We start from the raw sequence: 143,315 nt of genomic DNA, 5'->3' as shown, positions 1-143,315 counted from the left end.
CAACCCCAGTTATGCCTGGCATCCGGGAGTCAGCATTTTGTAGGCTTCTGTGACATTTGGATACTTGCATCCCACTTCCTCCAGCATTTGGAGGAGACAAGGAAGGGCCGCGAGCTGCTCTTGTCATCATCAATGAGCTCATCTTTGTCAGAAAGGCAGTAAGGGAGATGACTTTGACCCTGTGAGTCAGAAAGCTTGAATTCATGAAAAACCCAACATTCCTCAGCTGTCTGACCCAACAGTCAGGCTCTCCATACACTGGAGACTTCTCCTGTTTAATTAAATATCTGATTGAACAAGGAGAGTTGTTTTTGTTTTTGTTTGTTTCTTTTACTAAAACAAATACTTCACTCACTCACCTGATTTCTTTTGATCTTTTCAGTCCTCTTGTGAAGTGGATGGAACCTTTCCCAACTTCAACACTTGGGGCAGCATAACCAGGAATAGTTACTAATGTGTCAAATGGCAGCACCAATTCCTTCCTGTTTACCTTGGTGAAAGGGTGCAAACTTGCTCCCAGTTCTACTCACTGCCTCAAAATAGCAGCTTCCCAACTGTTAGGTAAACAGTGCCTTGACACTCAGTTTGACCCTTTCTTGTGTGTGCAAACCAAGTCAAGGAAGAGGTAATAACCCAACAGCACAAATTCCACAGAGTCACAGCAGCCTGGGCTTGAGCTTTCACTCCACCACATACCAGTAATGGAACTGTACAGACAATTCTCAAGTTCTCTAAACATTCGCTTACTCTATTTACATGTAAAACTGGGGGGGGGGGGGACGGGGCTGGGGACTAAGGTACAGTGTACAGTGTGTTAAGCCTCACTTGAGACATTTGCATCCTATATTATAATGCTTGGTTTTAGTCCCAGCTACCCTACACTTGAATCCAGCTTCCTGCTAATGTGCCTGGGAGGCAACACAGGATGATCCAAGTACTTGATTCCCACCATCCACTGGGGAAATCCAGATGGAGTTCTTGGCTCCTGAAGCCAGCCTGCCCTAATCCTGGATGTTGTGAGCACTGAGAGTATTAACTAGCAGAGCAGAGAACCTCTCCCTCTACCCCATCATTCTGACTTTCAATAAAATAGTACATCTTTAAAAGTAAATAAATGGGGCCCAGCACGGTGGCCTAGCGGCTAAAGTCCTCGCCTTGAAAGCGCCAGGATCCCATATGGGCGCCGGTTCTAATCCTGGCAGCTCCACTTCCCATCCAGCTCCCTGCTTGTGGCCTGGGAAGGCAGTTGAGGACAGCCCAAAGCTTTGGGACCCTGCACCCGCGTGGGAGACCTGGAGGAGGTTCCTGGTTCCCGGCTTCGGATCGGTGCGTACCGGCTGTTGCAGCTCATCTGGGGAGTGAAACATCAGACGGAAGATCTTCCTCTCTGTCTCTCCTTCTCTCTGTATATCTGACTGTAATAAAGTGAATAAATCTTTAAAAAAAAAGTAAATAAATGTTTGCAGAGAATCAAGATGGCAGAATAGGGTAAGGACACATTTAAACAGACGGGAAAATATTAGCCATTGTAAAGCACAAAGAGCACATTCCAGGAAGTAGGAGAGGACAGAATGACAGCAGAGGACACTGGCAGACTGACAAACACAGGAATTCAGGGGAGACAATGGTGTGGTGTTGCAGTGACTGATACCTCAGCACCATTCAGCGAGCAGAGTTCTGAACTGCACTGGCAGCCTGAACTCCAACAGCAACAAGGTGGGAAGGGACTTTCACAGAAGGGCCCATCCTACTGATCTGTTTGATTTGACCTGGAGCAAAGACAGATTGGTGGGTCCCAAACAGGCAGTGTGGAAACAGGGTAGATTTCACATCCCAATCCGCCCTCTAGAGCCGACTTGGGTGCAATTTTATACAGGGAAGCAAAGACTATGGACAGTACTGTGCATGCATTGAGCTGGGAGTGAACTAATTTCTGGCTTAGCAAAAAATGTGGCATCCTACAGGTTCCACTCAAAATAGGTCTAAGTAGCCCTCAGATCTGATGGCCAGCAGATCAAGAACTCTAGTACTGGCACATCAGGCACCATTTCGTACAGTGTGACAAAGAATTTAAGACTGCAGGGACAACAACGAGCTGTTCATGTACTGAGCTCGGCAAGAACTCACTGAGCCCAGTGCATTGCACTGGTCCCACAGGAAAATAATACCAACTATGGTATTGTACAGGTAAAATACGTCTGTGTGGCCCTCAAACCTAAAGGCCACCAGCTTCCAGCAAGATCACCACCAACAACAACCTAGCTACATAGGACACCTTGTTTCTCCCTAATCCTGGGAATTGCTCCACCGGAAGTCAAAGAAGGTACACCCTCAGCACGATATCATAGGAGGTAGAATGTGGTAAGCCAGGAACTGGAGACTATGGAGACCATGGTGGAAATTTAACATAAGAACCCAGACCTGGAACTCGCTGGAGGGAGTGACACAAGTGATTGCAAACAAAGAGCCATGTACCAACTGCAATAAAGAAAATTTAATTATAGACCTGAGGGTGACACAGCTTAGAAACCTGCCCCAAGGAGAAGAATCTGATAACCAGAAGTACAATGACCAAGGGCAAAAGAGGAGACACAGGCACATTGAATATTACTGAAGACTCCCCTGCAAAGGAGCAACACCCTTTGCCAACCTCAGAGTTTACTGAGGAACACATTGAGAAAATGGGGGATACAGAATTCAAAACACTTTATAAAGCTCCTTAACAACGAGAAGCATGTAAAGCAAGCATTCAAGGAATTTAAGGAATAAGTCATGCAGGAAATGAATCAAATGAAAGTTGATATATCAGAAATGAACAATACAGTGGAGCAAATTAAAAGTACAGTGCAGAGAGTCCAAAATAGAATGAAGGAGGCAGAAGACAGAATGTCAGAATTAGAAGATATTTCCTGTCACCAGGGAAAACAAACAAAAAGCTAGAAGCAGAGCTGGATCAGACCAAAAAAAGTATTCAAGAATTGAAAGACCCTATTAAAAGGCCAAATATAAGAGTTATATGAGTCCCAGAAAGTGAAGAAAGAGAAACTGGGATTAAAGGTGTATTCAATGAAATAATAAGGGAAAATGTATCTAATCTAGAGAAAGAATTGGGAAACATCCAGAAGGGACAAAGAACTCCCAACAGGGTTAACCAAAAGAAATCTTCATCAAGACACAAAATAATCAAGCTCTCTTCATTCGAACATTAGGAAAAGATTCTTAAATGTGCATGTGAAAAAAAAATTGGCATATAAAGGAATGCCAATTAAACTCACAGGAGACTGCTCACAGAAAACTCTACAGGCCAGAAGAGAATGGAGTGACATATTCCACATTCTAAAAGGAAAAAATTGTTGGCCCAGGATAACGTATCCAGCAAAACTTTCCTTTGTCTTTGAAAATGAATTAAAATTCGTCCACAGTAAAGTTAAAAGAGTATGCCTCTTCCAAATTTGCCCTACAAATGATACTTAAAGATGTTAGCTTGACAGAGAAGAGGAATAGCACTCACCAAAACCAAAGGCAAATGTGAAGAACATCCCAGTAAAATGACAACAGAAGAGTAAATCAATGAACAACTCATTGCTAAAATGACAGGGCCAAATTACCACCTGTTCATATCAACCCTGAATGTAAATGAATTAAACTCATCAATCAAATGTCATAGATTAGTAGACTGGATTTAAAAAAAGCAAAATCCATCTATTTGTTGTCCTCAGGAGACATATCTCACCAACAAAAATAAGTGGAAACCATAGCTCATGTATTTTGATTTTTTTATTTAGTTTCATCTCTCCAAAACACTTCCTTCTGATTAAATTCTTTAATGACTCATAGATCATATAGTAGCATCATATTTTTCAAGAACGTTCTCTATTTTCTTTTTCATTTCTTCAGTGACACATTAGTCATTCAGTAGCATGTTATTTAACTTTATGGCATCATTACTTTCTTTTATTCCTGTCGTTGATTTTGTTTTGTGTCTTTTCATTTAAGGGGATGTACAGTAACAGTTTAACAGAGACTATCATATCCAGTAGCATGTTATTTAACTTCTTATCATTGTAAATTTCTCTTTTTCTTCCTGTTGTTGATTTTGTATTGTGGCTTTTCATTTAAGGGGTATATAGTAACTATGTCATGGAGACTATCATATCCAGATGTGAGGATAGAATGCAGTATGCATCTCTACTTCCAGATCAAATATGAACTCCCAATGAAACTGTTTACTATATCTTAGCAATAGGATGCTGGTCTTTCTGCTATTGTCCATACCTGCAATAGTGAACATTTGACTGTTTATGAATAACTATCCTATAGAAATAACATAGGGGAACTCAGGTTATGGGGAGGGAATATAAGGAGGGGATAAGTGAAATCCCAGGGCCTATGCAACTATATCATAAAAATGATAATAAAAATCATTTTAAAAGAAAAATAAATAAATAGATGTGGCTGTAGATAATAATACAGGATTATGCTTGTCATCCTTCCATGCACCTTTTATTTCTTTATCATTCTCTACAGTTATATTTGGTTCATTCTCGCTGCTTTTTTTAAATTCCTTTGTGTAGGGCCCGGCACAATAGCATAGTGGTTAAAGTCCTCCCCTTGAATGCGTAGGGATCCCATATGAGCATTAGTTCATGTCCCAGCAGCTCCACTTCCCATCCAGATCCCTGCTTGTGGCCTGGGAAAGCAGTCGAGGACAACCCAAAGCGTGGGACCCTGCACCCATGTGGGAGACCTGGAAGAAGCTCCTGGCTCCCGTCTTCAGATTGGCTCAGCTCCGGCCATTGCGGACTCTTGGGGAGTGAATCATCAGACAGAAAATCTTCTTCTCTGTCTCTCCTCCTCTCTGTATATCCACCTTTCCAATAAAAATAAATCTTTTTTTAAAAAAAGTGACATCTTACAAAAAAATTCCTTTGTGTAACCATGGCAGTTTATCTATTTATTCATTCTACTGTTAGAGAACATTTAGATAGTTGTTTGGGGCTAATACAAATGATGCTACTCTGAATATTCTTTTGGACACAAAGATATATATGAAATGATATATTTTAATAGCATACTCTAATTGCTACTTAATATGTTTAGGGGTGTGTTAATATGAAGTTATTAACATGAGGTTTTAAACTATTTCATTTGAAGTTGCTTGTGTTACATTAAGAGTATTTTAGGTAGTCTTGTCACTACCTTTCTGAAGATTCTCCTGGGAAATATACATATACATGTCCAAGCCCCCCTGTGGCACTAATACCCACCCATAGCCCCAGAAAGGACACCCGAAGGTCACAGAAGAGCCCTTGAAGCCCTCTGTTCCCCTGGGCTGAAGCTTTGACCTACAAGAAGCTTTTGAAGATGTAGTACTACTCATATGAGTCACTGCTACATCTGTGACCCAACCACACTCTCCTTATGTGCATATATATACACTAAGACCATAAGGTACTCCACAGGTGTTTGGTATTTTATTATCAGGGATGCTCTTGACAGGGCAAGTTGGTTTCTAAAATACAGAGAGATGGTAAAGTTCATGAAAGTCATCTGGAGTGGAAGCAGTGAGGGGGAAAAAAGACAGGGGTAAGAAGGCAAAGAAAAGAGGAGATTGTAAGACAGCTCAAGACTGAGTTCCAGTATCTGTAAAACATCAACCAAAATCTCCAACAACAAGTGGCAAGAGGTTTTAAAATATTTCATTAAAAGTTGCTTGTGTTATGTGATGCAGACATCTTGCACCTCAAGAACTCAGTAAAATCCATTTTGTGGAAACCAAGGAAGAGATTGCATTGCACACAAGGCCCAGCCAAGGAGAACATCCAGAAAGTAAGAAAAATCTCCTGAGGGTTTGGAGTCCGTGAAGACAATAGGCCTCTCCCCACCTTACCCATTCAAACCTCAATTCCGAGGATCAACATAGATTTCAGGGAGACCTCTGGATTTCCCAGATGAAAAGGAGTATTATTTAGTTCTCAAAGAATGAAATGACCTTGACTAGACACTTGGTTAACACTTCAATAGACTCAAAATAGGCTGAGGCAACATTCTTGCATTCTTTTTTATTTCTGTTTTTCAATGATTAGTCTTTCCTCCATTCAGGCACACCATCTTTAGGTCACATTTGCAGAGGACAGGCTACATGGCAGGCACTGAGATTCAACAGTGAACAGCGCACAAAGCACCTGTTCCACCCTCAAGGTGCTCCTGTCTGATGTGTGATACAGACAAAGTGAACAGATGAGCACAACAGAACATAAAAGGCACAAGGCCCAGCCCTCCAGGGAGCAGTCCAGCCTTTGGGCAGTCAGATGCACTGCAGAGGGAAGCAGCAAGGATGCCTTCCCTTTGGACATGACGTGGCTGTCCTTGGCATCTCTTGATTCCACCAAAAGGCCTCGCTTTCAGCTGGACTCCAAGACTTCTGACTATTCAGTCTACTTTCTCTCAAGCAGCTATTTCCTCTCCATCACAGCTGCAGCCACTCTGACTTCTACATTCTCCTCCCCACCCCAGTTCAAACCCTGGAAAATCACAGTACCCTCTCAGCTCTCTCTCCATTCTCTCTCTCCCTCCAAAGTGAAGTGCCCAGGAATCTCAATTTTAAGAATTTGACTGCTACTACTATAGGACAACAAGGAAGATAGAAAATTATGAAATGGGGCCAACATCTTACCACATTCTGATAGTCCTGGTCTTGAGTCAGGAGTTTCTGATTTCTCCAAGATGGTAGTTGAAGTAGCGATGATAACAGCAGGTGTTGGGAATGTAGAATTTCTAGCTACTTTTCATGCTACACACAAGTTCAGGAGAAGCTTTACAATGATGAAGAAACAGGCTCCTCACTGAGTGGTTGGTCTGAGTTTGCAAAAATCTAAAGCGCTGAGGAACAATCACTTGTCACTTGCACTGTGTCATTTGGTCCCAGTGAACCCCACGCTTCAGTGCCTTCATAAAGGCAGAGCTCCCATTCCCCGTCTCCCCCCTTCCCTTGACTACACCCTCTTTCTCCACTCTAGCCTCACTTCTCGACTCCATTCAGAAAGGTGGTTCTCTTTGTCTAAAATCACAACTTGTTTTGCAAGGGTCTTGGGGCTGGTGATACCCACACCATCCTAGGCTTTAGGACTTGCCTAAAACACCATGCTTCCCTTTTCCTCACTGGCACACTCTTTTCCTGATTCAGTGAAACAAGGAAGTCATCGAGGAATGCAAACAGGAATATGACCCTAAACCCTGACCTTTACCCTGGTTTATTGGCTCGTCTCTTTCTCACAGAAGGAACCTCCCCAGCCTTTCGCAATTGCCTATGATGTCTTGTACCTAGGCAAGTGTTACACTATTGGGAAAAAAGCAGCCAATAGCTGGTGGGCATTCTGTACCTGGTGAATGCCAAATTTGTGTTAACTCTACCAGTAGGCCAGCATAGTTACCTATTCTAGTTTATTTTTGCAGGGGGTGGGGAAGAGATGTGTGGGGTAGGCACGGAACACCAGGTGGAGATACACCACCACAGCCGCAGACTGGCGGCAAGGGCAAGGCTGTAGATTGCTTGGAGGTGGGGGCGGTCTGAGGACACACTGGAGTGAGAGTGACTGAGGGCATGTTTGACAGGGAAATAAAGACTTCTGTAGTCTTCCACAGACTAGACCACTGCACTCAGATAGACGAGGGAGGTGAGACTAGGTAGTTTAGAAGGGAGAAACCGGAGGGCATATCTGGGTCAGGCCAAGGCATCCAAGCATGTGAGAGACCTGGGCTGAGCAATACAGCATCACCTGCTGGGCAAGGCACAATGGCTCAATTGGCTAATTCTACCTTTTAAGCACGGGGATCTCATATGGGCGCTGGTTCATGTGCCAGATACTCTACTTCCCATCCAGCACCTGCTTGTGGCCTGGGAAAGAAGTAGAGGATAACCCAAAGCCTTGGGACCCTGTATCCACATTGGAGAATTGGAGGGAAGTTCCTGGCTCCTGACTTTAGATCAGCTCCGTTTCAGCCATTGCAGCCACTTGGGGAGTAAGTCAGCGGATGGAAGATTTTTCTCTGCATCTCTCCTTCTCTTTGTAAATCTGCCTACCCAATAAAAATAAATTTTAAAAAACAAAACAAAAATAACATCACCTGCCACCTACTGGCACACACAAAAGCTGGGACAGAGAGAGAGATGCCTGGCTTGGCTAGCATTTGGTACCTGCCCACAAATGTTAAAATAGGGAGTGGGCCATGTCAGAGTAGGCTGTAGCACACAACACAAGAGAACTGGATCTGGGGGCAGATTCTGTAGGGAACTTTTGAGCTCACTTCTGTGGGACTGCAGTTTGTGTCAAGAGCTGGGGTAGTGACTAGAGGAGCCAAGCTGGACTGTGGAATTCACCTGACACAGGAGCTGGGGCTGGGGTAGGGGCAGGCAGGGGCCACACTGCAGTATACACCAGCACATCAAAGGCTACAGCTGAGGGCAGATCATGCCAAGCAGGGCCACAGCACCCACCAGCATACACAAGATCTAGGGCTGGGAGTGGACCTGGTGGGGAGACTTCAGGGACTCCCTTGCTGAGCCATTGCTGCCACTGGTCAGTATGGGAGCTGAGACCGGGGGTGGGCTGTCTAGGGGCCAACCAGGCTGGGATAGGCTGCAGCACCCACTGGCAAATGCCAAGACTGGGTGCAAACCATGTCAGACTGGACCACTGTATCCTCTGGCAATGCAGGATCCAGAGCTGTGGATGCACTGTGGTGGACCTAGCCAACAAACCTTGGAAAGATTTTCTCAACCCTGGTACAACAAAGCCAATGACATCTCAAAACTATCAAAACCACTCAAGAAACACCCTCAAAAAACTCTTCCCCACACTGGGGCCTCTAAGGTGTCATCAAATGACTGTCCCCCATCCCTTCCCCCTTTGCAGACCTAGGAGGAAAAAAAATTGAAATATTTGCTCACCCACATTCCTTCATGTCTGTCCTTCCCACCATAATTAGAGCCCCACATGTGCATGCACCCCTCTCAACCATGGAAACAACATTTTAAAATTATTTTTTTAAAAAAAATACAATTTAACGTTTTTTAAAAAGGGAACCTCACCTTACTCTTCCAAGGCTGACCCCTCCATTTAGATATTAGACCCTACTTCTACCCAGGCCATGTCAATTATTCATCTGTGATCTTCGATTTCTCATCTCCTAACTCCTTTCCCTGTCTACTAACATGCTCAGTCTTACCAAGACTTTAAAAAAGAAAGCCCTTTTGTTCCTGTTCCCCTCTCCAGTTACCCCTCTTTACTCCTCCCTCCCATGATGACTGAACTCCTATGCTGCCCTGCCCACCTGGATGCAAATGCCATCACACAAGTCTCCAGTGAACTCTTCATTGCCACCTCAGATGGTCTCTTTTTAGGTTTGACTTTGACCCTGAGGACCAGCCCCTCTTCAAGCCCATGCCACCATTCTTGCTGGGTTCTCCTCCTACATCTCTGCCCACACTACTCTGCCCCGCTACCTCTGCCACTCTTTAAATATTGAAGCTCCCAGTGCTGTCTCTTTGGCCCCTTTTTCCTCTATTTATACACCGTCCTTGAAAAATCCCATCCACTAACACATCTTCTGCAGCCTCCCAAACAAATGCTTCCAGTGGCCAAACCCTGGAAATGTGGAATCAGCCATGCTTCTTTGCAAATTGTAGGTTCTGTGAAGGTGCTAGGAGCAGCACTGTCCTACTCAAAGGAATTCTTCCTGGTGACCCATGGGCCCTTTGTTTTGCTGTCAAAGATCCATTTGCAAGATCTTCTAGCACTGGCAGGGACAGGGTATGCTGAAAGGCTGGAAAAAACCGGCAAGCTTTAGCCTCCTCTTTCCCCTCCTTTTTCTGGGTCTCTTTCCCTTAGCAAATCCACATGAACATCGCTACCCCAACATCCCCATCACTGCCATCACACACATGTGCAGCAGGAAGACTTGCAAGTTCGAAAATGATGGTCTTCTCCACCTTTGCCAATCAATTCCTTTTTGTTTTCCCAACATATTCCTCCATCACTCCATCCCATCCCCCAAATAAGCCCAGCGTTACATAACAGTGCCCTCTAGAGGACTGCTTTTCAAATTGCAAAAGCTCCTTCAGTGGGAGTGTCCACTTGTATTTTCCAGATCAGTATGTCCTGTTCCACCAGTTCTTTTCACAATGGGACTTTGGAGTCTATCTTCCTTCCTTTGAATTGGTGTGGGCTTGTGATTATGGAGGAAGTAATGTTGTGTGACTTCCCGGACTAGGCTACCCACAGCTTGGTTCTTCTCTTTGGAATTTGAGGCACCCTGACTGACTTAACTGCCTTAAGGTCCAAGCAGAAGGACTACCATCCCGGCCCCAGTACCACCTAACTACAACCAATGAGACACCTAAGGGAGACCACAGAATGGCACCTATGTCAGCTCACAGAAAACATAAAAGAGAATAAGATTATTTCTGTTGCTTTAGGCCACTAAGTTTGGGGATAATTTATTATGCAGCAATAGAGAACTGAAACAGTGGGCCATGAAATCAATCTAGAATATCATAGCCACCATACTTTCAAAAACAACAAAGAATAGAATAGAAACTGTGACGATAAGGGTAATATATTGCTGAGAAAGGCTTTTCAATAAACATTTGTGTTTACATTTGCACAAACTGGAACAATAAGTATAATGTATTTGTTTCTATGAGTCATGTAAAAATGTTCTTAAAGTTTGGAAAAGCTAGACTACTGCTCTCATCCTGGAGGTTCCACAAACTAAACCCCACTAAAGCCAATACTGTCTCTGTGAGCCCAAAAGGCTGGGAACCCCAGCAGCTGCATCAAATGACAAGTGAACCCACATACCTGGATCGCGTACACTAAAGAAGGAAGGCGCAGAGATGCCTGTTCCTCTTGACAGCAAGACAGAAGGCAATGCCTGGCAAAGGGGTGTTCTGGGTGGTTCCTGCACATTTTTACTGTAACACACGGTGCCTTGATTCTCTCAGTGTTATCACATTCGTGGAATTCTCAATATGATGGCATGCTTCTCCAGAAAACTCCTGCATCAGAATCACTCAGGGACTCGTAAAAAGGCACTCATCCGGGCCTCTTTTCAATCCTAAGGCCTGACACTGCCTCACAAGCCAGCTCCTGGGAAATCACCGCAACACTGAAGCTTGAGATGTCGTGAGGCACCTGGAGGGCTCACACGGGGACGGTAAGAAGCTGAATTCCCTGGAAAGGGAAGGCACACTTTGTTGTGGGAAGGCCTGTATGCTGGTCAGAATACGGAGAGGTCCACATGGGTCCTACCCTGGAAGGCACTGCACACAGCCCTACATGTCAAAAAAGCTCATTGAGGACTCCTATAAAGTAAGAATCAAGCCTAGAAACACCTTCATCTTTTACAAACAGGTTGTGTTTCTGAGTAGTAAATATACACACACACACACACCATATATATACATATATATATATATATACACACACACACATATGCCTCTGTGTGGATGTGTGTGTCTGTGTGGTATCTGTGCATATCTGTATCTGAGTGAGTCTGGATTCTGGCTGTGTCTCCGCGGATGCCTGAAGCTGTGTGTGTATGTGTTGGTGAGTGTGTCTTTAAGAATGTGTCTGGGTAGATGGGTTTGTGGGGCTGTGTGTGGGTGACTCTATCTGTCTGCAGGGGGAGGGGGCGTGGTAGACACCATGTTTCCTGAGAAGTCCCAGGAACAGTCCTGTCTGCTCAGGTTACACTTTAATCCTGCTGTGCCTGCACACCGTCTTATCAACCAACGGCACATACAGACACACTCCCATACACTTATTTTACTGTGTTTGATAGATCTCCGTGTTTCTTCTATATTGTTCCTTTCCCCTTCCTTCTTTCCCAGAACAGCATCATAGTAGCACAGGTCCACTGAGTCCTAGCATCCTTAAGATGCCTTAAGAAATCTGACAATGAAACTCTAAAATTACTCTATCTTGACAAAACAGGTCACTTGGGTTCAACCACATAGCTAACGTGGTCTCACAGAGGAACAAATTGCTATGTAAAATATATTCATATGTTGTCTAATCTCACAATAGGGAAACATATTAATCACTTCCCATCCAGCTCCCTGCTTGTGGCCTGGGAAAGCAGCAAAGGATAGCACAAAGCCTTGGGACCCCGCACACACATGGGAGACCCAGAAGAAGCTCCTGGCTTCAGATCAGCAAGAGTGCATTACTTGAGAGTTTTTTATTTTTTTTAGAATGTTTAGGATCATTTCATAGAAGCAATTTTGAAAGTTCATTTGCAATTGGAAAGCTGAAGCCAAGAACTAGGAATGGCCTGCCCCGGATGGTAGATTGTTCATGCTTCAGTTTTTCTGAGGAAAAATAAAACTTTTGGAAAAATTCACAGGAAGGCTAAGGACCTCCTGGTCTCTAATCCCAAGGGGACTCCAAGGCTCACAAGGGAGCTATGGATACTGGGAGTCATGGACATCCAGGAAAACTAGAACTTTCACTGCCAGCTTCAAGATATCAAGTGTTTAAAACAGAGATCTGGTCCATGGGCTTTATGCAGAGATCTGATTGCTTTCATAGTGCACATGACCATATGGAGAGCTCATCAGTAACTTTCAGTCTCATTGGGCGTGTCTGAGTTGTCTGCATGTTTGTCTGTGTCGGGAGTCCAAGCAGTGGACTCAAGGAGAAGGCACACTCCCATTCCCTGCGACAATGAAGTCAGACACACTGAGGTCCACTCTGCACTTTGGCACAGTTATACAGACGCAATGGAATAAACACGTGGCACCAAATCAACTTGGTTTCCCTTGAGCCACTCCAGAAAGCTGGGTAAAAGCTGACACCTAACTATATCCTTAAACAGAGTGACCCCTGCTGCCAACACATGGAAACACAAGCATAGATAGCCTTGGGACCAACCTCAGAAGGAACATGGCCCCTCCATTTTCCCAAGACCCAAAGGACTGACCCACAGCCTCTACCAATCCGCCAGCAAAGCCCATAGATGGCCTTCAGTCATTTATGCATCGTGGTGGGGACACATGTGAATGGGAGAGGGGAATCATAACAGCAAGCCAAGGAACAAGAGGGCTTCAGAAGCCAGCCTTGCCCTTTCTGTAACAACTCACTCTTATGGGAAGTAACAGGAGTGCTGAACTATTACATTTATTCCTTCCAAGGGCAGTGCAAAGACTTCACCACCTTCTACTAGATCTCATTGCCTTAAGGGTTCAACCATCTCTCAACACTGCCAAGTTTCCAGTCATGAATTTATGGAGGCTGGGGGAGAGTGCAGGACACACTTTAATTATATACAAACAATAGCATTCATTTTGTGTAAGTTAAAATACATTTGAAAAAGCATTTGTTACTTCAGCCAAATGCTTTAAGTGGACATATCATGCCTGATAAATGACTAAAGAAAATAAGAAAAGGAAGGCCAGCTGAGGTCTCACATCAAGCTTTCTAGGATCCCATTGGAAAGAGTGAACCTCAGCATCCCCTTTCCTTAACCAGGCTCTCAGAAATCCCTCTGGTCATTAGCCTACCTATGAAATGTGGACAGCTTTGAGGAACATCTTACCAACACCTGGGAAACCCCAGTTACAACACTCCCTCCCTTGCCATAAAAATTCATCTCTCCAGCCACAAAAACTTAAGGCCTCTATGTTTTCTCCTTTGCACTGAGATAAAATAAGAAATGTTTAACATCTCATTCCTCTTCTAGGCATCATTTACAGATTAACCCTTTGTACCACCTTCTAACTTTTTTTTGAAATGAGTCAGACCTAACAAAACAGATAAAGGGAGTGGGTTTTCAATGGAGACATACAGTCGTATTGACCTTAGGATCATTTAGAAATTATGCAAGTATGTTTGGCTATGATGGGGAGCTGTTGCCTTCCTTTTCACTGTGTTGACTGAGAATGCTACTGGCATTTAAATAGTGAGGGCCAGCACTGCAAGGCATCCTGCAAAACACAAAGCGATGATCCACAATAAACAACTATCACATGTCCTGAGTGAAGTGTGTCAACTTGATGTGTGAGTGTAAACTTGATGTTTCTGTGCACACACACACACATGAAAGAAAAAAACTGTTTTCAAAGACTTGAGTCTAGAACCTATTTCTATTACATATGAATGCAAGGTAATTTGGGTAATGCAAGGTAATCTTAATTTTCCAAAAATATAACTACTGAACAAATATAAGGAAGCTTACATTACACTTTGTTTCACAGAATTATATTCAGAATTGGCCATCATTTTGTAAAATATCATTGCTCACAGCAATCCCTTTTTTTATATTTGAGCCCCCAGATACAACACGGATACACTGTGGCTATTGCATTCATGTGGCTCTATGCACCGTAGAAGCACCTAGCTTACCATGCATGCTAGTTAGTCATGCCTAAATACTTAAATATGTCCTGAATTACCTACTGAAAGATATAAAAAGAACATAAAAAGCAATCATAGGGTGGGTGTGCAGTGCAGTGCTTAAAATCACCAGTTGGGGGCTGCTATTGTGGCAAATCCAGCTGCTCCACTTCTGATCCAACTACTGCAAATGTGCCTAGAAAGGCACATTTGGCCCAACCATTTGGATCCAGCACCTATATGGGAGACCCAGAAGAAGCTCCTAGCTCCTGGCTTTGGACCAGCCCAGTTCACCAGTGAATAGAAGATTCTCTCTCTCTCTCTCTCTCTCTCTCTCTCTCTCTCTCTCTCTCTCTCTGTTTCAAATAAGTAAATAGGTCTTTTAAAGAAACAGTCACTAGTTGAGGCAATCACATCCCATATCACAGTGCCTGATTCAAGTCCTGACTACGAAACTCCCAACCCAGTTTCATGTGATATATCCTCTGGGAAACAGCCAAGTGATGCTTCCAGTACTCTGGTACCTACCACCCCTGTACAAGACCTAATTTGCATTCATAGCTCCTTGCTTTGGCCTGGCCGAGCTCTCACACACGCAGGCATTGTTTGGACAAATGGAAGGAAGGTCTCCCTTTTTGCCTTTCACGTTAATTTGTTTAACTAAATAATCTTAAAACAATATGTTTTGGGGGCTAAGAGTCATATTGTAGTAGGCTATGCCTCCACCTTTGGCGTCAGCATTCTATATGGTCATCAATTTGTGTCCCAGTTGCCTCACTTTGATCCAGTTCCCTGCTTATGGCCTGAGAAAATAGAAGAAGGACCAAAGCCTTAACCCCTGCACACATGTGAGAGACCCATAAGAAGCTCCTAGCTCCTGGCTCTGGATCAGCTCAGCTCCAACCACTGCAACCATTTTAGAGTGAATCAGCAGATGGAAGTACTCTTTCTCTCGCTCTCCTTCTTTCTGTAATTTTTTCAAATAAAAATAAATATTTTTAACAATACACTATTTATGATATTCTGCCAACTTTGCTTTCAGATCAGAGATGGTCTCCCCAAGAAACTGTTGAATTTATCTGGACAATAAGATGCTGGACTCTATGCTTGGTATATGCTTGCAATGAAAGAATCTTGACTGGATTTGAACTGTAATACTGCAATAAGGTGGAGTAATCCACTATGGGGAGGGTACAAGGAAGGGTTGGGGGAATCCCAGGGCCTATGAAACTGTGTCACAAAATGAAATGTAATTAATAAAAAAAAAATACACCATTTAAAGGTTAAAAACATCAGGGAGGGGCCCGGCATGGTAGCCTAGCAGCTCAATTCCTCACCTTGCATACACTGAGATCCCATATGGGCATTAGTTCATGTCCCAGCAGCCCCACTTCCCATCCGGCTCCCTGCTTGTGGCCTGGGAAAGCAGTCAAGGACGGCCCAAGGCCTTGGGACTCTGCACCCATGTGGGAGACCTGGAAGAAGCTCTTGGCTCCTGGCTTCGGATCGGCACAGCTCTGGCCAATGCAGCCACTTGGGGAGTGAATCATCAGACGGAAGATCTTTCTCTCTGTCTCTCCTCTTCTCTGTATATCTGACTTTCCAATAAAAATAAATAAATTAAAAAAAAAAGTCAGGGAGGATTAGCACAGGTTTTATAACAGGCTAATCCTCTGCCTGTGGCACCAGCACCAATTCATGTCCTGGCTGCTCCACTTCCCATCCAGCTCCACTTCCCATCCAGCTCCAGGCTTATGGCCTGGGAAAGCAGTGGAGAATGACCCAATGCCTTGGGCCCCTGCACCATGTGGGAAACCTAAAAGAAACTCCTGGTTCCTGGCTTCGAATAGTCTCAGCTCTGGAGTTGTGGTCATTTGGGGAGTGAGCCAGCAGAAAGAAGATCTCTCTCTGTATCCAGTAAATCTGCCTTTCCAATAAAAAATAAATAAATCTTCTAGAAGGGGGGGCAACATTGTGGCAAATCAGGTTAAACTGTTGCCTGCAGCAGCAGCATCCAACATAAGCATCAGTTCAAGTCCTGGCTGTTCCACTTATGATCCAGCTCTCTGCTAATGCTCCTAGGAAAGCAGCAGCAAATGGCCCAAGTATTTGGGCTCCTACACCCACATCCAAGACCCAGATGAAGCCCCCAGCTCCTGACTTGGGCCTGGCCATCTGGTAGGCAAACCAGTCAATGAAAGAATGAAAGATACTCTCTCTCACTCTCTCTCTCTCTCTCTTTCTCTCTCTCTCCTTATCTCTTTAATTCTGCCTTTCAAATGAATAAAACCCACAGCAGTAATATTAGCAGCTAGATAATGATGTTGCTGAGACAAGGCCATGTTGTGACCAAATTTGGAACAATACAGAGACAAGGCCACTCTGCAGCCACAAAAATTATTAGATATCCCCTTTTCTGACTCACATGATTTAATACTTCCTTGCCAATGTTAATTGTAACTCAGCTTTAATCCTCCCTGGATCTTTTCTGGAATCCTCCTAGACCAAAATTATTTAGATGCTCAACCACCAAATTCCCCAGATTTCTTGACAGTTTCCATCCCATAGCCACCTCCTCTTTCCTTCCTCTTTTCTTAGCATCATCCACCGCAAGCCCAAATCCCTAAGGCGTGCCTCCTGTCTTAGGCTTCCCCTGGGTCATCTGCATTGTGTTCATTCTGGGTGTAGCATACTAAGAAATATTATTTTTTCTACTGCTAATATGTTCCTGGTTGTCATTGGTTAATCAGCATCATTTCTACTTAATTATAAATTGTTTTCATTTTATTTTATATAGCAGCACATGATATTTTTCTAAATGTTTATTTTTCTCTATTTGAAGGTAGAGTGACACAGAAAGAGACACAAATAGAAAAAGATTGGTTCCATCTGCTGGTTCACTCCCCAGACAGCTGCAATAGCCAGGTCCATGTCAAGTCAAAGCCATAAGCCAGGAACTCTACCCAAGTCCTCCACGTGGACGGCAGGGACTTGGGCAACCACTTGCTACTCCCAGACTGCTCAACCCAGAGCTGGATCCAAAATGGAATAGCTAATGACCAGGACTATATTGGAATCCCCTCAACGGAAACAAGGAGTTGCCACAAGAGCCTACCCACCCTCTCTTCCCTACAGGCAGCAGGTGGGTAAGGTAAGAGGGAAGGCCAAAACCTTTGTGTAAAGGAAACTGGGTTTTAAAAATAACTGGCAAATTTCTGGGCCAGTGCATAGTGGAGGAAGCCTTGTTATAATGGAGAGGGTATCGTGGATGCAAGTGGGCAGAGAAAGCCTCCGCTGCCCAGCAGAGAGGGGGTTCATCCCAGGAGGCAGCCTTCTCCAGCTGCCCTTGCCCCTGCAACTAGGATGAATAAAAGACAGCTGCACAACCTGAAGTGCAGCAAAGACCCATGCCTCCCTCCCACACCTGCTCCAGCCAGGTGCAGTGCTGAGGGACCTCATGTAGGCCCCTTAAAGGCAAGGGATAATGGAAATGAAGGGAGTCATGAACCCAAAGCATTAGCCCTGAATCTGGCCTGCCATATTGAGCTTCTCCCCACTCCTTCACAGTTTTTTCTTCTCTCCAGGAGATCATCAAATTATTCTCCTATCTCATCGTCCACTCCATCCTGCCCATATCTACACAGGGTGTATGCTTGAGTATGCTCCTTTGCCTGTGCTAACAGGTAGCTTTCTGGGGGAAAAAAAAAAAAAAGTAACTCATGAAGTTGACTCTGTCAAACTGAGCAGAAAGCAGAGCAGGTTGGCTCTGGGTGGAGTCCCTGAGCAGGTAAGATTAGTGCCTGGCAACCTCTTAGACTGTGATCTGGCCAGAGCCGAGTGACCTTCTAGCCTCAGACACAACTTCCACAGAGAACACAGGGGGTCACAGCCCTAAACACAAGGATTGTCTACACTCCTGTTTGAGTATTCATTCTCCCTGTATGCTCACATTCCCAGAAGTAGTGCTTGGTCCTTAATGAAAATTTGACAAGACATGCAAAAGTAGAAAGACAAACATCATGGTCCCCATTTCCAACTTGAAAACAACCTTGCAAATGTATCAAGGTATCTCCTTCCAAATGTCTATAAAATCTGCAGGCTTTCTTTACCAGACTTAGGGCTGCCTCATCTGCTACGCTTTGCAGCATGGAAGACACACTGTGAGGGCAGTGCCCATGGCCCAACTGCAGAGTGAACTCAAAGCTCCTGGTTGCATGTTGCATGCCTGGTAGGGTCGGGCCCTGCCTGCATTCCCATTCTCACCCCAACCCCTCTGCGCTCTCTGCCCCTCACTCAGATTCTGTGTTTTCAGTCCTAGAAACCAAGCCCTGTCCATCTCTCTGTCCTCAGGTGTGTCACTCTGCTCTGCTCCTGGGGTGCTTGGGCACCCATTCAGCCTGGTTTACATTTCCCCCAGCCCCTCAGTTCTGAGGTCTCTTCTGGCATCATGCCCCACTCCCAGCTCAGTTGAAGCCCCTCTGGTATTCTTGTTCACAGCGCTCTCTCTTCTGAATGACACCTCTCCCAGTTTACATAATGATACTCTTGATTTATCTCTTTGATGTCTGGGTCCCACCCTCCAGAAGGACACTCTGTTGTTTGCATCTAGTCATCATCTCCCTGTATTCCTTCGTTGACCATATCCCAGTTTTGTTTGCTCCATCCCAACCAGGCCCATCAGCTCCCAACTTCACGATTCAAATCCATTTTACAGTCTGTCTGCACCTCCCACAGTGTTTCCAGCCCTGACCTCCACCTGTCTCTTATATTAGGAGCCAATCTCCTCTTGCTTCTCTTTTTCAGTTGAGGGATGAACAATCCTCCATTTCCCACCCAACCTAACTCAGAAAGCTACTTCTATGTGGACCCAGGTGTGCCATCAAAACTCTCCCTGCCACTAGAATGAGACATGTCAGTGACATCAACCCGGAACCACAAGGTCCCAGGGCCACCTCTGGACTGCCTCATACAGGTGTGTGAATATAAAGGCACAGAGGGAAAAGGGCCATATGCCAGAGGCCTAATTTCAGAATAGCGATGCCTTTACTTGGAAAGCTCCCTAGCAGCCTACTAATAATGGGCATTCAGTCTTTCTTAGGTACTTCTAATGTACTCTGCCAACAGGGCCCACCTTGAGTGAGGCGAAGTACAGTTGGTCGTCATTGTGTGCAGTTGTTATGATCTACAAAGTTGGCTGGCAGACACAGTAACAGCACCCTGCACTTCAGAGAAAGCACAAAACTAAACTCTGCTCACAACATTTTTGTCATACAACATATTACCTGGCTTTCACTGTTTCTGTTAAGACTCTATTAAATATATATGAAGTGCTTCAAGAAGTTTCTGGAAAATGGAATTCAAAGATAAGTTTTGGTGCAAAAAAATTGAAATCTATGCATAGCTTTCTCATGCTAGGCACTTTTACCATGGACTTTTCAAAGGCCCCCTCATGTTGTTGACTCACTAACACTGAACTCACAGCCAACAGCACTATAATTCTCACCTAAATGAAGCTTATCTGACATACATGTTTTCTCAATAAGGCACATCACAACATCCTTGTGCTAAAATACAATAGCAATGACTGTACTGCAGTCATAATACTGCAGCACTGTATTTAGGAGCCTTAACAATAAAATTACCGGTACACTGCACAAAAAATGGCAAAGTGGCACTAAATAAGCTATAAAAAGAACCTTATTCGGGCCCGGCAGCGTGGCCTAGTGGCTAAAGTCCTCGCCTTGAAAGCCCCGGGATCCCATATGGGCGCTGGTTCTAATCCCGGCAGCTCCACTTCCCATCCAGCTCCCTGCTTGTGGCCTGGGAAAGCAGGAGAGGACGGCCCAAGGCTTTGGGACCCTGCACCCGCGTGGGAGACCCGGAAGAGGTTCCTGGTCCCGGCATCGGATTGGCACGTACCGGCCCGTTGCGGCTCACTTGGGGAGTGAAACATCGGATGGAAGATCTTCCTCTCTCTCTCCTCCTCTCTGTATATCCAGCTTTCCAATAATAATAAAATCTTTAAAAAAAAAAAAAAAAGAACCTTATTCACAATATGACAGTCAAGACTAAAGGCAGCCCTTGTTCAGCAATAGGTGGCAATGTGTCCAGTGCCCAGTTTTTCACTGCTCTATGCGTATGCATAAATGTTGGTGAAAGTGTCACCACCTGGGCCCAGTGCGGTAGCCTAGTGGCCAAAGTCCTCACCTGGCACACGCTGAGATCCCATATGGGCGCCAGTTCGTATCCCATGTGCTCCACTTCCCATCCAGCTCCCTCCTTATAGCCTAAGAAAGCAGCAGAGGATGGCCCAAAGCATTGGGCCCTGACCCACATGGAAGACCCAGAAGAAGCTCCTAGCTCCTGCCTTCAGATCAGCTGAGCTCAAGTGTTGCAGTAACTTGGGGAGTGAACCAGCAGATGAAAGATCTTTTTCTCTCTGTCTCTGCTTCTCTCTGGAAATTTGACTTTCCAATAAAAATAAATAAATATTTTTAAAAAAAGAAAAAAAAAGTGCCACCAACATTGATTTTTGGAGTGGCAAATAAGCTGCAGTGAGTAGCTGAATTAAAAAATATAGAACCAGGACCCAGCATAACAGCCTAGTGGCTAAAGTCTTTGCATTGAATATGCCAGGATCCCATATGGGCACCAGTTCTAATCCCGGCAGCCCCGCTTCCCATCCGGCTCCCTGCTTGTGGCCTTGGAAAGCAGTAGAGGACAGACCAAAGCCTTGAGACCCTTTTCCCATGTGGGAAACCCAGAGGAGGTTCCTGTGGACAGAAGCTCTTTCTCTCTGTCTCTCCTTCTCTTTGTATATCTGCCTTTCTAATGAAATAAATTATATATATACACACACACATATATATGTGTATATATGTGTGTGTGTATATATATAAAATCAGCTTTTTATAGCATCTTTATCTCATCTAATTGGGTGGGTGGCAGAGGAGAGGTGGTCAGCTCTGCAGAACTGCTTGGTGCCACCAACTCCTCCTCCTGGTAGCTCCTCCAGCTACCACTGGCCACTCATAGCCTTAGCCAGAGCACCAAAGCTAGACAGTCAGAAAGCAATCAATCTAACTCATGGTGCAGAGCTTTCCTTGCCAGGTAGCCCTGAGTTGCCAAATTCAGAATCAGATCATAGGACTCTTCTATCACTAATTGGCTTAACAAAGCTTGGAAAGTCGGAGGAGCTGTACTACAGCTGCTATACCTGGGAATACGAGAGGCCGGGTGCTTGTGGGAAAGTTCCAGAGCATGTGGGTTTGTCAGTGTTCTCCAGAGAAACAGAAACAGAAGGGAAATCTGTAGGACAGGCAAGCAGGCAAAATTCCAGCAGAAACTGATGTAATTGCCTTGAATCCAAAGGCAGCACAAGACAGAATTTGTTTTCTTCTTGGGAAATCTATGTTTGCTCTAAAGGCCTTCAACTATTGCCTGAAGGCCACCTTATCTAATCTGCTTTGCTCATCTACTGACTTAATGTTAATCACACATAAAAGATACTTCATAGTAATATCTAGACTAGCGTTTGGCAAAACAACTGGACACACAGCAGCCTGGCAAACTTGACACTGAAAACTGACTACCCTAGCACATTTTCTGCCTTTGTAGGAAGTGCCAGCTCAGCTCCCCTCAGAAGGACACTCAAGTTGGAAATACCTGAGGACTGACCCCAGTGGGCCCTCCCGGCTCTTGCACCACCCCAAGTCCCACACACAAGCTGCCCTCCAATTCCCTTTCAGGGTTCATGGTCTGAGGTTCCGGCCTCCCTCACTGACCTGTGGTATTCTCAGGCCAGACCTTGCCACCCTACTGAGCTGACCTATGCAGCCTCATCAACCCTTGAGGCCCACTCTCAAACCCATAACATTCCTTTCCCACTGTTGTCACCCCAACCTCCCCTAGACACACTCTATTCAGGCCCTCTGTGTGCCAGTACAGCATGGGCTCTAACCACACTGGGCTGAGTAAGGGTGGAATAGGAGAAAGGGAAACATGGAGGTGAAAAATGAATAGAGGCCATTGCAGCCATGAGGGGCTTGGAGCAGTGTGCCCTGAGACCTGGTGACTGGCCATGACCCCTGGGAGTGCCTTCAGTCTTTGGGAAGACCTGGAGAGACAAGTGCCTGAAGGTGCAGGCAAGGCCCCCTCTTAATGTTGCCTAGGTCACAGGCCCTGCCCAGTGCTCTCAGGCCCACTCCCCGTTTGGCTTGCTTTCAGTCCTTGGAAAACAACTGTAGCCTAACAATCTAGAAAAAGAATAGCAAGTTTATGAGAACTAGGAAGTACTTTAGGAGTACTGCCTTGTATGTTTATGACTACAGTATTGTGTAAACTATGTCTCACTAACTAGAAGCCCAGGTGTTCTTGTAGCCAAAATATTCCTAGGATTGTCTGTTATCCAAGGTTGTTCAGAGACCCAGGAAGAATGGATATAAGGAAAGCTTACAATAAACTTCTTGCCTTGGACTTCTAATCATTGGTCCCCTGTGTTATTTTCAGGTAACATTTCTGCCGAGTCCAAAATCCCAAGATCCAAAGAGATCCACAGTCCACAACATCCATGGCTTAGAAAACAGCAAAGAACCAAACCCGAGTTCATGGTGGAGTAGATGAGAATCAAATCCAGTCTCTGACAGCACTTATCAGCAACGTTTCTGTGACCTTCTATATCACCCTGAAGTGCATCCCACAGGTAAATTTGAATAGCTAGGAGCTCCTGGAGAAATTTGCCAGCAGTTAACGTCCAAGACATGCTAGCAGAGAAGCCGTAATGATTATGGAAGGAGGAGTCCTCTTTGTGTCTAGAAACAGCTGTTAATAAATACTTGTGGAGCAGTCAGATAAAATAAAGAACACCCAGTGAGATTTAAAGCTCAGATAAGCAACAAATAATTGTTATTTACCAGGGAGATAGTAAATATTTAAAACCTACTCACTGTTTATCTTCAATTCAAATTTGTCTAGGTGTTCTGTATTTGTGCTTGCTAAATCTGGAACTTCTAAATATTTGACAATCGTTAGGTGTGGGACTCAGCCCTTTTATCTACATGGAGTTAACACAGCTAGAATGGGAGTCCCATTCTTTGCAGATATGTCTGTGGTGGTTGAAACTCACATCTCACAGATGTGTTTAAATTTGGACTATTTTTTTAAACTACCTTTTCAAACTGGAAAAGATAACAACTGTACTGGCCCTGTGGAGTAGCAAACTAATCCTCTGCCTGCAGTCCCAGCATTCCATGTAAGCACTGGTTCAGGTCCCAGGTGCTTCACTTCCAATCCTTCTCCCTGCCTATGACTCAGGAAAGCAGCAGAGGATGGCAGAAGTCTTTGGGCCCCTGCATCCACATGTGAGACCCGGATCAAGTTTCCAGCTCCTGGCTTAGCTCAGCTCCAACCATTAAGGTCATTTGGGAAGTAGACACGCAGATGAACATCTGTCTCTCTCTATCTCTATCTCTCTCTGTCTCTCTGTAATTCCACCTTTCAAATAAAAATAAATATATCTTTAGGGAAAAAAAAAGAAAGAGCTCTAGGCTGCAGCAACAACAGCCCATATGGGAATCAGTTCCAGTCCCTTATGCTTTGCTTCCTATCCAGCTCCCTGCTAATGCATCTCGGAAAGCAGCAAAATATGGTTTAAGCCCTTGTGGGAGATCCAGAAGATGCTCCTGTCACCTGGTTTTGGACAATCCAGCTCTAACTACTGCAGCCATTTAAAGTGAAGCAGTAGATAAAATATCTCTGTGTGTCTGCTTCTCTCTCTGTAACTATATCTTTCAAATATTTTTTAATCTTCAAAAATACGTAAAAACTTTAAAGCTTTATTTTAAAAAGTTAAAAAGAGAGAGAGCTCCTTCAGAATAAGGTGGGATTGGTGAGAGGCTTGCCCAGGTGTCATCCTTCTGGGTCCTGGGACCCTTCGAAGAGTATGCATTGGAGACCCAGCGGGGCAGACAGCAGGAGACCAAAGTTACAGCTGCCCATGTGCCCAGGCAGTTAGAGAGACCAAGAGTGCAGGGCTTTATCAAGGAACTGTCTACCATGGCTTCCTCTGAGTCCAACTGGGGACCCACACGTCTGAGATCAATAATACAAGCATTTATAAATGCATTAATTCATCATACTAGAAACGCTAGGACTGGTCACCTAACAGTACAAGATATTGTAGCTTAGATTCAGATGTTCTTCCTGCCCAGATCACTTTGTACAAATTACCTAACTCCTCTAAACTGCCGCTTTTCTTTTTTTTTTTTTTTAAGATTTATTTATTTTCACTGAAAAGGCAGACATACAGAGAGGAGGAGAGACAGAGAGGAAGATCTTCTGTCCAATGCCATGTCAAAGATATACTCAGAAAATTTAGGTCAAAGATGAGTCCAGAGGGGCTCGCACTGTGGCATAGTGGATAAAGCTACCACATGCAGTGCCGGCAGTCCATGTGGGCACTGGTTCAAGTCCAAGCTGCTCCACTTCCAGCCCAGTTAACATGCCTGGGAAAGCAGCAGATGATCCATGTCCTTGGGTCCTGCCATCCATGTAGGAGACACGGATGAAGTTCCTGGTTCCTGCCAAGCTCAGCCCTAGTCGTTGTGGCCATCGGCGAAGTGATCAGGGGTCCAAAGGTCTCTCTCTTTGTCTCTGCCTCTCTTTCTCTGCAACCCTTTCAAATAAATAAGTAAACAAAAATTTTATATGAGCCAAGATTATCTCTGATATTAAAAATAAGTAACAGCAGCAGAACACTTCCTGGTTGTTATTTGCATATTTATGTGTATGTGTATCTGTAAGAGTATTTGTATATGTATATGCATGCCACGTATACATAAAGGCAAACAGCAGATACTCAAGACTAATTACTGTCAACAACTAATCGTGATGGCTTTTCTAGGAGATTCTTGCATGCAGCTTAACAATCCCATTAAACCAGAGTCCAAGCCCCAATAAGCCCCCAGGTACTCTGTCCTCCAACTCACCAGAAAGAAAGCAGCTCACCTGCTTCCCAACAGTTACTTACAGAGGCGAAAACCCTGATTAAGCTTAGGATGATTTACATGGGCATGGCAGTAGGAGATGTGAGTAGGAGGGTGTTTTCTTCAAGCTGACGGAGGTGAGAAAAAAAAATCCAGCTGTAGCAATCAGATTGCTGGTTCCAAGAGAGTGATTCAGGGCGAGTCCTTGGCAAGCAGTGCCCGAGCTAGGAAGGGCCCACACCCTGGAGAATCAGAATGGTATTGTGTGATCCAAGTGGGAAGGAATGCACCTGTCAGGAAAGCAGGTGGGTGAGGCTGTCATTAAAGCAATCCAGGCAGAGCCGTGATAATAGATAGAGCAGCCCGGTGGGATCGAAACCAAAGTCCACATCCACAGTGCCTGCTCCCTGTTGGGTGTCCAGACTTCCCCACGTGACCCTCCTGCCCAAAGCCTATCCGGGCAGTGATAAGGCCTGAAGAATTTGTGGATAAAGCACCTGATAGCTAATAGAAAGAATAATAATTTACAAATGCTTGAGCTGTAGTCTGAACTGACTAATCCTTGCTCTCTTGCTTATGAATATGAATAGAATGTCCAAACCTCAGAGAATTTTAATAATATGGAACAAGAAGACACATGTACTGAGACTTAGAAACCTCATGTAAGCATCCAGAAGAAAAATTATGGCCATTTCTAATCCCATCACTCATAGATAAGGCACTTTAATGTGCTATATAATGGAACTCTTTGGATTTTCTTCAATATGCCCTCACATAGCATATTTGTTTCCAACAGAAAATAGTCATGATGCACAAACATGTTTGTTAACTTAGTGTTTTCACTCATATATAACACATCTTTCAATAACAACAAAAGAAGCTCAGGCCCAGCTCAGTGGCCTGGCGGCTAAAGTCCTCACCTTGAACACACCGAGAATCCATATGGGTGCCATCTAATCCTGGCAGCATCACTTCCCATCCAGCTCCCTAGGAAAGCAGTTAAAGATGGCCCAAAGCCTTGGGACCCTGCACCCGAGTGGGAGACTTGGAAGAAGCTCCTGGCTCCAGATCGACTCAGCTCTGGCCTTGTGGCCACTTGGGGAGTGAGTCAGCAAATGGAAGACCTTCCTCTCTACCTCTGTTCCTCTCTGTATATCTGACTTTGCAATAAAAACAAATACTTTAAAAAAATCTCTCCTACAGTGACATTCGTTTGTCTATAGGATAATCCATTATGTGGTGCTTTCTTTAATCAGCTTCCTCTTGCTATACATCCTCTTGCTATACACAAATATAGACTACTTTTAAAACCGGATGATACTTTAAATAATTAAATAATTCATGTGTATTTACAATATGTTTGACTATTTCCTGAGGTTCCTCCTTTAAAAGGAATTCTTGGGTCAAGAGATAAAGAGGTTTCATGTACTTATGACTTGGCCATATCCTACAAAAAAAAGTTGTACATTTTACATTGCCACCACCACTATATAATTGTACCTATTTCTCTCACCCTCAGCCTACAAATGTCCTGCTACATAATAAGCTGAACAGTGATATAAAGGTCAGGAATTTGTTTTGCTTTGGATTTTGGGCCTTATTAGTGAAGTGGGATGTTATTCACGTGTGTCAGTTTCCTAGGACTACCATAACAAAGTACAACAAGCTGAGTGACTTACAACAATGGAACAGTCAGGCAGCCAGTAGTTCCGGTATCAGTGAGGCCTTCAGCCATGTTCCCTGCCAAGGTCCCAGGGAAGGATCTGCTCCAGGGCTCTGTCCTAGCCTCTGTAGCTCTGGGTGTCCCCTGGTTGATAGCTAGCTACCGTCTCTTTGTGACTCATTGTCTTCCCTCTGTGCATGCCTGCCTCTTTATCCAGATTTCCCCTCTCTACTAGAACACCACTCACATCGAGTTAAGACCACCCAAATGACTTCATTTAAACTTGAGTATTTCATTTTTAAATTTTACTTGAAAATCATAGAGACAGTGAGGGTTGCTTCCATTTTCAGGCTCGCACCACAAATGTCCCCAATGGCCAGGCCTGGGACAGGTGGAAGCCAAGAGCTGGAACTCAGTCTGGGTCTCCTACCTGGGTGGACTAGACCCAAGTACTTGAGATGTGATATGCTGCCTTCCCAGAGTGTATGTTATCAGGAGGCTTGAACTGAAAGCAGAGCCAGAACTTAAACCCAGACACTCTGATATGGGATGCAGGTGTCTCCTTGAGACTGCTTAACTACCAAGCCAAACACCCACCCCAAGAACATGTTTACTAGCTGTTTATAATTCTTTCTCCTTCAGTAAATTGCTCAGTTTTCTATTGAGCTGTTTTTTTTTTTCTTTGATTTGAAGACTTATTATTAACTGTTTCTGAAACACAGGGTTTTTTAAAATTTATTTATTTTTCATTTAAAAGGCAGATTTTACAGAGAGAGGAAACAGAGAGAGAAGGTCTTCCATCTGCTGGTTCACTCCCTAAATGGCTATAATGGAAAGAGCTGAGCTAATTTGAAGCTGGAAGCCAAGAACTACCTCTGAGTTTCCCACAAGGGCGCAGAGGCCCAAGGACCTGGGCCATCTTCCACTGCTTTCCCAGATCACAGAGAGCTAGATCATAAGTGGAGCAGGCAGAACACAAAACAGTGTCCATATGGGATGCCAGCGCCACAGAAAGCTTGATTAAATAATCAAGTACCACCATATTAGCCCCAACATACATATTTTAAATGTGTTCCCAGTTTGTGAGAAATAAAAAGATTTCAAGAGCCCAGCACAATGGCTCACTGGCTAAATTCTCATCCTGCAAACCCATATGGATGCTGGTTTGTGTCCTGGCTGCTCCGCATCCCATCCAGCTCCCTGTTTATAGCCTGTGAAAGCAATGCAAGATGGCCCAAATCCTTAAGACCCTACACTCACGGAAGACCCAGAAGTCTCAGGGACTGAGACTCAAGGTGTGACGTCCGCGCCAAGAAATTTGGGACACAGGGGATGCAGAGGTGAGATGAACCAATGCACACTTTATTGATTTCTTCTGGGGCAACTTATACCAGTTTTTGGCAAAGCAAGCAGGCTGGTAAAAGCTACAAGTTAACTAAATAATAGCATACAAGTTGCTCAAACAATAGATCACAAGGGATTTGGAAAACAATCACCAGATCTCAGGCAAACAATGTAAGTAAACATGAGTTACAGGAATCAATACTGGTAAACAAACAGATCTAACCAGAAAAGGAATCTAACAGAACTTGGTTTGTACTCAGAAGACACATTCAGGCCATAATAGGAGAGAAAGATGATAATAAAGACACTTCACACCTATCCAGGCATGCTTTATCAACAAGCTGACCAGCAATCTCAACAGGAAGTTTGCTTCGTGCAAAATTCTCAGTCTACCAAAAATGTTTGAGATTCGGGGTCCTCAGACATTTGGTGGTCTGGCTTTTTTTTGACGGGGGTTGGGGGGGTAAGTTGTTCAACACAAAAGAAGCTCCCACCTCCTGCATACTCGTTTCATCATCTCAGCTTTGGCCATTGCAACCATTTGGGGAGTGAACCAGTGGATGGGAGATCTCAGTCTCTCTCACCATAAATCTCACCTGCCTTTCCAATAAAAATAAACCTTTAAAAAATATATATTTCAAATGTTTTATGTGTTCATCTATTTATTTCTCATTTTTATGTCCTACTTAAAAACATTTTACCCTCAAATTAGTTTTACCTGGGTTTCTTCTGGTACTTTTTCATTTTGGTTTTTAACATTTCAACTTAGACTTGGCTTTGACATGAGATCTAAGTCATTTTTATCCCAAATGGCTTAGCTAAGTGTTCTCATGCTTATTAAATCACTATTCTCTTTCCCCAGTGATTTCAAATGATCTCATCTTTTATTAAATTGCTTTCTGGGCCCGGCGGCGTGGCCTAGTGGCTAAAGTCCTCACCTTGAAAGCCCCGGGATCCCATATGGGCGCCGGTTCTAATCCTGGCAGCTCCACTTCCCATCCAGCTCCCTGCTTGTGACCTGGGAAAGCAGCCAAGGACAACCCAAAGCTTTGGGACCCTGTACCCGCGTGGGAGACCTGGAAGAGGTTCCTGGTTCCCGGCTTCGGATCGGCGCAGCACCGGCCCGTTGCGGCTCACCTGGGGAGTGAATCATTGGACGGAAGATCTTCCCCTCTGTCTCTCCTTCTCTCTGTATATCTGACTTTGTAATAAAAATAAATAAATCTTTTTGTTTTGTTTTAAAGATTTATTTTTAAATCTTTTTTTCTGTTTTGTTTTAAAGATTTACTTTTAAATGTTTTTTTTGTTTTGTTTTGTTTTAAAGATTTATTTTTAAATCTTTTTTTGTTTTGTTTTAAAGATTTACTTTTAAATGTTTTTTTTGTTTTGTTTTGTTTTAAAGATTTATTTTTAAATCTTTTTTTCTGTTTTGTTTTAAAGATTTACTTTTAAATGGTTTTTTTTGTTTTGTTTTGTTTTAAAGATTTATTTTTATTACAAAGTCAGATATACAGAGAGAAGGAGAGACAGAGGGGAAGATCTTCTGTCCGATGATTCACTCCCCAGGTGAGCCGCAACGGGCCGGTGCTGCGCCGATCCGAAGCCGGGAACCAGGAACCTCTTCCAGGTCTCCCACGCGGGTACAGGGTCCCAAAGCTTTGGGTTGTCCTTGGCTGCTTTCCCAGGTCACAAGCAGGGAGCTGGATGGGAAGTGGAGCTGCCAGGATTAGAACCGGCGCCCATATGGGATCCCGGGGCTTTCAAGGTGAGGACTTTAGCCACTAGGCCACGCCGCCGGGCCCAAAAATAAACAAATCTTAAAAAAAAAAGATAAAAATTGCTTTCTATACTTAGGTTATTTTCCAAGCTGTTGATTCCACTGTTTTTTTCTCTATTTTCCATTTATATTTCATAATAAAGTTTAATATTTGAAGTAGGAGCAGACAACTGGCATAACTTGAAGTACCTACATCCCATAGGAGGGTGCCTGCAGTCAAAGCAAGGATCTGTTTTGGTCCAGCTCCTGCTGATGCTCACATGGGAGGCAGGAAGTGATCGCTCTAGGACTTGGGTTTCTGCCACCAGCTTGGGAGACCTAGACCAAGTTCTGGGCTCTTGGTTTAGGCCTGGCCCAAGCTTAACTGTGGCAAGTATTTGTGTGAATCAGCAGATACAGGATCTCTCTATATATATATAAGATTTGTTTCCTTTTATTGCAAAGCCAGATATACAGAGAGGAGGAGAGACAGAGAGGAAGATCTTCTGTCCAATGATTCACTCCCCAAGTGACCGCAAAGGCCAGAGCTGAGCCAATCCGGAGGCAGGAGTCAGGAACCTCCTCCAGGTCTCCCACACGGGTGAAGGATCCCAGGGCTTTGGGCCGTCCTCAACTGCTTTCCCAGGTCACAAGCAGGGAGCTGGATGGGAAGCAGGGCTGCCAGGATTAGAAGCAGCGCCCATGTGGGATCCTGGCACATTCAAGGCGAGGACTTCAGCCACTAGGCCACCACGCCAAGCCCTTTCTCTATCTTTCTTTCTGTCTCTCTCCACCACTCTACCTTTCAAATCAGGGCCTGGTGCCTGGCACGGCAGCCTAGTGGCTAAAGTCCTCACCTTATATGTGCTGGGATCCCATATGGGCACCAGTTTGTATCCTGACTGTTCCACTTCCCTTCCAGCTCCTGCTTTTGGCCTGGGAAAGCAGTAGAGGATGGCCCAAAACGTTGCAACCCTGTACCCACGTGGAAGACCAGGAAGAAGTTCCTGCCTCCTGGCTTTGGATCAGCTGGGCACCAGTCTTCGCAGTCATCTGGGGAGTAAATCAGCAGACAGAAGTTCTTTTTCTTTGTTTCTCCTCTCTCTATAAATCTGCCTTTTAATAAAATTAAATAAGTCTTTTTTTTTTAAGTGTTTTTAGGGGCTAGCATGGTGGCTCAACAAGCTAACTTTTCACCTTGCAACACCAGCATTCCCTATGAATACCATTTCATGTCCTAGCTGCTCCACTTCTGATCCAGCTCCTTGTTTATGACCTTGGAAAGCAGCAGAGGATGGGCTACATACTTGGGTCCCTGCACCCACGTGGGAGACCTACCAGAAACTCCTGGCTCGGGATGGAATCAGCTCAGTTTCAGCCATTGTAGCCCTTCCAGATATAAACCAGCATAAAGATCCTGTGTGTGTGTGTGTGTGTGTGTGTGTGTGTGTTTGTCTTTTCTCTCTGTAAACCTACCTTTCAAATGTAAGAAATCTTTTTTTAAAAAACATTTATTTTTTTTTTATTACAAAGTCAAATATACAGAGAGGAGACAGAGAGGAAGATCTTCCATCCAATGATTCACTCCCCAAGTGATCGCAACGGCCGGTGCTGCGCCGATCCAAAGCCAGGAGCCAGGAACTTCTTCTGGATATCCCACATGGGTGCAGGGTCCCAAAGCTTTGGGCCATCCTCTACTGCTCTCCCAGGCCACAAGCAGGGAGCTGGATGGGAACCGGAGCTGCTGGGATTAGAACAGGCACCTATATGGGATCCCGGGGTGTTCAAGGCGAGGACTTTAGCCGCTAGGTCATGGCACCAGGCCCAAGAAATCTTTTTTAAAAGTGTTAATAAATATATTTTGGATGCTGCTTGTCATATTCAAGGAAAGCCTTCTATCCTTAATTTGTTATGTAATTTTACAAAAAAAAATCATTGGAATCAGATGCCTCAATGTATCTTTACATGATTTTTTTTATTTTTTCATGTGTTCATTCACTCCACAAATAGCTTTTGGACACTTCACCTACACCAGGCCCTGTGCTAGGAGCTGGAACAGCAGTGAACAACACAGACATCTCTCTATCTTTGTGATACTTATTAGAGCCCACTGGAGGACACAAATAATAATAATTCCATAAGGGATATCACAACACAGCCACAATCCCTGCTAGGCAGAATGGGCTTAAAAACACTCACCATGTGATCCATGGACCAAAGTGTGAGCTTCCACTGGGAGTTTATTAGAAACATACAATGCTGGAAGGGGAGAAAAAGCAAACAGGAGAGAAACGGACACTGCAGCCCCCAGAGCTCCTGAACCAGAACCCACCTGTGGAACAGGGTGCTTCCTAACCACACTGCAGCCAGAAAAGCCCTGGGGAGAATGAGCCAAGGAAAAGTTTCTTGAGGAAGCAATCAGCAAATTTAGGTCTCATGGGAAAGGAAGTATGAACTACAGAAGGCAGGGGATTCCAGATGAAGGAAACGGCATGTGCAAAGGCTCTGCAACAAGGAAATCGTGATGCATGTGCAGCAGCACAGAGACCTGTGGGGCTGGAACCAGAGCTCCAGCGGAGCACAGAGGGAGATGAGCCTTGTAGAAGGGAGGGGTCAAACACAGAGAAGCACTTTTGTCTATAAAGGCATCAGAGAAGTGTGGCTTGGGGTTGGGTGTACCAAGCCGGGATAGAATTCAGCACCAACTGGTGCTCGTGAGAACCAGGGTAGATGTAAGATGGGCTAGGCTAGGTCTCTGCCCCTATTGAGCCATGTGTGAGCTGTGTCTAGGTATGGATGATACTTGACTGAGCTGAAACATCCAACAGTAAGAACCAGAATGGGTTAAAGGCCAGTCAAAAAAGGCCATTGTTACTGCCAGGACAGGAGGTGGACTAAGTAGGGCTGACCCATGGATCCATGGGTACACACAAGATCTGGCATTGGGAGAGGTTCTGATGGAGGAGCTTGGGAAACTTCTCTGTCTGGACACAGTGCCTGCAGGTGAGTGCAAGAACCAAGATAGGGAACAGCCCAGGCCAGGCCAGGGAAAGGTACCCACCAGCATACATTTGGCATAAGTCGGGGGTAGACCAGGCTGAACCAGTTCACATCACCTGCTGGTCAATCTGAGCACCAGAACAGAGTGTGGGTCAGGCTGGTTCGGCTGCAACACATCAGTACACATTACGGCTGGGACTGGGTACCTGTTGGGCTGGGCTAGGCTGTAACCCTCACCAGTGTCAGCTGAAATTGGGTACATGGGGGCAGGCCAGGCCAGGCTACAGCACCCACTAACAAATGCCAATGTGAGGAGGGCCATGCCAGACCGGGCCTCAGCACCCAACCAGCACACGTGAAAACCGGGGGGGGGGGGGGGGGGGAGTTTGGAGACAAAGACAAAGTGGCTCCTTTGGAATGTAGGGAATGTGGAGGGCTCCCCTACTGGACAACCACTCCCACTGGAGAGCATGAGTTGGGGTTGGGGCAGACAAGACCAGACAGGGTTACAACACCTGTGGGCCTCATGTGAGCCAGATCGGGGAAAAGCCAGGCTGGGCTGACTGTTCTTACTGGTGCAAGCATAAATCAGAGTGAGTGAGGGTTTGCTGGGTTTTGCCGCAGCATCAGCTGGCAGAAGCTGGCACTGAGGGCTAATTCTTTCAAGTTAAACCACCTGCAGAACCACCTTCAGAGTGCATAATGTGGGAGTGGGAGTGGCCCAATAGGGAAATAGTGGGCACCTCCCTCTTGGGGTGCCACTCCCACTGGAGAGCATGAAAACCAGGACTGGGGCAGGGGCGGCTAGACAGAACGGCACCTACCAGTGTGTGTATGGGCTGAATAATAGGGCTGGTTGGGTTGAACTAGGCTTCAATGCCCACTGACATGCATAAGAGCTGAATGAGATGTGGGACAGACTGGACAAGTCTGCAGTATATACTGGCAAGCATGGGAACCAGGGCAGGGGGCAGACCTGGTGGGGATTATTGTGAGTCACTCTGACTAGGCTGCAGCTCCTACTGGCTTGCATGAAGGCCAAGTGTGAGGTGGGCAGAATCAGGTCGGACTGCAACACCCACTGGTTCATGTGGAAGACAAGGCTGGAAATAGAACTGACATAGCAACTGCCAACTACCAGCATATGCATAAGCTGCACACACAAAAATCATATCTGGGATCTCCTCAGACGAAGTTTCTTTGGAGATTCCTCCAACTGAACTGCTGATCTCAGAACCCCAACTATGAAGAGAATTACAGGTTCCATGGTCTGACCGTGGAGTGCAAGTGTCAAAGCTGAGCCTCCTCAGAGGTTCAGATGGAACGGTGGACAGCATATCCAAGTACACATGGAGGACATGGCAGTCCATTGGAACCTGCAGAGGACACCTGGTACAACAGAGGACAGAGGACAGAACAAATCAATCGTCTGCCCCAACCATGTGTTGGCTGTGAAAATCTGTACAAAGACTCTAACGTGGACTAATCAGCCAGTGAATTTTGGAGAGATTTCATCGTGCTTGGAATGGCAAGATTGGCAGCAATTTAGAACTGTTGAACTCTCAAAACCACTGCAGCAGTGCTCTCAAAGCATGCCCCACGTCAGGGACGCTGGGATGGGTAGGAGGTTGGGTGGGGCTTCTCCCTTTATCTCACTTCTTACCCCAGATACACACAAAAAAATGTGGAAACAATGGTCTTTCCCACTTTCCTGTAACCTTTGACCCTTTGTGCCCTATTCAACTATGTATTGATTACCAAAATAAAAGAATTTTTTAAAAATGCAACAGAGGGTTGCAAGCATGCCAATCATCTGACTGTGAGTCAACACAGCATCACAGTATGCCAATCATCTGACTGTGGTACTGTCAGCCCATATGGGCACTGGATCATGTCCTGGATGCTCCACTTTCCATCCAGCTCCATGTTTATGGCCCAAAAAAGCAGCTGAAGATGGCCCAAGGTCTTGGGACTCTATGCCCACATGGGAGACCTTGAAGAAACTTCTGGCTTCCAGCTTCAGACCAGCCCAGCTCTGGTCACAGTGGCCATTTGGGGAGTGAACCAGAGGAAGGAAGATGTTTCTCTCTCTCTCTCTCTCTAATTCGTTCAAGTAGAATAAATAAATATTAAAGAAAAGAAGGCAGCAGAAAGCCTGGTTGTCTTTTAAGCATGAACATGACTTAACTACTTCATGTTGACTTTGAAATGATCATTTTTGTTGCCTTAATCTTTTGGTGAAATTATAATCACATTGTAATTATTTTAATATATTGATTAAATGAATAATATATTCTAATAGAATAGTTTGTGTTGAACTATACCACCATCCTTACAAACTTTGAGTATGGTGGTTATTTTTAAAACACATGGGCAAATTTTTTGTTTTACTTCATAAGCAGAGAAATAGAAACACAGAAAGATAGAGATCTTTCATCTACTGGTTCTCTCTCCAATGCCTGCAACACCAACAACTGGAAAAAGCCAAAGCCAGGAGTCCAGAACTCAATCCAGTGTCATATTCATGGTAGGGACCCAGGGATCTGAACTCTCACTTACTACCTTCCAGAGTGTTCATTTGCACGAAGCTAGACCAGAAGTACAGCCATGACTCCAGTGTGGGTCAAAGGTATCCTAACCATCTTCTTTATTTTTTTGAGCGGCAGAGAGAAACAAAGAGGTGTCCCATCTGCTGGCTTACTCCCCAAGTGGCCACAGCAGCAACCCTGTGTCTGTTAGACAGAGCCAGGAACTGGGAAATAACCCAGTTTTCCCACATGGCTGGCAGAGACCTAACGACATAATCCACTCCCAGCTGACTCTCAGGATATCTATTAGCAGGAATCTGGTATTGGTACCAGAACTCAAACTGAAACCCTCAGATCTAGGAAGTGAATGACCCAGCCAACAGTTCAGCTTCTGACTAATCACTTAGCCCCAGATCAATTCCTTTTCTCTCCACATAGGAGAGAGGACATGTGGTATTTGCCTCTCTGTGTCTGGCTTCTTTCACTGACCACAATGCCTTCTAATTCTATCCACACTGCACACACACTGCCATCAAGTGCTCCTGGTGACAGGTGAGTGTAAACTTCCAGGATCTTGGCTTGTGCCCCATTACCATGGCTAGCACTGACCTGGCAACCATCACTGTACATCAAACAATGTTCTCTGGCCATTGTCTCATGTTTTTTTCTCTTTTTTAAGATTTATTTTCTGGGCCCAGCGTGGTGGCCTAGCGGCTAAAGTCCTCGCCTTGAACGTGCCAGGATCCCATATGGGCTCTGGTTCATGTCCCAGTTGCTCCACTTCCCATCGAGCCCCTGCTTGTGGCCTGGGAAAGCAGTTGAGGACAGACCAATGCTCTGGGACCCTGCACCCGCGTGAGAGACCTGGAGAAAGTACCTGGCTCCTGCCTTCAGATCGGCGTAGCACCAGGCGTTGTAGTCACTTGGGGAATGAATCATCGGACGGAAGATCTTCCTCTCTGCCTCTCCTCCTCTCTGTATATCTGACTTCGCAATAAAAATAAATAAATCTTTTTTAAAAAAAGATCTATTTTCTTTATTTGAAAGGCAAAGTTGCAGAAAGAAAGAAAGAGATAGAGAAAGAAGAGACCTTCCATTTGGTCCACTCCCCAAATGGCCACAAGAGCCAGCACTGGGTTAGGACGAAGCCAGGAGTCAGGAACCCCATCTTGGTTTCCCACATGGGTAGCAGGGTCCCAGGCATTTGGGGCATCCTCTGCTAATTTCCCATGTATATTAGCAGGGAGTTAGATCAGAAATGAAGTAGCCAGGACTCAAATTGGCACTTGTTTAAGAGGTCAGAATTGCTTGTGGTGGCTTAACTTGCTATGCCACAACACCGGTCCCTTTTCTGGTATTCTCACTGTCAGCTCACTCAGCTTCCACAAAAACCCAGCTGTTTTCTTTCTCTCCTATCCCCAAGAGACAGAGAGATCTTCTGTCTGCCACTTCCTTCCCTAGGGTGAGCCAGGCTGAAACCAGGAGCCTACAACTCCATTCCTGGTCTCCCATCTTGGTAGCAAGGACTCAAGCACATGAAACAACACGTGTTACTTCCCCAGTACACATTAACAAGAAGTGGAGTATCCAGAACTCAAGCCAGGCACTCCCTTATGCAGTGCAGGCACCCCAAGTGGTGGCTTAACTGCTGTGCCACAACAGCCCCACCCTAGCCAGGTGGATGCCTGTTGGTTCCCTTCACTCTCCTTTTATAGGCAAGAGCTCTTACACTGCACATTGAAAGATACAGGAACTGTTCAATGACCAGGTGTCCCCTGGAAACCATGACCATAGCAATCAGCAGAGAGAAACTCCTTCTATGCAAGTATCTTCACTTTTAGTGATGTTAGCAATGTTTCTGTACCATGTAACACCAGTCCTACTAAATACCCATTAGAAATGTTGTGCGGCACTGATGCCATAGGGTAAGTCTCCACCTGTGACACCAGCCTCCCCTAGGAGCACTGGTTCGTGTCCTGGTTGCTCCACTGCCCATCCAGCTCCCTACTTGTGGCCTGGAAAAGCAGTGGAAAATGGCCCTAGCTCCCGGCATCAGATCATCCTAGCTCTGACCATTATAGCCATTTAGCGAGTAGACCAATACATAAAAGATATCTCTCTCCTTTGCCTTTTTTCTATAACTCAGCCTTTCAAATAAAAATAAACCTTTAACTGAAAAAAAAATCTTGCAGCCTCCCTCACAGCTGCTACAATACTCAAAAGCAGGAAGACAGCACTGTGTAACAGTGGATGCAGTGTCTGGCTTGAGTTCTGCAACACTGGCATCCCACACTGAAGCACCAGCTCAAGTCCCAGCTGTTCTGCTTCCAATCCAGCTCCCTGCTAATGCCACCTAGGAAGCCATGCAAAATACCCCCAAGTGCTTGGGCCTTGGCACTCACATGAGAGTCCCAGATGGCATTAAGTCTGGTCCAGCTTCTGCTGTTGTAGTACTTTGAGAACAGAACCAGTAGTAGGTGGAAGATTCTCCCTCACACACACACACTCTCTCTACACATTCACAAAAAATACATACATTCTCTCTCTCTCTCTCTCTCTCTCTCTCTCTCTCTCGCTCTCTCGCTCTCACCCTCCCTCCCTCAAGCTATCTTCCAAATAAATACAATAAATTTTTTTTTGAAAAATCACTGGCAGGTAGTCCAAGCAGCCACCATATCTTCCCTTCCTCTCCTCCTCCATCTAGCCTGATTAAACCAGGCCAACACCTGTTCCACCTGTGAAGGCTATGAAGCACCTTGCTGATGCTCTAAAGTGCTCCTCACAAACCAAATCAAGTCTGCTTCCTTGTTACAGTTCCAAGTCTGCGTTGCCAGAACTGCCCTAGAATCCCAGTGACCCCACAGGCTGGACTTCAGGGACTCCTGTCATCAAGTAGGGAGCCACAGTCATTACGGGTGTGGCTTTTGGACCCAGGTGGCTGGGGAGTGAAACCTGGCTTCACTAGTTGTAAACAAGTGACCTCACACAAGGAGCTTCGCTTTGCTATTTCCTCATCTGTAAAATGGGAACAACCATAGCACTGCCTCCACAGGAGCAGAATGAGCAGTAAACAACTGGGCTTATGGAAAGTACTGCTGTAGGTTTGACATAATTTGGTTGCTCAGATTACAACGATATTTAAATCTGTGTCCTATATGATGGCCCAGTAACTAAATCCTGATCTTGCACACGCTGGGATCCCATATGGCCACCGGTTCTAATCCCGGTTGCTCCACTTCCCTTCCAACTCCCTGCTTGTGGCCTGGGAAAGTAGTAGAGGATGGCCCAAAGCCTTGGGACCCTGCACCCACATGGGAGTCCCAGAAGAAGTTCCTGGCTCCTGGCTTCAGATTGGCTCAGATCTAGCTATTGCAGCCACTTGGGGAGTGAACCAGCAGACAAAAGATCTTTCTCTCTGTCTCTTTTTCTATCTGTACATTTGCTTTTCAATAAAAACAAATAAATCCTTTTTTAAAAGATATTTAAACTCCAAAGTCTCATTTTATGGTGTCTGCAGTTTGGTCCAATGGGAAGTGATTAGATTGGATTAGGTTGCTGACTGGGGCCCATGACTAAACCACAGCAAATGTTACAAACGCCAACATGCAAGAGCCTGCTCTGAGTCTGTGCTTTCTGGCTCACCATGTCATCACACTCTGTCACGCTCCAGCCCCACCAGATACCTGAGCCCTGGGGCCGCCCCATCTTGAACTGTAAACTTCCATACAGTGAACCCTGCAGACCTTCTTCCATCCAAAAAAGCTCCTCTCTGGAATTTTAGCTGTAGTAGCAAAAAGCTGACTGACTACCCCCAAGTATCTACAGCACCACCTAGCACATAGCAAGCTAGATGTGTGTAAATGAATGAGGTGCTTTCCCTCATTTTTCCCTAATTCTCCCTAATTTTTCACACCACAACAGATGCCACTACAAAAGCAAGGGGATTCCAACCAGGATCACACGGGGGAAATGGGAGCATCTTAGACTCTGAGAATATGGAGAAGAATCCCCAGCAGATGCAGATCAAGACAAATCTATTTAAATTTTAAAGGTCAGATGACCCTAGCAAGCAGGATTGTGAGGAGGTGGAGTAGCCGATATTATCTTGGGTAACTTTGGCCAAAGTGCAGGAAATCAAAGCACTCAGAAATGAAACACCTCACATCTTCCTATAGAACTCTCCTCAGTGAATCTGATGAACTAAGAGGGTTCAGGTAACAGTCTGGCAACTACAGGCTGCAATGCGTTTGTTCTGCCCTGAATTTTTCACAGGCTAACTGGCCCACCTTCCCCTTAGCACAATCTATGACTCCCCAGGCAGGTATCAAGCCAACTACGTGCAAGGTTTCCCTGGTTCCCAAAGGGATTCAGAGCAAAGGTGTGATTTCTGCTTTCAGGGCTCACAGTCAGGTAACCACACAAGGCTGATCCTGAATGAAGAGATGGAAAAAAAAAAACTTATGCCAACAAGTGCTCCAGAAACTCAGAGCAGTGGGGTAGGTCCTTGCTATCCCATGAGGCTGGGCCTTGCAGGACAGGTATGTCAGTGCTGACTTGTGCCACTAGCTCCTGGGCAATCACAGAGGCAGCCTTGACAACCCCATCTCCAAGGAACGAGAACATGGGATTCTCTCTCAATTCTCTTTAATATTCAGAGAACAAAAAAGTTTTACCCATATGATTTTCCAACTTTTTGCCTACTTCTCCTCCTTCAAATAGTTGAACCAGAGCCAAAAGGACCCTATGTCACCTTTGTCTTCCAAACACATCTTCCAGGCTCCCTCTTTATGTCACTGAGACATGAAGGACCCTGTCACAGTTCCAAGAGACTCAAGCACTCTGTTCTCTAGGGGGAAATGATGACTTGGAGGGATAGAAGGAGGCCTGCCTTGTAACAATGCCCTGTCTGAATAGTACACAGAGACTGAGTGTACAAACACATGATGGTCAAACCACAAAGAATAGAACTCCGACCTGGGGCAGGCACAAGGCTCAACTGGCCAATCCTCCACCTTCAAACTGGCATGCCAAATGGGTGCCAGTTCATGTCCTAGCTGCTCCACTTCCAGTCAAGCTCCCTGCTTATGGCCTAGGAAAGCATCGGAAGATGACCCAAAGCCTTGGGACCCTGCACCCATGCAAGGGACCCAGAAGAAACTCCGGCTCCTGGCTTCAAATCAGCTCATCTCCAGTCACTTCAGCCATTTGGAAAATGAGTAAGAGCATGGGAGATCTTCCTCTCTGTCTCTTCTTCTCTCTACAAATATGCTTTTCCAATTAAAAAAATCCAAACCATCTAATATTTTTTTTTTAATCTTGGTCCCGGCGCAATGACTAAATGGCTAAATCCTTGCCTTGCAACCACCAAGATCCCATATGGGTGCTGGCTCGCTGGCTGCTCCACTTCCCATCCAGCTGTCTGTTTGCGGCCTGGGAAAGCAGTAAAGGATGGGCCAAAGCCTTGGGACCCAGGACCCATGTGGAAGACCCAGAAGAAACTCCTGGCTCCTGGCTTTGAGTCAACTCAATGAATGGAAGATCTTTCTGTTTCTCCTTCTCTCTGTGAATCTGCCTCTTCAATAAAAATAATAAATTCTCTAAAAAACAAAAATTCTTCCCTGGGCCTGGCACAGTGGCCTAGCAGTTAAAGTCCGCACCTTGAACACACCGGGATCCCATACGGGCGCTGGTTCTAATCCCGGCAGCTCCACTTCCCATCCAGCTCCCTGCTTGTGGCCAGGGAAAACAGTTGAGGACAACCCAAAGCCTTGGGACTCTGCACCCACATGGCAGACCTGGAAGAAGTTCCTGGCTCCTGGCTTCAGATTGGCGCAGCACTGGCTGTTGCGGCTCGCTTGGGGAGTGAATCGTCGGACAGATCTTCCTCTCTGTCTCTCCTCCTCTCTGTATATCTGACTTTCCAATTAAAAAAATAATTCTTTAAAAAAAATCTTCCCTGTCCCTGGACCTTTGAGGAGCCCAGTCTCATCTCCCCTCTGTCTTTCACGCCCTTGATCTGGGCAGCGCCCCTGAACTCCTTCACCTCCAGTCAGTTTTACCAAGGTCTCAGAGTCAATCTCTCCTCCCATCTCACTCTCCAATATTTGGCTGTCAAATGTGCTTCCCAAACAGCCATGGGCTCTCAGTCTTTCTGATGAAGAAACTCATAGGTTGCAAAGTTGATGAAAAGCATAGAGATGGTGTAATCCAATCTTGGTCAATTTACAGATGACAAACTGAGTCTCTGGATTGGGTATTCATTCTGACAGTTAAGAGGCACCCATGCCATCTGGAAGGGTCTTGGTTCAACACCCAGCTCTGGCTCCTGACTCCAGCTTCCTATTAACACAGAACTTGCGAGGTAGCAAGAGACAGCTCAAGCAGCTGGGTCCCTGCCACCCAGTCTCTCAAGGTCAACTCTCTCCCGCCTGTTCCCCTGTTTCTGCCTGGTCCAGCCCAGCCCAGCCCAGCCCCGGTTTGGGAATAAAATAGCAGGTGGGATCATTCTCTCCCTCGCTCTCTCAAAAATAAATAACTTTTTTTTAAGAAAGAAAAAAAAAAACTGAGTCCCATCTTTTTATAAAATAAAAAGGAAACACCGAAGCACAGATCCAAAGACCTCATTCAAAGCTCCCCAATGGGTCTCCGCTGCACACAGCCTGGGAACCCACTGGCTGGAGTGTGTGTCCTCTTCCAACTGAACCAATACCGCCCCCAGGAGGCTGCCTCTTGGGGCTCCTTAGCACTCCTGCTGACCTCCAGCCCACAGCAGGTTCCACAATTATTATCTTCACCATCACTGTTTCTGTTGTGACAACCACAAGTAATAAGGGGGGAGGGATGGGGAGAAGGAAATACAGGATTCCCAACAACCATAATCATTATTTACCTCTCTAATCCTTGGCCTGCCACCATGCCCCTGGGAGTTCATAGCATTGCCCACACTTGATAGAAAGGAGATTGGAGGAAGAGACCGCAAGCCGCTGAAGGACAGACTGGCAGGGGCAGGAAAGAACAGAGTGGAGCCTGCAGCTCGACCCCAGGCTGAAACTGAAGACAGTGTCTTTAGTGGCACCTGTGTCTGTGATCCATGCAATGCCTCAGCTCCAGACTTTCCAAACTCAATTACTCACCAGCCGTAGTGAGAAATGTAAATCCACACTTACACTTGTGAAAAGACACACATTGATAGGAAAGAAGGAAGGGAGGGAGGGAAGGAGGAAAGGAGGAAGGAAGGAAGGAAGGAAGGAAGGAAGGAAGGAAGGAAGGAAGGAAGGAAGGAAAAGAAAAGGAAAGGAAAGGAAAAAAGAAAGGAAAGATAAAATGGAAAGGAAAGGAAAATCACAAGGCACTTACAAGTTTGTTGGAACAGTATGCACTTGACAAAATAGTTAAGACACCACTTAAGATTCATGTATAATGGGCCCAGCACTGTAGCCTAGTGGCTTAAGTTCCTACCTTGCATACTCCCGGATCCCATATAGGCACCAGTTCATATCCCAGCTGCTCCAATCCCATCCAGCTCCCTACTTGTGGCCTGGAAAGCAACCAAGGATGACTGAAGGCCTTGGGACCCTGCACCCAACACAAGCGGAACCTAGAAGAAGCACTTGACTCCTGGCTTCGGATCAGCTCAGCACCGGCTGTTGTGGCCACTTGAGGAATGAAACAACAGATGGAAGATCTTTCTGTCTCTCTTTCTCTCTGTATATCTTTCCAATATAAATAAATAAATCTTAAAAAAGATTCCTGCATCCCATACTGCCGTACCTCAGCTTGAGTACCAGCCCTATTTCCTTTTTTGCTTTTTGTTTTTGTTTGTCTTTTTTGTTTGTTTTATCTGCCCTATTTCCAACTCCAGTTTCCTGCTAATGTACACCTGGGAAGCAGCAGGCTGGCTCAAGTGATTGCATCCTTGCCACCCATGTAAAAGACCTGTATTGAGTTCCATGTGCCAAGCTTTCACTCAGCCCAATCCAAGCTGTTCCAGGTATTCAGACTCTTGGCCTCTCCAGTACCTGCTTGCTCTCTGGCTTCCCATGGACAGACCCCAAGGACAGGTAGTCCTTGAACATGGCCCCCATATGTCTATATCTTCATCTTCTGTTCACTGCTTGGGTGATTTAATAAAGATGTGAATGCTAAGATGCTCAGTATTTCTAACGTATATACTTTCGAGGGTTCCAGCAGAGGTAAGACCTAGTAATAATGGAATATGGACAGAGAAGCCAGGAAAAGATGAATGTTTACAGCTATGTAAGTGTGTACAGGTTATTTGCTGCATGTCTCTTAGGATAACTTGTTTTTCTGGGGAAGCTGGGACATAAGTCTTCAGTTTAATGGATGGGTTTCACAGTAATGACCATTTGTTCCTCTCAGGGTTTCAATTCAGACTGGAATGCCACTGGACTTGTCATTTGCTAATTTCTAGTGGGTCCTGTTGTCACCAAGTTTGGTTAGTAAAGACTCCTTAATACATCCTGGACTTGTCTGGCTTGATCTCTCTCGCACCCCACAACAGAACAGAGGATTGAAAGTCTTTCCCTCTCCTATGTATTTCTGACTCCATCTGTCAAAAGACTCATAAAAATGCTCACATGGAACAATAGAACTATAGAACAATAGAACTAACAATAGAACTAAGCTATTTTTTATAACATACTCAAGAGCCATGAATGAAAGTAATCTCCAATAAGGTCAAGGAAAATGGATGTTATTAAATAAAACCTATATATGAATTTCAACATTTTTGCACCAAAATAAACTATCTTATTTTCCATTTTCCACTAACTTTCTGAAGGACTCCTACCTAAAATAAAAAGTTTCACCAAAACAGTCCTTAACTGCTATTGTGTGCAATTTATATTTCATTCTAATCTGTTCTTACTTTTAATAAGGACAAAATCCAATCCCCCAGCTGTATTTTACTAGATACTACGAAATAGTAACCCACAGTTTGAAGGGATGATTAAAAAGCAACTATCCAGTAGCTGGTGCAATGGTTCAACTAGCTAGCAAACTACATGGGCACCACTTCATGTCCTGGCTATTCCATTTCTAACCCAGCATAAGTCCTGGAAAAGCATCAGAGGATGGCCCAGGTCCTTGGACCCTATCTCTGCATAGGAAACCTGGAAGAAGCTTCTGGCTCCAGGCTCTGCTTTCAGACCAGAGATGGTCTCCCCAAGAAACTATTGAATTTATCTGGACAATACGATGCTGGACTCTATGCATGGTCCCTGTTTGCAAAGAAAGAATCATGACTGGATTTGAACTGTAATACTGTGATAAGGTGGAGTAATCCACTATGGGGGGAGGGTCCAGGGAGGGGTTGGGGGAACCCCAGAGCCTATAAAACTGTGTCATAAAATGAAATGTAATAATTTAAAAAAGAAGCTTCTGGCTCCTGGCTTCAGATTGGATCAGCTCCAGCCATTGCAGCCATTTGGGGAGTGAACCAACAGATGGAAGATCCTTATTTCTGTCTCTCCTTCTCTCTGTAAATTTGCCTTTCTTTTTTATTATTTTGAATTTATTTTATTTTTATGCTATTTATTTAGTGGAGGAGGATGCGTGTCCAAGTGGACCACTGATTGGTGGGAAGGCTCAAGGAATAGATGAAAGTGAATGAGACAATTGTTTTGAGTTTTGTTTTCTTCCTGTATTATGGGGAAGGGGAGAGAGAAGGGGAGAAGGCTGCACCTAGCAGCTTAGTCACATCAGTTTCGAGAGATGTGGGACAGCTGGCCACCCCATGTCATGCCAGAGATCCCTGATGTAGAGTACAGTTTTGATAACTCTGAGATGATGCTGATTTTGTGCTTCAAACTTGAGCAAATCCTTCCAAGATCCACTGGCTGACATAGTCCACTTTAGAGTCTCCACTCACCCAGACACTTGCTGTCAAAGCTTGGCTGGGAGTTATCCAATTTGTTCTGCCCTCCATCCTTTGCCATGGTACTAGATATCCTCTACAGGCTTCAATGAACTGACTGGCATATCTCCCACGAGTATCTAGGCATGCTGTTCAATGCACAGGCTTCAGTAACTGAGGAGGCCCATCCTGACACATGCACTCCATGGTCAGACCATTGATCCTGCAATTTTCCCCTTGGTTTGAGTATTGAGACCAGGTCCAGTTGTGGGGAGGATCCCCAAAGAAGCTTCACTAGAGGTGATCCCATACCAGAGTCCTGTGTATGCTAGCCAGTGCAGGGGCCAGCTCAGTCTGTTACCCACATCAGCCTACACACACACTGGTGGTTGCAGGTGCTGGGTCAGTTTGCCCCCAGCCCCATCTCATATGCAAACCAATGGATACTGTGGCTCGACACAAGCCTGCCCAACATGTACTGTCTCTGTCTCTCCTTCTCTCTGTAAATTTGCCTTGAAATAAATAAATAAATAAACATATATATATATATATATATATATATATATATATATATATCTCCTATCACATAGTTCCCAGCTTCAACACAACCCAGTTCCAGCCATTGTGGGTATTTGGAGATTAAATTAGTTGGATGTGAATCCTCATTCCCTTACTTTCCTCTCCTTCCTCTCCCTTCCCACATTACCACATACCCTCATAGATAGATAAACAAATTGACACAGTGGCACATCAGGCCAATCCTCTGCAATGGCAACCCATATAACATCTGTTGGAGTCCTGGCTGCTCCACTTGCCATCCATCTCCCTGCTTATGACCTTGAAACACAGTGGAGGATGGCCCAAGGCTTTGGGCCCCTGTATCCATATGGGAGACCTGGAAGAAATTTCTGGATCAGCTCTGCGGATTGAACCAACAGGTGGAAGATATCTTTCTCTTTATTTCTCCCTCTTTCTCTGTAACCTTTTCAAGTAAAATGAATAAATCTTTAAAAAACTAAAGATTGTATTGTCATGTAAGTAAAGAGATTGTTTTAGATTCATGGATATCAAAGAGACACACCAAGTGCTGCATGTGCTCCTTCATCGGATTCTGGCTAGAGAAAAAAAGCAGAAGCAAACAACTCAACCACAAAGTACAGGATGGGAACAGTGGGGGAAATTTGGATGTGATCTGCGTTTGAGCTGATCTCTTTGGGGCAGAGCAGGTACCGGGTGTACTAACGGTTACGGACTTAGAGGTAAGGGCTTGGTTCACAGGAGTTAGAAACTCAAGTGTTCAAGGGGAAAGAGTCACGTTGCCTACAATCAACATCAAACAGTTCCAAAAAAGAGCACGAGCCTGGACAGACAGCAAGTGTCACATAATACGAGCAACTGGGGACCCTAGGAGAAGAGAGTGGAGGAGGTGTTCATTGCCCTACACTTTCAACTCATCTGCATTACAGTTTTCAAAATAAATGTTGATAGGATATGAAAGAAATCTCAATCTTAAAAAGCAGGATTTTACTCCATTTAAACCCAAATGCTACAATGAATTTTTTTTTTAAGGATTTATTTATTGGGCCTGGCAGCATGGCCTAGCGGCTAAAGTCCTCACCTTGAATGCCCCGGGATCCCATATGGGCGCCGGTTCTAATCCTGGCAGCTCCACTTCCCACCCAGCTCCCTGCTTGTGGCCCGGGAAAGCAGTTGAGGATGGCCCAAGGCCTTGGGACCCTGCACCCACGTGGGAGACCTGGAAGAGGCTCCTGGTTCCCGCCTTCAGATTGGCGTAGCACCGGCCCGTTGCGGCTCACTTGGGGAGTGAATCATTGGACGGAAGATCTTCCTCTCTGTCTCTTCTCCTCTATGTATATCTGACTTTGGCACGGCAGCCTAGTGGCTAAAACTTCACCTTGCAGCATGCATCCAGGATCCCATATCCCAGTTGCTCCACTTCCCATCCAGCTCCGTTTGTGGCCTGGAAAAGCAGTGGAGGGCAGCCCAAAGCCTTGGGACCCTGCACCACATGGGAGACCCAGAAGAAGCTCCTGGCTCCTTGCTTCGGATTGGCTCAGCTCTAGCCATTGCAGCCACTTGGGGAGGGAACCATCAGACAGAAGCTCTTTCTCTCTGTCTCTCCTTCTCTCTGTACATCTCTTTAAAAGAGATTTATTTATTTTTATTGGAAAGGCAAATCAGATTTATAAAGAGAAGGAGAGAGAAAGAAAGATCTTCACTCTCTGGTTCACTCTCCAAATGATCACAACAGCCAGAGCTAAGCCAATCCAAAGCCAGGAGCCAGGAGCTTCTTCTGGCTTTCTCACATGGGTGTCAGGTCCCAATTTTGGGGCCATCCTTTTGTGCTTTCCCGGGTCACATGCAGGGAGCTAGATACGAAGTGGTCCAACTGAGATGGGAGCTGGTAACCACATGGGATTCCAGTGCTTGCAAGGTAAGGATTTAACCACTGAATCATTATTGCATGGGGTCCTACAATGAATATTAAAATGATGTTTTATAAGAACATTTTAAAAGATACAATTGGGTGGGCATGGACACTTGAGATGCCACTCACCTCCCCTACTAGAGTAACGCCCAGCTCCTCTGCTTCTAGCCCAGGCAGGTACATGAGTCAAGTCTGTGGGTCCCCATCACTTAAGTGGAAGGCTTTTTGCTTGGGCTCCACCCAGTCCAGCATATTGCAGACCCTAGGGGACAAACCAACAGATGGATGATACCTCTCTCTCTTTCCCTTTTAAATAAATAAACTTAATAAATAATGTTTTGAAAAAAACATTTGATACAGCAGGCACTGTGCCATAGCAGATTAAGCTACTGCGCAAGCAAGATCCCAGGGTACCAAGGAGGAGCGGGAGGGACTCTCCCTAAAGTTGGCTGGGGGCAAAGGCAAGTCACATGGGGGTTGGGGAAGGGGAGAAGAGAACCAGCATGGGCTGTTCCAAAAGCAGCAATTCGGTCCCCAGAAGCACATCAAGCTGCCCCCCCACCTGCCAGCCAGCCAGCCAAACCACACCAGCATCCACTATGGGCACTGGTTACTTCTGATCTAGTTCCCTAGGAAGGCAGCAAAGAATGGCTCAAATGCTTGAGCCCCTGCAACAATGTGGGAGACCCTAAAGAGGTTCCTTACTCCTGGCTCCAGACCCGCCAAGCTCCAACCACTGCAGCCATCAGGGTGTGAACCAGCAGGAGGAGGATCTCTCTCCATCTGTGTCTCCCTCTCTTTCCCTGTAACTCTTTCAAATAAATACATACTTTTCTTAAGTTTGCAGAGAATGGAATTTAAAAGTAAATGTCTTTCAGCCATCAAAAAGGATGAAATCCCACCATTTGCAATAAAATGGTCCCAACTAGAGACAGTACAAGAGATAGTTTATTATACTACAATAAGCAGATCTTTGAAATCTAAACTTGCAAAACTTGTTGAGACTTAAATAACATCATCATCAATACTTTATATTTGCATCCCCAAATTACTTTTGGAAAAATTCTTTAAAAAATTAAAGCTAATGAATACCTTTAAATTCTGTGATATTTGATCAAAGACACAGATGACAATTAATCTGGAAGAAAAAAAATCTTCCCCAAAGACACTGCTGTTTAAATACCAAGATGTCTGTTAGATAAAGAAAGGACTCCACTTGTCTGCATGGCTGGAATGGAGATAGGCATCGGCTAAGAGAAGTCACAGAATGAGCGCCTCATGAAGCAGGCAGTTAAATCGTCAAGCTTGACTACTGTATTAACCAATGACATCAAACAGTGACATTAAGTGATAACAGTAATTAATAACAATAAATAGTGATATTCTGGGTAAACAGCAGGGCAGAATCCAAATCCAGACATGCCTCCAGTTCATGAGCATGTTGCTGATGACGTGTCAAAAGCCACATGCTACCGGTCTGTACTACCCCTGGGAACTGGGCGCCAAGCCTTGCCAGGGGGATTTGCTCTGTGCCGCACAGGGTGGCTGGCACGTAGGGCCTGGAAGAGGAACTGCTTGAGGTGAAACCCCATTAGTCTTGTCAGACTTGTCATAAATGATTCATAACACTTCCCACATCTCGCCCTGCAGCCCTCCAGTAAGCAGTGGTTCATCTGTTGAATGATTTCACTCGTAATAATCCTTTGTATTGAAGAGATTTTCTTCCAGAAACCTGAGAGTACTCCATTCTCCTTTCTTCTCTGAAACTGGCAAAGGAGTACGGATGTGTCTTGCCTTTGTTCATTTTTCACATTAGGAAACCTGGGCCCAGAGAAGACGGGTCTTTGCCAGAGTCATTGATCCAGGGGTCAGCTGAGCTGGGAGCAGTTCCCAGCCAGGTTCCACAAGGCTGTCCCTGTCCCAAAACATTTTCCCTCTTGGTATACTTCATCCCCCACCAGGGCCTTGGTTTTGTCCCATCTTTCCCAAGAGCCCCTCATCAAGTTACACAGGATCATCCTGACTACACACAGAGGAGGCAGAGGCCACACCACTCACCAGGCAAACTTGGAGGTAAGACACCACCTTCCCACTCGCTAAATTAAGCAGCAAATACGTCTTGATGATGTGGGTGCGTTGTGTTGAAATCGATGCTAAAGAAGCTGCAAAAGAATCGAACAGCAGATGCTGGACTGTCTGACATTGTCTGTACCAGCAATGTTGGGGTACACTTAAATAAGAGACTGATGGAATTATGATTCCTTATGAAGGACTATACCACTGTAGTAAAATGGGGAAAACCTGTCAAGGGGTGAGAGTTTGGGGGGAAATCCAAGTCTATACAAAATTATAACACATAATTCAAAAAATGTATATATATAATCAAACAGCATTCTTCAGACCTAGCCAGCTACAAGGCAGGACGGAAATGGAACCAGCATGGACAACTAGCCTGGTGATTAAGACACTTGGGTCCCACAGTGGAGACCCTGGGTTCATAGCTGACTCCAGCTCCCCACTAGTACAATGATGATTCAAGTCATCAGACTCTCTCTCTCTCTCTCTCTCTCTCTCTCTCTTTCTCTCTGCTTCTTAAACAGATTTATTGAAAAGACACAATGATTACTGAACAATCTCAAGGGGAGGTTTACTATATTTTGTCTGAGTCTATCTTGTTTAAAATAAATAAATACACCTTGAGAATGTGTCCCGTCTGCCACAGCCGCGTCACTCTACACACGTGGGTGCTCAGACAACACCAACTGCATTCACCCTGTGCTCCCTGAAGACCCAAAACAACACGAGATGAAGACCCCTGCCGTCCAGGGAAATCCAAAGGGTTTCAGGTTAAGAGGTGGCAGAAAACACCGCACATATAGCCACGTCTCAAATAGGAAGCCACAACACAGAGGACCAGGAAGCACATCCCAGACATGTGGCCCATGCCTGGGCCAGAGGCTGGGAGAGAGATGCTGAGCGGAACTGGAAGGACGCAGGCACGGCCAGCACCAGCTAAGCAGTGCGGGAAGGGGGTTACAAGCAGATCCTGATGGGCCCAGCCCCTCCTTTCAGGGACTTTTGAGACAACAGTAAGACAGAACTATAAAGAATACCAGCTTTGTCATGTAAAACTTCTCAAAAGCTGGGAGGGCAGCACTCTCATGGCAATAGCCTTGGAAAGATACAGGTGAACCACACATGGCAAAGGTCAGCTGGGTCCTGCAGCTGCTTCTGGTGCCTGAGGAGAACCAGAGCTTACACGTTCCTAATGCCTGATGCCCATACAGCAGGGCACATTTGCCAACTGATTCTTCACCTGCAGAGCACACACACAGCTAGCACAGATCTCTATCCACGGCCTCAGATGTACAAGAAAGCCACCTTGCCTAAGTGGCCAGAATTTCTAATGTGAGCTCCCTCGTGCTGGGTGGCAGAAATATAAACCCAGTCAGTGTGGATGTTAGTGCCCACGCCACTGGGGGCACCTGTCCAGGCTGGCATCTGCAAGGAGGGAGGTCTGCATTCTTGGGTTACAGCAACTGCCTCAGAGCACCTTAACCACTCCCATACAGGAGCAAAGGGAAGAGAAGGAAAACAGCAGCACTTCTCCCACCTACCTTCCTCCATGGAAGACCCTCCCAACCCTGGTTAGTGGCCCCCATGGGTGTGCATCGTTGTCAACTATGTAAACAACATTAAAAACCCAAAGTTCTGTCCAGCTGGCTCTGTGCTTCTCTAGCCTGTGAGAGCCCACAATGCAGTTCCCTCGGGAAGGACGTACTCCGGAGCGATCTCAAGCCCCAGCTGCTTCCAGGCTGTTCTGGGGAAGCACCTACTGACACTGAGCCCTGGAGCTCCCCTGGGGGCTGCCCGACATGCCCCCCCCAGATCCACCCTGTGGCCAGCAGCATCTGCTGGAGCCTGGTCACCTCCCAGGGATGCGTATGCCTCCTCTGCTCCTGGACTGCTCAACCATTCCGGAGCTGCCACCAGCTATTACCCCAGGACTTCCTCATGTCTTCACACTTCATACTGCAATTTCAGTCCTTGTCTAGGCCATGGCACAGGACTTAAGACATTGCCTGGAGCTGTTACCAGATGTAGTAGGCTAAGCCTCTGCCTGTGGCACCAGAATCCCATATGTGCACCAGTCCAAGTCCCAGTTGCTTCACTTCCAATCCAGTTCCCTGCTTGTGGCCTGGGAAAGCAGTAGCGGATGGCCCAAAACCTTGGACCCTGCACTCATGTAGGAGGCCCAGAGGAAGCTCTTGGCTCCTGGCTTCACAGTGACCCAGCTCCAGCCACTATGGCTATTTGGGGAGTGAATCAGTAGATGAAAGATCTCTTGCTCTCTCTCTTTTTCCCTCTCTCTCTCTCTTTCTGTAACTCTGCTTTTCCAATGAAAACAAATTTAGGGCCCGACGCAATAGACTAGTGGCTAAGGTCCTCACCTTGAATGCACCAGGATACCATATGGGTGCCGGTTCTAATCCCGGTGGCCCCACTTCCTATCCGGCTCCCTGCTTGTGGCCTGGGAAAGCAGTCGAGGACGGCCCAAAGCCTTGGGACCCTGCACCCGCGTGGGAGACAGGAAGAAGCTCCTGGTTCCCGGCTTTGGATTGGCACAGCTTGGGCGGTTGCGGCTGCTTGGGGAGTGAACCATCAGATGGAAGATCTTCCTTTCTGTCACTCCTCCTCTCTGTATTTCTGACTTAGCATAAAAATAAATAAGCCTTTCAAAAAATAAAGAAAATAAATCTAAAGGGGAAAAAAAAAGATATGGCCTGCAACACTGGCATCCCATACAAGATGGCAGCTGAAATACCAGTTGCTCTGCTTCCAGTCCAGCTCCCTAATATACCTGGCAAAACAGCAAAAAATAGACCAAGCACCAAGCCAAGTGGAAGTCAGGAACCCTTCTTCATGAAGTAAGACCATTCATGCCTACACATGAGCTAGCAAGGCTGTCTTACTCAGTGTACCCAGCATGGCTCCTACACAGGGCACTCTCAGGAAAAATCCCGCCAGACATGTGAGGAATAAAGGACAAAGAAGGAAACTGCTATAAAACTGTGCCACTGGGAACAAGCTTTCTGGGGCACGTGGGGTCAGAAATGCAAACACAAAGTTCACCCAGCAGAGTCCTGCACTTCTTTCTCACAGTCGAACTGGAAGCCCTGCTCCAGCAACTTCTAAGTGCTAGGTGGCCCTTGGGAGGAATCCAGCGGAACTCTCCTGCCACCTGGTGGCCACGGTGGGAAATGCCTACCTTCCAGGGGCCAGACCATTCCTTGGTGTCATATTCACCTGTCTGTCTCCCCAGGGCTCCCCAGTGTTCAAGCTCTCTCAGCCTCTGTCCACAGCAGCACCCCACCCCCATGCTCGGCAAGCCCTTCTCTTAGCCCTCCTGTGCGCCAAGAAAATCCTACTGGTCTCAGCTCAACTCACGGATCCACCTCTAACATGGTATCCTTCTTGGCCTGCCCCAGCAGCCACCTTCCAGAACACCCTGAACACAGCACCTTCCCCTTCTCCACCAAAGGCCCTCTAGGCGCCCAGGTCCCCAGCACAGCACCCCATGCTTAGCAGGTGCCCCCTGAAAGAGAACATAGGACAGCACATTTGGGGCTAGGCGTGCCAGTCAGAACCCTTTCAGGAAGGAGCTGGATCCTCCTGAGAATACAAGTGCCTCATTGTTGTTTACTATTTGTAATACTAATTTATTTATATTATGTACTAGGCACTTATTGCCATTACGTTGTGGTGCGGTATATTAATAATTTATATTGCTTATGATAGTTATGCTATTAGGTATTTATTAGAAAGGCATGCCTCTCTCTCTACCCAATGACCTAACAATTCTACTTCCAGATACCCCAAAGAAAATATAATGTGCCACAAAATCCCTCTTCAAGGATGTCTAGGCTACCCAGTTGGCTCCTAATAGTGGGCAACTGGAAAACACCACCTTCCACCCACGAGGGCTGGGCGGGCCAGCCAGCCTGTCTGTGGCATACTACTGAACACTGAAAAGGAACCGACAAAGCGCCCAGGACAGAGTCAAAGAGGCCAACAGCGGCTGACAGCAGATGGACGGGTCGGGATGGAGGGAGGAGAAACAGGGCAGCAACTGACTAGGAAGGGTGAGGTTTGTTAATAATTCATCTATGCGTGTGCTAATGACACATCTTTTCATAAACCTGAAGGAAGACAGACGGGCAGACAGGCAGGCAGTCTCGGCGCTCCGCCACAGCCGGTCCGCCGAGCTGGGCGCCTGCAGTTCCGTGCGCGGACGCCAGGCGGCGCCGGCGGCGACCGGGAAGGGCCGACCGCAGGGCCAGCTGGGAATCGGCGGTGAGGGGCGGGCCCGTGCGCCGAGTCCACGCGGGCGCCGGTGCGGCGCAGCGCCGGGTCGCCATGGCCGAGCTGCAGCAGCTCCGCGTGCAGGAGGCCGTGGACTCTATGGTGAAGAATCTGGAGAGGGAGAACATCCGCAAGATGCAGGTAGCGGCGCGGGGACCGGGCAGGGCTCTCCCTCCCCGGCACTTGGACTCCGGGAACCCTCCCTCGGCCGCCGCCGCCGCTTGTCTCCCGTTCCCGCTGACCTGGTCTGGGCGACCCCGGGCTGCGCGGGTGAACGCCATGCGCCCTCACCGCACGTGAGGCTGTTTTCTACCCAGCCCGGCCCGGGAAAGGGGGTGTCCGCGGTGGAGGGCCCCGGTGTGAGGCGTGGGTCCACCCCCGCCTTCCGCGCGCGCGGCCCGAGGCCCTGAAAGGGCACGTCCAAGGTGATCCACCAGAAAGGTGAAAACTCCAGGATGCCTGGCACGCAGGATGGCCGGGTCGTCCCCGATTCTGTGGTGCCCGAACTCGGCTTCACACATGTCACGCATGTGCGGATTTCTGGGCGTTTCTGCCCTGACCCCCTCAGCTCCTTGTGGGTCTCCCCTGGTCGGTTGCCCTCCAGTGGACGTGGAGATGGCCGACCTCTGAACCCTGCAGTGCAGAAACCTGGTCTTCAATGACTGGGGCCTCCGTGTCCCCCTTCTCCAGGGCCTGATGTTCCAGTGCAGCGCCGGCTGCTGCGAGGACAGCCGGGCGTCCATGCAGCAGGTGCACCAGTGCATCGAGCGCTGCCATATGCCCCTGGCTCAAGCCCAAGCCCTGGTGACAAGCGAACTGGAGAAGTTCCAGGTGAGGGAAACGACCCCAGCTCTGCTCCTTGCACATCTGTTCCCAAGCTCCTGGGTTAGGTTGTGTTGACATTTGTGGTCTTCAAACCCCAGTCTTCATGGGGTTTTCTGGGAAAAGCCCAGGAAGTGCTGTGAGTTGAACCATATAATATTTTTTCAGAGCCTTCCGTTCACTGGCTCACTCCCCAACTGGCCACACACCAGGAGCCAACAGCATCTTCCCTGACTCCCACATGGAGAGTGGAGGGGTCTGAATTCTTGAGCCATCCTCCGCTGCTTTCCTAGGCACATTACCAGAAATCTGAAAAGGAAATGGAGCAGCCAGGATCCTTGCTCATAGGAGATGCAGATGAAGGCTTAAGCTACCACGCCACAGTGCCAGCTGCTATTAATTTTTAAAATATCGGCATCCCCAGGAGTGTGGAGCAGGGCGGTCATGAGGGTGTGCATTAGAGCAGGCCTTTAGGAACATTTGTGCACTAACACACCGGCTCTGCTCCAGGCCCTGCCTGCTACACCCAGAGCGACTCCTGTCACTGCAGAGCAGTCACCTGCAGGGAGCGTTTGCATTGCTATCCACTTCAGTTTATTCCTTCTTCTAAGTATCTTTATTTTCTAGAACTTATAAGAAACAGTGACTGAGCCTGGCACAACGGGCTCAGTGACTAAATAACTGCCTTGTATCCACTGGAAACCCCTTGAGCACTGGTTCATGTGCTGTCAGCTCCACCTCCCATCCAGCTCCCTGCTTGTGGCCTGGGAAAGTGGAAGGGATGGCCCAAAGTCTTGGGACCCTGCACCCATGTGGGAGTCCTAGAAGAGGTTCCAGGCTCCTGGCTTCGGATTGGCTCAGCTTCGGCCATTGCAGCCACTTTGGCAGCAAACCAGTAGATGGAAGATCTTTCTCTCTGTCTCTCCATCTCTGCAAATCTGACTTTCCAGTAAATAGATCTTTTTATAAAAATTTGCAGAAGAAATGGAATTCAAAGATTAGTTTGAAGCAGGCATTTGATAGAGCGGTTTGGTACTGCTTGGACATGGGTTTGAGTCCCAGTTCTTCTCCAGATCCCAGCATCCTGCTGAGGCGCACCCTAGGAGGCTCAAGTGCTCATCCCTGCCACCTGTGTGGAGGGCCCAGATTGAACTCCAAGCTCCTGGCTTCCATCTGACTCAGACGTGCCTGTTGCAGGCATTTGGGTAGTGGACCAACAGACTGGAGAGCCGTGTTAGTCTCCGTTTTTCTCTCTCTATGCTTTTCAAGAAACTAAAACTTTTTAAAGTTCATCAAAAACACATTTTTCTCATTGTGCATTTTCCATGAGCTTTTTTTTTTTTTTTTGAAAGATTGGTTTCTATTTGAAAGTCAGATTTTACAGGAGAGAAGGAAAGAAAAAGATCTTGCATCCACTGGTTCACTCCCCAGAAGGCTGTAACAGCCAGAGCTAAGCTGACCCAAAGTAGGTCTGCCATGTGAGTACAGGGTCCCTCGGCTTTGGGCCGCACTTGGCTGTTCTCCCATGCCATCGGCAGGGAGCTAGATGGGAAGCAGGGCTGCCGGGACATGGACCGCCACCCACGTTGGATCCCGGCATGTGGAAGGAGAAGATTTTAGCCACTAGTCTACCACTCCGGGCCCCCTAATATTTTGCACAGACAGAAGGGAAGTAGAGCTGCTAGCACATGAAGCAGTGCCTATATAGGATGCCCTGCACCCCTACCCCGTGAACTTTCTGGAGATCCTTTGTAGATGAGGTCTTTGGGAATGCAATCCTTGCATTGCCGGATAGCTCTGTCCCTGCATCCTCTTCCGTTCACTCCAAGCACACGTTCACTCTTCCACTGTGCAGAGCCGACCTTGTCACCCACCCCTGAGGGGCTGCATCCAGGGATCCCTTCTTGTCCTCATCTCACTCTGCCCAGGGGCATCGCTGCCACTGAGTACACCTCCCTCTGGGTGTTCCTCCCTTTGGACCAGCCTTGGCTGGCTCTTCTCTGCCCCACTCCCACCCCGCCAAGGCACTACATTGCCCTGGCGTGCCTGGTCCTTGTGCTTCCTCTGGTCTCATGGCTGTGACTATTAACTGGAGTGTCTGGCACTCATGCTCTCCGTCAAGACCAGTCTGCATCCCAGGTGCATGTGCCCAACTGTGTCCTCTCCATCTGCAGAGGAATTTTTGTCTCTTCCCTCACTGAAATCTAAGTTTTCTAAGGGAAAGAACCTTCTCAGATTCATAACTGTATATCTGAACATTATAAGAGTCTGGCATGGCCCAGCTCGGTGGCCTAGCAGTTAAAGTCCTCGCCTTGAACGTGCCAGGATCCCATACGGGTGCCGGTTCTAATCCCGGCAGCTCCACTTCCCATCCAGCTCCCTGCTTGTGGCCTGGGAAAGCAGTCAAGGACGTCCCAAAGCCTTGGGACCCTGCACCCTCATGGGAGAGCCAGAAGAAGTTCCTGGCTCTTGGCTCCAGATCAGCGCAGCACCGGCCGTTGTGGTCACCTGGGGAGTGAATCTTTGGATGGAAAATCTTCCTCTCTGTCTCTCCTCCTCTCTGTGTATCTGACTCTGTAATGAAAATAAAATAAATCTTTAAAAAAAAAAAAAAAAGAGCCTGGCACATAGCACATAGTAAATGCTCAGTTAAAATGTGATGAATTGTTTTTCTGTGGCAAGGACAGTCATGAATAAATCAAGACTTCTGTATGTGTAACAGTAACCTCTACAAACCTCTCCCTTCCTAGCAGTCTTCTCTCCCACTGTCCCCCAGGGCAGCAGGGGGCGGATTTACTGGCTCTATTTTTCTTTATAAGATTTCATGTATCTGTTTGAAAGGAAGCTGCAGGGCAGGGATTAGAGAGAAAGAATCATATCCAGTGGCTCATATCCCTCTCACAGAACAACAGAAGGAGCTGAACCAAACTGAAGCCAGGAGCCTGAGTGGCAGGCAGCCCAGGCCTTTGGGCCATTTTCCACTGCCTTCCCAGGTGAATTAGCAAGGAGCTGGATCAGAAATGGAGCTGCTGGGACGCAAGCCAGTGCTCCAGCATGGAGTGTTGGTGTCACTGGCAGCAGCCACTGCTTAACCCACTGTACCCCAATGCCAGCCCCCTCACAGAGTGTTCTAGAATCCTATCTTACTCGGATTTTTCAGAGCCTTCCAGTGCCTCCTTTGCTATCAGCGTAGACAGTCTTGTTTAATTATACTAAAGTGTCTCCCTTGGTTGATAAAGATCCTTTTTGGTAAGCCTGGGTGCACAGCCTGCCCCCGATAGTCAGTAAAGGTGGCCCCGGGCTTCTAACCTCTCTTCTTCCTGCCGTAGGACCGCCTTGCCCGGTGCACCATGCACTGCAACGACAAAGCCAAAGACTCCATAGATGCGGGGACTAAGGAGTCACAGGTGAAGCAGCAGCTGGACAGTTGTGTGACCAAGTGTGTGGATGACCACATGCACCTCATCCCAACCATGACCAAGAAGATGAAGGAGGCACTCTCGAACATGGGGAAGTAGAAGTGCCAGTGGCCACCGGGGCTGAGGGAAGGAATCTGTTTAAAAAAGAACGGGAACTTAGTCCTTATGTACGGTTTATAAAGGAAATCAAGGAAGTCAGCAGGTGTGAAGCATGTCATTTGCCTCCAGGCTCTAGATCCTTTATATTCCAGTCCTTGGAACTGAAGTGAACAAAAAGGTGCTAAAACCCGGGTCAGACGGCACAGGAGAGTTTCCGGGCCTGCCTTTCACACGCCAAGTGTCCCTCCTACGAGTGGGGCCTCCCTTATGCCACGAGTCCGGGCCTTCCGAAACACCAGATTCTCCTTACCTGCACAGGCAGCAACAGGCTGGGGCTGCGTGCTGTTGGTGGAGGGCGCAGATGGAGCTTCGGTGGGCTGCTGGCATCCTGCTTCCCCGAGGTTTCACCACACCATTGTCCTTACGCTGTGAACACAATCCATGAGGTCACTGTGTTAGAAAAGAAAACTGCCTCTCCGGGTCTTTGTTTGGGCTGGTTTTTTACACGCAAGGGCATGAAGTGATTTCAGATGTGGAGTTGGAAGGAAGAGTAGTTTCAGGAGAAATTTTGCAGGACTCCTGTAGGTGTCCTTTTCTGGCATGGACCTCCATCTCCTGATACTCTTACGGCATCCCAGCCTGGAGATGTCACTCAGGGTACAGGAAGCACAGCTCCCCTCACACTGAGTAACCGGATAAATCTGTCACAGCACTTTCCCCCTTGAAGGGGAAGAACGTTTTCACAGTAGTAATTACCAGTACCAGGAATGAACAGTGAAAGATGGTCTCTTGGTTCTGTGATCAAAGAACTCTGAAGTACTGTGGTTTTGGGGGAACGTGAATTTGTGTAAGAGTGGAATGAATCCAAGCACAGCATTGCTTACTTAGTACCCAAATTAACACCAAGCAGACAGTCCCAACGATAGGAAGGCCACGAGAGAAAAAGCAACTCGGGCTAGGACGAGTCCCAACTGCCTGAGATGGAAGGCAGGCAGCCCCACGTCAGCAAATGCCATGTTTGGGGACTTTGCAAGATGCAGTGTTGTGCCCCAACCTGGCACCTTACGTTTGATAAGGACTTTTTTTTTAAGGACTTGTTAAAATAAGATAGCTTATCTGTTCACTGTTTGAATGTTGTGATATATTTTCCTAATTGTTTGGTTTTAAATAATAAACAAGGTTAAATTTATCCCTCATAATGTTTCTTTGCTTATATCTGGGCAGCAAATGTCACTTTCTCAGCGTGTTTCTCCTTCTTAGGTGTGGAAATTTAAGATATCCAGAAATGTGGAAATGACTTGTGTTATATGGTTCAGACGCAAGACTCGTTCATTTTAAATGGGAAAAGCTTTGAGGGCAGGCTGTGATCCGAAGACCTCTGATGTAAAAAAGCTGGGAGCTGAGAAGTTGGACAGCGTTAGAGGGCTATGTTAATGTTAACTAAACACTAATAGCAAGTGATGAGAAAAGTATGTGGCTTTGAATTCTCGGGAGAAGATTTTAATAAGATTTTGAGTACCCAAAGGTACAAAATACAGGACGGATTTAAGTCCTTCTCCATGAGTGCTTAAATAGAGCCATTCCTGAATATTAGGAGTGAACTGAATTTTGGAAACCCACACCTTATTATTTCAAACTACCTAATTCCTGGCTTGTTCTATTTTGAATAACTGAGCCAGACCCTCAAGAGCAGTGCCTCATCAGAGCATCTGTAGGAAGCCTCTTACGTGTTTAAGAGCTCGCGTGTCCACTGGTTAACTACCCAAATCCCTGCCACGGTCAGAGGCAGAGCAGGGAGTGCCATCCCGGTGACATGGAGGCATCACCCTCCCAGGAACGCAGTGGCTGGAAGGGAAGGCAGTCGGGAGTCCGCCTGGTGTCCAGAGGCTCAGTGCCCAGCAGCCTGACCCCGAGGCGCCGAGCTGAATCACGCCCTGACGGCGGGGATCCTTAGAATGCGGGTCCAGGCGCCAGGTCCGAAGCAGTCACCTAGCTGCTACGGCGGCCTGCGGGACCTGACGCGAAGCTGCGGGGGATACAGAGAAATGCCGGGGCCCACTCTGCAACTCGCTTAGTACACTCGTTAGTACAGAGACCGAGCTCCTCAGGAACACGAAGACGCGGCCACTGCAGACTGAGCACATACCAAGAGCGGAAGGCGCCTCCGGGCCCAGGGCTGACGTCGTCGCCGGAAGCTGCCGGCGGATCCGGCGCGCGGGCTGCGCCTAGGTACCGCGAGATAGAACGTGGCCTGTGCGGACAAACGATTGGCTCACGGGGTGGGTGGCGTCAGACGCCAAGCGCCGGGCCTGCGGCGGGAGCGTGGGGAGGCCGCCGACTGCGTTTCCAGGAGTCTGTGAGCGTCCGAGCCGCTGCCATGAGCAAAGCTCACCCTCCCGAGTTGAAGAAGTAAGTGTGCGTGAGGGCCCTGATCCCGTGCGCCTGTCTCGAGACCCCCCGGCGTGGCATTCCGGACGGCAGGGCCCCGGCCTTCGCTGCCCCCGCGATGGCCACGCGCGGCCTGCCCGCCTCCGTAGGACCTCCCCGGCTCCGAGCCCCGGCCTTCTGCCCACTGCCCTCCCGGCCGAGCCCTGCCGCGCTTTGTGCAGCATCTAGAATAGGTGGGAAATCAGATGCTCCCTGCATCTGAAATCCCTGCGCGCAGTCAGTCCCCCAACTCCCACATCTGAGTGCCCTGTTCTCCACCTTGTATGTTTGCTCAAGCGTGACACTTTGTGTATTACTTTGGAGAGTTTAGTATTTTCAATAAGACTTACTCAGGTATCCATCAGCGAAAATACAAAATCTATGAGAAACTACAATCGAAAGTTAATTTTGGTGCAAAAAAAATTTTTTTGAAGTAATACACATTGTCTCGGGACTTGTTGCAGCACCCGCATATGTAGTGCTGGTGGTAATAGTACAGAAGGGGTCATACGGGTTAAGTAAGCTGGTGTGTGATGCCTGCTGTTCCACGGCCTCTGACAGAGACCTTCTGTCTGCTGGTTCGCTCCCCCAGAAGGCATGTGGGCAAGTGAGGTAGCACACAAGTTAAACTGATGTGTGGCGTACCAGCCAGAGGACCTGAAGTCCCTGCCGCTCAGATTTTCCAGCTTCAGTCCTTGGGGCCCTGCCACCGCCACGGGAGACCTGGAGGGAGTTCTCTGCTCTGACTGTTGCAGCATTTGGGGAATCGATGGAAAGTGTTAACAGAGGGAAAGACAGAGCTCTTCCATCCACTGATTCACTCCCCAAATGACCACGAGGTCCAAGACTGGAGTTTGACTTTTAAAACATTTTTTTAATTGTATTTTGGGGGCCAGCACAATGGCCCATCTGGCTAATCCTCTGCCTACAAACAGTTGAGTACCAGTTCGTGTCCCAGCTTCATTTCCAATCCAGCTCCATATTTATGGCCTTGGAAGGCAGTGGAGGTTAGCCCAAAGCCTTGGGACCCTGCACCTATGTGGGAGACCTGAAAGAAGCCCTTAGCCCCTTGTGTACTGTTGACAACAGCATTGTACAGGTGGGTACTTCAAGTCGATAGACTAAGCTATTACTTCAGAAAAAAATTAACATCTGATTGCAGTTTCTCATAAACTTTGTATTTTTATTGATGGATAACTGAGTAAGTCTTAGAAAAAGTACTAAACCCTCAAGGGCACACACTAAGTGATCAGCTCAGCTCTAGCCACTGCAGCCACTTGGAAATTAAACAGTGAATGGAAGATCTTTCTCTGTCTCTTCTCTGTAAATCTGTCTTTCAGATAAACATAAATAAATCTTATAAAATGTTTTTCTACTATGACTGTAGAATCCAACCCTGAAAAATTAGCTCAGTGAAGCGACAACAGTATTGACCAAGAGGGTTTTTGTTTCTAATTTATTTGAGAGAGAAAGGGATCTTTCATGTACTGGTTCACTTTCCAAATACCCCCAACAGGAAGAGGCAGACCAGGCCAAACCCTGGAAACCCAGACTCCATCCAGATCTCCCATTTGAATGGCTGCTTTCCAGAGTAGGCATTAGCAAGAAGGTGGACGGGCGGCAAAGCTGGGACCCCGATCCAGGCACTGCAAGGGGGTCCCAGGCAGTGTTTTAACCTTTGCACCAAAGCCCATCCCAAAAAGAAATCTCATTCCCTCTATTACATTGTGCTTTTATTCTTTCTGACCAGATTTTTTACTCTTCTTAATTTCATGTTCCTATCATATTTAATTTTACCTGCTTTACTTATGCTTAGCATTTTTAAACAGTTACCTAATCTTTACCCTTTTCACTTTTGCAGATTTATGGACAAGAAGTTGTCATGTAAGTTTATGTTTTATCTTTTGATTATTGTCTTTTTTTTTTTTCTTGGTGCTGTACATAATATTTGGAAAGAGCTTATAGAAATCTTAAGCGTATAAAACCTCTAATTCATATGCATTTAGCCAGGTTTTGTTTTTTGGGGTTTTTGTTTGTTTGTTTTTAGGATTTATTTATTTTTATTGGAAAGGCAGACATACAGAGAGGAAGATCTTCCCTCCGATGATTCACTCTCCAAGCAGCCACAACAGCTGGGGCTGAGCCAATCCAGAGCCAGGAGCTAGGAGCTTCTTTCAGGTCTCCCACACGGGTGCAGAGTCCCAAGGCTTTGGGCCATCCTCGACTGCTTTCCCAGGCCACAAGGAAGGAGCTGGATGGGAAGCGGGACTACCAGGACACAAACCTGCACCCATATGGGATCCTGGTGTGTTCAAGGCGAGGACTTTAGCCACTACGCTATCATGCCAGGCCCTGGTCAGGTTTATTAAAATAAACCATTTTAAATACCTAATTTCTGGCACTTAATAAGACCATAAGACTTTAGGTTATTTCATGATTCTTCACTCTTTTTGACAGAATTAAAGGGAGTTTCATATGTGGCAATTAGGAAAATTTATCTACTATTTTTCCCTTAAATAAGCTACAGAGGGGCCCGACCGCGTGGCCTAGCGGCTAAAGTCCTCACCTTGAAAGCCCCGGGATCCCATATGGGCGCCGGTTCTAATCCCGGCAGCTCCACTTCCCATCCAGCTCCCTGCTTGTGGCCTGGGAAAACAGTTGAGGACGGCCCAATGCATTGGGACCCGGCACCCATGTGGGAGACCCGGAAGAGGTTCCAGGTTCCTGGCTTCGGATCGGTGCGCGTTGGCCTGTTGCGGCTCACTTGGGGAGTGAATTATCGGACAGAAGATCTTCCTCTCTGTCTCTTCTCCTCTGTGTATATCTGGCTGTAATAAAATGAATAAATCTTTAAAAAAAAAAAATAAGCTACAGAGTACTTGGACAAGAAGCAGTTTTTCTGTTTTGTTGAGAATGTGTAAAAAGCACAAATTTGTTCAACTTAATAATCCACCTTGAACTTATTTAGTTCTCACGTGTGGGATAAGGGTTAAAACCATGAGCTTATTTATTTGAAAGGCAAAGTTAAACACAGAACAAGAGGTCTTCCATTCACTGGCTCATTCTCCAGATGGTCAGGATGGTCATGGGCTATGCACCTGGGCCATCTTCCACTTTTTCCAGGCAATTAGGGACCTGGACTAGAAGTGGGACAGCCAGGACTTGGAACCAGCATTCTTGTGGGATGCCAGCGCCACTGGCAGCAGCTTTACTGGCTACACCAAAACACCGGTCACATAATCTTATAAACTGATATGTAAGAGTAAACATAAAATGTTTAACCTCGTAGTGTAGTGGGTCAAACATTTCAAATATCTGTTTTATCCCACCTTATTTTTAATGATTAAGTAATAAAGGGCAGCTTTATTAAAACTATTTTTCTTCCTTCTGTAGTAAAATTAAATGGCGGCAGACATGTCCAGGGAATACTGCGAGGATTTGATCCCTTCATGAATCTGGTGATAGATGAGTGTGTGGAGATGGCAAATAGTGGACAGCAGAACAATATTGGAATGGTGGTAAGTGGAAATAAGATTTCCCTTAGATATTTGATATTTTTGGATGTGTACTAATTTTCTCACATCAAACTGTTTGATTAGATTGGAATTACCCCAGAAGATAAATGGGTCAAGGCTGGACTTTGCGTTTAGTTTAACATGTGATAGTCAATCGGGTGTGGTATTTCTGTTACCTGGGGAAGGGGGAAATCCCAGCTAATCAGGAAACTTTAAGGTCCTAGGCCTTGAAACTACTGTTGGAAATCATTTGTAACCTTTGTTCTATGAAGGAGGTCTATAGCCAGTACTTAAAGTAGTAGCTCTCGAGCTATACAAATACCCCAGAGTATCTTATTAAAATGCAAGTAAATCCAGTAGTTAAGGGGTAGACCCTGAGAAATTTGCATTTCTAACACATACCCAGATTGTGAAATTTGCCAGGCAAAAGATTCTGGGTTTTGGTTTTGGTTTTGATTATTTTACTTGTATACATAATTAACCTGGGTTTTCTGGTTTATCACACCACAGACTTAAAAGTAGTCCATGAGTAGACATTTGATCTAGAAATTGAAAGAGCTATATCCCACGTAAGAGTGCCTGAATTCAATTCCTAGTTCCTTTCTTGCTTGCCGTCAGTGATGGCTGAAGTAGTTGTGTTCCTTTCAGCTGGGTGAGCAACCTGGCTTGAGTTCCCAGTATTGTCCTCCTGGCCGTTATAGGCATTTAAGAGCAAACTTGCCGAAGCAAAGTTCTGTCTGCCTCTCAAAGTGTTTGTGTGAGCAATGGTTTCTTCCCAGCTGTTCCTTTCTGATCCAGCTCCCTGCTAATGCACCTGAGAAGGAGAGCAGCAGGTGATGGCCCTAATGCTTGGGGCTGATACCCATGTGGGAGAACCAGTTAGAGTTGCAGAAACACCTGCCACATGGGAGATTTCAGTGGAGCATCAGACTACTGGCCCAGCAGATGGAAGATACTTGTATCTCCCCTTCCTATAAATAAATCTTAACAAGAACAAAAAGGAACCCAGCGCAGTAGCCTAGCGGCGAAAGTCCTTGCCTTGTATGTGCCGGGATCCCATATGGGTGCCAGTTTTAATCCCGGTGGACCCACTTCCCATCCAGCTCCCTGCTTGTGGCCTGGCAAAGCAGTCATGGACGGCCCAAAGCCTTGGGATCCTGCACCCACGTGGGAGACCTGGAAGAAGCTCCTAGCTTCAGATCGGCTCAGCTCCAGCTGTTGCAGCCGCTTGAGTGAATCGGTGGATGGAAGATCTTCCTCTCTCTCTCTCTCCTCTCTGTATATTTGATTTTGCAATTAAAAAGTAAATCTTAGAAAAAGGAGGGGGAGAATAATATGTCGGTCATCTTTCATAAAGAGTATTTTGGGGTTTTTGTTGTTTTTGTTTTCTTTCTTAGGGATGTTGGAGGGAGCTCTCCCGTTCACTGCTTTACTACTCAAATGTTTATAAAAGCCAAGGTTAGAATCAGGAAGCCAGCACATCAATCGAGGTCTCCCACTTGAGAGGTTCCAGATCACTGGCCATCACTGCTGCCTTCTGGGTCTATGTTAGCTGTTCCATTGCCTTTATTAGACTTTGTCCAAGTCAGTGACGTGTTACACAAATCAACTTCAAAGTGTTTTGAGGAAGAGTTGACTTGGCTAGTGCTAAGTCCCATCTGCCTTCTGAGGCATGCATAGAGCTGTCAGTGGCATATCCTGTCCTGCTTTCCAGAGATACTACTCCATCTGAGGTTACCTCTGCGAATTACGAATGTAATTAAACTCCTAGGTTTGAGGGTGCTGTGTGTTCAGGAGCTCTTGCTAGAGTTGTGTTTCTGCAACTGTTTTGGGTTCTTGTTCTGTTACACAGCTGTATCTTTCAAAAGAATCAAAACCTGGGAAAATGGAGCTAAATTATCTTGCACCTCTAAACTGATAGTCTGCTGTGCCTATTTTCCCATAAATGTTTGGCCCTGTTGAGGATAGGAATGGGCAAGTTCATTTGAGTCATACAGAGTAGAAAGTAAAATGAGATGCCGATAGCCTGGCTGGAAGATGTGTCTCTTAAAAAGGGTTTAGTGGCCTGATCATGTGTCATGATCAAAAGATTTATTTGATATCCCTGTGCTTCAAAAAAGTCTCACAAATTGATAATGTAATACCAAAAAGATACTATTATAAATATTATAAAAGTCTTGAATCATCAGTGTCTTCATGTTTTTCATATTTGCTTTTTCTTAGGTAATACGAGGAAATAGTATCATCATGTTAGAAGCCTTGGAACGAGTATAATGAGTGTTCAGCAGAGAAATCCAGATCCCCTCTCCAGAAGAACCTGTTTTGCTATAGTGTGATGTGAAAGTTGGGACATGTACATTTTCATGGTTTTTTGGTTTATTTTTTAATAAACTTTTGTGATAGTCAAAAATGCTGTCATGTTGTGAATGCAGAAATAGAACAGTAACGCCTATTCTTTTTCCTATGTAAGTTTTCTTGGAGGAACTGATTTTAAAGGATTTTATGCATTAGTAAATGAAGTATACCAAGGACAGAACACAGAAGTGTTTTGGATTTTTTTCAGGTTTTGAAATAAATATTGCAATGATGGGAGTTAAATCATACTGTAATTTTCATTTTTATTTTTTAGACACAACAGCGTGAAAAATAATGCTATCTTAACTGACCAGAGGTCAGATGTAGCATTCCATTTGGAATTTCCAACTATAGCACAGCAGAAGTAAAACACAAGGAGTAATGATGTCATTTATTTTATCATGGGGTGGGGTGGAGATTTGCATTAAAGAATAGACATGGGATTCCAGAGGAGAACATTCCAGTGTGTTGTGGTTATTTGTGAGTAAAGGGTAGCAGGAATGCTATTCACAATATATTCAAGTAATTCATGAGTGTTTCTTCATGGCCCAGTGAGATACATTACAGATGGTTGTATCTCAAACCTAATCTTAAGCTTACCAAGCAAGTAAGGCCTGTACTTCTGTGATTTGGTAAAAAGTCTGCAAATCCTGAATCACTTTAAAACTATAAAGCATACACAAGTCGGTAGGTACAGAACACACTGAATGGGCTGTGTAAAATATTTCGTGTTCCTAGAAACAAAAGAAAGGCATCTGACTGAATGACAGTTGATGTGAAGTCCAATGTTCCTCCATTCTTGAACTTTAGCTCTTCACTGACACTTTTTTGCAGACACCTAGATCTCCAACTGTGATCTGTAGAATTATAACATCACCTAGGAACTTCACAGAAATGGAAATTTTTGTAACCTGAAACAAATGAGGCCTGAGGGTGGGACCCAGCAATGTAATAAGCCCCGCAGCTATATCTACGATGCTTACTCAGAACAAATGGATTGAATTGGCTTTCCGACTCCAGGTCATTTTTACCAATTACAAATAAAAAGTATGGTTCAGAGTAGCAAGCTCTGTATTTTTCTTCCAATAAAATTAATTCTTTAATACTACAGTTACTTAAATCTACCTAAGAGAAGCCTAGCATAGCAGGCTCAATAGTATTTTTCTTAGTAGAAAAGTATTCTTTTAATACTAGTTGCATTAAAACCACCTAATGTTTGATATTTTGACCACCTGTTTTGAGAGCAACATCAAAATTTACTCTGAATAGGTTGATAGAATGAATGCCAGTAACATTAACTTGGTATTTTTATACGCAGAAATATATCCCAGTGTAAAGTTTACAAATGATAGGAATTAAGTTTTACGAGTATTTGCTAGTATTGACAGTAGTCCCCTTTGTGGTTTGGTTTTTCACAGTTAATTATCTAAGGCCCACAGCATAAAAAAATTAAATGGGAAAATTCTGGTAACAAATCCTAACTTTTAAGTAACTTTTATTATAGTGCTATGATTATTTTACTATTCATTTTTAACTGCCTGATTTACAAATTAAGATTTGCCTTAAGTATATATGATTCGTATTCCCACTGGGTAAGAGGGAACCACTGTATTATAACAGTACTACAGGCTGTACAAATTGTTTCCATTAAAATCACAAAAACAAAAAATAGAATGCTTCTTAACACACTGAAGAATAAAATTTTAAAAAGCTGATCTGTTGACAAACCATGAGTTTAATCTCTGCCTCTAATCCAAATAACTTTTGGCAGTTTTATTCACAACTGCAGTAGAGAATAATGCCTATTAAGAACCAACGTTCTTGCACTATTTTGTTAATAATGGTACTGTCACACTTGATAAAGGACTTCAGCAGTGTATGCTGTGACTCGGTTGCCATTATTTTTAGAACACATGCTTTTACTTGTTCTCTTCTGCCAGTGGCAATAAGAGTCCATGATCTTTTGTAAAGTACATGTTGAACTGGTTCTCAAATTTGCATTTTAGAGTCACCTGGAAAACTTAAAGCCCTACAGGTGATTCCAATCTGCACTCAAGGTTGAGAGCCACCGCCTTTCACTTGATCTTAGCCAAAAGGCCGAGAAGCGATTGCCTTTAGATTTCAGCACCCAATTTCTACCCAGAAAACTAATAAGAACTTTGAGGCATTTAAATTTTGACCACAACTTAGACTGAGAAATTCAATATTCTGAATATACTGCAGTAATGCCAACCATTCTGTAGTTATCTAACGTGCCTCTGGTGGTAGACTCGCCGATTCTTGCTGCCAAGGTTACTCCTGCTACAGTTCTCATGGAGAGAAATCACTCCCTGTGAATGAATCTCCTTTGTGCATTGGATGTCTTAGCACTAAAGGCATTAAAAACCCTTTTGTAGATGTTTTAACTCCCACATAAATGCTCTCAACCCTGACTGCGCTTTAGGAACAAAAATCCTACCACATTCAAATCCTCAATCTATTAAATCACAACCCATGGTTGTGTTTATCAGTATATTCAAGTAGAAATTTAATAATAGAATGTCAATTTTTTATTCAATGGCCCTGTACTTTTCACCTTATTTGAGATTTTTGTATGACACCTTAAGGTTATGTTACTGAAACATTTGAGTTTCAGCTCACAGTCAAAATTTTTTTATGAATGTCAGAACTTTAGGCATGGGCACAGAAAGTTAACAAAGCCAGGTTTGAGACAGCAGTTTCATGTGACTGAAGATTACATCATCTGTGCAGTGCAAACGAAGGAGTCTGGAAGATGGGTGCAGGTCCTTGAAGTGCTCAGCTTACTCTGGTTCTGATCAAAATCCAGGGCCCCAGTCCCAGAGGGACTGAATCAGAATCTCCAAGCAGGGAGCTTGAGCATTCATCTATTGAAGAAATTACTGGTGATTCCTCCAGGCAGACACACTTAGTAAATACTGCTAACAGTGGAAAAAAAGGCAATTTTGGAGATGGCACTAAGTGCAGTACTTTTATCTTCAAATTTAAATTAGAATCTCATATTTTCTCAGGAGCTGCTAAATAATTGACAAACTCGGGTCCATTCTTTTTTTGCCGATGATAGCTATTTGGACCTGGGAGGGGGTGTGTGTCACTTCATAGCTCTGTCTTAAGTTTCTCATACAGGCCTTCTTGGTCAATCATGTCTGCATGCCCATTCCAGCGGTGATAGGCAAGGAGGGCGGCATTGTTGGCGGCAATGGCACTCATCTCCATGGCACTGGCCGCAAACTCTATGCCATTGAGGTAATAGAGTCTGTCGTGGAGTATGATGGAGGGGCATTTATTGGGGGGCTTATACTGAGGACTTGCAAACCAGGACCTCGTCACAGCATAATCGTAGGACAAAAACAGCTTTGAAATTTGTGCTTTAGTAAGAGTTTCTTGGGAAAAGATCTTCCAAACTTGTGTCCCATCCGTTGATGGTTGAGGACCATCCTTGTCTCTTACAGACGATGTAATCCCAATACTGCTAATGAACAAATCTGAATTATCAGTGGTTAAAACTGTAGAAAGACCAAATTTATCTATGCCTCTAGAGCTAAAGACAGTCGAATTCAATTCCCCCTTAATTAAAGTTGTCACGACCTGTTGAAAGGACCCATGGAATTCTTCAATTGGAGGATCGAAGTTTAGAAAAGTTATATTGGCCATTTTTTGATTCAGTGGAGTAGCTATCAAGATGATGTCATAGAAGTCTGAATGAGTCTCAGATCCAGTTTGGTAGACCACTTCGTACACCTTCGTGGAACTTCCTAAACAGAAAAAAAATTTCTTTACTGTTTCTAACATACTGTATGTTATGCTTTCTACAAGAAATTCTCTGACTTGGGTCCGGCATGATAGTGTAGTGGTTAAGGTCCTCGCCTTACACGCGCCCCGGAATCCCATATGGTCGTGGGTTCTAATCCTGGCAGCTCCACTTCCCATCCAGCTCCCTGCTTGAGACCTGGGAAAGCAGTCGAGGACAGCCCAAAGCCTTGGGACCCTGCACCCGCGTGGGAGACCCAGAAGAGCTCCTGGCTCCAGGCTTCGGATTGGCTCAGCCCCAGCCGTTGCGGCCGCTTGGGGAGTGAACCATCAGACAGAAGATCTTCCTCTCTGTCTCTCCTCCTCTCTGTATGTCTGCCTTTTCAATAAAAATAAATAAATTATATAAATAAAAAGAAATGCTCTGCATTTATAAGTTTCTCCTTAAACTCAAAAGAGTTCTATCCCCAAAAATAACTATCTCATATGCTATTATCACATTGGGAGACTATTTCTACATGGCACAACAAATCCAGTTTGTGGTTGCATCACTGTGGCACTGAGCAAAAAATTTATTGGAGAGATTTTCTCCTGAGCACTTTCTGCAAGAATGATTAAGCACAAAAAATTCCAAACTCACCTGTCTGCTTAGTCCTTGTTTTCTCCTCTATCGACACTACTGAGCCAGAAATAAGATTGCTTTTGGAAGCCTGGAGGAGCCTTGAACAAACTAGTTTATTGCCACCTTCTACTGCCCAAAGGCCAGAATCAGTACAAGCCATTGATACCGCCCCTGTAAGCAAGAAAAAAAACAAAAAAACAAAAAGGTTTCGTAACAGACCTTCCACCCACATTCCCTTCCCAATTAGATATTCTGCTCCAAATGTCTCCAGACATTGCAAAATAGCCCTTGGAAGCAAAATCTCCCCCACTGAAGACCAATGAAATACTGACAGAAAAGAACCCTGTCTGAGTTCAGCGAAAGGCAACCTTCTCCAAACATGGCCCGAGTCAGGAGCCACCACACATGAGGAAATCCCACCCATGAACTAATGGTGATCACTACCACCGCAAGGCGTGCCTTACCCACAAAAGTATTGATGCCCAAGCTCTGGCCGTAATTGGTCCTCATGACAGGAGCAACCATTTCATTAAGGAATTTCTCAGAGAAACCTGCCTTCTGCAAGCTTTCGAGAAGCGTTCGGTTAATCGTTCCAACGAAGTCATCCCCTCCTAGACCATGTAGCAGTTTTTCCACAGAACTAAAGGCGTAGTCATGAGACTGGTAGCGGTAGATCCTTTTGAAAAGCGGAGAAATGACCACGAAACATCAAATGAGTTGGGCAAAGGGAACACACAAAGCAAGGACATCATATTGTAAGAACCACACTGACGCCTGTTTCCGTCTACTGAGTTCCTCTCTGTCCTGCGAGACATACTCGGTCACAACAGTCTCCAGCATGTCCCAGAAGACGTTGGCCCTCCTCCTTCTCCCCCTCCTCTAGAAATCCAGGGCTTCCGTTCTATGCCATTCCTTTTCTGCATGGATACAGTGCCTGGAGCACCTTTAAGAAATGGGAATCTTGGGGGCCCAGCATGGTAGCTCAGCAGCTTCTTCACCTTGAATGTGCCGGGATCTCACATGGGTACCTGTTCTAATCCCAATGGCCCTGCTTCCCATCCAGCTCCCTGCTTGTGGCCTGGGAAAGCAGTCAAGGACAGCCCAAAGCCTTAAGAACCTGCACCCATGAGGGAGACCTGGAAGAGGCTCCAGGCTCCTGGCTTCAGATTGGCTCAGCTCCAGCCATTGCAGCCACTTGGGGAGTGAATCACCAGACAGAATATCTTCCTTTCTGTCTCACCTCCTCTCTGTATATCTGACTTTGCAATAAAAATAAACAAATCTTTCAAAAAAAAAAAAGAAAGAAATGGGAATGTTGGACCTGAAGTTATAGCCTACTGGTTAAATCCTCACCTTGTATCCACTGGGATCCAATATGGGCACCAGTCATATCCCAGTTGCCTCACTTCCTACACAGCTCCCTGCTTATGCTCTGGGAAAGCAGTAGAGAACGGCCCAAAGCCTTGGGACCCTGAAGCCGCATGGCAGACAAGGCAAATTTACAAAGAGAAGGAGATACAGAAAGATCTTCCATCTGTTGGCTCACTACACAAATGGCCACAACGGCCAGAACTGAGCTGATCCAAAACCAGGAGCTGCCTCTAGGTCTCCCACATGGCTGCAGAGTGCCGAAGATTTGGGGCATTCTCTGCTGTTGTATCGAGCATAATCATGGAGCTAGATCAGAAGTAAAGCACCCAGGACAAGAACCAATGCCCACACGGGGATGCTGGTGCTTGCAGGTGGAGGATGAACCAGTTGAGTCATCACACCAGCCCCTCTTTACTCCATTCTTACTTCCCTGACCTTAAGTCACATTTTAATAAATAACCACCTGCTCCTCATTCTTTCTTTTAAAAAAAAGTCAGGACCTCTCCTAGAAGCCCTAAAATACTTCTTTTATCTTACCCTCCATTTGTTCAAAAAGTCTTGCATATGGATGCTTCCTCTATTAAGTCCACAGCCAGCACCAAAGCACAGTTACTGCTTTCAACTCCAGCATCCCTTTATCCCAAATGAGACCGCCCGTTTGAGTCAAAGCTACTTTGCTTCCCTGCTGATGCTCCTGGGAAGGCAGCAGAAGATGGCTCAAGCACTTGAGCCACCCACCTAGGAGATTAAGATGGAGTTCTAGATTCCTGGCTTCAGGCTGGCCCAACCAAATGTTGCAATCATTAGGATAGTAAAACAGCAGATAGAAGATACATTCACTCAACTGGCTGGTCCTCTATATGCAGCGCCAGCATTCTATATGGGAGCCATTTCCTGTCTTGGCTGCTCCACTTCCCATCTAACTACCTGCTTATGGACTAGAAAAGCAGCAGAGGATGGTCCAAAGCCTCGGGAGCCTGCACCCATGTGGGAGAACTAAAGGAGCCTCCTAGCTCCTGGTTTCAGATCAGCTTGACTCCAGCCATTGTGGCCATTTGGGGAGTGAGCTAGCTGATAAAAGATCTTTCTGTCTCTCCTTCTCTGCAGATCTGCTTTTCCAATAAAAACAAGGATAGAAAGAGAGAAAGGAAACCTCTGTTAGAGAGATATCTCTGCTTTCCCTCTAGCTCTATAACTCTGACTTTCAAATAAATAAATATTTTTTAAAAAATTAAGTCCAGGGTCCTGGTGTAGGAGCCTAACAGCTAAAGTCCTGGAATTAAATGTGCCGGGATCCCATATGGGCATCGGTTTTAATCCAGGCAGCTCCACTTCCCATTCACTTCCCTGGTTGGGGCCTGGGAAAGCAGTTGAGGACAGCCCAAAGCCTTGGGACCCTGCACCCGCGTGGGAGACATGAAAGAGGTTCTGGGCTCCTGGCTTCAGATTGGCTCAGCTCCAACCATTGTAGTCATTTGGGGAGTGAATCATCGGACGGAAGATCTTCCTCTCTGTCTTTCCTCTCTGTATATCTGACTTCCCAATAAAAATAAATAAAATCTTTAAAAAAAAATTAAATCCAGATCATTTAGCTTGACAGAAAAACAAATAAAGCACAGAATCACAGGTTTCAGAACAACTCTCATCAAGTCTAGCTACTTTGTTCTACTTGCAGATAAAGAAACTGAAAGTTCTTATGTAAAGATTACTTGGCAAGTAGAACAATCAAGTACAACTCACCCCCTCTGTCTTCAACTACAAACACACCATGCATGCTCAAAACCCTACATTTGAGCACATCTCACTCATCCACTGGTCTCTAAAAACATTCTGTATATTGTCTGGCACCATTGCAAACTCCGCTCCAACCACAACCCCCTTCCCACTCATACTATCTACACTTCCCTCAGGGACCTGAGTTCTGTCTCCTATAAAAACTATTGCCAAACAAGACTCTTCAACTACAGCAATACCACCATCTCCAAAATTATCAATAAAAATTGCTACTGGGCCCAGCGCAATAGTCTACTGGCTAAAGTCCTAGCCTTGCATACAACGGGAATCCATATGGGCACCGGTTCATACCCCAGCTGCTCCACTTCACAATTAGCTCCCTGCTTGTGGCCTGGAAAAGCAGTTGAAGATGGCCCAAAGCCTTGGGACCCTGCGTACCCATTGGGAGACCCAGAAGCTGCTCCTGGTTTCAGTTCGGCTCAGCTCTGGCTATTGCAGTCCCTTGAGCAGTGAACCAGTGGCTGAAAGATCTTTCTCTTTGTGTGTCCTTATCTCTGTATATCTGCCTTTCCAGTAATAATAAAGCAATCTCTAGGGCTCGGCAGCGTGGCCTAGTGGCTAAGGTGCTCGCCTTGATCCCATATGGCTGCTGGTTCTAATCCCGGCAGCTCCACTTCCTCTCTATCTCTCCTCCTCTCAGTATATCTGACTTTGTAATAAAAATAAAATAAATCTTAAAATAATAATAATAATAATGATAATAATAAACCAATCTTCAAAAAAAAAAAAATTGGTACCAACGCCACCCATTTGACACTGTAGAACTACTTTATATTACTTATTTAGAAGAAAGTATCACATAACAATTCTCACCACTTTGTGGATTTCAAACCTTGTTCACCTAAATTAATCAATGCGATGGTTTCCAGGTCTTCCTGGTCTCCCATGAGGATGCAGGCTCCCAAGGCCTTGGGCCATCCTCTACTGCTTTCAGAGGCCACAAGCAGGATGCTAGATGGGAACTGGAATAGCCAGGACATGAACCAGTGCCCATATGGGATCCTGGCACATACAAGATGAGAATTTAGCCACTGAGCCATTGCACTGGGCCCAAAATTGTGCAGTCTTAATAAATAACATGTACCTGGCACATAACCTAGTGGCTAAAGTCCTCACTTTGCACGAGCCAAGTTCCCAGCTCCCGCTGGTGTACACCAGGGCCGAGCATGTAGTGGACAGGGCTGAACTGGGCCGTAGCACCCTTTGGTTTGCAGAGGAAGGAGGGCAGAACAAATTGATCAACTATCCCAGTGAAGTTTGACAGCAAATGTCTGGGCCAATGGAGACTCTGAGGTGGACTACGTCAGCCAATTGACCTTGGAAGGATTTCCTTATCCTTGGAGCTACAATATCAACAGCATGTCAGAACTATCAAAATCACTTGAGCGGAACTCTCAGAACACGCTCCACAACAGGGACCCGGGGATGACATCGGGTACTGAGGTGGTTGGGAGGCTGGGTGTGATCTCTCTCATTGTATCCTCCTCTCCCCAGATACAGGAAGAAGAAAAAGAAAAGGTGTAAACAACAGTCTTGCCCAATTTCCCCCTATTCTCAACCCTTCCCAACTACGTAAATAACATCAAAAATAAAATTTAAAAAAGAAAAGCAAGGCCTCATACTTCCCACTTCAAAACACATTACAAAGTTACAGTAGTCAACACAGTACAGTACTAGCATAAAGACAGGCATACAGACAAGGACACTGAAATTCCAAGGCTGCAAGCTAATGACACTAAGAAGGGTGGAAACTTCATGTAATTGTGGGGTTCAGAAGGTGGTTTTCATGAGAGACCCTCACGTCACTAAGTTACCGAGGAAAGGTGGCTCTTGTCACACTCCAAAACTATGAGCTAACTGAACCTTTTCTCTTTATCAAGTTAGATGCCTCAGGTATTTCATGATGGTAACAAAAAGACAATCCATAATGAATGGCTTTGGCTGCTACCCTGCAAAGTCATAAAGGTAAAAGGAGAAAGTTCAGGAGGTGTATTGCTTTCTAACAACTGCTGTCACAAGCGAGCACAAACCTCACACAATTGGAATTTATTATCTGATGAAATTCAAACTCAGTTTCACTGGACTCAATTCCAGTTACCTGCAGGGCTGACTCCTTGAAAGTCTGAGAAAAGAGCTGGTGCTCTTTCACAGTTGCCTCTACCCTCCTGAACTGCTCAGCTCATGTAATCACACCCTTTCCAGCCTCGCTGCAACCGCTTGCTCCCACCATTCCACTCCTACCCCCTTGATCCTCCTGCCTTCCTTGTAGCTTCATTGGGTCTACTCACTTAATTTGAACTAATCTCCCCATCTCAAGATTTTAGCTAACCTCAGGTTGGCAAAATCCTTGTCCCGTGTCAAGCACCACATTCACGGGCTCCAGGAATTAGGACACAGACAGCAGGAGAAGTGAGTCAGGAACAGCACTCAGTCTGTCAAACCAAGTCACACCAACAACCCACATAGACTCGATATAGACTGGATTTGGTAAATAATAAAATAATGAATAATGAAACAAACAGGCCTGGCGCAGTGGCTCAGCTGGTTAATCTTCCCCTTGCAAGTGCCAGGATCCCAAATGGACACCAGTTCCTGTCCCAGCTGCTCCACTTCACATCCAGCTCCCTGCTTATGGCCTGGGAATGTAGTGGAGGACAGCCCAAAGCCTTGGAATGTTGCACCCATGTGGGAGACTCATAAGAAGCTCCTGGCTCCTGGCTTCAGATCAGCTCAGTTCCAACCATTGTGGTCACTTGGGAAGTGAACCAATGGATAGAAGATCTTTGTCTCTCCTTTTTTCTGTCTATCTGTCTTCCCAATAAAAATAAACAAATCTAAGAAAGAAAGAAAGAAAGAAAGAAAGAAAGAAAGAAAGAAAGAAAATAAAAACTGGTGGTTTTAACAAGAAGAAAACCATTCACTGTGACTCTTTTTTGTCTCAGATCAAAACGGGTTAGGGGGCCCGGCGGCGTGGCCTAGCGGCTAAAGTCCTCGCCTTGAAAGCCCCAGGATCCCATATGGGCGCCGGTTCTAATCCCGGCAGCTCCACTTCCCATCCAGCTCCCTGCTTGTGGCCTGGGAAAGCAGTCGAGGACGGCCCAATGCCTTGGGACACTGTACCCGTGTGGGAGACCTGGAAGAGGTTCCAGGTTCCCGGCTTCAGATCAGCGCACACCGGCCCGTTGCGGCTCACTTGGGGAGTGAATCATCAGATGGAAGATCTTCCTCTCTGTCTCTCCTCCTCTGTGTATATCTGGCTGTAATAAAATGAATAAATCTTTAAAAGGAAAAAAAAAAAAAAACGGGTTAGGGATCTAAGAGGTTCCTAGAGATACAGCCAGGGCAAGACACACACATGAGCTTGAACCTGCCCTAGACATGTAGGTATCTTAATAAGAAGCCATCAAGCGCCCAGAGGATTCAGTTCAAAAAACAGCTGAGTCACTATGCCCTGCACTGTAATACTGCACACACCACAGAAGACAGGAAGTGTGCAACGTACAGCATTTCAGGGATGTTTGAAAAGAAGATGAAGGATGGTAGGAGTGTTAGGGGAAGGCTTTGTTGAAAGGAGTGAGAACAGAACTCAGACACCCAACCAGAACTAGAAACACATTCTTCAAGTGTGGACATTCCACCCAAGTTCTTTCAACAGCAAAGCAGATGTGCAAACTAGAAGCTCAAAATGCTCTTTGGAACTGTGTGCACTCTGCCTTCCTAAGACTTGTCCAGTCCTCTGCAAGTTTCTATAGAAGATCATGCACACCACATTCAAGGGAACTGACTGCATTTGTCACATACTCATGCAACAATCAATCAATCAATCAATAAATAAAATGGAGAACCTTTGGGCTTCTATACCATTAAAAATAAAAAAATCTTACAAATATGTTCCAATTGTATATTTTTAACCTAGTGGCCCTTAACTCTAGCTATAAGTAAGAACTCATTTGAGAGGTCAGTGTGGTAGCCCAGCAAGCCAATCCTTCACCCTGTGGAGCCAGCAACCCATATGGGCACTGGTTTGTGTCCTGGCTGCTCCACTTCCCATCTAACTCCCTGCTTATGGCCTGGAAAAGCAGCAGAGGATGGTCCAAAGCCTTGGAACCATGCACTCATTTGGGAAACCCAGAGGAAACTCCACACGCCTAGGTTTATATCAGTTTCACTTTGGCATTTGCAGCCATTTGGAGAATGAATCAATGGATGGAAGACCTTCTCTCTATATATCTCTTCTCTCTCTCTTTAAAATCTGCATTAAAAAAAAAAAATCCTCGGGCCCAGCATGGTGGTCTATCGACTAAAGCGCTTGCCTTGAATGCACCAGGATCCCATATGGGCACCAGTTCTAATCCCGGCAGTCCTGCTTCCCATCCAGCTCCCTGCTTGTGGCCTGGGAAAGCAGTTGAGAACAACCCAAATCCTTGGGAACCTGCACCCACGTGGGAGACATGAAACAAGTTCCTGGCTCCTGGCTTCAGATCGGCTCAGCTCCAGCCATTGCAGTCACTTGAGGAGTCATCAGACAGAAGATCTTCCTCTCTGTCTTTGTTCCTCTCTGTATATCTGACTTTGCAATAAAAATTAATAAATCTTAAAAAAAAAAACTCATTTGAAGTACTTTTCAGAATACCAACACTCAGACCCCTATCCCAGAATAAATTAAAAAAGAACTCTAGGAATGGGGCATAATGTTCATATTTTTAAAGACACCTTACTATCCTATAATTAAAATGCAGAAGAACGTGTTGTTCAGGTTTAGCTTCCAAACCTGGTTTTGGTGATGGGCCAAAACTGACTGTAACATGTATTGATATTAAATATATTTAGCTAACAGTACAACATGAATCCAGAAAATAGCAAGGAGACTGCCTGTAGCACTAACTGAGTGAACACACCCTGCTGGGGCAGGCACAGGACAGGCTTCCAGAGTGGCTTCCAGAGTGCAGCCACATCCCAGTCCTTTTCACTGGTCACAACTGCAACAGGATGGCTGAATTCCCACCTGCTCTCCAAGTATCTCATAGGGCATGATCGCATTACAAGACTGATATCATGTTGATGCATTTAAAGAAACAGAAACTTATGATGCAACATTAGAGACAGAAAGGTCAGCATTGACGATGGAGTGCATGTGTCAAAGCTGAGCTTCCTCATATCCAGGTGTACATGGAGGATATTACAGACCATAGGAATCTGCAAAGGACACCCAGTACAACAGAGGATGGAGAACAGAAAAAAATCAATCATTTACCCCAGCCATGTGTTGGCAGTGAAAATCTGGGCAAATAGAGACTCTAAGGTGGACTATGTCAGCCAGTGGATTTTGAAGAGATTTCAACATTCTTGGAATGGCGAGACTAGCAGCAATTCAGAACTGTTGAACTCTCAAAACCACTTAAGCAGTGCCCTTGGAGCATGCCCCCATCAGGGACCCTGGGATGGGTGGGAGGCCGAGTGTGGCTTCTCCCTTTATCTCCTCCCTTACCCCACCCCAAACACAGAGAAGAAAAAAAGAGAGAGAGAATATGGAAACAATGGTCTTGCCCACTTTCCTGTATCCCTTGACCCTTTGTGCCCTAATCAACTATGTACAGATTATAAAAATTAAAAAAAAAAAAGGTAGGTCAGCATTGAGGAATCAAAATATCCAAGAATCAAAGGCAATCATTCTGCAACATCTGGGAAATTAAAAAACAGCCCAGGCTCTATAGCCCCTTGTCCCTGGGTCTCTTTTCACAGTTCTAAATTAATTTAAAGTGATTTCCTGGACCCAGAGCAGCAGCCTAGCAGCTAAAGTCCTCACCTTGCATGTGTTGCAATCCCATATGGGCACCAGTTCATATCCTGGTTGTTCCAATTCCCATCCAGCTCCCTGCCTGTGGCCTGGGAAACCTGTAAAGGGCAGCCCAAAGCCTTGGGACCCCACATCCACGTGGGAGACCCGGAAGAATTTCCTGACTCCTGGCTTCAGATCAGCTCAGCTTGGGCCATTGCGGCCGCTTGGGAAGTGAAGCAGCAGATGGAAGATCTCTCTCTCTCTCTCTCTCTTCTTCTCTCTGTAAATCTGACTTTCCAACAAAAATAAATAAATCTTTAAAAAAAGTTTTAGAAAAAGTGATTTCATCATTTCCCAAAGGACAACTCTCTACTTGTCAAGCTAGCCACAGGGAAGAAAAATGACGCACCTGGGCAAGCTGTGTTCGATGCCAACTGAACTTGACTGATCTGCCTGCTGAGCACGCAGCAATGGACAACCTACCTCCTTTTTCTTTTTAAGATTTATTTATTTATTTCAAAGAGTTAAAGAGAAACAGGGAGAGACAGAGTGCTTCCATCCACTGTTTCACTCCCCCAGTGACTGCAATGGCAAGAGCTGGGGGCCAGGCCAAAGCCAGGCGCCAAGAGCTTCTTCTGAGTCTGCCACCTGAGTGCAGGAGCCCAAACACAAGCCACCTGTCTTCCTCGGCGCATGAGCAGGGAGCAGCTGGACTGGAAGCAGAGCAGCAGGACTTGAACTGACACATAGAATGCTTGTACTGCAAGTGGTGGTTTTAGCTGCTATGCCACAGTGCCAGCCCTGCTACTCTCTAGAAAAACTAACTGGCTGGGGTCCGGTATTTACCACAGTGGTTAAGCCACTCCTTGGCACACCTGCAACCTCTATTAGATTGAATTCCAAGCTCCTGACTTCAGCCTGGCCCAACCCAGGCTGTTGTCAGCATTTGGCAAATATTGCAAAAGGAAGATCTCAGTTTATCTGTTTCTCTCTCCCTTTCAGTCCTTCTGTCTTTCAGATAAATAAAAATAAACAAAAATTTCAAAAGCCAAAAAAAAAAAAGGAAAAAAAACCTCTTGATGCCCCCATCCTCTACTACTTTATAACCTAGCACTTACCTGAGAAACATGTTCTGATAATTCAGTGACTTAATCTCTGTAGAACGTCTAGCAACGCTAAAGAAGCACTTGAAAAGTATGTTTTAGAAGCAAAAATAAACTCTCCCTTCAACTTCCAAGCAGAGAGACAGTCTGCTTACATCTGCTATGAGAACATGTGCCTAGCCAGCTCACAGACAGGGCTGCAGTTGGGAGGAGATCTGTTCCAAGAAACCATGATTCCTTAAGTTCATCTTACTAACAAGTCTTAAGGTAAACAGCTGGAAGAAACAGTACCTCATGAATTTGTCCAGCATGTCTTCCACCCACATGTGCATTCGGAGGGGCTGAAATCCGTAGCGCCAAATGAGCTTCAGCATGTTAACAATAAACCAGCTGCTCTCCTCAAAAACCAGAGTGTCTCCATCATACACACCCACGAGGCCACCAGACACAGGAATGGCAGAAAGACCTGGAACATGGAAGGGCGGGGCGAGTCAGGAATTTCTATGTTGATGGAATTAAAGCTTCCAGGGACACTTTGAAGGGACTGGATCAGGGGGCTTCCCCAGTGGTCAGGAGACACATGAATGGGACCCTGTCTTTAGAACAGGGAGATGTACCAGATACTCCTCACACTCTACGGGAGCAGGTTGTCTGCAAGATGGGTCAAATGATCGTGCAGCCACACCAAAATTAGACTGGCTATTTTTAACAGCATCCAAAAACATTTAAAAGTCAGAGGAAAAAGTCACAGTACCGATGGCTTTCAGTGAAAACACGAAAATCTCACACATAAACTTAGTGCCAGGAATTGTTCCTAGTTTCTGTTTGCCCTCATCAAATACATGGTAACAGAGAGCAGCACCAGGACCAAACTACCACAGGGCTGGGAAAGGAGCGTGCAGAGGAGGGCCAAGGCTGGCATTGCGTTGAAGTCACCAACAGCATCCCATAGCAGAGGGCCAGGGGGCGTCCTAGTCCAACTTCAAGCTAATTTGCCCGGGAAAGCAGCAAAGGATGGCCCACATGCTTGGGACCCTGCCACCGCGTAGGAGACCTGGATAAAGTTCCAGGCTCCTGCCTTGGCCTGACCCAGCAGATGGAAAATCTCTGTCTTCCCGTCCCTATCGTTCTCTTTTCTACCACTGTGACTTCCAAAATATAAATATATCTTTAAAAACTAAAAAGAAAAAGCTGCTGGCAAGGAAGAGGCACAGGTTGGAAGCTGCCTGTGCCTCCCATCTTGTTGCAGCTAACTGGGAAGAGGCCAGAAGGACCCATCGTTCCCCAAAAGGCAAGAACCTGCACAAGCATGCCCTGCCCAGCCCCGGAGCAGCAGCCAGAGGTCCTGGGTTCCAAACCCATGTCTATACCCACCGCTGGGGCACTGACCTTCTGCCTCTGGCACACTTCCTCAGCCGTGCAAGGAGCGCTCCACAAGCTGCTGCCCACTCAAAACATTCTGATTTAAGACTTGATTAACAGCAGCCACCCCCACCCCTTGGCTGTAATTTCAGATAACTCAAGATACAGATAACTAGTGTCCCATTACAGAAGAGCCTCTGCTAACAAGTGCTATGGGGAAAGTGCCACCAACAGTCTCCCTGACTTCTCTGTGTGAGATAACTAACGAGGCTGTAAAGTTCCAGCACTTCACCTGATCAAAAACACCCAGGAAGCATCACCCAGGAAGCTGCTCGACTCTGAGACCACAATTACATACCCAGGTCTTTGACAAAACGCTTCATGTGTAGATTTAACGGATGGATGACAGAACCTCCCGCCTCGTACTCTTGATTTTCCACGCTCATGGTGGCCAGCCGGCCCCCCACCTCTCCTCTTTCAAACAGGTCCAGCTTCAAATCTTTCCCAAACTTCTGCCGCAGATAATAGGCTGCTGAAGTGCCACCGATCCCTCCTCCAATGATGGCTATGGGGCAGAGAAAAACGGAACAGTTTCCCCTCTTACTTGCTCTTAACTTGGCTGGCTTTTCAAAAGGCCACTAACAGAAGGGGACCCAAGACCAGGACCAGTAATTTAGGGAAGGGGAGAAGACACTCTGAGCCCACAAACAAAAAGCTAAGGGCAGATTAACTCACAAAATGACAAGATGATATTAATTCAGTTTTGTTGAATTTGTGCTTTTGGGTTTTTTTTGTTTGTTTGTTTGTTTGTTTCTTTTGGCCAGATGCCCAGATTCTCACAGATCTTTGAGGAGGCACTGAGTGGTCTGCGCACCTTTCTGGCTGCCCAATAACATTGGGAAGAGCAGAGCTGGTCCTTTACGGCATGCATTTTCCATAAAGAGACCGCCATTTTTGCCTGGCTTTGTTCTGTCTCGCTGCAGTCAATGGAGAGTGGTTAATGATCCCAAAGAACACCGCTTTAATGGGGAAGGGAGGGGGTCAAAGAACCAAGCCAACCGAAAGCAGGAAACGAAAGATTGCTTTGGCAGCTGCAAGCCTAAACACAAACTGTGCAAGCAGGGGCCCTCTGCAAGCCAGCCAACCTCAGCAAAGTAGAGATGGGGGAAGGGGGTGCGACCTCAACGGGGAAGAGGACCGGGCCAGCTGTGGGCATACTCCCTGCCTACACCATACCCGTGCACGCCTGAGATGTGCGCCCACGGCTGGACACTCCTGGACCAACCAGGACACTGGCCTTGCCAAGGTGCAGCAAAGAGAGTGTGAGGGCTTTGGCTTCTCGGGAGTCCTCGGCTCCCCCAAAGCCACAGGGACGCTGGGCGCCTGCCCACTCCTCAGTTGAGCATCTCCTTGAGCTCCAAGAAGGATGACCTGCGTCCTTAAGCAGACTTAAAGCCGCGGTGTGAGCTGGTGACGAGTTGCGCTCCAACCCGGCCAGCTCGGCCTGTCTTGCGCCGCGGGGCCTGGGCACCCTATGCACCACCCGCCCGGCGCGGGCGCCCTCCCGCGCCCTCCCGCGCCGCAGCCAGCTCGCCTACCGATCTTATCCGGTGGGGCCCGCAGTTCGGCGTTCCCAGGGCACCCCCAGCTGCACAGCAACAGCCATAACCCCAACAGCGATGAGAACCGCTCTGTGGCGACGCGCCCCATGGTCTCCAAGAGCGCCGCAGTCAGCTCCCAGCTTTCAGCAGTCTTGCCGCCGCGGTGCGTCTGCGCGCTCGGCCAGCCTCGCCTCCACACAGCCACGCCTCCCAGGCTGAAGACACTCCCCGCCCAGGCCAGTCCCGCCTCCTTGGATACCCTAGGCTCCAGATCGGCCGCGTGCCCCAAAACCCCACCCAGACCTGGCGCAGTCCCCTAGTCCAGACCCAAGCTCACCACGACCACCACGGAGTCCCGAGGCTCCGCTTCTTCCCAAGATATCAAAGCTTAAGACCGTTCTAGCGGCCCTCAGACCCCACCCATTCTGGTGAAACACCTGCTAGCTTTTGCCCCTCACTCCTGCCCTCTTTTGCCCCTACAGTCATACTCTCTCAGAAAATATCCATAGGCAATCACTTGTCCCAAGGGGCCCACAGACAACAAATGCCTAACTCAGAGAATAACTGAGTCCCAAGGACTCTTGGGACCAGAGACCAATGGGCAATTCGACTTCCTGAAAAAGAGAATGAGGGAGACCGGAGGAAGATGGTCCAGGGCGAAGTGAGGGGAATAGTCGTGCACCACACAAACACAAGTAGAAACATTCACCAGAGACTACATCATGCCTCCCTACCAAATATGCCTCTAGGACAAGTGGATGCTTTTCAAGTTGAAGACAATTGAAAGATAGATTCAAGAAAAACTCTCTGCCTTCCTTCACTTGCCTGCAAGCAGAACTTGAATTTGCGACAGTAAAACTGTTCCCTCTCCTCTCTGCATGAAAGCACAAAAGTTCATTAGATCTTTTCAATAAAACAGAAGGCCATTGGTTTGAACTCAGTTCCTGCACTAGATGCAACAGGTCAAACAAATCACAATCATGCTGACTCTGTGAAGTCCATGACACTAATCAGAAACTAAATCGTCTAATCTTTCAACATATTAGGATATATAGCTAATTCTTCAAACAGGCCAAACCATCCAACTACCCTCCCCCCAAAAATAAACAAAACACAAGTATATGAGCATAAACAACAGTTAAGTTGGATTAAAAGAAAAACTGAACTTGGAGAAAAGGAGCAGAAAATCCAACTCAGGGCCTCACCTTCCATGTGCCAGGATCCCATATGGATGCCACCGGTTCTAATCCCGGCAGCCCCACTTCTCGTTCAGCTCCCTGCTTGTGGCCTGGGAAAACAGCTGGTGACGGCCCAAAGCCTTTGGGACCCTGCACCTGTGTGGGAGACCCCGAAAAGGCTTCTGGCTCCTGGCTTCAGATCAGCTCAATTCCAACCTTTGCGGCTGCTTGGAGAGTGAATCAACAGACAGAAGATCTTCCTCTTGGTCTCTTCTTCTCTATATATATCTGACTTTCCAATAAAAACAAATATTGTTTTTAAAAAGAAAATCCAACTCAAAAGAAATTCACTCATTGGAAAAATATTTCAATTTCTTCTATGTGGCAGGCAAAGGTCTAGGTGCTGGAGAAAAATCAGTAAATAAAGTGAAGTACAGCAACTCCCTTGAATACAACACTGTCCCAGGAGAAGATGGAACCCCAGTGGAACTGCCTCTAAGAACTGAAAAACTAAATTTGTTTAATATTCCTCTTGTTCCACTACAGGTCAGGAGTACAGAGAAATTCTCCACCTTCTTAGAATGTTTGAGGAAGACTTTAATTGTAACTTATTATTTATAGATAACAAATTCTTAATGGCCTTAGACATTAGAAAAGCCATAGAAATGTGCAGTGGGATCCAAGAACAACCCTGACACCTCTTAAAAGGAGGTTGTGTGTACAGAGCAGGAGGGGATCTCAGGGTGGAACAGGAGGAGAAGAGGAGGTCTGTATCCTAGTCCCGGAGACTCCTGGAGGCCTTCCAAGTGCTTTCGCCACAGAAGCGAAGGATACTTTGTCGAGGATTGTCAGTATGGACACCGAGAACCGTATCCGACTGCCTAGGAAATCACAGGGAATATGAATTCCCTTAGAGGCTGAGAACTCTGAGGTCACTCATTTCCTGTTGGATTTCTCACATGGGATGGTAGCAGCCCCAAACCCTCTCATAGGATCTGTTGACATCGGAACTACAGTCAGGAGCCGCGGGTGGTACTCAGAGATAAAATGGTTGTAAATCTCCTTTGGACTCAGGAGAGGAGCTTTCTCTGGTCCTTACCTAGTTCTAGCCTTGGCTCCCAGGCCTCTCTTACACCGACCATCAGAGTTGCTTGTGAGCCCCAAAATTAGTTCAGATAGACAGATACTAATAAAGGTCAGCTAGTTGATAATCACGCAGCTTGTACCTTACTGATCAGGCTTCCCATCTGGCTTTTCAGATAGAGAGAGAGACATAGATATAGAAAGTCGGGAACAGCCAGGGAAATGGCCAATTAGCCTATAATTGCTCAGCCTGTACTTACTGGTCAGACTCCCTATTTGCTTCTCCTGGACTTTCTAGATAGGATGTAGACTTAAATTCTTACTCACTCACTGGGTTTTGGGGGATTTCCCTGCTCACCTGCCTAAAACTTTTCTATTTGTCAATTGTTAAAATGCAAAGTTCTGTAAAACCATGCTTAATCACTATATACTGCAAAGTTTAAATTGTGGCTTAATTTTCTCCCGAAAGAACTTTATCAATTTATGACTGTTAATGCTAAATAAGATGTAACTGCATAGAAACTTTGATATTAAGTTTGTACTTAGCTGTTATATATATGATGGATGTTAATGTTGATGCTTCCACTGTTCCTGTGCCACTCTGATTTAAGTTAAACTCAAAAACATGTTAGCTTGGGAGAAAAAAAAAAAGGTTTATAGCAGCTGGTTGTGTATATACTAAAATTGAGATGTCAAGGAAGTAGTTACAGGATGTGGTCAAGAACTTGCATTTTCTAACATGTTGGTCACTCAATACCATGTTGATTGGCTTCATGGTTAATTTCGATGTTTCTTCCTGTTGTTGAAAATGTGTAGTGACATCTCATTGGAGATGATATTCTACCAGCTGTACTTTCAGACCAAGGATGGTCTCCCAATGAAACTGTTGAATTTATCTGGACAGTGGGATGCTGGACTCTCCACATGGTCCATACCCGCAATGAAGGAATCATGACAGTATATGATCTGTACTACTGTAACAATATGGAGGAATTCAATATGGGGGAGGGCTTGGAGAGGGGCTGGGGGAATCCCAGAGCCTATGAAACTGTGTCATAAAATGATATGGAATTTTAAAAAATTGTTATAATGAAACTGACATTCTAGGGGGAGAGGTGATAATTAAAATAAATAAGCAAGTGATGTAGTATATACAGTGGAACGAAAGGAATGGGAAGGGGCTTTTGATTTTAAACAGGTGATCAGAGTAAGCCTCACTGAGTAGATGGTATTTGAACACAAGCTTCTAGGAACTAAGGCACTTTAAGGAGTTGCACTAGCTATTAGTTATTCATTTTTTTACTTACTTGTGTGGGTTTTTTTTTTTTTCACTTCTTGAAATTCTTCCATCCACTGGTTCACTCCCATAATGCCACAACATCCAGAGATAAGCTGAGTTGATCCAAAGCCAGAAGCCAGAAATTTCTTCCAGGTCTCCCACATGGGCATAGTGTCCCAAGGCTTTAAGCCATTCTCCGCTGCTTTCCCAGCCAGGCCACAAGCAGAGAGCTGGATCGGTAGTGGAACAACTAGGATACCAACTGGCACCCATATGGGATGCTGTGCTTGGTGGAAGATTAACCAACTGGGCCATCATGCCAGCCCCATTTTTTATTTATTTGAAAGGAAGAGCAACTGAAAGCTTTTGCATTTCCTGATTCACTTCCAAATGCCCACAACAGCTGGAGCTGAGGCAGGCTGAAGCCAGGAGCCAAGAACTCCATCTGACTCACTTGCTGCCTTTCAGGAGCATTAGCAGGAAGCCTGGGATACCTGGTATCCCAAGTAACTTAACCTGGTGTCCCAAGTAACTTAACCTGATGTACCACAACACCTGCCCAAGAGTAAAAGCTTCAAGCATAAAAGTAAGATCCCAGCTACAGCAACTGCTTAGGTTGCATTGTACCTAGGCAAGTGTTACATAGCTGGAAGAAAAGCAGGCAATAACTGCCGGGCATCCTGGACCTGGTTAATCCAAATTTGTGTTAATTATACCAATGTACTGACATAGTTGCCTATTCTATTTTAAAAAATATACATATGAGTCATATGCTGGCACACCAGCAGACAGGGTTTAGGGACCTGCGTGCAAGTATGTGTGGACCATGGGTAGGTAGGCAGGGCCCAAGGCTGCCTCAACACACCACCAAGAGAGCCTGGCTTAGGGATCTGCATGCTTACAGGCATAGGGGGTTGTGGATTACTATGGAAGGAGGCCTGGGGTATGTGAGAAAGGACTGCTGAGGGAGAATGAGACAGGTGAGGAGCGACTTCTGGAGGACTTTCAGCTAAATGTACTTGTAAGTAAATAAGGGGACTAAGACCAGGTGGTTTGGTGGTAGGAAACTGGAGGATTTTTCGGGGCCAAACCAATACACTTGCCCATGTGGGAGACCTGAGTTAGACTAGTGGGTATTGACCATCATGTACCAGCACACACTAAAGCCATGGCTTGGGGGCCTGCCTGGCAGAGCTCAACCACAGCACCCACCAGTGAATGTTGTGGCAGGGCATGGATCATGACACTAGCCAGCATGCAAGAGAAGTGGGAATCCGGGAGGATTGTGGGTTCACCCCTGTGGGACTGCCATACCAGCTGGTTTGCTCAAGGGCTTTGGAGTAGTGATGGCCTGAGCTATGCCTGACCACGAAACTTAACCAACACTCATAGGTACTGGAGTTGGGAACAGGCCAGGCTGGTCCAGACTGAAGCACCCACAGGCATATCCAAGAATTGCATGTGGGGTGGACTAGGCAGCAACATCCATCAGCACACACAAAGGTCAAGATTTAGGGGGCAGACTGTGCCAGATAGGGCCTAGCACCTGCTGGCAAGTCTAATACCTGGGTCTGAAAGTGTGTTGGTGGGGGAACTTGGGGAAAATCCCTGGTGGGCCATTGCTCCTGCTGGTGAGTATGTGAGTCATGGCTGCTTCACCTGCCCACAAGCATGTGGGTTGGCTCTGGTGGGGAGGAGAGAGTGTTGACCTGGCAGGATTAAGCCAAACCATAGCACACTGGCATGCACAGGAGCCAGGATGGGGTGCGGGCCATGCTGAGCTAGGCTAGGCTGTCAAACCTACTGGTTTGCATGAAGGCCAGGGATGGGAGCAGGCTGGACAGGGCTGGGTTGCAGCAGCCCTCAGCAAGAGCTGGGCCAGGTCAGGCTGCAGCATCTGATGGCAAAGGCCAAGATGGGTGATGGGTTCTGCAGGATTGGGTCAGAGCAACCACCACACACACAAGATCTGTGGCTAGGGGCAAGCCTGGTTGAGGAGCTAAGGAGATACCCCGGTTGGGTTGTGGTCCTCACTGGTGAATGCAAGAGCCAGAATGGGGCTGGTTTATTGAACTGGACATGGCTGCAGTATCCCTCGGCATGGGTGTGAACTGGGTCTGGGATGTGCCAGACTGGGCTAGGCTCCAGCACCTGCTAGTGCTCACAAGAGCCAGAGTGGGTTAGGACAGACTGGGCTAGGACTTGGCACCAGCTAAACCACGTGAGAATTGGGTCTGAGGGTGGGCTAGGCAAGGTTAGGCTGTAGCACCCAACAGTAAAAGCCGGAATGGGTATGGGCTGGTAAGGGAAGGCCACTGTACCTGCCAAGACAGGAGGTGGGCCAAGTCAGGCTCGACCAAGGACCCAGCAGTGTCCATGAGATCTGCCACTGGGAGGTGACCTGATAAAGGAGCTTGTGAAACTCCACTGTCAAGACACAGTCCCCAGGGCCCAGCGTGGTAGCCTAGCAGCTAGTCCTTCCCTTGAACACACTGGGATCCTATGTGAGCACCAGTTCTAATCCCAGAGCTCCACTTCCCATCCAGCTCCCTGCTTGTGGCCTGGGAAAGCAGTTAAGGACGTCCCAAAGCCTTGGGACCTGCACCCGCATGGGAGACCTGGAAGAGGCTCCTGGCTTCAGATCAGCTCAGCTCCAGCCATTGTGGCTGCTTGGGGAGTGAATCATCAGATGGAAGATCTTCTCTGTCTCTCCTCCTCTCTGTATATCTGACTTTCTAATAAAAATAAAATAAACCTTTGAAAAAAAAGACATATTCCCTGCAGGTGAGCCCAAGAACCAAAGCTGGAAGCAGCCCAGACCTATCCAGGTTACAGTATCTGCCAGCATAAATGTGGGTCAGTTTATAACACCCACTGGCAGATGTCAGAATTAGGAGCAGGTGCAGGACAGTTCAGGTTGTATCATACTAACCAATTCACATTAGGGCCAAGACTGGGGGCAGTCCAGGCTGGGCTAGGCTGTATTACCCACCAGCATGAATTGGAACTGGGGGTATGCTGGGCCAGGCCAGGTTGCAGCACCAGCACCAGCAAGTGAATGTTTTTTTTTTTTAAGATGTATTTATTTTATTACAAAGTCAGATATACAGAGAGGAGGAGAGACACAGAGGAAGATCTTCTGACCGAAGAAGATTCTGACCGAGGAAGATTCATGCCCCAAGTGACTACAATGGCTGTTGCTGAGCCAATCTGAAGCCAGGAGCCAGGAACTTCTTCCAGGTCCCCCACATGGGTGCAGGGTCCCAAGGCTTTAGGCCGTCCTCGACTAAGGGCCTTCCCAGGCCACAAGCAGGGAGCTGGATGGGAAGTGGAGCTGCTGGGATTAGAACCAGCGCCCATATGAGATCCTGGGTGTGTTTAAGGTGAGGACTTTGGCTGCTAGGCCACAACACCGGGCCCTTTTTTTCCCAAGATTTATTCTATTTTCATTGCAAAGCAGATATACAGAGAGGAGAAGAGACAGAGGAAGAAGGGTTTCCTCAATCTTTTTTTTTTTTTTTTTTTTTTTAAAGATTTATTCATTTTATTACAGCCAGATATACACAGAGGAGGAGAGACAGAGAGGAAGATCTTCCGTCCGATGATTCACTCCCCAAGTGAGCCGCAACGGGCCGATGCGCGCCGATCCGATGCCGGGAACCTGGAACCTCTTCCGGGTCTCCCACGCGGGTGCAGTGTCCCAAAGCATTGGGCCGTCCTCAACTGCTTTCCCAGGCCACAAGCAGGGAGCTGGATGGGAAGTGGAGCTGCCGGGATTAGAACCGGCGCCCATGGGTTTCCTCAATCTTAAAGCAACAAAATCAACAGCGTCTCAGAGCTATCAAACCACTAGTACCCTCAGAATATGCTCGACATCGGGGACACTATGATGACAGCGAGTGACCATCCCTTATCCTCGGGTACTGGTGTGGTAAGGCTGCTGGGAGCAACCCTCTCTCCTCTCCCCACTTTTCTCAGATACAGGAAAAAGAGAGAGAGAGAGAATGTAGTCAGTTATCTCATCTATTTTCTCCCATTCCTCGACCCTTCCCATCCTAATCTGGGGTCCACATGGGCATGTATCCTGCTTGACTATGTAAACATCATCAAAAATAAAGTAAATGTATTATTTTCTAAAAAAAATAGGAAGAAGTCATCTTTCCTAATACTTCTGGAAACTGCAAATTCATTCAGCTGTGTATATTTGCTTCCAATTTTCCATACCACATTATGGCCATAATTAGTCAGTGCACCAAGTCCAAGGAGCCCTCAATGAATATTTATTGGTGGATCGGAACTGACTGCCTTGGAAACTTCGACCCTTTGTATCAAAACTTTGTTCAACTTTGTGATAAGATTTACTGAATGGGCACTTTAATGAGGGCACAATTTAGGAAGCACAGATAGGGAAGGATGGAAGGTCATCTAACTCTGTTATTCTGTTCCCTTGCCCTTTCAAAATAACGGTCCCAATGAGACCGTTTAAGTAGGCTTTAAAAAAATGTATGGGGCAGGCCAGGCACGATAGCGTAGTGTAATGTTTAAAGTCCTCGCCTTGAATGTGCCCCGGGATCCCATATGGGCTGTTAGTTCTAATCCCAGCAGCCCCACTTCCCATCCAGCTCCCTGCCTGTGGCCTGGCCTTGGGACCCTGCACCCACGTGGGAGATCTGGAAAAGATTCCTGGCTTCAGATTGGCTCAGCTCCAGCTGATGCAGCCGCTTGGGGAGTGAACCATCGGATGGAAGAGCTTCCTCTCTGTCTCTCCTCCTCTCTATATATCCGCCTTTCCAATAAAAATAAATAAATCTTTGAAAAAAAGTTATGGGGTGAAAATGTTACCAAATTTATAATGTGTAAATTAGCAAATAGTATAACATTTAGTCTAATGTGTGTTGTCCCAAAAAAGCAATTTCCTAGGGAGGTCAAGGCTGAAGAAGATTCTCTCCTTGACCAAACTACCCAGACTCCTCTGAGCTCTCTTCTTTAGGCCTCAACTTCAGCTGTAAAAGCTTGAACCAAACAGGAGCAAAGATTCTGATAACCCCAAGCTTCCACTCTAGATTGATCCTGTTCTATGTTCTTGGGAATATTCGAGGTTTACCAAGAGTTTACTGTTGGTTCCAGTCAACATCTGAAAACGGGATTCCTCTCTCCCAGTCTCTGTGGGAGCCCCTTAATCAATTCAGTTAAGAGCCAGTTAACAAAACAAAAAACAACAACGAAAGAGCCAGTTACAAACTCAGATTTCACAGGTTAACTTCTCACCTCCTCGACTCTGCTTGAGCCCCTGTGCATTTCCTTCCTTAATCCATCATTCTGTCCTTTTCAAATGTGTAGTCACCTCTGTGCAAATGCAACTTGACTTCTGTTCACACTGGACTTTTCTCCCTATTACAACAATATATTACTGATTAACACCCATCCCTATTGAAACTCAGCCCCACGCCATGTTTTGAACGCCCGCATTAGATACCATCAGCCCTAGCCCTTCACAGCCTCCTGGCCTTCCTCTCTTAGCTTATTTGTTGTTTTTGCCTTGGCTTTTGATAGTGAATCAATGATTGATTAAAAATTGACTCACTAAGTAGAGGGAGTGGAGGGAGTAGAAGGAGTGCAGGGAGTGGTGGAGCCACACCTATAAGGTTCTCAGTCACTGGACTCAGGAGGTCATTTGGGTCTTGAATAGATAGCGTTTTAATAGTTGGTCCTGTACCTAGAAGTTTCTTTTCCAGGAACTTCCAGGCCCAAAGGAAAAAAAAATATATATAACACCTTTAAGTAATCTCCAAATGGACAGGAACCCATCTTGCCATCATCAAAATCCCCGAAAGGACCCTCTGTCGCTGACCATAGGGTGACCATAGACACAACAGACCAGCCAGGATCTTGCAATTTTTTTCTTTTAAAATGTATGTATATATTTTATTAAATCCTAACATTTTGAATATGGACATGTAGATATTTCTTTGATTGACAAGACACTATTTATACATAATTACTCATTTACATCTAAAAAATAAACACATTAAAAAGAAACCATGGGGCCCAGTGCAATGGCCTAGCAGCTAAAGTCCTCTCCTTGAAAGCCCCGGGATCCCATATGGGTGCCAGTTCTAATCCCAGCAGCTCCACTTCCCATCCAGCTCCTTGCTTGTGGCCTGGGAAAGCAGTCAAGGACGGCCTAAAGCTTTGGGACCCTGCACCTGCGTGGGAGACCTGGAAGAAGTTCCTGGTTCCTGGCTCTGGATCAGCACAGTACCGGCCCGTTGCGGCCGCTGGGGAGTGAATCATCGGATGGAGGATCTTTCTCTGTCTCTGCTCCTCTCTGTATATCTGACTTTGCAATAAAAATAAATAAATCTTAAAAAAAAAAAAAGAAACCATGAAGGCACCTACAGGGCCATTTGTAGAGTGAACTAGCAGATGGAAGATCTTAGTCTCTCTCTGTAAATCTGATTTTCCAATTAAAATAAATAAATCTTTAAAAGGAGAATTATTAATTTTTATTTATATAAGGGAAACTACTTTCATGTTCACACATTCAGTTTCAAGAACATAGTGTTCATCCTCCCCTTTTTACTCCTTCCTTTCTGATTTAGGAACCTGCACTTCGCAGCCCCTAACTTCATCTGTAGGAAAGTTTACTCCCAATTCCTCAGGGAACTTGGAAGCCTACCCATAGCTGCCTGGCTCCCCGCTGTGCGTGGCAATCAGTTCCCACTTTCACCTCCAGGCACCAGTAATTGGCTTTCTGCACGTTGGTCGTTGGGCAAGTGGATCCAGTTTTGGGGATTCTATAGCAACTCCTCCAACCAGTTTTGGGGGTTGTTCTGTATCATTACCATTTTACTGCATCCTGTCTTGTTTATTTTAGACAACAATCAGCTCTCAAATTCTGCCACTGTTCCAAATATTTTGCTTCTTCTTTGAAGCTGACTTGAAGTAAAGTATTTTCATGCCTTCTTCACATCTCATTTCTTTCATATTCTTGATGGTCTAAACAATATTTCCTCTATCATGGATAAGACAGGAAATTCACAAGCAATATAAGAAAAGCTAAACAAAATTGACCACATAAAACCCAAACATTTTCTGTGGCCATGGAAAAAAATTTACAGAGCAGTTTTGACTCACTTTTTAAATGTATTAGTATTATTGTTATTGATATTGTTATTGTTATTATTTTAATGGAAAGGCAGATTTACAGAGAAAAGGAGAGACAGAAAGATCTTCCATCTGCTGGCTTACTCCTCAAGTGGAAGTAATGGAAATAGCTGAGCCTATCTGAAGCCAGGAGCTTCTTTTCAGGTCTCCCACGTGGTTGTGGTGGAGGAGGCCAAAGAACGTGGGCCATTTACCACTGCCCTCTCAGGCCACAACCAGGGAGCCAAATGGGAAGTGGAGCAGCTGGACATGAACGGTTTGCCCACAAGGGGCCCCAGCACATTCAAGGGAAGGATTTACCCACTGAACCATCGCTCCAGGCCTTTGGCTCACTTTTTTTTTTTTTTAAAGATTTATTCATTTTTATTACAGAGTCAGATATACACAGAGGAGGAGAGACAGAGAGGAAGATCTTCCGTCTGATGTTTCACTCCCCAAGTGAGCCGCAACGGGCCAATGCGCGCTGGTCCAAAGCCGGGAACCTGGAACCTCTTCCAGGTCTCCCATATGGGTGCAGCGTCCCAAAGCTTTGGGCCGTCCTCAACTGCTTTCCCAGGCCACAAGCAGGGAGCTGGATGGGAAGTGGAGCTGCCGGGATTAGAACCGGTGCCCATATGGGATCCTGGGGCTTTCAAGGCGAGGACTTTATCCTTGGCTCACTTTTAATCCAAGGAAATTGTGCTACATTGGACATTGGTGGAACATAGGCAGCAACATAATTATTTTGAAATTTGATAATTAGTTAAATACATGAGGCTACATGCAGTTCTGTGGAATCTTAACTATGTTTGAAAATATTCACTATGTAGCATAATGTGAAATAAAACAAAGTGTTAGGATATCTATAAAACATCTCATAGGGAGGAAAGCAGATAATAAGGTATTTGTATACCTAAATTGAATAAAAGAAGGAACCTATAAAGGCACCGGAGTTGTGGCACAGTGGGGTCAATCTATGGCTTCTGAAGTAGTTTCCCATTTCAGAGCACCAGTTCCAGCCCCAGTTCTTTCACTTTCTTCTTCTTCTTTTTATTTTTTTAATTACATTTTTTATGTTGCTTACATAGTTGACAAGGATGCACATTAGGACCACTGATTAAGGTGGAGTGGGTGAAAATATAATGGGGAGGTGAGTGGAAGGTTGAGGGAGAAATGAGAGGGGATATCTTCCAGCTGCCAAACTACACTCCCGCTCCCTGCTAATGCTCCTGGGAAAGCAACAGAACATGCTTCAAACACTTGGGTCCCTGCCACCCACATGGAAGATCTGTACGGAGCTCCAGGCTGCTGGCTTCGGTCTGGACAGCCTAATGTCTTGCACTGATTTGGGGAATGAACTAGTATGAGATGATCTCTATTATCTTTCTGTCACTCTGCTTTTCAAAGAAATAAAGAAAAAAGAAATTTTTTTAAAAGGAAGGAAATACATAAAATGTAGCAGCTCTAGGGTGTGAAATTATAGGCAACATTTATTTCTCCTGATACCAATTTTATGAATTCCTAAATTCTAAATATTTGTATTAAGAAAGATTTAGAAACTTACAAGTAATTTTCACAAGGTTCAAACTGCAGTGAACAAGCTGTTTATCGAAAAAAAAGTCTAAACATCTTTAGGTGGCAAAGAATAGAATTTTTAAAAAATGATAAAAAATAATTGTATGAGAAAGTTGCTTGCAGTTAGTAAAACAATACTATACAAACATACTAAGAGTTTTACAAATTGGTGAGAAGAGGTAAACAATTCAAAACATGAATAGGCAATTTACCAAAGAAAGAGGAATTGCCAATGGTTTAAACGTTACATGTACATAAACATACATATATATTTTCAAGCATATACATGCTTATATATATGAGAAAAAGAAATATATAAATATATATACATATATGGAGTGAGAAAGAGAGAGAGTGAGCTGCACCCCAACAGCAGTTTAGGTAAATGCAATCAAAACAAGGACATACTATTGGCAACAAGTAATAAAACATAATATCTCAGTATAGACAAAAGTGGGGTACAGTGGGAGAGGTCTCAAGAACTAGCTTTGAAAAATTGTTAGTGGAGATGTTTATGTACTAAGATTATATATATTTATGCCATTTAATTAAGTAACTTAAATTTGGCAGTCAATTTCTTTTTTTTTTAAAGATTTATTTTATTGTTATTGCAAAGTCAGATATACAGTGAGGAGCAGAGACAGAAAGAAAGGTCTTCCATCCCATGATTCACTCCCCAAGTGGGGATGAGTCACTCCCCAAGTGACCGCAACAGCCGGTGCTCCTCCGGTGCTGCGCCGATCCAAAGCCAGGAGCCAGGAATTTCCTCCCATATGGGCGCAGGGTCCCAAGACCTTGGGCTGTCCTCCACTGCTCTCCCAGGCCACAAGCAGGGAGCTGGATGGGAAGTGGAGCTGCTGGGATTAGAGCTGGCGCCCGTATGGGATCCCGGTGCGTTCAAGGAGAGGACCTTAACCGTTACACTATCGTGCCTGGGCCAGGAATTTCCTCTTTGTAATGACACAAGTGTCCTAGAAGGAATTGTAGGGATTGATAAATGCCTAGGAGACCAAACTGCAAACTCAACATGTAAATGGGCATCTTAAAAAAAGGTGTTAAAAATACTTGTCACTTATCTTATGCATGTTCAGCACATTAATATTTTACGACTGAATATAATCAGAAAAATATGCCAAGAACTAAAGAGAATCCCCGAAACAGTGTGTGTGGGATAATCTCAGAGGGCATGCTTCTGGATGAGTCCATTCTCCTTTGCTTTAAATATAATACAGAGTCTGCACTTGTAAATGCAATGTGAAATGTAGAATGAGTACACCAAAGCACATTTCAGAGCTCTAATTTCTCTAGTTCCTAAAAGAGGACTGAAGTTTATGTATTTTCATTTACTTTTAAGGTTATTGTGATCAGTGTGCCTTCAAGAGCTGCTCATTCAATGTTTTTCAAGGTACATTAAAATATTAAAAAAAAGCATATGTAAAGAAATATTATTTACCTGGAAATGTTTTGCCTGCTCTCAAAAATTTGGTTGGCCCTGAACAGGCAAACACAACTTAAGAAAATTTATGTAATTTTTTTAAGTAAAAAAAAAAAATTTTGTAACTGAGCTTTATCTGCGCTGAAAAAAGTAAAATCATTCATTTGTCTGGATTGGGGTTCAAAACATTGATAGTTTCTTATATTAATGAATAGTATTAGATTATAGACTGTTTTTGTATGAATAATGGAAGATTTACTCTCATCGCACAATGAGCATCCGCTTTCGTTTCCTCATAAGAGTTTCTGGTGCAGGAAATTTGCAACAGCGCCGCTGGTGTAGTGGTATCATGCAAGATTCCCATTCTTGCGACCCGGGTTCGATTCCCGGGCGGCGCACTTTGTCTTTTGCTCTCGGTCAAATCAAATCCAACAAATAATCTTAAAGAACCCTTCTTCGTATGAAAATCCGCGAATGCACAATTTCTCTACAAGTCTTTATTTCATTATCATTCACTGTTAAAGCCTTAGCATCAAGATGGAAGACAACGAAGTTAAGGCAAGCTCTTTAGGGAGTTCATGCTTTGCCCTGCGAGAGCAGTCCGAGGCGTCCCGGGCTCCGGGTAAAGAGCGGCTGCGCAACAAGTGAACCTATGAATGGAAGGCCAGGCTTGCTGCGGCAGGTTGAAAGTGCAAAGTGGCTGTGCGCCTGCGCGATCGGGGTCACTCCGCTGGCGGCCCCGGGCTCCCGGCTGCCCGCCATCTTGCATCGGGGCTTCATTGTTCGCCTTGGGCCAGGCGGTGGGGTGTCATTGCCGCCGAGGAAGGAGGCGGAGTAACCTCCAGTCACGAAGAAGCCCCGCTATTCCGCAGCCATAGCTGCTCAGAGGATTTGGGAGGTAGTAAAGGGCAGGGAGCTGGATCCGGAGGCACCGCCGCGACCGCAGCAGCCATGGAGGACGAGATGCCCAAGACTCTGTGAGTCTGGGGCAGCGATGAGGGAGGCGGGATGGTGGTCGTCCCGGAGGGAGGCCTCGGCCCCGCGCCGCCGCCCCGCCTATTGTTCTCCGTGACCGCCGCGAGGTCGTGCTTCGCCTCTGCTGGGCACACACCTGGAGGATGCTCAGGGCGGAGACCGGGCTGTGCGAGCTCGGCGTGGAGGGCGAGGGGCCAGCCTGCGAGGGAGCCCCGCTCGCCGCTCACCGCCAGGTGGTCTTATACCTGGAGGAGACACTTGTCCATTCAAACCCCTCCCCATCCTCGGCAAAACTCCCTTTCGTCCCGTGTTCTCTTTATGATTATTGAAACTTGTCTAATCTTTGCAAGCCTTCTCTAATGTTACTTTGTTCTCCGCCTGCAACTCTTCCTTTCACGTTCTCGTGGATAGGATTCCTGTTTAGTGAAGTAAACTTTATTATATTCTGGCAGTTGCCAACTGGACAACAGCCAAATCTCTTTCTTGGGTCTTTCCTTGGATTTCTTCTGTAGCAACCGCAACCAAAAAGCGTAACCAGACCCCCCCTCGGCCCCACCCCCGTCCCCCGAAGGATTTTGAAACTGCTTTTTAAAATGTGAAACGCCCACCCAGAGGTGTCTATTTGGCAAGGGACTGAATTAGCCACTTCTCTTAATCATCGCTTGTTCCTCCTGGCCTTGACATGTGGCGGATAAAGCAACAGTTACTGAGTTAGGGCTATCTTCCTCCACTGCATTCTTTGTTTTTCAAAGCACTGTTGGGTGAGGGAGCCTGCCTTTGTTTCATTTCTCTTACACACACACACACACACACGGAAACACTCAAGTGAGGGTTCTTATTGTTGAAAATTACTGTGTACATCAAGTCTACAGCAGGATGTTACAGAATACCTATGGTTAAATGGTTGCAATAGTATCATAATAGTTACTTTTCAGTGAGTTCTTGACTAGCCGGCCGTTTGAAAACTGCATTAAAAATGTAATTTTACCTTTCTTGAGCTCCCTAGATAGTAAAGCTTTCCAAAGCATTTATATTTAAGTGAGATGCATCAAAACATGACCTTTGTTTTTGTAGACTGTAGAGGACTATTCTAAAAAGGTATTAGTTGCCTTGTGTTTAAAGGTTTTTTTTCCCACTTTCCTCTTACCTAGAACTAAAAGAGTCAATAGCTTATTGGGCTAAGCACTTTTTTTTTGAAAATAATCTTTTGTTACTTTGACAGTTTAAAATTTCAGATACTGTCAGAAATATGTAGGAACTTGACCTTTATAGTACGTTGGTTTGGGGCTATCAGATAATGAAGAGGGCTTCCCCTGGCTCAGACCAGTCTGTACAAGCAGTGGCTGCCTAGTAGCCTGAGAACAGGTGACCAGTACGTTGCAGGAGAAATAAGGCAGGTTACTTCACAGATAGTTACTGACTGCTTGTTACAGGCCGGGCCCTGTGTCAGGTGCTTTACGTGCTTGTTAATCCTCCTCAAAACTCTGAAGTTAGGGCTTCCATTTTGAAGCCAGGGAACAACTAGAGATCATGTAACTTTTTTTTATCTTGTAATTCTGCTCTTCTCCACTGTGAGCTGTTAGCTGTGACACTTTGCGCTAATTTGGTCTTCTTGCTCTGACAGAACATCCCATCCGAGAGTCTTTTCCTCCAAAGTAGTCCTTATTCTAAAATTTGTTCTTAACCGCTCATTTGCTTCTACGTCTCAAACCTAAACTCTTCGTTTTTCCAGTCCGACTACTCTTAATTAAATAGGACTAGAGACAATTTTCCAGCAGTATTTTTACATTTCATGAAAGATGCTTGCTTTCATGCCTTCGAAATTAGGGCTTCAATATGTTCTTAACACAGTGTCTGGTACATGGTAAGTAATAAATTTGTTCTAAAAACTGGTATCATTTCAAGCAGTGAGTCAAGATTTTCCTTATTCTTGATAATGAAAGAGTCTGAATCAACTTGTTAGGTTAGAGATCGCCAATATTCATTTTCTTGTCAACAATACTTGGGAACATTGCAAGAAAAAAAAAATGTCTTCAAGTTCATACTGCAAGACCAGCTTATGATTGAGCAGCTCAAATATTTCTAGGGAGTTGGTGGTTTAACTATACCTATTACTATTCTCTATTCATGTATAAGTTTGAAGTTTTTCCTAATAAAAATGTGTCTAGCAAATCTGCATTGGCCTTGGTCACTTTACAAACGCCAAGTTTGTGGTTTAAACGGTACGCACCAGACTATAAATACATTACTGGTGCAGGTGTTGGTTGGTGGATGTTAATGCCCTCAAATGCCAGCGTCTTAACATCTTTTGTGTGGCCTTGTAATTCTTGTGAAATGGCATGTCTTTTGCACTGAGTTGAATTTGCTTGCTGACGTTTATTAAAGGTTAGGTTGAGATCAGGATTGGCTAAAATGAGATTTAAGTGTTGTATAATGTTTAAATAACTGTTTAAATCAATGCTGGAAATACATTTGTTCAATAATAGTTGTGAGAGCATACCACCTGGTTGGCTGTCACTTTTCTAGGAGCTGGGGATACATCAGTAGGTGTAACAGAGTTTTTAGGATCTTCCATTGGTAATTCTGTTAATGATAAGTACCATGGAGAAAAGCAATGCAGGGTAAGCTAGATGGCGTGGGTATTACCTCATAGGAAGCAGTAAGGCAACAGCACTGTTTGGTTAGTGCTGTTAGGATAGAAAACTGGAGACAATGAGAGAGCAAGAGGCCTTCTAGAAAGAGCTAGTGCTGGAGCTGATGGGGAGACATACTTTCCAGGTAACCAGAGGAGGGTGAATAGGAGAAGTAAGAATTCAAGTGAGAGGCCCGGTGGCGTGGCCTAGCGGCTAAAGTCCTTACCTTGAACGCGCCAGGATCCCATATGGGCGCTGGTTCTAATCCCAGCAGCTCCACTTCCCATCCAGCTCCCTGCTTGTGGCCTGGGAAAGCAGTCAAGGATGGCCTAAAGCCTTGGGACCCTGCACCCATGTGGGAGACCTGGAAGAAGTTCCTGGATCCTGGCTTCGGATCGGTATAGCACTGGTTGTTACGGCTCACTTGGGGAGTAAATCATCGGACAAATATCTTTCCCTCTTTATTGACTTCCAAATAAAATTAATCTTTAAAAAAAAAATAAGAGTTCAATTGAGAATGATGTGGGTAGGGGAGTGGCTGTTGAAGATCCCAAATTTTATAGGGCTTTATGAAAACTGTATCTTTCTCAGGGTAGGAATGGAAGCCATAGGTGAGTTTTAAGCAGAGGAATGATACAGTTTACCTTAACCTTTAATAAAAGGGCAGAAGTAAGTAGACGACACAGAAATTCGGCCGAGGGAGTGATAACAATGGTGGTAGTACCAAGTAGTATTGGTGAGGACCAGTGCAGTGACTCAACGGGCAAATTCTCTGCTTGCCAGCATGGAATGTCATGTCAGGGCCAGTTTGTGTCCTGGCTGCTCCACTTCTGATCCAGCTCCCTGCTTGTACACTGGGAAAGTACAGAGAATGCCCCAAGTCTTTGGGACCCTGCACCCACATGGGAGACTCTGAAAAGGCCTCCTGTTTCCCGATTTCATTTCAGCTCAATTCTAGCCATTGCAGCCGTTTGGGGAATGGACCAGTGGATGGAAGAATGCACTCTCCCTCTCCCTGCCTTTGTCTGTTCTCTCTGTAAATCTGCTCATTGGCTGAATCCTTACCTCGCAAGCACTGGGATCCCATGTGGGTGTTGGATCGTGTCCTGGCTGTTCTGCTTCCCATCCAGCTTCCTGCTTGTGGCCTGGGAAGGCAGTGGAGGACGGCCCAAAGTCTTGGGACCCTGCACCCACGTGGGAGTCCCGTAAGAGGCTGCTTGTGGTCTCCTGGCTTTGGATCTGTTCTGCTCAGCTCAGCTCTGGCTGTTGCTTCCACTTGGGGAGTGAACCAACGGATGGAGACTCTTCCTCTCTGTCTCTCCTTACTGTGAATCTGCTTTTCCAGTAAAAATAAGTAAAGTAGTATCAGTAGAGGTCCTGGAGCGGTAGCCTAGTGGCTAAAGTCCTCACCTTGCACACACTGGGATCCCATATGGGCGCTGGTTCTAATTCTGGCAGCCCCGCTTCCCATCCAGCTCCCTGCCTGTGGCCTGGGAAAGCAGTGAAGGATGGCCCAAAGCCTTGGGACCCTGCACCCACGTGGGAGACCCAGATGAAGTGCCTGGCTTCGAATCAGCTCAGCTGTGGCCATTGTGGCTGCTTGGGGAGTGAATCAACGGATGGAAGATCTTCCTCTCTGTCTCTCCTTCTGTCTATATATCTGACTTTCCAATAAAAACAAAATAAATATTTTTAAAAAAGAAGTAGTATCAGTGGAAGTGAGAGGTAGTTGGAGTCTGGATATTTTAAAATAGAGCAAGAAGAATTACAAGTGGGTTGGATTTTTTTTTTTTCTCCCGAAAGTATTTTTTTGAAAAGCAGAGTTAGAGAAACAGAGACATACAGTTTGTATGTGTTTGCTTACTCCCCAAATAGTCACAACGGACTTGGCCAGTCCGAAACCAGAATTGCAAAACTGCATTCAGGTCCCATCAGGTAAGGGCCCGAGGACTTGGGCCATCTTCCACCGCTTTCCCTGGCTCTTTAACAGGGAGCTGGAGCAGAGGTAGAGCAGCCAGGACTCTAACCAGTGCTCAGATGGGATGCCAGCATTGAAGGTGGTGGGCCCAGTGGCTTGGATTTGTTGTGAAAATAACACATTAAGAATAAAGTTTATTTTCAAATGTGTATTATCAGTCACCCAAAATGTTAAGTTTATTGCAAAATACAAGTAAAAAATTAAAATAGTTCTGGAACTATGTGTGTCCCTCATGCTGACAGCATGGTGTTGGGTACATTTGTTCAAGGATTTAATGCTAGCTGATATTCTTTGTGAAAAGTAGTGGTAAGGTTAAGATGCTGATGTATGGTATCCTATGTCACTGTTGTACATAATCTTTTTTTTTTTTTAAAGATTTATTCATTTTATTACAGCCAGATATACACAGAGGAGGAGAGACAGAGAGGAAGATCTTCCGTCCGATGATTCACTCCCCAAGTGAGCAGCAACGGGCCGGTGCGCGCCGATCCGAAGCCGGGAACCTGGAACCTGGAACCTCTTCCGGGTCTCCCACACGGGTGCAGGGTCCCAATGCATTGGGTCGTCCTCGACTGCTTTCCCAGGCCACAAGCAGGGAGCTGGATGGGAAGTGGAGCTGCCGGGATTAGAACCGGTGCCCATATGGGATTCCGGGGCTTTCAACGCGAGGACTTCAGCCGCTAGGCCACGCCGCCGGGCCCATACATAATCTTTTAATTAGTAAAAGACATAACTCATTTTTTCCACTGAATTAGAGGAAATTAGGTAAAATGGGATGGTTTCCTAGCAGATTGCACATGTTCAGAAGTCATCCTGAGGGAGTGCAAGTATCTCTCAAACAGTTCCAGGCAGTGTTCTAGATTACAGGCTGATATGAATAACAATAAAAATCCATACTATGGAATTTTACAGCAGGTAAATTTTGATGTCGAAATTGTGCCTGAAAATAAACCGAAATAGCATTTTGCTTTGTTAGTTTTTTTTGTTGTTATTGGTTTGTGTTTTTTGTTTGTTTGTTTTATAGGTTAATTTTCTAGAGCTGTGTTAATAATACAGATATATTTTACCTAAAAAAAAAAAAAAAACCTTGTTGATTGATTTTGATGCTTTTGTTTTTAAGAGTCATGTATTTGAAGTCTGAAAGAGATTGGTCATCTCTTCCCTAATGGCCCAGGAGTCACTCTCCAAAGGGCCACAACAGCTGGGGCTGGGCCAAACAAAAGCCAGGAACCAGGAATTCCATCCTGGTCTCCCAGCGAGTAGAATGGGCCCAAATATGTAAGGCATCTTCAGCTGCTTTCCCAGGTACGTGAACAGGAACCTGGGTCAGAAAGACAGCAGCCCGAAAACAGACCTATATTCTGATAAGAAATGCTGGTGTCCCCAACCTGCTACACCACAATGCCAATACTAGGCTGCACTTTTGAAATACATTTGATGTTATTGGCTTCAAAATTGTATAATAAATTTACATAAAATTCTATTCCTAGTTGAATTATCAAATTTTCACCTAGTTTTGATGAATTTTTCCATTATATCTCACATATCATTGCTTTTTTTTAAACATTTATTTATTTTTATTGGAAAGACAGATTTAAAAAGAAAAGGAAAGACAGAAAGATTCTTTCATCTGCTGCCTTATTCCCCAAATGGCTGCAATGACCAGAGCCGAGTTGATCCAAAGCCAGGAGCCTCTTCCGGTCTTCCACAAGGATGCAGTCTCAAGGCTTTGGGTCATCCTACCCTGCTCTCCCGAGCCATAAGCAGGAAGCTGGATGGGAAGTGGAGCAGCCAGGACATGAATTGGCACCCATATGGGATCCTGGTGCTTATAAGGGGAGGATTAGGCAATTGAGCCATCACGCTGGGCCCTTCTCATTGCTTTTGAAAAGTTAAAAACCTTGATAATATTAGGGTCAACATGATCATGTAGCTAGCTAATTCTCTATTACAGTACTGGCATCCATTTTGGATGCTGGTTCAATTCCCGCCTGTTCCACTTCCGATCCAACTCCTAATGGGCTAGGAAAGCAGTTGCAGATGGCTCACGTCCTTGGGCCCCTCTATCCCTGGGACATCTGGAACAGCTTGTGACTTCCAGTTTTAAATTGATCCAACTCTGAACTTTGCAGTCATTTGGGGAGTAAACCAGTAGATAGAAGAACATTTCTGTCTCTCCGTCTGTATTTCTTTCAATCAAATGAAATAAACTTTAAAAAGCTCATAATATATTAAAAATTTCTTGGACCTTTCATGTGAAATTGCTGATATATTCAAATTTACTGTTTTTTTCTTGAACTGTTTAAGGGAGTTTGTTGAAGATACGATAATTTGGGCTTAAATACTTTACCTTTAAGTATATGTGCTGCTGAAGCCAGCAGAAATACTTTACTATTAATAACAAGACTATCAGGGCTGGCATGGTAGGTAACCTAGTGGCTAAAGCCCTCCTCGCCTTGCGAGTACCGGGATCCCATATGGGTGCCTAGCGACCTCCGTCCCAGCCAGCTCCCTGTTTGTGGCCTGGGAAAGCAGTCGAGCATGGCCCAAGGCTTTGGGACCCTGCACCCGCGTGGGAGACCTGGAAGAAGCTCCTGGCTCCTGGCTTCGGATCAACTCAGCTCCGCTCCTGTCGTGGCCACTTGGAGAGTGAATCAGTGGACAAAAGATCTTCCTCTCTTTCTCTCCTCTCTGTATATCTGTTTTCAAATAAAAATAAATAAATCTTACCAAAAAAAAAAAGACTATTTTCTTAACAACATGAGTTTTCACGGTAGACAGGTTATTTTACAACAGTATTATTAACTGATACATGGTTCATATATATCGTATATACATATCATATATCCACTGGCTAAGAAGACTATATTTCAATTGAGTTTTTTTTTTTTGCCCTAATAGTTAATTGTTTTCAACTCCTGTCTTCTGTACAAGTGTTAACACATGATTTTGTGATGATATAGTAAATAAAACATGAGATACTAAAATTCACACTGTTGAGTTCAGGCACATTTTAATGTTATTTCAAAAACAAATTTGAACAGCAAAGTCTGTAAGAAAACTATGTTTTTAGGCCTGGCATGATGGCTTGATTGGCTGATCTTCCCCCTTGCAAGTGCCCCCATCCCTTATGGGCGACAGTTCTGGCTGCTTTGCTTCCCTTCTGGCTCCATGCTTGTGGCCTGGGAAAGCAGTAGAGGGTGGCCCAAGTCCTTGGGACTCTGCATCCACGTAGGAGACCTGGAAGAGGCTCCTGGCTCCTTGTTTCTGATCAGTTCAGCTCTAGCTATTACAGCTATTTGGGGAGAGAAGCAGCAGATGGAAGATCTTTCTGTCTCTCCAACTCTGTAAACTATGCCTTTCCAATAAAAATAAATAAAAACTTTAGATTTAAAAAAATGAGTGCCTAGCGGCGTGGCCTAGCAGCTAAAGTCCTTGCCTTGAACATGCCAGCATCCCATATGGGTGCCGGTTCTAATCCTGGCGTCCCCAGTTCCCATCCAGCTCCCTGCTTGTGGTCTGGGAAGGCAGTCGAGGACGGCCCAGAGCCTTGGGTTCCTGCACCCGTGTGGGAGACCTGGAAGAAGTTCCTGGCTCCTAGCTTTGGATCGGCGCGCACCGGCCGTTGCGAACACTTGGGGAGTGAATCATCAGGCGGGAGATCTTCCTGTTTGTCTCTCCTTCTCTCTATATATTCTGACTTTCCAATAAAAATAAAATAAATCTTTTAAAAAATGAAAACTTTATTTTTGCTTAGTAGTCCAATATACCTTATGAAACGGGACATTTGCTTTTACCTGCTCATATACAAATTTTTATATTAGTCAATAGCTTAAATGCAAATAACAAAATAGCTGAATATGCATCAAAGGAATTTTAAAATGCATTCAATATTCCTAGAATTTGTAGGAATTGAATTTGACTTAGAAAATGTTCAGGAAAGAAAGGCAGCTGTTAGTTTTTTGGTAATAATCAAGCCACAGACCATCCCAGAGGACTGTTCCTGCATGCGCTGACAAGCAAATACCACATCTACTGGCTCTGGCCATGTGGCTTTTTACCAAAATGAATTCTTTTCCCATCCTAAAAGCTTTTAGACGTATGTATGGATTCCGTGGTCCCTGGTGTTAAGTGGCTTAGCCTGTATCATGTGAGGACACAAAACCATATTTGGTATTTTCAGATTCTGTAGGGAGTCAGGCTTTGCCCTGGAGTGAAGATTTCTCTAAAAATAGAAGATGATTGGTAGCTAAAAAGAAACAAAATAACTCACTACATGCAGAGCTGAAGTTCATATGTTTATAGGAAATCCTAAGAATGTGATGAAGTATGGGGAACCAAGAGAAGCATTTGTTTGCATAAATGAGAATGAACTATACAGTGTGAGACATTATAAGAAACTTCCGTGGGCTTTTGTTTTTCCATGAAGGTATCTTCAGCACAAATTTGAACTTCCTGCCTCAAACTATACTGTTTATTTAGCAAACAAACATGAACAGTAATAGCATGAATAAGTTTCTAAAAGCTTAAGGTAAGAATTGGTAATTGGCAAAAACCCAAGAAATTTAATGTATATTCGTAGAGGGAAGAAGAGGTCTTGTCATTTCATTTCTTGCATAAGAAAGTATGCTACATGTTATTTGCAGTGTATCATAATTATGACAAATATTTGCAAGCAAATCTTATATGCAGTTTCCTCTGAAGATTGTTTCTCTAAACAGCTGTACGTAGTTAGTTGATAGAGGTTTCTTTTGGGGCCTCTATTGCATCATACAAATTTTAAGTAATACAAAGGCAGTGCAAACCCTGCTACTTTTACTTGCCTTTTTCTTACTATCTTATTGCCTATGTTCTTCAAACTAAGTTGTATCACTCTGATGTTTCTCTGGAAATCTTTGTTTTGTGTAAAGGGTAATAGAATTCAGGTGTTCTACTACTTGTCTATAGATGCTCTAGCCTCAACAAAGTAATTCTACTATTAAAGTTTCAAAAGCTTTTTTTTTTTTTTTGGTCTTGCATGCAATCCTGCAGACTTCTTTTTATTTTCAATAAAAATGAATGAATAAACCTGTGTATGTGGCAGTTGTTCTTCACTAATAATATTTTATAGACCCAATGGTCAGGTGACACAGAGGAGTGGAGTGGATAGCACAGAGTTCTCAGAGAATGTGCACCTTGCGTCCCTTAGTGTTAACATCTTGCAAAACAATGACCTGCTTCTCAAACATGAGAAATTAACATTGGTACAACACTGTAAGCTGCAGGCTTCAATATCCTCAGTTTCCCCACTAATATCCTTTCTCTCATCCAACATTGAATTTAGTCTCCCTGTCTCCACTCTCCTTCAGCTGGAGTGGAGACCTTTGGTGACATGGACACATTCCTCCAAGGATATTCTTTGTCCTTTGTATGACTACCTTTTTTCCTTTTATTTTTAGTATTTTATTTCTTATTACAAAGATGAGAAACAGAAGGATCTTCTCTCTGCTAATTCATTCCCCAAGTGCCTACAAGGGCTGGAGCTGAGCCAATCCAAAGCCAGGAGCCGGGAGGTTCTTCCAGGTTTCCTACGTGGGTGCAGGTTCTCAAAGCTTTGGGCCATCCTTGACTGCTTTCTCGGGCCACAAGCAGGGAGCTGGTTGGGAAGTTGGACTGCTGGAATTAGACCCAGAACCCATATGGGATCCCGGTGCATTCAAGGCGAGGACTTTAACTGCTAGGCTACTGTGTCAGGCCCACTTAACTGTTTAAGTTTGTATCCGTGAATTTAATATGTAAAATTAAATTTAAACAACTTTCAACATGAAATAGTGTGTTTGTAATGATAAATACACTGGAGTAATTTCCAGCTCAAGCAAAAAGAAGCTAATAGCCTCTATCTTTACGAACTCCAGCTTATCTCAGCAGGTTCTGTTGCAATCTAAGAAATACAATGGCAGCAACTCACTGTTAAGCCAGTTCTGAGAGACTCAATTCTGGATCATAAGAAAATTTCAAAATAAAAGCCATCATAAGTCAGGTTTTAATTCTGGAAGTGTTATTGTATAAAGGAGGAGTCCATTATGCATGGTATTGTAAATACTTTTTTATGTAAAACCATGCTGTACTCATTGACTCACTCATATTTTTTACAGATTTACTTATTTTTATTGAAAAGTGAGGTATATAAAGAGGAGGAGAGACAGAGATGAAGATTTTTCTTCTCATGGTTCACTCCCCAAGTGACCACAATGGTGAAAGCTGAGCCGATCCAAAGCCAGGAGCCTCCTCCAGGTCTCCCACACGGTTGCAGGTTCCCAAGGCTTTGGGCCATCCTCAGCTGCTCTCCCAGGCCACAAGCAGGGAGCTGGATGGGAAGCAGGGCCTCCAGGATTACAACCAGCACCCATATGGGATCCCGGCATGTGTAAGGTGAAGACTTTAGCCACTAGGCTACTGCACTCGGCCTGACTCACTCATTGACATCCCACTTCTCAGGTGGGCCTGTTAAGATGTTTCTGGTACCTAGATCCTGGTTATTCCTGTGTTTGCCTCAGCCCAATCATGATCAGTTCATCACTTTCTGAAATGTTATAAACAACTCAAAACTTCAGTGCTTCATGCAGTCGCTATTTAAATTTACACAACCCAAAACTGCATCTAGTTCTCCTGTAAAGGGGAAAATTAGAACTTTTCCAGCTGCATTACAGGAGAGTTTCTCTTAGGTGCCTAGGAAAGAATGATCAAGGGCCCGAGAAAACTAGTCAGGGTCATCTGAGAAGTTTAGTTTCTTTGTGCTCTGCCCCCCACATTATTGTGTGCCTTGCCATGGTGGGGAATGTCTCCAGTAGGTCTTACCACTTGATCTAATCCTAGCAAGCAATCATGGGTGGGACTGGAAATTCAATATATCTATGCCAGGCTAATTTTTAGGTTGATAATTTTGTATGGCCCATGAATAATACTGTAAATATCCAGAATACCGTTGACAGGAAAGATGTCCCTCACCCATGACATGAAGCAATAATCAACAGCTACCAAGCCTTGCCCAAAGTGCTGTTGACTGTGTCTCAAAGGGTGTGTGGAAGCCTGTAAGGGTGGACAGGTACTGGTGGTTCCCATGGAGTAGACGTGAGTAATGCCCATCTGCAGCCCAGACTGGTGCCCTTTGGTGATTGTGGGCACGGCCTGCCTGCATGCCTCTCATTTCCCCTTGGGCTCATAGCTGTGCACTGGAGGATTTGCCATTGTGCAGGAAGTACACAGAATTTCTCAGCATCCTCATGCTTTTTCATGGCCAAGGTTGAATACAGACCTGGGTACAAAATATTTGGTATATTGTACTGCAGATGCCAGCTGTCGCCTCATGATCATCTGGCTGACAGGCACTGGCTGTGCTGCCCCTCCACAGTACAACCAGGGAAGATGGTACTGAATGTTGGTAACTCCAGAAAAGCATTAAATTCCAAGTATTGGACTAGCATTGTAGTATAACAATGCTGCCAGCCTGCAATGCCAGGATTCCTTATGAGTGCAAGTTGGAGCCCCAGCAGCTCCACTTCTGATCCAGCTCCCTGCTAAAGCAGTTGGGAAATTAATGGGAGATGACTCAGGTGCTTAGTCCCTGCACCCATGTGGGAGACCAAAATGAAGCTTATGGCTTCAGCCTGACTCAGCCCCAGCCTTTGCAGCTATTTGGGGAGAGAACCAATGAATGCAAGAATGTATCCTTCACACCCTGTAACTCTGCCTCTCAAATAAATAAGAAAGTTAATTTCTTTTTAAAAAGTTCACCTATCAGGCCTGGCACGGTAGCCTAGTGGCTAAAGTCCTTGCCTTGCATGCACCAGGATCCCATATGGGTACCGGTTCTGATTCTGGCGGCCCCACTTCCCATCCAGCTCCCTGCTTGTGGCCTGGGAAAGCAGTGGAGGACGGCTCAAAGCCTTGGGACCCCGTACCCGCATGGAAGGCCTGGAGGAGGCTCCTGGCCCCTGGCTCCTGGTTCCTGGCTCCTGGCTTTGGATTGGCTCAGCTCTGGCCATTGTGACCACTTGGGAAGTGACTCATTGGATGGAAGATCTTCCTCTGTTTCTCTGCTTCTCTCTGTTTATCTGCCTTTTCAATAAATCGATAAGTCTTACAAAAAAATTCCACCTATCAATCCTACTGGACGTATATTGTTTTCCCACCAGTGTAAAGTCAAAAAAGTCCTAAATTGGACCTTGTAAGATTGGAACCAACTGTATCTGTAAGTTCTGCTAAGTGTAAGTCCCAGGAGGCCATAAGGACCTTTCTGGGTCTTTGTGAGTACCATTATTCTACCTGTTCTTCAATGTTATTTGTTCCTTAAGATCCAATACTTTGTTTTGGAAGCGTAGGGTGGGGATGATTTATTTGAAAAGCATGGTAACAACAACAGCTAGGGCTATTCCAAGCCAAAATTCTGTCTGGGTCTCCCCTGTGAGTGTCAGGGATTCAAGTACTTGGGCTGAGAGCCACGTACTTGCAGGCACGTCAGCAGGAAGCTGGATCAGAGAAGTACAGAGTAGGAAGACTTACCAGTATCCCAAAGGGCAGCTTAACTGCCCTGCCAGGATGCCCACCCCGGCACTTCTCCTTTTGCTACTCAGAGTAAGCATTCAATATGCATTTGTCACATGATAAGCAGAAGGAATGGGATCCCACATTTGTTAGGGAGACATTTTATAACTTCTGAATCCTCTGGAGGATACCCTGCACAAGATTGAAACAGTTTTTGGGAGACTGTATGCCTGGTTTCAGAAGTCATATAAAACTCTAATGTACTGGGGCCCAGCGGCGTGGCCTAGTGGCTAAAGTCCTCATCTTGAAAGCCCCGGGATCCCATATGGGCACTGGTTCTAATCCCAGCAGCTCCACTTCCCATCCAGCTCCCTGCTTGTGGCTTGGGAAAGCAGTCGAGGACGGCCCAATGCATTGGGACCCTGCACCCACGTGGGAGACCTGGAAGTGGTTCCTGGTTCCTGGCATCGGATCGGCGTGCACCGGCCCATTGCTGCTCACTTGGGGAGTGAATCATCGGACGGAAGATCTTCCTGTCTGTCTCTCCTCCTCTCTGTATATCTGACTTTGTAATAAAATAAATAATAAAATCTTTTAAAAAAAAACCTCTAATGTACTAAATGTGATCTCATTTCAGAATCCCACTGTGAACGCTTACTTGTAAACCCTTTACATTAAGATCATCCCAATCATGTAGTCTGATATAGTTTATGTTAATTTTGTTAGTTGCCAATTCTTTATCTGGAATCTGTCACTTTTACCCTTTGATGTCCGATGAAAGGTTTGCCATTCTTTTGTAAGTTATTACACCCCATAATAAATGACTTAGCTGTAGCTTCTCAAAGTTTGGTTCATTACATAAACAGAGTCTATGTAAACCAGTATCACGGGAATCATGAAAAAAAAATTAATATTTTGTGTAATAGTGTACACTTAGGAATAATCATGATGCTTCATAAGATGGATTTTTATCAGCTGTTCTATGTATCTTACCATGAATCACTGGAGAGTTTTAAAAGCATATTTTTCTAAGATAATCCTGGAAATTTAGTTTACAAACCCTTGACTCAAACTTCCACACACTAACAAACTGGCTTCCCCTTTACCATCAGTGTCTATTACATTTGCAAATAACTATTTAATCTCTGAAAGATCATGAGGCATTATATTGGCAAGTTTATAGGCAATTCCAAAAATAGTATAGTGTAAGATCTGCCTCCTCTCGGAATCCATTTTTAGTGAACAACTTGCAAAAGAAGCAAATCTAAAATTTGTCAATTATTTTTCTTTTTGTTTCAGATATGTTGGTAACCTTTCCAGAGATGTGACAGAAGCTCTAATTCTCCAGCTCTTTAGCCAGATCGGACCTTGCAAAAACTGCAAAATGATTATGGATGTAAGGGTATTACTTAGTCAATGTTCTTCTTATAAAATTTAATTAAATTCATCATCTCCAGCAATTCTTACTTTGAATAGTCTAAATTCATAGGGTCTTTAGTAAGCTGGGAATGAATACTTTGGTGGCTGAATTTCATCTGTTTTACTAACGGAAGAAGAAAATAAAATTAGTTTCTAGAACAGATGAGAAGAATATATACTCTTTTCAAAAGCATCAGAGTTATTTCTTTTGTGGTAGGTATGTGGTGTGGCAGTTAAGATGCTGATTGGAACATGCACCTCCCACATCAGCGTGCCTGTGGTCCCCGCTCAGTTCTCTGTTGCATCTGTTTGCTGATGTATACCCTGGAAGGCACTGGTGGTGCTGCAGGTACTTGGGTCTCTGCCATCCATGTGGGAAAGCTAGATTGAGATCCCCACTCTGGACCAGTCCCAGCCATGGCAGCCATTTGGGACGTGAACTGCATCCTCATCTCCCACAGAAGTGGCTAGGACCCAAGTGCTTGGGCCCTCTTCCGTTACCTTCCTTAGAAGCTGGATTAGAAGTGGAGAAGGCAGGACTTGAATCAGCGCTTCAGTGTGGAATGTCAGGGACATGAGGAGTGGCTTAACCCTGTGTGCCAGAACACAAGCTCCCTATGTAAGCTTTTGGTTTTCCTTTTTCAAGGAAAGAAAATTGTATGTATATATGGATGTCTGCTGCTTTCTGTGCCTTTTTTGTGTGTTCTAGCTTTTTGTAGTTGGTACTTTTAAAAGTGATTGGGGTGACTGCTTCTGTATAAATAAAGAGGACAGCTTTCTTGCATTGTCCATTATGATCCTGAAAATTGAAAAAAAAAAGTGATTGGGGAGCCTGGTACGATGGCTCGGTGGCTAAATCCTCACCTTGTGTGCACCAGGATCCCATATGGGTGCCAGTTCATGTCCCTACTGCTCCACCTCCCATCCAGCTCCCTGCTTGTAGCCTGAGAAAGCAGTAGAGGATGACCCAAATCCTTGGACCCTGCAATTGTGTGGGATATCTAGAAGTTCCTGGCTCCTGGCTTTGGGTTGGCTCTGCTTCAGCCATTGTGGCCGTTTGGGGAATGAGCCACAGATGGAAGGTTTTTCTTTCTGTCTTTCCTTCTTTTTATAAATGTGCTTTTCCAATAAAAATAAATAAATATTTTTTAAAAAATTATTTGGGGTCCAGCGCGGTAGCCAAAAGACTAAAGTCCTCACGTTGCATCCGCCAGGATCCCATATGGGTGTTGGTTTTAATCCTGGCAGCCCCACTTCCCATCCAGCTCCCTGCTGGTGGCCTGGGAAAGTAGTTGAGGACAGTCGAAAGCCTTGGCACCCTGCCTGCGTGTGGGAGACCCAGAAGAGGCTCCTGGCTCATGGTTTAGCATTGGCACAAGCTCCAGTTGTTATGACTACTTGGGGAGATCATTGGATGGAGATATCTTCCATTTGCTGCTTCACTCCCTATTTGGCCATAATGGCTGGAGCTAAGCTGATCTAGAGCCAGGAGCCAGTTGCTTTTTTTAGATCTCCCACATGAGTGCAGGGTCCTAGAGCTTTGTACCACCCTCTGCTGCTTCTCCAGACCATAAAAAAGGAGCTGAACAGCTGGGATACAAACTAGCACCACATGGGATGTCAGTATCGGCAAGCACAAGATTGGCCTGTTGAGCCACTGCCCTAGCCCCTATTGTCTAGGGGTGTGTGTATGTGTGTGTGTGTGTGTGTGTGTGTGTGTGTGTGTGTGTGTGTGTATTGCCATCATTGAATTTTGTTGTTGCCTGTTTTGCTTTAAAATTCATTGCTAGGAACGTTTTAAGAACAATCATTTTCTTGTAAAAATATGACATACTTCTTTTGGTAGCTTTCTTGTTTTGAATTTCTGTTTTTGACAAGAAAGTTATGGAGAAAAAATGTTAATGGACTGTAAAGTCATTTGGCATTTTACACTGATGGGTATAAAATGCTGAATTTTGTTCCTGATTCTTAATTTGTGATAAAACTTGAAAGCTTTACTTATTAACCCTATCTACCTGGAATAGCAGCAGAATAGGAGAGAAGGGATTCTGAGAAACAAAAGTTAAGCCCAGAAAGCCCATATTGTGGTGTGTACATTTGGCACAGGGATTAGACTGCCCCTTAGCATATTCACATCCCATGTTGGCATGCCTGGGTTTGAAACTTGTCTTGACTTCTCTGCTCCAGCTCCTGCTGATGCGTACCCTGGGAGGCAGTGGGTGATCGCTCAGATACTTTTGGTCTGCCACCCATGTGTGAGACCAAAAGGAGGCTCTTAGCTTTGGCTTGCCCCCATGTTGACTGTTGAAGGAATTTTTTAGGGCCTGACACAGTAGTGTACTGGTTAAAGTACTCACCTTGCACGTACCGGAATCCCATATGGTCACCGGGTCTAATCCCGGCAGCTCCACTTCCCATCCAGCTCCCTGCTTGTGGCTTGGGAAAGCAGTCGAGGACAGCCCAAAGTCTTGGGACCCTGCACCTGTGTGGAAGGCCCGGAAGAGCTCCTGGCTCCTGGCTTCAGGTCAGCACAGCACCAGCCGTTGCGGTCTCTTGGGGAGTGAATCATCAGATGGAAGATCTTCCTCTCTGTCACTCCTCCTCTCTGTATATCCGCCTTTCCAATAAAAATAAATAAATATTTAAAAAAAGGAATTTTTAAAAAAGATTTGTTTATTTATTTATTTGGATTAGAAAGACAAATATACAGAGAGAAAGTGTGACAGAGAGGAAGATCTTCCGTCTGCTGATTCACTCCCCAAGTGGCTACAACAGCCGGTGCTGAGCCAATCTGAAACCAGAAGCCTCTTCCAGATCTCCTACATGGGTACTGGATCCCAAGGCTTTGGGCCATCCTCCACTGCTTTCCCAGACCACATGCAGGGAGCTAAAATGGAAATGGAGTGGCTGGGGTATGTACCAGTGCCCATATGGGATCCCAGTGGATGTAAGGTGAGGATTTAGCCACTAGGCTATCGCGCTGGACCCTGTTGAAGAAATGTGTAAAGTGAACCTTTAAGTGGAAGATTTTCTTTATTTCTCTGCCATTTTATATAATATTGAAAATATATATATATATATATATATATATATATATGAAGTTAAAACTTAACTGTTTTTAAAAGGTCCACATTGAGAACCATGGTTTTCTTTTACTCTGAGTGTCAGAAGCATTAAAGAAATATGTGCATTTGTCAATATAAAAAAGTAACATATAAAAGAGAAAGGGTAGAAATCAAAGAAAAGCTGTAGACATGATTAGTCAAACTGAACTTGTGTAGTTGAAAGAAACGGCTGTATTTATAAGGTGATGGAGAGGGAGAGAAACGGCGTAACCATCCTTTACAGCTCTATCACCATGTAGGAGACTTTTCGAAAGTCCTAGTTTAAATTACAGGAGCATCATGTACCCCGGTAAAAAAGATAGCTTTCCAGAAAATGTTTGTTTTCCAGGGTTTGTTTATATTATCTAAAAGGGTACTTGTGGAATATTCCCTTCGTCCTCCATAACCTGGTAGCAGAGATGCATAGAACTTAGCTTTACAAATCTAAATGATTTTAAGATAGTGGAAGAATATAGCTTCACGGAGGTTCTGTGGTTCTTCTCCAACAGACAGCTGGGAACGATCCCTATTGTTTCGTGGAGTTTCATGAGCATCGCCACGCAGCTGCAGCGCTAGCTGCTATGAATGGGCGGAAGATAATGGGTAAGGTAAGCTGTCGCGAGTAAAGAAGGTGACCAGCACTGGGAATTGTAAACTATACATGGTCTCCTCTCCTCTTGGAAGCATTAAATCCGCCCATTAATCAGATTTCATTTTGAGAAGGTGAGAAAAGGCGTGCAGAGGCACAGTGCAGCCATTTGTCCAGGGAGCCTAGTAGATGGTAGACACTGTTACCCAAACTTGGATGGAGTGTCTATAACGCTGGATGCTAATGGGGAAGAATAAAAGGGAAAATTTTTCCTGATATTTAGGTGAGAAAGTGTAATTGAGTGTTAACAGAAACATATAGAAATAAGTAACAGCAGACTATATTTAGCATGTTGTGAACATGAATATGGCAAATTGGCAGTTTCCGTCAGTTGCTGGCAATAGTTTAGAGTGATGACAAATATTATTTTGATTTTTTTGTGTGTTATTTAGTTATGAGGAAAGTGTATGGTAAGCAGTCCATTTGATGGTTTACTAATTTCCTTGTTGAGAAGTCCGAGTTGATTATGTATTTAATATGATAACCATTTGTGTGCTGTGAATTGCATTAAGAGTTATGTAGGGCAGAGATGATGCTTACTAAATGTACAAAATGGATTGATGAGATTAGCCAGTTAAATCTTTTCACCAGTAAGGCACTCAACAGCCCATGAGATATTTATTAAAAATGTCAAGTAAATCCTCTTATTTTTGTATCATAGTGTCAAATAGCAGTAAAATAAACATGTTAAGATCCTTAATCTACTGCTATGTTTCACTGTAAAATTTACCTTTGTTAAAATTTGCTTCTGTTCAAATTTGTTGAGATTGCACGTAAAAGTATCCTAATATTACTTTGGCTGGTATTTTCTAATTACTGTATAATATTTTGGGAATGCAAATTTTATTTGAATGTCAACTACAGTTAAGCATGTGCCGTTTGTTTTTCTTGCTCAGGTTTTGTAATTTGATGGAATGTTTTTATTATAGTTTAATAAATGTTTGCTTTATTAAAAAAAAAAAGAAACATATAGAAATAAGGATTTGTCAACATTTGCTGAAGTGTAGCATAGCTGAGCTTTGAACCATTTACTACATTGGTAGTCCCTTCAATGGTTCGTCTCAAACATAGACTTTCCTCTGTGTACATTGATGCAAATCTGATATTGAGCATTATTTGCATAAAGTGTAAATGTAGAAACATTTTTTTAGGAAGTCAAAGTGAATTGGGCAACGACCCCCAGCAGTCAAAAGAAAGATACAAGCAGTAAGTATATTTTATACTCTCTGGACATTTGTTTTTATTATACTCATTAGTTTTACTGTAAAGCATATAAACAGCATACATATTTGCAGTAATGTTTTGATCGTTATCCTAAGATATGATTGAATATGTTTGTGTTAATAAATTTAAGAACAAATCTAATCTTTGTCATCAGGTAGTACCGTTGTCAGCACACAGCGTTCACAAGGTAATTGTATCTTCTTAAACATAAAATGAAATATCTTGAAAGGGCATTCACTAACCACCTGACATGTTTGTGTTGATGTTGCGGGGAGGGAGAGGGATGTGGTGATGTTTCTGTTTGTCTCTGGCAGTATTTCCCCTTTCTGCCCAGTTTTGAGCAAGTGTGACTTGTCCACTGCTTTGGTACTAGTTCAAGTTCTGTGCCTTTGGTACCAATTGATGCCTTAGAAATACTTTGACCATCTAAAGGGCAAGATACCCTGCCTCCTTGAGATCTCCATCTGGGCTTCATATCCGGATCTTCCAAGGGCTTGAATTACTCCTAAAACTATTTTCCCTAAGAGCAGCAAATGTGTTGTTTAAGGCCTGCCAGAAAGGGGTAACTTCAAATACACTTTGTCAAAAACTGATATATATGTGTCTATTTTAAGTGTTGATCCAACCATTTTTCCGTTTTTACAAGAATTGTCTCTTTTTAAAACTTGAAATATGGGACGGTTATTTCTCTCCATTGCTTTTCGACGGTTTTGACATAAAGTGAAGGGATTACTGTTTTCATTCTGTTGCCTTCAGTCTTAGTTCACTTGCACATGGATTCACATAACTGAATGGTGTAATGTCTGGGCAACCAAAACTGTTGGCTTTTGAGAAAACTGTCAGATACTTTAACATCAAACTGTTGCAATGCAAGGTATTTCTTTGATTGTTCTTCACAAACTGTGGTTACTAAGTGTGTATCATGTAGCTAGCTTCAGTAAATTGTCTTAACTGAGGCAAATATAGTCTGTATAACCCACAACACCACTATTTTATTTTAAATTATGAAGTGTTACTATAGTGGTAAACTGAAAAAAAGTAAGCTACTATTAGAATGGTAATTATTACATTTGTTTTTTTGTGGAACTGAAGTTTATTTATTCTTAGTTCTTAGACCAGTGTAATGATTGACTTATCAATAGCAATACAAGTGTCAGTTCCAGCTAGATATGGAAATAGTTTTAGGAGATTCTTTTCTATTTGCTACTTGATTCATTGTGTTAAAATTCATTGACAATTTATATAGATATAGGCTAGTGTTTTATTTATACTTCATTATAAACCATAAGTTGTTTTAATACTTAAATTCTAAAGTTTTATTTTTCTTTTCACTTCCCCTTCCTTCTCCTTATAAGATCATTTCCATGTCTTTGTTGGTGATCTCAGCCCAGAAATTACAACTGAAGATATAAAAGCTGCTTTTGCCCCATTTGGAAGAATATCGTAAGTAACAAAAAATAAAATGTTTTTAGTTAAAAATAATCATATGTAATTTGAAAATAATTTTATTGTTAATTTTGGACACTGATTTTAACACTTGGATGTATTATGTTTAGAGATCACTTGAGAAATTCAGGTCCAAAAATTATTTTTTTATTGGTTAATAGATCTTTGGTCCACTTAGGCATTTGTGATACTTTTAAAAGTAGTATTAGCTTTTAAGAGACAAATTTTGCATTTAGTAATTCCCGTTTCTTGCATAAATGTCTTGCTAATTTAGTGATAATCTGGTAAACTAGGGCTATGACTAAGGAATTTAGATCATGTGGGCACTTGCACTATGCATTTTGTGTCAATGTAGTTTAACAAAAAGAACATAACAATTCAACCTGTTTAGAAATCAGTTCATGTTATTTTCTAGATATCCAACCCATTTCCCGTTTTTAACTGTTGACAAAATACTAGTGTCTTCTAGTATTTTTTGTGAAGCACTGTCTTGCTTGCATTTGTTATTAATCATACATTTTAGGCCCATTTTAACTATCTCACCAAGATAGCACTCATCATAGATGAACTTTAATATTTTGGAAGCACACCACATTGAAGTAAGAACAAGAAGCTGCTTAAAATTCCTAGCAGTAAGCGTTGAATTTAGAAAATAGTTTTTTTAGGGTTTCTGGTTGCTTTGTTATTGTTGCAGCTAGTAGAGTAGTACAATGAAAATGGCTAGCTGTGGTTTGGTTGGAACACGCAGGAGGGATGAGGTGAGGATGCTGGAAAGTGAATGTGCTTAGCACTGGGGAGGGATCTTGGAAGCTGTAGTCCATTGGTAAGAGAATGACAATGTGTTGTGATAAAGAATGGCCAACTTAGAAGGCATTCACAAAATTACTGTTTACAAGTAGATCGGGTGTATGACATTTTTTGTATATTTGATAACTGATTAGGATAGTAAAGTTTTAAATGTTGGAGTGTTTTTACTGTCCTAAAATCTTAACAGTGGTGAACTTTCTTTTAAGAAAATACCCTGACAATTCAAAATTAAAACAATAACAACAACAACAACAAAAAAAAAACAAAAAAGAAAGAAAAAAGAAAATACCTGTCAAGGAGGGCATTAAATTTCAGCCTCTCAAAGGTTCTATAAATCTCTGTTCAGATTTTTGGATGTTTTAATTTTGGTGTGAAGAATCATAAATTTCATCCTGTTTTCAGAGTGGTCACAGTGTGTGCAGATTAAGTGGCTGTTTTAGTAAATACTTGGAAGTATCTCTTTTTTTTGTTTTGTTTTGTTTTTTTTTTTGAAGTATCTTTTTGGAAATACAGGACTTTAGTTTGGGATTAGACAAAATCATTTCAGTATTTCTGAGTTTTAAGTAAATCTAACTGTCACATTTTAGGAGTTCCATGACTTTTTAGTTGTGGATTAGTAGTCTCTGCAATATCTCTTGATGTCATGTTTGTAGTCTGTAGATTTTCTGATTGTCCTGCATTGTTACACACACTTGTTTCCTTTGTAAAGCCCTTAGGTATTTTCAGTTACTGTACAAGAAGGCTTTAAAAAGCTGATAGAAAAATAGAGCTTAAAGACACTTTTTTTTAAACTGCAAAATGTATTTGAAGTTCATTTACAATTTTTCATTTTACACATTTTCCAGTAAGTTTTAAAAGACTCCATTTGTAATGTTTGAGCTTTAGGCTCTGCAGAGTATTAGCTTTCCAGTATTTAAGAGAACCATTTGGCAGTTAGTAGCATATTTCTGTTGACGTTCTTAAAGGTGTTGTGTTAATCGGGAGGATGGAAGATTCTTGAGATACTTTCTTAGAAAATGCCTAGAAGAGTGCTTGATTTATGGAAGGTGTAAAATAAATGACGTTATATTAAGATATTTAGTGTACAAATAAGCTTTCCCTCATGTACACCTATAAATCTTTTCTATTGCTTGCGTTTAGAGTACTGTAGTAACTGTTGGTAGACTGAATCCATCACCAAATTAAATGCATGTGTACCATACAGATAACTGGAGTGTCTTTACACACTGAAAGTGATTTATAATTAGTTTTCCTTTTTCCCGCCACCTCTTTGTCATTTTGACCTGAACACTTAATAAATCACTCCTAAATTGATCTAAAATGTGTTTGTATGTAATCCAATTAATATGAAATTTACATTGCATGGCTTTTTGACTTTTGTTGTAAAAGTGGCTGTTCTTATTCATGTGTCCTGAGGGAACAAGCATTGTAACATACTTGGATAACTTAAAAACAGATTGCCTATGAAGCAAGATTTCAGTCCAGTTTTTTGAGGTATGGAGTTTTAGCTGTCATGGCTGCATTTTTACTCAATCTCAAATAATAGGGCTCTGGTTATTTTGCAGAGTGTCTCTGAAGAATGGACAGAATTGCCCTGGCTAACTACAAGCTACGGTTCACAGTGGATAAATGTTGGCGTGCTTTTTTACTTTCTGACTTTTTAAAATTTTGCTTTTATATCTTGTAGTTTACAATCAATCTTAATATAAATGAATGCTATTAAGAAATTCCGTGTAAAATCTTTTCTTGTATAGTTTAAAACTCTAGTGTGTACTAGAATTTATCTCCAAGTGATTTAACAGTTCTGAAAATGTCAAGTTCTCAAAATTTACCCTAGTCCAAAAAGGGAATATAAAACTGATCTGAGAAAATGAAGTAATCAGTTTAGGAAATATATGCCTTTTAAAATCTTTTTAGTTTTCAGTTATCTATTTTGTTTTGAGTACTTAGGTGGAGTACTCATGATATCAAATCTCAAATTGTAAATCGCATGGTTAAAGAAAGCCATTCATTTAGTGTGACTGTGACCCTTATATGGGATAATTCACTTGAATAACTGCTTTTACCATGCTTAATCTTTAAAACTTTAAAAAACATTTGAAGTGGGAGCCGCTTTCTGTGCAACATACATATATTTAGGAAGTTAATGATTTGCATGTTTATAAAATTAAGCCTCATTTGCTGATAAATGATAAGTTTGATAGAATAAAAAGGGTGAATTTTCATTAAAGGCTCACTTTAATGAAGGTGAAGGAACATGAAATGAGTTGTTTGAAATTCTGTTTTATATCCTGAAGACAATTTACAAACCTAAATAAGCTTGTGATTGTTTCTGTTTTCAGAGACGCCCGAGTGGTAAAAGACATGACTACAGGAAAATCTAAGGGATATGGCTTTGTCTCCTTTTTCAACAAATGGGTGAGCTCAATCAGAAGCGCCTGTGTAGTGCTGGAAGAGTCAAGAATGGAAGCTGAGTTCATTCATCTGCCCTTTCATCTTCCTTTCGTCTGCCCTTTGCTCATGTCACTGAGAGTTGGCACCCATCCTAGGGGATTGTTATTTGGTTATTTATTCAACATTTGTTTCTCAGCATCTGATATATGCAAGGTGCTGATTTTCAGATTATAGAAAATAGAAATGTTTAAATTATTCTCCAAAGATGGTTGTTAATGATCTTATTTGTGGATATAATTCATCTCCTTTTATAGTTCTATATTAATTTTTTAAAAAGATTTATTTACTTATATTACAAAGTCAGATATACAGAGAGGAGGAGAGACAGAGAGGAAGATTTTCCATCCGATGATTCACTCCCCAAGTGAGCCGCAACGGCCGGTGCTGCGCCGATTAGATGCCGGGAACCTGGAACCTCTTCCGGGTCTCCCACACGGGTGCAGGGTCCCAAGGCATTGGGCTGCCCTCAACTGCTTTCCCAGGCCACAAGCAGGGAGCTGGACGGGAAGTGGAGCTGCCGGGATTAGAACCGGCGCCCATATGGGATCCTGGCATGTTCAAGGGGAGGACTTTAGCCGCTAGGCCATGCCACTGGGCCCAAGTTCCATATTAATTTAAAAGTAGGTACTAAAACACTCTGGTGGGAACTTTTTAATGTTTTGAAAATTTCTCATTTTTGCCTTTTGGTTCTATGAGCATTTATGAACACTAGTTTGCATTGGCTTGAAATTTCTGGTTGCTATTGGATAAAAGAATAGTGCAGTACTAATTATGGAAAGATTTCTACTGTGTATTGTTAGGTAAGGGGTTAGTTTGTGTATGAAGGAAGAGAGAAATTATTAGGAATGTATATGTGTTTCTCTGAAAGGACTAAGCAAGAACCCTGGATAGTGTTTCCTGTTTGGTGGTATAGGTCATGAGAACTAGACAGACGGAATTTAGAGAAGAAAGCTTCTTGCTACTTTTTTTTTTCTTTTGGAATTTATTTAATTTTAAGTCAGTTCCAGCAAGAGAGGGAGGGACAGAGCTATCTTCCATCCCCTGACTCATTCCCCAAATAGCCACAGAGGCTGAGACTGGTTCAGACCAAAGCCAGGAGCCGGGAGCTTCTTCCAGGTCTGCCAGGTAGGTGTCGGGGCCCAAGCATGTGACCTCTCCTCTGTTGGATGTAGAGAGCAAAATAAAACTGAAGCAGCCTGGACACAAACCAGTACCCATATGGGATGCTGATGTATCAGGCGGTGGTTTTACATGCTATACCACAACACTGGTTTCTATACTGTACTTTTTGAAAAATGCCTGTTTATTTTTATTTGAAAGGTAGAACAGGTGCCACCATTGTGATACAGCAGGTAAGGCTGTAGCCTACAACCCAGCATCCGTTTTTTTAAAAAAAATTTTGAATTATGTGGTACATTTCTGTATAGTCTGGGATTCCTCCCCCAAACTCCCACCCCCCGTCAGATTTTCCCATTTTGTTACAATAGTGTAGTCCTTCATAAGGAATCATAATTCTGTCAGTCTCTTATTTAAGTGTACCCTGACACTGTTGGTACAGACAACGTCAGACAGTCCAGCATCCCATTGTCTACACGTGTCCAACAGCTTCATTGGGAATCCATCTTTCGTCTGGAAGCAGGGATGCATGTTCCATTATACCCTCATGTCTGTATATGATAGATCTCAGTACTCCATCACTACATTACCATAAGTGAGAAGCCATGAAACAAGGTCAACAACCGGTATGAGTTAGAACAGCTACATCAACATCAACAACAAATTATAGCACCTTGAAAAAATAATGCGCCACTGAGTAACCAACACATGGGTGACAAAAAGGAAACACAGAAGTCTCTTGGGAAAAATGATGCCATCGTATAATTCATGAGCACGTGATGAATTCGACTAGAGAAAAGAGATTATTTGGAAGGAACCAAACTGAAATAAAAACATCAAACCACATGGGATACAGCCAAAAAAGCAAACAATCAAAAAACAGTGTGGATTGGACTATTGGAGTTACACTTTCCATGTTGGCTTCCTTATATAAGAGAGAATATATGGTATTTGTTCTTTTGTGATTGACAGATTTCACTGAGCATAATGGTCTCTAATTGGGACCACAACAACCCAGCATCCTATATGAGAAGTTGGATTTTCTCTGCTGTTATTAAACAGTATAGTTTTTGGGAAAAGTAGAAAAATAACCTGTAAAATAGTTTTATAGTCACAGTTTGAGTTCCTTAGAGAATTGATTGGCAGGTTTTTTTGTTTGTTGTTTTTTTTGTTTTGTTTTTTGATTGGCAGGTTTTTACAAGGCTTTTAGTTCCACTTAGGTAGTAGGTTAGGGGTTTTGACTGGACTCGGAACCCTTTTATCCATTTAAAGTTTTCTGGCGAGGCAGGTTAAGCCACCACATGAGATGCTAGCATTCCATATGAATGCCAGTTTAAGCTCCTGATGTTCCACTTCTGATCCTGCTTCCTGAAAATGGGCTGGGCGAGCGACAGAAGGTGGCTCAAGCTCTTGGCTCCCTGCCACCCACATAGGAGACCCAGAAGAAGCTCCTGACTGGATAGCCAGCCTGGCCTAACCCTGACCTTTGTGTCCATGGGGAGATCGAACCAGAGGATGGGAGATCTCTAGTAGTATCTGTCTCTCCCTCTCTATAACTCTGCTTTTCAAAATAAATAAAATAAATATGTAAAATGGTTATGTAATATAGACTTCTACTATGTAAAACTCAATATTGGAGGGCTGGCATGATGGCTCAATTAGCTAATACCTCCAGCTCAAAGTGCGAGCATCCCATAGGGGTGCCAGTTTATGTCTCAGCTGCTCCACTTCCCATCCAGCTTCCTGCCAGTGGCCTGGGAAAGCAGTTGAGGACGGCCCAAAGTCATGGAACTCTACCCCTGCATGGGAGACTGGAAGAAGCTCCTGGCTTCAGATTGGCTTACTCTGGCATTGTGGCCATTTGAGGAGTGCAGCAGCAGCAGATAGAAGATCTTTCTCTCCTTTTCTCTATAAATCTGCCTTTTCAATAAAAATAACTAAATCTTTAAAAAAAAGGAAACTCAAGATTAAATACATATTTATTAGGAACTAAAATCAAATTATTTTCATTTAGATGTCTCAAAAAGATCTGAAATTTAACATGTCCTAAGTGGAAGTCACTCTGTTCATCAAACCTTTGGGCCACTGCTCTACTTGTCTTTTTCTCCATTTCAGTAAATGCTAGCATTGTCCTTTCTACTTCTCAAGCCTGAATCTGAGAGTTATCTCTGATGACTCTCGGGTTGTGTACTGTGCCCTCCTCCCACTCACAGATCCCCAGTTCTGTTGGCTCTTTAGGTTTTGTCTTCTGTTGCACTGCTCCTGGACTGGCTTGTAACATTTTCTTTGTCTGGAATATTATAGCAATCTCATGAAGAGCTTTCTTTTTACTACCCACCTTCCAAAACCATCTCCTTTCTAGTACTAAATAGAAATGAATTAGAATGTGACCTTTTATTTTTGTTATTTTTTAAAATATTGTTTACATAATTGAGAGGGGTACATGCTTGTGTGGGCCTCTGATTAGGTTGGGCAGGGTTGAGGTATGGAGGAAGGTGAGTAGGATAAATGTTGAATTTTTTTTTTCTCCTGTGTCCCACAGGAGAAGAAGGGGAGAGGGTTGCTCTTTGCTGTCAAACTCCATCAGCACCCAGGATGGAGGACAGTCATTTGATGATGCCTTAGAGACCCCAGTATGGGGAATGGCGTTTAGAGGGTATTACTTCAGTCATTTTGATAGTTTTGAGATGTTTTGGCTTTGTTGCTCCAGGGTTGAAAAAATTTTCTCAAGGTCTGTTGTTTGACAGACTCACCCTAGTATACCCACTAAGCCAGGAATATGTTGCTAGCTTGGCCAGGAGAATTGTCCAACCTGTTCAGCTTTCCATCCTCTGATGAGGTTCTCTACATTCCCTGTTGGCCTAAGTGGGCTGGCCACCCTGTCCCCTGTGTGCATCTGGGCGTGCTGTACACGGCCTGGGCATCAGCAGCTGAGAAGGAGGCCCAATCCTGATACATGCACTCCAAGGTCAGCCCATTCATCCTGTGATTTTTCTCTGTGGCCAGGATCTGAGTCCAGTGATCTAGTTGGAGAGTACCCCCCAAGAAACCTTGCTTGGGTGACATCAGACTTGACTCTTATGTGTGCCAACCAGGTCTGTGACCTTCACCAGACAATGCAGCTGCCTCATTAGTTCCACCTCAGCCCCATATCTTACATGAACGGACAGGTGTTGGGGCCCGACCCAGCCAGCCCATCGCAGATCTGCTCATGTATACCAGTGGGTGCTGCGGCTTATCCGGGGGCACCCCCCATGGCCTACTTCTAGCCTGTTTTTGCATATGCCAGCTTCTGTTTCAGTCTAGGCTTGCCCAACCCACAACTCATCTGGTTATCATCACATTCATGAGTGCTGCAGCTATCTAATCCCAACCGGCCCCCAGACCCAGCCCACATGCACGCTGACACGTGCCACTGCCTTTTTCAGCCTAGCCCACCACCTATCCTCGTTCTCATGCTCACCAGCGATAGATACAGCCTAGCAGAGGAGTGCCTACAGTTCTTGTGCCATGCGTGCTCCCAGTCCTGGATCAGTGCCGGGGGCACTGAGGTCCAGCTTGACTTGGGTTACTTCCAGTCTTGGCACTTGCCAGCTGGTGAAGCCGCTTAACCCGGCTGGCCTGGACCCATTCTGGAGACAGTGACAGTCTAACTTAATATCTTCCCATTGCATTCTCTGGCGTTCTTCCTTTTTGCCCTCTAGATTCCACTAAAACTGTTCTTTCATGCTCTGCTTCAGATGTCTGCCAAACTCTTTTCTTGCCTTGACACACTCTGCAATGCTTGATCATCTTCTGGAACTTTGTTTCCCATAGTTTTGGCTTGGGTAGCTTCTGTGCCTCTCATTCTTAGCTTAAATGTCATTTCAGAAAGAACTTCCCTATTTCTGCTACCCAAATCTGTCCTCATGCCCGTATTCCCTGTCTCAGCATTTTGTTTCAGTTACGGGGCTGAACACAATTCATAATTGCTTCGTTGATCGTAAAACAGTTGACCCCTGTGTAGCAGTGTGCTTCTTTACGAGTGTATCCCCTCCTTAAGCTGGTGCCTACAGCATGGTCATGGGCCAGGATTTATGAATGAATGAGAAGCCAAAAACAATCACTAATAACTTTGGTGAATTGTGTAAAATAACATTTTCATTCCTAGCAGTCTGAGTTGTTTCATGAATTTTTTTTTAAAGATTTGTTTTACTTATTTGAAAGGCAGAGTTAGAGAGAGAGAGAGAGAAAGAAAATCTTCCATGTACTGGTTCACTCCCCAAATGGCCACAACAACCAGGCTAGGTCAGGCTGAAAGCAGGAGCTTCATTCTTGTCTCCCACACGGGTGCAGCGGCCAAGGACTTCATCTTCTGTTACCTTCCCAAGCACATTAGCAGGAAATGAAGTTGAAAGTGGAGCTGGGACTAAAACCAGCAGCCATATGGGGATGCTGACATTGCAGAAAATGGCTTAATCCATTAAGCCACAACTCTAGCCCCTTCATGAACTTTATGAAAGCCACTTCATTAGGGCTTTTGGGCTCATGACTTTTTCACATGATTGGCATTCCCAGAGTCTGCTATTCAAATAAAATAAAGATGTCTTCATTCATTTGTTAAGTCACTGTTTGGGCTTCTGACATTCCATATCAAGTGCTGACTTTCAGTCCCAGGGATTCTGCTTCGGGTCTGCCTTTCTATCAGTGCACATTCTGGCAAGCAACAGCAATGGCTCAGACATGTGGGTCCTTCTACACACGGGAAATCCAGACTGAGTTCTGGCCTCTTGGTTTTAGCCTACACATGCCGGGCTGTTGTTATAGGCGTTTCAAAGGAGTGAAACAGTGGATAGAAGATTCTTCCCATCTTTCTCTTGTATCTTCATATTAAATGAAAAAAATAAATAAAAATTGTTTCTAAAAAGGAAACAGCCCAGTGTTTTTGGCATGGCATGTTAAGCCTCCCTCTACCTGCAACAGTGGGATCTCTTATAGATGCCAGTTCCAACCCTAGCTGCTGCACTTCCCGTCCGTCTCCCTGCTAATACTCCTGGGAAAGCTCCAGAGCATTGGCCACATGCTTTAGCTCCTGCCGCTCACATGGAGACCCAGAAGAAGCGCCTGACCCCAGCCTGAGCCAACCCTAACTGTTGAGGCCGTCTGAGAACTGAACTAGCTATGGAAGATTCTAAATCTCCTTCTCTTAACTTTACCTTTCAGATAAATTTAAAAAAAAATTTTTTTTAAGGAAAAGGTAAGTAACCACTGCATTTTTGGAAAGCTATCTTATAGGCATTTTCACTTATGAAAAGCATGAGATTTCTGCTACTGCTAAAAATTCTCCAAACACCAACTGATGATGGCTTTTTTGTTCTTTCTGATGTTTGCAACAGGATGCTGAAAATGCCATTCAACAGATGGGTGGCCAGTGGCTTGGTGGAAGACAAATCAGAACTAACTGGGCAACCCGAAAACCTCCAGCTCCAAAGAGTACATATGAGTGTAGGTGTATTGGAGAAGAAAAGGAAATGTGGAATTGTGGAGAAAAATACGCTAGATTTTAAATGTTAGAGCTGTTCCCGGAGACTTGATGCAGAAATAGATGAGAAGCAAATCAAGACTACTGTGCAAAAATGTACTTAGTTTTCATTTTTGTAATTATATTATTTCTAATGTCAAGTCTCCTGTTAAGTAGAGAATATTGGGTGATGTTTTAGACATTTCGGGGGGAGGGTTACTCTTGAACCTAAATGTAATATGTATTATATATAGATTCTGATGACAGTAAATATTATTATTTAAAGTAGTGTAGTCAATGCCTTTTTTCTCTTTCGGGACATTTTACTTAATGCATTAAAACTAGAAAACTTTTTCTCTCCCCAGCAAATGCCAAACAGTTATCATATGATGAGGTTGTAAGCCAGTCTAGCCCAAGCAACTGTACAGTCTACTGTGGAGGTGTTACTTCTGGGCTAACAGGTATGAGACTTCTATCTGATGGTATCTGAAAGGCATTTTGTAAACAGAGAACCATAACATGTGAAGTCTATGTACGTATTTAATGTGGTTTCTTTCATTCTTGTTTTTTATCCAACAGAACAACTAATGCGTCAGACTTTTTCACCATTTGGACAAATAATGGAAATTCGAGTCTTTCCAGATAAAGGATACTCATTTGTTCGGTAGAGCTGATGTTTCTTCTTCTTTTTTTTTTTCCTCAAAACATTTTTTTCCCAAAATAACTTTTTAAAAAACATATATCTTCATATTACTTGGAAGTCATAGTTACAGAGAAAGAGGAAGAGACAGAGAGAGAGAGAGATCTTCCATCTGCTGGTTCACTGCTGAAATGGCCACAAATGACCGGAACTAAGCTGATTGGAAGCTTCTTCTAGGTCTCCCACATAGGTGTCTCGGCCCAAAGACTTGGATCATCCTCCACTGCTTTCTTAGGGCATAAGCAGGGAGCTCTATGAGAACTGGAACAGCTGGGACATGAACTAGCACCCGTATGGGATGCTGTTGCCACAGATTGAGGATTAGCTTGCTATGCCACTGCTCTACCTACCCTCACTCCTCAGTAACTTGAATTTTTAATTTTATAATGTCCTTTAAAAGTATCATGGATATAAGGAAATGAACATTTCTCTGATATGTAGCTTTTTTTTTTCTTATAACTCCTTCCAACCAAAAAAAAAAAGTGAAACACATGCTCTCTTAAAACAAGTTTTAGCCCGGTGCTGTAGCCTAGTGACTGAAGTCCTTGCCTTGCATGTACCAGAATCCCATATAGGGGCTCAGGTTCATGTCCAGGCTGCTTCACTTCCCTTCCAGCTGCCTGCTTGTAGCCTGGGAAAGCAGCAGAGGATGGCCCAAAGCCTTGGAACTGCACTCGTATAGAAGACCTGGAAGAAGCTCCTGGTTCCTGGCTTCAGATCGCTTAGGTCCGACCATTGCAGCCACTTCGGCAGTGAATCAGTGAACAGAAGATCTTTCTCTGTGTCTCTCCTTCACTTTGTAAAAATCTGACTTTCCAGTAAAAATAAATAAACAAATCTCCAGCTGTTGCGGTCAATTGGGGAGTGAATCATCAGACAGAAAGGTCTTCCACTCTGTCTCTCCTCCTCTCTGTATGTCTGACTTCGCAATAAAAATAAAAAAAAATTTTTTAGATTTTATTTTATTTTTACTGCAAGTGACCACAATGGCCGGTGCTGCGCCAATCCAAAGCCAGGACCCAGGAACTTCCTCCAGGTCTCCCACGCAGGTGCAGGGTCCCAAGGCTTTGGGCCATCTTCGACTGCTTTCCCAGGCCACAAGCAGGGAGCTGGATGGGAAGTGGAGCTGCCGGGATCAGAACCAGCGCCCATATGGGATCCTGGCATGTTCAAGGAGAAGACTTTAGCCGCTAGGCTATCATGCTGGGCCCAAAAATAAATAAATCTTTAAAATAAATAAATAAATCTTTTTTTGAAAGTTTCTATAGAATCCTAATATTTAAAAAAAATGTAAGATCTTAGAGCAAAACATAACAAAGAAAATATGCCATTTCAGGTAGGGATGAAGGAGAGGAGGAGGAAGGAATTACTATGCCTACCAAACTATATTATGTGAAATAATAAAAATAAATAAAAAGGAAAATATGTCACTTTTAATTGATTTGATTTATTCATGTATTTGAGAAAGTTACAGAGAAAGAGGGAAACAAAGAGATCTCCCATCTGCTGTTTCACTCCCCAGATAACCATAACAGCCAGTGCTGGGCCAGGTCAAAACCAAGAGTCTGTGGGTTAGTCCGGAGTCTTCCATACGTGTGCATGGGCCGTCTGCTGCTGCTTTTCCTGGTGCAGTAACAGGTAGCTAGATTGGAAGAGGAGTAGCCCAGTTTAAAACAGCACCCGTATGTGATACCAGCATTGAAGCGATAGCCTAACATGCTGTCCCACAACACCAGCACTCTTTATTGATTCTTATGTGTAGACTGCCTGTTTTATCTCAGGCTTACTTAGATTTTGAAAAATAAATTTTATTCATAAATGCTCTTTTTGTTTTCAATAGGTTCAACTCCCATGAAAGTGCAGCACATGCAATTGTTTCTGTTAATGGTACCTCCATTGAAGGTCATGTTGTGAAATGCTACTGGGGCAAAGAAACTCTTGACATAATAAATCCTGTACAACAGGTGAGGAGGTCGTTATGGGAAGGGTATTGCTGGGATGATACTGAGATTATTTTTAAAAACTTACTTATTTTTATTTGAAAGGCAGATTATACAGAAAAGGAAAAACCGAGAGAGAGAGATCTTCCACTGGTTCACTCCCCAAATAGCCACAAGAAGCAGAGCTGAGTGATCCAAAGCCAGGAGCCAGGATCCTCTTCTGGGTCTCTCACGTGGGTGCAAGGTCCCACTGATTTCCCAGGCCACATGCAGGGAGCTGGATGGGAAGTGGAGCTGCCAGGACATGAATGAGCGCCCATATAGGATGTCAGCATTTGCAGAGGGAGAACTAGCTGGTTGAGCCTGATCCCCTGAAATTATTTTAAAATAAGGTTTATTAATAATCCTTTTCTGATTCTTAGTGCAAGTGATAATATATAAAGGCTCTTCATTCATCTATTATATATTATAGTTCCAAAATGGTGATTATGGATTTCTTTTTTTTTTTTAAGATTTATTTATTTTTATTACAAAGTCAGATATACAGAGAGGAGCAGAGACAGAGAGAAACATCTTCTGTCTGATGTTGCACTCCCCAGGTGATCACAACGGTTGGTGCTATGCTGATCCAAAGCCAGGACCCAGGAACCTCTTCCAGGTCTCCCACGTGGGTGCAGGATCCCAAAGCTTTGGGTCGTCCTCGATTGCTTTCCCAAGCCACAAGCAGGGAGCTGGATGGGAAGTGGAGCTGCCGGGATTAGAACCAATGCCCATATGGGATCCCGGTGCATTCAAGGTGAGGACTTTAGCTGCTAGGCCACGCTGCCGGGCCCGATCATGGATTTCAATGGGGACATGAGGAGCGTGACTGTTGCTTCATGCTCATACAGTGGATTTTAAAATGCTATGGTCGGGCCCAGCGGTGTGGCCTAGCGGCTAAAGTCCTCACCTTGAAAGCCCCAGGATCCCATATGGGCGCCAGTTCTAATCCCGGCAGCTCCACTTCCCATCCAGCTCCCTGCTTGTGGCTTGGGAAAGCAGGAGAGGACAGCCCAAGGCTTTGGGACCCTGCACCCGCGTGGGAGACCCGGAAGAGGTTCCTGGTTCCCCTCATCGGATTGACGCGTACCGGCCCGTTGCAGCTCACTTGGGGAGTGAAACATCGGATGGAAGATCTTCCTCTCTGTCTCTCCTCCTCTCTGTATATCCGGCTTTCCAATAATAATAAAATCTTTAAAAAAAAAAATGCTATGGCAAACCTGCCAGGAAGTTAGGTCTTTTTGATATTTTAAATTTATTCACATAGTATTTGAAGAACTTGGAAGTATGTTTGACTTGAAATAGAAAAAATGATAATAAAGCTTCAAATAAACTTATAGGCATGGCATTTTCTCCCAGATGCAGCTGCCTTTTGTTTTCCCAGGCAGCTGTAGTGGCTCAGATTTGATCCCACCAAGATTTTTATTGAGAGTTCGTAAATAGAACTCCGAAATGGGAGTAAGAAAATCCCAAAGTACAGGTTTCTTAACCTGTATATAGGAATAAGTATTTTTTCTGTTTTTGGGACTTCAAGCATTTTTTAATTTTGTTTTAATTTTGTTCACTCAGTTGAGAGGGATGAGGAATAAGTAATCCTTATAAGCAGTTTACCAGAGAAACATTATGCCAAGTTAAATCTTTACTACCAGGTCATTACCTGATGCTTTACAGCGAAACTGCCGCTCAGTGGCTGGCGTCTTAGCCCTCGCAACAGGCTTCTGCTCTGCTCCAGCCATTGACACCATGGAGGGAGTGAATCAGCAGGTGGAAGATCTTCCTCTCTGTCTCTCCTTCTCTCTGTATATCTGACTTGCCAATGAAAATAAGTATCTTTAAAAACTCTGCCATTCTGAGCATCATTAGAGTCCACAAGAAATAATACCTCACTCTTCCTCTTTTTTAGCAGTAGTTCACTAAACTGTCAGTTTAATTGCAATGAGTGTTAGTGAGACTGTATATACAAACAACTCCAATGAATACTGAAAGATCTATTGTCCTTTTATTTAATAGCAGAATCAGGTTGGATATCCACAAGCTTATGGCCAGTGGGGCCAGTGGTATGGAAATGCACAACAGATTGGCCAGTATATGCCTAATGGCTGGCAAGTACCTGCGTATGGGATGTATGGCCAGCCATGGAACCAGCAGGGGTTTAAGTAAGTGTATTTCCTCTTTTCCTTTACTAACCTTTGAAACTGTTATAAGAAAGTTGAATTTATAGTTTTAAATATTTCTTTCAAATTTCGCCTAGAATTTGTTGCCTTGAATTGCACAGTCATAACTTTTAATAATGCTTGAAAATGGATCAACCAATTTTTTTAAAAGAAAATAAGAGCTTAATAATTATTAAAGTTTTTGTGTGGCTAATGTGATTTAGCCATGCTCAGGTACAATGTATTGATGCTGCTTTTGTGGGGGGTGTTTTTTGTTTGTTTGTTTGTTTGTTTGTTTTTCTGTACCAAAGGATTTGTATATTTATTTGTATATTATTATATTATATATCAAACTTCCTTATATGCCTTACCTTATAACTTTTTTTCATTTAAATATATTTATTTTATATATATTTTTTCATTTAAATATATTTATTTGTATATTATTATATTATATATCAAACTTCCTTATATGCCTTACCTTATAACTTTTTTTTCATTTAAATTCATTTTAAATGAATTAATTTCATTCATTAATTAATTAATTTCATTTTCATTTAAATTCTTGGAGGAAAAATTAAAATTTTCAGTTTAAAAAGAATTGTATTTGTAATGGTGAGAAAATGGTGTTTGAGTAACATAAATGTTTTTATTGTGCCAAATAACCAGGTTTCTTTCAGGTACTGAGTGGTTGACGTTAAGGCCCACTCAGAATGCGGTAGGCATTTTCCTTCGTCAGATGGGAGATGGGTTTTTCTGAATTCAAACAGGATAAATACAGGTTAAGGATACAATTTTTTAAGACTGCATTTTTCAAAATTTTATGTTTAAGATTTATTTATTTATTTGAAAGGCAGAGTTACAGAGAGAAGGAGTAACAGATTTTTGATCCACTGGCTCACTCCCAAAATGGCCACGATGGCTGGATCTGGGCCAATTCAAAGCCTTGGGCCTGGAGCTTCTTCCAGGCCTTCCCTTGGTTTCAGGGGCCTAAGCACTTGGACTATCTTCTGCTGCTTTCCCAGACACATTAGTAGGAAGCTGGATCAGAAATGGAGCAGCACCTGAATGCGATGCCGGAGCTGCAGGAGGCTGGCTTTAGCGCTATACCGCAACCCTGACCTCAAGGATGTCTTTTTTTTTTTTTTTAACTTGTAATTACTAGGGAGATGAAAATGCATACATTAAACTTTAAGATTGCTTGCTTTTAAGAAAAGAAAATATTGCTTTTACTTTGGGCTTGCCTAAAGTAAGTTACTTTTATATTGGGATTTTCAGAATTTAGTTCCCCTTCCCCAGTGTGTAGATTTGGTTTGCTGTATGTTGTTTTAATCCATGCATTTCCCCTCCCCTCTGCTTCTTGCCTTCATGTCCTCCTCCAGCCAGACGCCATCTTCTGCACCGTGGATGGGACCAAATTATGGCATGCAGCCGCCTCCAGGCCAGAACGGCAGCATGCTCCCCAGTCAGCCTGCCGGGTACCGAGTGGCGGGGTATGAGACCCAGTGAGAAAAGACTCCAGGAGCTCAAGCCAATGGCTTGAGGCTACAGGGAGTATAGGAAAGCGGTTGTTTACTTAAAGGATTTATCAAATCAGCCAGTGCAAATGTCAGATACAATGTATTTATTTAAAAGATTCATTTTTTTTAAATCATGAAATTACTTATCATCCACGTTGTTTTAAAAAGAAACAAGATGCTGGATGTCTACCAACTTTTGCCTTCATTACCTTTTTTGATAAAGTTTCTCAGATCCTTGTTTCAAATACAAATGCAGGGATTGCTGCCACTTTTTAAAAATGAAGAGGCAGAAAATTGCACAATGTTGAACTTTCCTCCACTAAAGTAGTATGCAGTTCTAGTTTGCATTCCTGATATGATTTAAAACATGTAATATAAAGATGCAAAAAAACAGACAAACCAAAACTGTGCGGAGTCTGGAAGATCTTTGTCATCTTCAGCTTATGCACAATTCTGTTCTAGGTTAAAAAAAGAAAAAATATTGTTTGAGCTATCCCATTTCCACTGCTAACCCCTTGGGAGTTTTTAAACTATATAAATTATTAGTTTACATCTTTTTTGTATCTACACTTTTTTCACAAATTTGTCTTGCCTTATTAAATTTCTGTAAGATACACTGAAACAGAAAACAATGATGTTCACTTAGATTGACTACTTTTCTCAGAGGGATTGATAATTGAATTCGTCTTGTTTTATATGAGAAGGTGCCTCAAGAATTTCCTGTTGGATTTGTTTAAAAAAGGATTTTTATCTTCTGTGTACCGGGAACTGTAAGAACAAAAACTTATTACTAAAGAAAAACCTCTGAAATGTGATAAGTTCTTATGCCGTGTTAATTTCATGTGTCAACTTCTACATTTACCTGTATTGTTTTATTATGTAAAATGTTTTAGCAGGTTAATACTTTGCACAGGTAGCAAACTTTGTGTGTCATTTCCTTGTTAAAGGCATCATGCAGATTTGACATGAGATTGATAAGGTTTTCAGCTGTTTTGCATGTGAACATCAAATACATACTTCGATAGTCTTCGAATACAAAGTCATCTGCTCTTGTTTTTATGTAAAGACAGAATATGCTTGTTTGCCATTTTCTAATTAGATTTACTTTTTAAAAAGAGTAAATCAACTTAATTTTAATATGTACAAATGATAGCTGTGAAACTGTAGAATATCTTTATGTCAGGCTTGGGGTCCACTGTGAACTCCAAAATTAGCCTGGAAGACCAGCCGGTCAAAGCATTTTTTTAAGTGTACAGAGGCCAAAACACTGAAGGAAAAAAAATGCGAAAGGAAAAAAAAAAATAACAACCACAGCAAAAAACGCAAACCTTAAAATCCTACCTCCTTAAACAGTCTTCAGAGAAGAGAGGCCTCATTGCAATCATCATTTGGATGGTTTTGGTACCTGCTCTCCTGGAGTTCCGATTTTGTATTTTGCTGTTTTTTTTATTTTCCAGTTGCTCCAAGCATTAAGACTGGAGCGTTGTTCACATTGTTCTCATTTTGAAGTTTCTAGTACATTTCAGAGTTTCTTAGAAAAGTTGTTGGGAGATTGGGTTTGGTTTTGTTTTTAGTGAAAGTCATCAACCTCCCTCTTTGACCCCCCCGAAAGGAAGGGTCAATATTTGGTGGCTCCTCAGACCTTCTAGAGCTCCAGGAATTTCACTGAGGACTAGAAAAGGCCTGTGACCTCTTGCATTTCCTGGCCTGCACCTTGCAGGTAGGAGCACAGCATCACACTGGGCTAAGCCAATACCCAGTCTTACCGTGTCTATCAGAGCCTGGGCAGGACAGCTGCACAGTCTGTCCCCTAGAGCTCATTCTATGCAGTTGTACTGATGTCTCATTAAGTCACTATGTATTTTTAAGTGTTGATACATTTAAAAAAATGTTTTATGGAAGATAAGTAAATTTTATACATACTTGGAAATTGTATTTCCTTGTTAACTTCTACAGATCAGGGCATGTAACCAAAAGCAGCTTAAATACTCAAAACAACAAGAAAAAAGGAAATCAGGAAACTATATTTAGACACTTCTAGCTTATGTTTTCATTTAAGGACCTTTACTGTTTTTCTCTTCTTAAAGAAAAACAAAAACAAACAAACAAAAACACCCACAATTTTTTTCCTGTACATCTCATGGACTGCAGGGTAAATTGTTTGAGTATAAATAACTAATCAAAATGAAAGTATGGTTTACTTTGATTTGGACTCCTCTAACGTAGCCACAGTTTTTACTAGCTGGTATGTTTTCACATTGCACAAACCTTACAATGAACTTTGACTACTTTTTGAGAAGGACATAGTAGTACTGACCATGCAAAGGTTACTGCTGAACAAACTTACATTGCAGGAACATTGTGAACTTTGGTTTAAGGTTCTGTTAAGATAAACCAAAGGTTTTTCAGTCGTAAAGTCAAATATCAGAAATATCGGAAATCAGGAAAGAAAATCAGAGTTCCTAACCTGATCTTTCCCTGCAGTGCGCATTCAGCGTTGACTTACTGCTACTGTAAAGAACTTGACTTGATTCACATTTAATGGGTCATTCATCCAGTGTTCTTTACCCTGTTTGCATATTAAAGTTCCTTTATGTTTTATATAACCTGTGGTATCTTCTTGCAGTGATTATTGTGTGTGACAGTTTTTTTGTCTAGTTGCATTGTTATATTCAGTTAGATATTTATTGATTTTTTTTTCTATCTTATTCTGGAAACTGCTGTTTGCCTTTGTTAGCTATTTAATACGACAAAGGATTAGCTTAATGTACCCAGGGTCTCATTTTTCTTACTCATATTATCTCTGTTTAAAATGAGGTTCACAGTCTAGTTTTTATTCTCCTGTTTTGTCCGTGTGTGTGTGTGTGTGTGTGTGTGTGTGTGTGCTACAGTCTGTTCCATTTGATAGGGCAGGTAATACAAACAGAATTGCACCTGCCATGAGAGTTAGATGTAGGTAATGTAGGGTGAACAACTGAACTAGAAAAGCAAAATATATTTTAAAAAAAATTTTAAAGCAGAAACTTTTTAATAAGAGTGACGATTTCCAAAAATACCTGCTTTGTAGTGAATTACTACATTTTATTCCAATTACTACATTTTGATTGTTATGTTCAGAGTTTGCAGCACATACCTCCAAAACCATGGATTTTAAGAACCTTAATAAAATGTCTGAATGTATTTCAAATGAATAAGATTTCTATTAACTAAATAAGAAATACTATTAATTAAATAAGAAGGAAATACAATTCTTCATTTCGGGACTGATTAATGTGGGTATAGGTTAGAAGGAATTAACTGTGAAATCTATAGGTATCAACAGTAGCATAGCTTAAGAGAAAGGGAGGTCCAGGGACTGCTACTGCTTGTCAGCCCATCTAAGATGGGTAGCCAGATGGTTAAACCTGTGTGCCACCCTGGCTTCAGAAGTCGAGTTTTTATCATGGTTGACATAGTAGTTACACTACAGCCTTTAAAATTGGAGGCCAACATTATTCCAATAAGATTTTGACTTTTTAAATCGATTTTGCCATATGGAAAATAAGGATGAAATACAAATTTGAATGCTGGATAATGAGATTCTTAGCTCCTTTCTTCTCCAGCTCTAGAATACCTAATGCCAAAGTGATACCCACCAGGCAGGTTGTCAGAAGATCTTTGGGTGGAAAAATTAAATGGCTCCCAGGAGAAAGGTAGGCCAAATGTCCACAGATCCCCTCCAGACAGGTTTTCAATGCTTAACTTCTGCATAGGAATAGCCAAATGTTGCCAGGAGCCAGACAAAACTTTTAGCCCTAATCAAAAATCAGTGCTCAAGAATTTGAAAATTTCCAAGAATCATATCCTCTGGTTAAGAGTAGACACAGTATTCACGAAATTAAAGCAGGATACTTGTAAAGTATCCAGTTAAGATTTAAAATATGAATGAATTCACTGAGAATGTTAAAAGACAAGACATTTCTCTCTTTAGGAGAGAAATCAAAAATGCAAAGAAAAAGTGAAGTCGATCAAGAAGTTTGATGAAAAACCTTTCAGGCTACAGGAAGAGAACTAAGAAAAAGATGAGTAGGAACTTTTTTTTAAAAGATCTATTCATTTTTATTGTAAAATCAGATATACAGAGAGAAGGAGATACACAGAAAGATCTTCCTTCTGCTGGTTCACTCCCAAGCAACGTCCAGAGCTGTGCCGATCCAAGGCCAGGAGCCAGGAACCTGTTCTGGTTCTCTACGTGTGTGCAGGGTCCCATGGCATTGGGCCGTCCTCCACTGCTTTCCCAGGCTACAAGCAGGGAGCTGGATGGGCAGTGGAGCAGCTGGGACACAAACAGGTGCCCATATGGGATCTAAGCATGTGCAAGGCGAGTATTTAGCCACCAATCTATTGTGCCTGGCCCGAAAAATAAATTAAAAAAAAATAATAATAAGCTACTACTGAATTAGCACACTGTTTAAAATTTAAAAAATCATACTAAGTTATGCCATAAACTAAAATACTCTAAGCGTTAACAAATGCTAAAAGACACACAGCAGCATTGGAAACCAGGGGACAATTGGATACTGCCTAAAAAGTTTGGGTGTATTATGTAACCAACTATACCATCATAAAGGACTATAGATGGACATTGTGATTTGTAGAACAGTGAACATAGGATAACAATTAATGGGATAGTGCTCGCTTCGGCAGCACATATACTAAAATTGGAATGATACAGAGAAGATTAGCATGGCCCCTGTGCAAGGATGACACGCAAATTCGTGAAGCGTTCCATATTTTTTCCAGCACATATCTCAGAGCATGCCCCACATCCAGGACTTGGAGTGGGCGGGAAACCAGGTGGGGCTTCTCCCTCAATATCCCCCTTTACCTCAGATACATGATGGAAACAATATGGACATAATAGTATTACCCACTTCCCTATCCCCCTGAACCTTTTTTTTTTTTTTTTTGCTTTTTCTTTCTTTAACTGTAATTAACTATGTAAAGATTGTCAACAACAATACAATAAAATAGATTAAAAAAATAATGGGGTATCATTTTTATGAGGACACTTGATTGGATGTACAAAACAAAAAGATAGTTTCAAACAAGGGTATAGAAACAATTGATGGGTTCCATAGAGAGGTTTTTCGGAACTACATAAGCTCTTCAATACCTCCTCCGTTATCCTATGTGAGCCTCAGTCTATAAAAGCCTGATGCCACTAATAAACTTCAGCTGTCTCATCAATACAGCAGTCCACGTGCCTTATTAGAGGCTCTGTGCACCAAGTCCATCACTGCAGGACAGCAAAAGTGGCGCCCATGAACAGGGACTGGAAAGAAGAAAGGAGGGCCCGGCGTGACAGCATAGCAGTAAAGTCTTTGCCTTGAACGTGCCAGGATCCTATATATTTGACGGTTCTAATCTCAGCAGCTCCACTTCCCATGCACCTCCCTGCTTGTGACCTGGGAAAGCATTTGAGGACAGCCCAAAGCCTTGGGACTCTGCACACACGTGGGAGACCTGAAGGCGGTTCTGGGCTCCTGGCTTAAGATTGGCTCAGCTCCAGCCATTGAAGCCACTTGGGAGAGAGATCTTCCTCTCTGTCTCTTCTCTTTGTATATCTGCCTTTCCAATAAAAGTAAATAAATCTTACAAAAAAAAAAAAAAGAAGAAGAAGAAGAAGAAAAGAAAGTGGGCTCACCACGGTGGCCTAGCAGCCAAAGTCCTTGCCTTAAACGCACCAGGATCCCAATTGAGCACTGGTTCTAATCCCAGCGGCTCCACTTCCCATCCGGCTCTCTCCTTGTGGCCTGGGAAAGCAGTCGAGGACGGCCCAAAGCTTTGGGACCCTGCACCTGTGTGGGAGACCTGGAAGAAGTTCCTGGCTACAGGCTTCGGATTGGCACAGTGCTGTCTCTGTCTCCTCCTCTCTGTATATATGACTTTACAATAAAAATAAAATAAAATCTTGAAAAAAAAAGTGCGACTGATGTCCCCACAGAAAGAAGTGAGTGGGAATAATGGGTCAGAACCAGTGTAGAGCACAGCCGTTTATCATATTTATTGAAGGGGAAGTTAGGGGGCAGAACCTCCAACAGGTTGTCACAGATTCCTTTGTTGACTGTGGATTAGATGGGGAAATGAAAGAAAAGCTTAAAATATTTCCTATGTCTGATACCATTCCCTCTGCACTCCCACCTTCTGACTCACTTCTTCATCCTCCCCTATCTCACAGCACAGAGGAGGAAGAGAGGAAACCTGTGAAAGGTCCCTCTGACCGCGGAGGCCACCGTTACATGGCCAGAAAGGAAATCCTTCTCCACACAGATGAGGAAGAAAAAGAAAGGGGGCTTGTGAGAGGGCCTCCTAGAGCATGAAACTGTTGTGAAACACCTGACAGGGAAATTTAACATAATGCAGATGAGAAAGAAAGAAAAAGAACTCGAGGGCCTGGTGCGATGGCGTGGTGGTTAAAGTCCTCGCCTTACACACGCCAGGATCCCAGGATGAGCTCTGCTCTGGCCGTTTCAATCACTTGGGGAGTAATTCATCGTACAGATCTTCCTCTCTGTCTCTCCTCCTGTCTGTGTATCTGACTTTGGAATAAAAATTTTAAATAAAATAAATAAAAAGATTTGTCATGGTCATGTTAAGATGGATTTTTAAAGATTTATTTATTTACATATAAATTTATTTTATATAAATCTGGGAAGTGAGACCACCGGGACTAGAACCAGCATCCATATGGTATCCCAGCACGTTCAAGGGGAGGACTTTAGTCACTAGGTTATTGTGTCATCCCCTTAAGATGGATTTTAAAAACATTGTTCAGGGCCCCGGCTAAAAGTCCTCGCCTTGAACGCACCAGGATCCCATATGGGCATTGGTTCTAATCCCGGAAGCTCCATTTCCCATCCACCTCCCTGCTTGTGGCATGGGACAGCAGTCAAGGAAGGCCCAAAGATTTGGGACCCTGCACCCGCATGGGAGACCCAGAAGAGGTTCCTGGTTCCCGGCTTTGGATCGGCGCAGCACTGGCCATTGCGCTCACTTGGGGAGTGA

The 143,315-nt window shown here is 44.2% G+C and overlaps 4 protein-coding genes and 2 non-coding genes across 16 annotated transcripts; 5 read left to right on the top strand and 1 right to left on the bottom strand.

Moving 5' to 3' along the window:
- The first annotated feature begins 54,340 nt into the window (after positions 1–54,340).
- Positions 54,341–58,908, top strand: FAM136A (family with sequence similarity 136 member A). The gene is made up of 3 exons (XM_036497764.2): positions 54,341–54,496; positions 55,046–55,186; positions 58,507–58,908. Exons 1-3 carry the CDS (start codon positions 54,410–54,412, stop codon positions 58,693–58,695), a joined length of 417 nt encoding a protein of 138 aa, XP_036353657.1. The 5' UTR covers positions 54,341–54,409; the 3' UTR covers positions 58,696–58,908.
- A 2,074-nt stretch (positions 58,909–60,982) lies between these two features.
- SNRPG (small nuclear ribonucleoprotein polypeptide G) lies at positions 60,983–67,047 on the top strand. The gene is made up of 4 exons (XM_004580061.4): positions 60,983–61,104; positions 62,984–63,006; positions 64,516–64,640; positions 66,861–67,047. The coding sequence occupies exons 1-4, from the start codon at positions 61,073–61,075 to the stop codon at positions 66,909–66,911; spliced, it is 231 nt and encodes a 76-aa protein (XP_004580118.1). The 5' UTR covers positions 60,983–61,072; the 3' UTR covers positions 66,912–67,047.
- Positions 67,048–68,972: 1,925 nt separating this feature from the next.
- PCYOX1 (prenylcysteine oxidase 1) lies at positions 68,973–84,582 on the bottom strand. Its single transcript, XM_004580062.3, has 6 exons — positions 84,390–84,582; positions 83,150–83,356; positions 81,721–81,895; positions 71,847–72,058; positions 71,401–71,553; positions 68,973–70,765 (listed from the first exon to the last, which is right to left on the bottom strand). Exons 1-6 carry the CDS (start codon positions 84,499–84,501, stop codon positions 70,107–70,109), a joined length of 1,518 nt encoding a protein of 505 aa, XP_004580119.2. The 5' UTR covers positions 84,502–84,582; the 3' UTR covers positions 68,973–70,106.
- A 13,833-nt stretch (positions 84,583–98,415) lies between these two features.
- Positions 98,416–98,486, top strand: TRNAG-CCC (transfer RNA glycine (anticodon CCC)). The gene has a single exon. It is a non-coding gene; the product is annotated as a tRNA-Gly (tRNA).
- Positions 98,487–98,743: 257 nt separating this feature from the next.
- TIA1 (TIA1 cytotoxic granule associated RNA binding protein) lies at positions 98,744–137,297 on the top strand. Of its 11 annotated transcripts, none has more exons than XM_058667928.1 (13): positions 98,752–99,065; positions 113,497–113,593; positions 117,230–117,328; positions 118,521–118,575; positions 118,748–118,780; positions 119,949–120,036; positions 123,189–123,264; positions 129,792–129,900; positions 130,282–130,377; positions 130,496–130,580; positions 132,457–132,580; positions 134,609–134,751; positions 136,135–137,297. In XM_058667928.1, the coding sequence occupies exons 1-13, from the start codon at positions 99,040–99,042 to the stop codon at positions 136,289–136,291; spliced, it is 1,188 nt and encodes a 395-aa protein (XP_058523911.1). In that variant the 5' UTR covers positions 98,752–99,039; the 3' UTR covers positions 136,292–137,297. The 11 variants fall into 11 exon arrangements, 9 of the variants coding, with proteins under 9 accessions (XP_058523919.1, XP_058523911.1, XP_058523918.1 ...); XM_058667927.1 differs by having other exon boundaries at positions 98,763–99,065; positions 134,606–134,751; XM_058667930.1 differs by having other exon boundaries at positions 98,775–99,065; positions 136,131–137,297.
- A 3,641-nt stretch (positions 137,298–140,938) lies between these two features.
- On the top strand, positions 140,939–141,045 carry LOC118760672 (U6 spliceosomal RNA). The gene has a single exon (XR_004996913.2). It is a non-coding gene; the product is annotated as a U6 spliceosomal RNA (small nuclear RNA).
- The last annotated feature ends 2,270 nt before the right edge of the window (positions 141,046–143,315 follow it).

This window comes from Ochotona princeps, chromosome 8, assembly GCF_030435755.1.
Source record: "Ochotona princeps isolate mOchPri1 chromosome 8, mOchPri1.hap1, whole genome shotgun sequence".
Lineage (NCBI taxonomy): Eukaryota > Metazoa > Chordata > Mammalia > Lagomorpha > Ochotonidae > Ochotona > Ochotona princeps.
The sequence above is the reverse complement of the archived record's forward strand: the minus strand, read 5'-3'. Positions and strand labels throughout refer to the sequence as shown.

Bases quoted from the DNA above. Each gene is read 5' to 3' on its own strand.
- FAM136A (XM_036497764.2), top strand. From the start codon at position 54,410: ATGGCCGAGCTGCAGCAGCTCCGCGTGCAGGAGGCCGTGGACTCTATG. The intron at 54,497-55,045 runs GTAGCGGCGCGG...CCCCTTCTCCAG, and splicing joins AGAACATCCGCAAGATGCAG to GGCCTGATGTTCCAGTGCAG. The intron at 55,187-58,506 runs GTGAGGGAAACG...TTCCTGCCGTAG, and splicing joins GCGAACTGGAGAAGTTCCAG to GACCGCCTTGCCCGGTGCAC.
- SNRPG (XM_004580061.4), top strand. From the start codon at position 61,073: ATGAGCAAAGCTCACCCTCCCGAGTTGAAGAA. The intron at 61,105-62,983 runs GTAAGTGTGCGT...TCACTTTTGCAG, and splicing joins CACCCTCCCGAGTTGAAGAA to ATTTATGGACAAGAAGTTGT. The intron at 63,007-64,515 runs GTAAGTTTATGT...TTCCTTCTGTAG, and splicing joins TATGGACAAGAAGTTGTCAT to TAAAATTAAATGGCGGCAGA.
- PCYOX1 (XM_004580062.3), bottom strand. From the start codon at position 84,501: ATGGGGCGCGTCGCCACAGAGCGGTTCTCATCGCTGTTGGGGTTATGG. The intron at 72,059-81,720 runs GTACTGTTTCTT...GCTTTTCAAAAG, and splicing joins ATGCTGGACAAATTCATGAG to GATCTACCGCTACCAGTCTC. The intron at 70,766-71,400 runs GTGAGTTTGGAA...TTTTCTGTTTAG, and splicing joins AACAAGGACTAAGCAGACAG to GAAGTTCCACGAAGGTGTAC.
- TIA1 (XM_058667927.1), top strand. From the start codon at position 99,040: ATGGAGGACGAGATGCCCAAGACTCT. The intron at 117,329-118,520 runs GTAAGCTGTCGC...ACATTTTTTTAG, and splicing joins GGCGGAAGATAATGGGTAAG to GAAGTCAAAGTGAATTGGGC. The intron at 129,901-130,281 runs GTAGGTGTATTG...TTCTCTCCCCAG, and splicing joins TCCAAAGAGTACATATGAGT to CAAATGCCAAACAGTTATCA.